The sequence below is a fragment of the Corythoichthys intestinalis genome, chromosome 21, assembly GCF_030265065.1.
Source record: "Corythoichthys intestinalis isolate RoL2023-P3 chromosome 21, ASM3026506v1, whole genome shotgun sequence".
Lineage (NCBI taxonomy): Eukaryota > Metazoa > Chordata > Actinopteri > Syngnathiformes > Syngnathidae > Corythoichthys > Corythoichthys intestinalis.
This window is the reverse complement of record NC_080415.1, coordinates 19137010-19256220: the sequence shown is the minus strand read 5'-3', so window position 1 is coordinate 19256220 and position 119211 is coordinate 19137010. Positions and strand designations below refer to the sequence as shown.

The 119211-nt window shown below is 39.6% G+C and overlaps 7 protein-coding genes across 13 annotated transcripts; 3 read left to right on the top strand and 4 right to left on the bottom strand.

The window, feature by feature from the left end:
- Positions 1-3420: 3420 nt before the first annotated feature.
- Positions 3421-13686, top strand: lrrc59 (leucine rich repeat containing 59). Of its 3 annotated transcripts, none has more exons than XM_057826944.1 (8): positions 3421-3584; positions 3667-3777; positions 3900-3959; positions 7048-7206; positions 7286-7390; positions 7451-7523; positions 9935-10141; positions 12793-13686. In XM_057826944.1, the coding sequence occupies exons 2-8, from the start codon at positions 3676-3678 to the stop codon at positions 13080-13082; spliced, it is 996 nt and encodes a 331-aa protein (XP_057682927.1). In that variant the 5' UTR covers positions 3421-3584; positions 3667-3675; the 3' UTR covers positions 13083-13686. The 3 variants fall into 3 exon arrangements, with proteins under 3 accessions (XP_057682927.1, XP_057682925.1, XP_057682926.1); XM_057826942.1 differs by having other exon boundaries at positions 12790-13682; XM_057826943.1 differs by having other exon boundaries at positions 3444-3581; positions 3663-3777; positions 12790-13684.
- Positions 9823-18406, bottom strand: nat9 (N-acetyltransferase 9 (GCN5-related, putative)). Its single transcript, XM_057826945.1, has 6 exons — positions 18261-18406; positions 18088-18197; positions 17879-18019; positions 13901-13960; positions 13550-13644; positions 9823-13454 (listed from the first exon to the last, which is right to left on the bottom strand). Exons 1-6 carry the CDS (start codon positions 18335-18337, stop codon positions 13308-13310), a joined length of 630 nt encoding a protein of 209 aa, XP_057682928.1. The 5' UTR covers positions 18338-18406; the 3' UTR covers positions 9823-13307.
- Positions 18407-21940: 3534 nt separating this feature from the next.
- On the bottom strand, positions 21941-31779 carry syt15 (synaptotagmin XV). Its single transcript, XM_057826483.1, has 8 exons — positions 31532-31779; positions 31274-31472; positions 31055-31179; positions 28116-28396; positions 27593-27760; positions 22503-22611; positions 22244-22429; positions 21941-22166 (listed from the first exon to the last, which is right to left on the bottom strand). The coding sequence occupies exons 2-8, from the start codon at positions 31465-31467 to the stop codon at positions 22027-22029; spliced, it is 1203 nt and encodes a 400-aa protein (XP_057682466.1). The 5' UTR covers positions 31468-31472; positions 31532-31779; the 3' UTR covers positions 21941-22026.
- Positions 31780-32740: 961 nt separating this feature from the next.
- On the top strand, positions 32741-39691 carry LOC130909666 (uncharacterized). The gene is made up of 2 exons (XM_057826408.1): positions 32741-32988; positions 37583-39691. Exon 2 carries the CDS (start codon positions 37589-37591, stop codon positions 39320-39322), a length of 1734 nt encoding a protein of 577 aa, XP_057682391.1. The 5' UTR covers positions 32741-32988; positions 37583-37588; the 3' UTR covers positions 39323-39691.
- Positions 39692-43926: 4235 nt separating this feature from the next.
- Positions 43927-59777, top strand: zgc:112285 (uncharacterized protein LOC561476 homolog). 2 transcript variants are annotated; one of them, XM_057826730.1, is made up of 6 exons: positions 43927-46498; positions 46568-46677; positions 51001-51095; positions 51170-51450; positions 58110-58273; positions 58336-59777. In XM_057826730.1, the coding sequence occupies exons 1-6, from the start codon at positions 46396-46398 to the stop codon at positions 58513-58515; spliced, it is 933 nt and encodes a 310-aa protein (XP_057682713.1). In that variant the 5' UTR covers positions 43927-46395; the 3' UTR covers positions 58516-59777. The 2 variants fall into 2 exon arrangements, with proteins under 2 accessions (XP_057682713.1, XP_057682712.1); XM_057826729.1 differs by having other exon boundaries at positions 43927-46677.
- On the bottom strand, positions 54286-66710 carry timm23a (translocase of inner mitochondrial membrane 23 homolog a (yeast)). The gene is made up of 7 exons (XM_057826731.1): positions 66341-66710; positions 66184-66242; positions 65976-66069; positions 63635-63719; positions 59191-59249; positions 58993-59103; positions 54286-58913 (listed from the first exon to the last, which is right to left on the bottom strand). The coding sequence occupies exons 1-7, from the start codon at positions 66444-66446 to the stop codon at positions 58792-58794; spliced, it is 636 nt and encodes a 211-aa protein (XP_057682714.1). The 5' UTR covers positions 66447-66710; the 3' UTR covers positions 54286-58791.
- Positions 66711-79023: 12313 nt separating this feature from the next.
- qki2 (QKI, KH domain containing, RNA binding 2) lies at positions 79024-113192 on the bottom strand. 4 transcript variants are annotated; one of them, XM_057825978.1, is made up of 9 exons: positions 112634-113192; positions 110535-110683; positions 108044-108160; positions 97936-98079; positions 93061-93148; positions 92583-92867; positions 91708-91731; positions 88175-88252; positions 79024-85047 (listed from the first exon to the last, which is right to left on the bottom strand). In XM_057825978.1, exons 1-9 carry the CDS (start codon positions 112773-112775, stop codon positions 85025-85027), a joined length of 1050 nt encoding a protein of 349 aa, XP_057681961.1. In that variant the 5' UTR covers positions 112776-113192; the 3' UTR covers positions 79024-85024. The 4 variants fall into 4 exon arrangements, with proteins under 4 accessions (XP_057681961.1, XP_057681962.1, XP_057681963.1 ...); XM_057825979.1 differs by having other exon boundaries at positions 88175-88249; XM_057825980.1 differs by lacking the exon at positions 91708-91731.
- Between the last annotated feature and the right edge of the window lie 6019 nt (positions 113193-119211).

Genomic DNA, 119211 nt, shown 5'->3' with positions numbered 1-119211 from the left:
TTGTTTCTGGGAGGGTTCTTAGATGGGTTTAATATCCGTAGGTCTCCATGAAGTGCAGAAAATTAATTAGAAACTCCAAAAATTAGCATAGAAAATCCCTGATTGTGGAAGCGACAGACGTGTCTCTTGCGATTGCAATGTCGCAGTTGGCTTTCAAACTTTACGGTTTTGTATACAAATTTAAATTTGCTGTGATGATACGCTGTGGCTTTGAGTTCTCTACAACAAGAACAGCAATTCAACAACAACAACAATTCATTTTGGCTGGATATTCATACTGTAGCGACTGTTATTTATTATGTGTTACACCCGCAATTGTTCATGGATTGTTGTGGTAACCATAACTGAGAGTGGTGGCTGCCGTTGTTATGTTCTGGTGTTTCCTGTTCAATAAATGTGCTGTGTCTTGCGGTCATGAGATGTATGGGGCACAAGAGCAGCAAGTGTGGAACATAAAACCTGTCTCTCTCCTTCTTCTTTACGTTGCTCACCACAAAACTATACGCAATGATGAAAAAGCGATTGCTCATTGACCCATTTATGGTGTCCTTTTACTATCAGTACATTACAGTTGCATCTCTGATGAAAGTATGTGTTATCTGGCATACGGTTGTATTGCATTTACGTTACACAAACCCGAGCAACGCCAGGCCATACTGCTAGTAAATAATAACCAGAGGTTTGTAGTAACGCGTTATATTTATTCTGTTACTTGAGTAACTTTTTGGGAAAATTGCCACACATTACTTTTTACTTTTACTTGAGTAGATTTGTAAAAAAGAAACACTTCTCTTACGCCGCTACTTTGAGCTACACTATAGTAATTACATTTTTCCTCTTTATTCTACATATTGACTTTATTTTTGCAGACATGCGGACAGTAGCTCTACCAGTTTCACCAATGAGCAACAGCTAACATATGACACCATTATACCATTCAGAGGTTACAATGTTTTTTCTTCACTAGAGGGCACTCATGCTCTTTAGACGGGTAACGGGTCACCGTGTTGTTCTGTTCTGAATTTGATTATTTATGTGTCATCTTTTAGGCATAATGTGGTCATGTAATAGGCTATAGTACAGCATAGTAATAACAGTTTGTATGGAAAAAGTTGTGCTTAGAAAAAAAAATACTGTTTTTTTTTTTTTTTTTTTTTTAAATTCAGACTAGGGCTGCAGCTATCGAATATTTTAGTGGTCGATTAATCAATGGACTAGTTAGTTCGAATAATCGAGTAATCGGATAAGGACCATGAAAAATTAAAATACCTGAGCTGAGCCTCAAACAGTACAATCTTTTTTTAAAAATGAGAATCTATGTACAACAAAAGAACAATTGGCTATCTTACATAGAAAAAGTCCACTAGCTTAAATGCTATAAAATGTTAAAGTTTTTTTTATATGCTCTTAACAAATGGTTCAGACACATATACCCACAAATAAACAGCTAAATATACCTATAAACTAAATTGTAAATGCATTTAAAAACATTAGCTCAAACAAAAACTTAGGCTACGTTGGTCTTAACAGGAAGCAGTTGGATTCGGATTCAGCCATGTGAAAAGAGGCAGACCAGAGGGCAGTGTATCCACCCTAATCAATAAAACTTAATGCATACACTTCCAAAATAAACCATTACAACGCCACTTTAATTAAACGAATACTCGAAGCAACAAATATTAATTCGAATATTTTTTTTTCTAATTCTAATCGAATACTCGAGTTCATCGATTAATGGTTGCAGCACTAATTCAGACATCGTAAGCAGTTACTCACAATCATAAGCAGAGTTTAAGGAGGGGACGGGAGGCAGGCCCCCCCCCCCCGGTGGTCGAAAAGTGTCAATGCATGTAATTGACTTTTCTATAGATATAAAAGTTGTAAAGCAAGAAAACAAACAACAAAAATGTGACTAGCACCTTAGACGGTTATTTGCTTTGCATATCACCCCCCCCCCCCCCCCAAAAAATATTTTTTATAAATGATTTTTTTTTTTTTTTTTTTTTTTTTTTTTTTTAAGGATTAAAGCAACTTTTTGGGGGATTGAATGATTTAGACACAAATGCTCTACCCATAATATGGCCCAAACACAGCAAGGCTAAAATCAAAGAAAATGTTTTTTATTTTTTTAATTTTTTTTTTTTTTTTTTTAATGAAAAACTAAGTGTTCAAATGCAAATTTTTGAGTCTAAAATATTTTTTCGCATTCAAAAACTTTTTTCTATGATTAAAATTTTTCTTTTTTTGATTGAAGTGATTTTTTTTTTTTTTAAAATATTTGGGGGTTTTTTTGTATGAAGCATCTTTTTTTTTTTTTTTTTTTTTTTAAGTTAATAATGACACAAATGTCCTAGCCAAAATGTGACCCAAACACAAAACAACATTACTTAAGTCAAAAAAGTTTCTTCAATCTAAAAAATTGACTTCAATAAAAAAAAAATTCAAATAAAAATAGCTTTCAAATGGATTTTTTTTTAAACATTTCATATGTATTTTTGCATTCAAACACATTTTTTTTTTTAATTGAAGTGACTTTTTTAAAATTGAAAATATATATTTTGATTGAATCAATGTTTTTTTTTTTTTTTTTTTTTTTTTTTTTTTTGATAGAATAATGACACAAATCTACCTTCGTATGGCTCTGCCCAGGGGATACAGTTTTTGACTGAGTTAACTACATTGGCATGACACCAGTAGGTGTACCATATTCAATGGATGATTATCTTGGTGAAAAGTATAGCTGTCCTGCCAGCAGCCTGATTTAGAGTTCCCCTCTACAATGATGGGAAACAAAAAAACGCACATTTTCAACTTATTATTATAACTATCTTGTAAGTTAATTTTAGTGCTGACACTGTGTTTCGGGTTATTATTATAACTATCTTGTAAGTTAATTTTAGTGCTGACACTGTGTTTCGGGTTCATCAACATGTTGTGCCCCCCCCCCCCCCCCCCCCCCCAAAAGTCAAATTCCGCCTATGCTCACAATGTTACTCATTACTTGAGTACTCCTTTCAACGAATACTTTTTTTTTTACTTGTCCAAGAGTAAAAAAAAATTATGCCTACTTTTACTTTCACTTGAGTATTATTATTAAGAAGAAACGCTACTCTTACTTGGTAAAAAGTTTGGCTATTCTACCCACCTTTGATAATAACCCATCACTGTAATTTGTTGCTTTTGGCGCAGTCAAAAACGCTTAGCAAGCAATTTTAGATAAAGCCATGCACATTTTTAAATATTTTTCAATTTTATTTTAATTGGGGAAAAAATAATTTCTGTGATATCATCCTGCTGTGAATTTCAATGAGGTCATCACTAGTAGACGTCCAATCCAGTCCCATCCAAAGGAATCGTAACCTTTAGGTGTAATGGGTCCTCCTGCACTGAAGAGGACGCTGCTCACTTCCCCTCCTTAATGTGCAGCTGAAATCAGTGACGTGGATTTTCATTCAGAATCCGAGTATCCGCTAAACACCCACTATCGTCGTCATACATTTCTCAATCCAAAACCCTTTGGATTTACACATTTTCAACAATTTGAGACCAATTTGATTCAAAGCACAAAGCAGAAAAAAAAACAGGTGAGTGCGTCACTAAATCGAACATGTAAAAACAGCCACATAATTGATTTCGTCACGTGCGTGTTTTTTTCCTTCCCTACAGGTAGACAAAATGAGTAAAAATAACAAAGTATTGAATTTGAAAGATAAAATTAGCGATAATGAGATGGATTTGAGTCTCTGCGACCTGACTGAGGTGCCCGTCAAAGAGCTGGTGAGTTGGGAGACCTGAAATCTTGGATAATAAGACTGTGGTTTTAAGTGGAGGAAAAGTCAATTCATTTCACTGCAACTCTTTGGATAGATAACAAATGGTAATAAAATTCCTCTTAACAGGCTTTATTCACCAAAGCAACAAAATTGGACTTGTCTTGCAACAACCTCACCTCTCTGCCGGTAAGTTTATTTATCTATTGTTTCATTTTATTATTTAATAATGTGGTTTTGGTACATTATTGTATTAGATAGATTAAACAATTGTGTACTGTTGAAATTTGTAGTTTCTCCTGTTTTCTCTTTTTATGTGGTGGAATGTTAACCCTTTAATGTACGAAGCCTATTTTGCATGTCTTTAATTTTGCCTTAATATTTCGTTGAAAAAAAAAATGTTCACGTTGGCCTGGTTGGGTCCCTTTTTTTCAGGACACCATAACCTTCATGTCCAAACTGTTGTTTTCTTCACTGAGCAGCCACAGTTTAGTCACTCCAGAGCCCTGAAACTAACAACGGAATTTGTTGAAACCAACTCCACCGACTAATTAAACTGCTAACTCGAAGATTAAGCCTAATGTCAAAAATTCTGAATTTATCCATTAGGGCTGCAGCTATCGATTATTTTAGTAGTCGATTAATCTATCGACTAGTTAGTTTGAATAATCGAGTAATCAGATTACTGTAATTTTCGGACTTTAAATCGCTACTTTTTTCCTTCATTTAAAATCCTGCGGTTTATAATCTACTGCAGCTTCTTTGTTGATTTATTTGGGTTAATATGTAACACTTTATTTGATAGTGGTGTCATAAGACTGTCATAATTAGGACATGACAAGATCATGGGCGTTACTGAATGGTTATGACAGTTGACATTAAGTGTCATCCGACAAATTATGTCACTAACTCCATTCATGCCCAGCTTGGATCTTTTACATCCATTCAAAAGTGACATAATTTGCCGGATAACGCTAATGATATCTGTTATAAGCATTAATTAATGCTCATGACAGTGTCATGTAATAATTATGATTGTCTAATGACAGTTTTATGACGCCACTGTCAAATAATGGGTTACCAAATACCATAACTAGTAGAGGTGTGCAAAATTTCCATTTCTTAGATTATTAGCGATTCGGCCGTGGAAGATTGAGAACTATTCACAAACATCCAAAATCCGATTATTGAATTATACCTGGTAAAGTGGAAATAAAACACAGTCAGCGCGGTCTTCAGGACGCAATGAGGAACGGACCGAGAGCAAATATCATGTTCAACTTATGCCGCTAGATAAAAAAAAAAAAAACAATAATACCTGACTGCGGCCAACAGCCGCTACAAACAGCGCCCAGTTACTAGTTGCTACAAACATACGGCAACATACGGCTATGGTAGATATCACATATATGTAGAACTAGATGTGAATTGACAGAATGCGTCGTTAGAACATATACAAACAACTAGATGCGAAATGACAGATTTGCCGGCGCTAGTAAACAGCCGCCATCTTAAAGCAGTAGACTTCTCTAGAAGGCTCTGTTGTATCGAACCTAATTATTTTTTATCTAAAAAAAAACCAAAGACAAATCGGCAAAATCTTGACTTGCATCTATCTTTAACTGATTAAACAGTTTTAAAACTTTCACGTCGAAAGTAGACAGAAGGGAAATTATGGAATAACGGAAGCAATTTTAGCCTGAGAGGATTTTTGAAACATTTTAGAACTAATTTACAAAATATTAAAAGCGGGGGAGTGAGGTGGAGGGCATCAATAATCGATTTATAATCGAATCGGAGCCTCTGAATCGTAATCAAATCGTCAGGTGCCCAAAGATTCCCACCTCTAATAACTAGCAATTAATGGAACAACTGGAACAGTAATTGAAGAAATAGTTAGCACAGAACATGAATTTTAATTGTTATTTATATCTAGCGCTGCTATGCATGCTAGGAGACATGTTGGACGACAACAGTGTTGACACCTAGTGGTACCAGAGGTTGACTGTTTCCTCCAAGGGAGCAGTCATGGCCAAATGAAGCTTCATTGATTCAAGAAGCTTTGCAGCCAATTGGTTCAAAGCTTCATGGTGGTTCATTTGGTCTTATGAAAGTCGTATGATGCCGCTGTCAAATAAAGTGTAATTGGATAATATCTTTTGGTGTAAATATCCCACAATACAGTGAGGACAGCTGCCGCTTATAGGCCAATGCGGCTATCTATGAACAAATGTCATTTTCTTGTCAAATTTGGTGAGTGGCGGCTTATAGTCAAGTGCGCCTTAAAGTGTGATAGTATAGTAGGAACATTTAATGCATGGCAGAATAAATTTTAGGAGATGTAAAACAAAGGATTGCAAAGATTGCACTTTCAAAAGAGCATTAAGTGCTAATACAAAATAAAATTCCCGAGTTTTTCTTCAAACTATGTAGGGTTGCACTTTCAATCAAAAATAAATTAAAATACCTGAGCTTAGCCTCAAACGGTATGAAAAAAAAATGAATAAATGAGGGTTTAAGTACAACAAGAGAACAATTGGCTAATTTGCATAGCAAAAGTCTGCTAGCTTATATGCTAAAAAATGCTTTTTTTAATTTTAATTTTATTTTTTTATACAATGCTCTTAACAAATCGTTCAAACACATATTCCCACAAGAAAAGGGCTAAATATACTTATAAACTAAATTACAAATACATTAAAAAAAACATTAGCTCAAATAAAAAAATAAAAAAACTTATGTTGGTCTTATCAGGAGCAGCCAGATTCAGCCATGTTAAATGAGTTATGTCATATTCACTGTTGCCACTACAGGTTAGTATATCCATCCCAATCAATAAAACTAAATGCATACACTGCAAAACAAACCATTACAACGCCACTAAAACTCGAAGCAGCAAAATTAGGTTCGAAGCTTTTTTCTCATCGAATTACTCAAGTTAATCGATTAATCGTTGCAGCACTATTCTGCATTAAAAAAAGCAGAAATATACTGTATTTACAGCCCCAAGAAACAGTGTAGTTTTTTCCATAGCATTTCAGTCATTGCATGCTATTGACAGCAATAGATGTCCAATTCATTTAAACTTGGGGAACTAGCCGTGAATACTCATATTTCAGTGCCATTGACAGCGAGCGTTCATTCACCCCTCTTGGTCAAAATGGATTGGACGTCTAGCAACATCAATGGCAGCCAATGAGTGCCCTGTAAGGGTTAAAAAAGAAATAGTCATTCGTGCATGAACAGGTTAACACTTTCTTTGTCACTTACTTGGCAGCTAGAGTTTTGCAACCTGACCCACTTGGTGAAGCTGGACCTGAGTAAAAACCAGCTGACCTGTTTGCCAGATGGCCTTGGGAACCTAACCGGTCTGCAACACTTGGATTTGTACAACAACAAACTGAGCACCCTCCCCGTCAGCTTCTCTCAGCTGAAGGTCAGTGGTCTCGCGCATATATATTTTTGGCGCTAGCTTTCGCTAAGATGATAGCACTGGTTTTGTATTTGGCCATCAGAGTTTGAAGTGGTTGGACCTGAAGGACAATCCCTTGGAAGTCAACCTCGCCAAGGCGGCGGGAGATTGTCTGGATGAGAAGCAGTGCAAACAATGTGCCAGCAGGGTAAGACATAGCACAAGACTGTAAGTAAATTAGTCAAATTTATTGGTTTATTTATTTCAGGTACTCAAGCACATGCAGGTACTTCAGGAAGAGGCTGACCGGGCACGAGAAAAGCGACTTTTGAGGGAAAAAGGTCAAGAAAGTTTTGCATTTTTGAAAGATGATGGAACATTTCACAGGGAAATGCATTTTACAGTGGTATGAAAAAGTATCTGAACCTTTTGGGGTTTCTCACATTTCTGCATAAAATCACAATCATATGCGATCTGATCTTTGTCAAAATCACACAGATGAAAATACAGTGTCTACTTTAACTCGTTTGCTCCCAAAAACGTATTAATACGTTCTATTTTTAATTGTTTCAGTGTCCCAAAGACATGTACGTTTTTTTTTGTTTGTTTGTTTGTTTGTTTTTTCAAAAAAGACATCTCTGCGTCGTGACTCAATTTAGCACAAAGCTGAAAATCCATTTTAAAGCAATAAAACTGGCCACTGGAGGGCAGTAGTAGCACAACCCTATTCAACGGCAATGAAACTTTTAAATTGTTACTTTGCTATCAAAAGCTCTATTTTTCTTGTTGTTTCTGTTATTTTGTAAAAGAAAAACATTATTCAGATGTTTGGATGTAGCTAAAGCAAAAAATAGCTGTGTTAAAGTCAAAGTTATGTTTGAAATGTATGCTTTCACAAAAGCTTAATTTCTCAGTATTTTCATCAGAAATTGGAAAATTGCTCAAACTAAGCTATTTTCTAACGCTAATTTCTAAAGAATGAAAAAAGATATTAACTTATTTTCTATTCATCTAAGTCTAATCTTTCTTTTGGTGGGTTCCATTTTTATATAGCAATAGATCAGAATTTTCCGTGGGCCTTGCAAAATCAGTCAAAATCCAGTAAAACAGCCAGGAGCAAAGGGCTTTGCTCCGGTGAAAATGGCTGGGAGTGAATGAGTTAATACCACTCAAACATTTATAGGTTTTTTCAGATTTTAATGAGGATAGCATGCAAACAATGACAGAAGGGGGAAAATAAGTAAGTGAACCCTCTGCCGAAGGAGACTTAAAGGAATTGAAACCAATTTTTACCAAATATTTTAAGACAGGTATGTGCCCAATCACTGATGAGTGGTTTAAAGCTGCCCTGTCCACTATAAAACACACACCTGGCAAAAAATGTCTTGATGAGAAGCATTGTCTGATGTGGATTATGTCTCGGTCAAAAGACCTGTGTGAAGACCTGCGATCAAGGATTATTGATTTGTATAAAGCTGGAAAAGGATACAAAACCGTCTCTAAAAGTCTGGATGTTCATCAATCGACAGTCAGAGACGTTGCCTGCAAATGGAGAGAGTTTGGCACTTTTGCTTCTCTCCCAATGAGTGGCCATCCTCCAAAGATGATACCAAGAGTTCGGCGCAGAATACTCATAGAGGTAAAAAAGAACCAGCGAGTGTCTGCTAGATTACAAAAATGACTGGCACAGTTCCAATATCTCTCTGCACACATCAACTATTTGTAAAATTATGACCAAGAATTGTGTTCATGTGAGGACTCCAAAGAGAAAGCCACTGCTGTGTAAAAAAAACATTGTTGCTCTTTTAATGTAACACAGAAGTTTTGGCAAAATATTTTGTGGACTGATGAAACCAAAGTTGAATTGTTTGGGAGTAACACACAATGTTGTGTGGAGGAAAAATGGAACAGCTCACCAACATCAACACCTCATCCCCTCCGGGAAGCATGGTGGAGGGAGCATCATGATTTGGGGCTGTTTTGCTTCCTGAGGGCCTGGACAACTTGCAATCATTAATGAAAGAATAAATTCAAAAGTTGATCAGGATGTTTTGCAGGAAAACCTGGGGCAGTGTGTCAGACAGTTGGAAGCTAAAAAGAGGATGAGGAGGATCAGTCCTGATCGATGTGCCAGAATGATCTGCAGCTACAGGAAATGTCTGGTTGAAGTTATTGCTGCCAAGGGGGGGGGGGGGGGGGGCACAAAATATTAAATTTGATGGTTCACTTACTTATTTTTCCCCTTCTGTCATTGTTTGCATACTATCCTCATTAAAATATGCAAACCTATAAATGTTTGGGTGGTTTTAGTTAAAGCAGACACTGTTTTTTCATTAGTGTGATTTTGAAAAAGATCAGATCACATTTGATGATTTTATGCAGAAAAGTGAGAAATTTCCCAATACTTTTTCATACCACTGTATGACAATTCAGTTTTAACTTTAACATTAGAATTTTTTTCCCCCTAAAAATGATCAATTACGAAATGATTTTTTATTTTTAAAAAAATGAAAATCTTGCTTTACTGAGAAAGTATATATTTAAAAACTTTTTTTCTAAAGTCCAAACTCAAACTAAAAGGAAAAAATATGTTAATATGCGAAAGATTACAACTTGTTCTTAAAAAATACCCAAATTTTATTGTATAACATTGTTGTATTTTTCTTTAGACAGAACATTTTGGCAATGTTGACATTTCTGAAATACATTTTTAATGATGTTTTGTGTGATAAAAATTTGATCATCCCGTCAGAGCTGGAAAAGAAGCGAGAGGCCAAAAAGCGGGAACGCGAGGCTCGGGAGAAGGAGGCACGGAAGCGGGAGAAGGCTGAGGAGAAGGAGAAGCGGCGGAAGGAGTACAATGCTCAGGTGGCTGCCGCAGCCGCCGCTCAGGAGGTGGAGCAAAGGAAGAAGGAAGAAAAAAAGAACAACAACAAGAAAAAGAATGGACAGACATCAGGTAACACAAATGCTCAGACGAAAAAGTTCATCCATTATTATTATTATGACTTTTCTTGGACTAAAACTGACTACTGGCCTGTAAAATGATTAAACAGGGCAACAACAATGTTGCCTTACCATTTGAGGCTCACTTAAAGATACTGTGGTCACGATACTAAAATTTTCATCTCAATAGCAATATCAAAAAAAATATTTGATACCATATTTGATACTACTTAAATTGAACAAGAAGTTTTTTTTAACTCCTTTATCTAATTTGACAAAAAAAAAACTTTCCAATTGCCCTAAAATAAATTGGAAGTTACCCAAAATAAATAGGTAGTGACCATAGACTTCATGATATATTGACAGGACACGGGGCGCGGTTAATAGGGGGCCTATCTCAGTCAAAGCTGACCGAGTGGAAACGGTGATAAAGAACTTTTTTCGTTGAAAATTCTTGTAAATAAATGCTTATATCCCTGAATTCTTCATAGATATGGACGTAAAACAAGTCTTGATTCTTAGTTGAAAGCAAAAAAAAAAAAAAAAAATGGGCAATTAGCATTTATTTTACGTAAATATTGCGAATTATGACGCCAATGCCGTAGCAGTTAATTTCTCTCATTTTTTTCAGAACGTTTCAGAATGCATGCATGGTACGAAAAATATAACCTTGAATCCTCGAACAAATCACTCTTGAGACAATCCTTCCCGTTTGTATGCGGTACAGGTTTCGTACTTTTTCGACGTAAATCCTGCATTGGATCGCTGCATGTATTTGAGAATAACTGCGACCGTCTTCGACCAACTGAAGCGGAGTGTATCGGAGTGTATGACTGCCCCGTACTTGAAGGCGTGGCGCAGCATCTTGGGAGGTGTCCTGTCAATATTGTTATAAAGTCTATGGAAGTGACTCAAAATGAATAGGAAATGACCCGGAAATGCCCTAAAATCTACAAGAAATTACTCAAAACGTACAGGAAGTGACCAGGGAATGCCCCAAAATCATCAGAAAGTGACCCATTAATGTTCCAAAACCAAAGAAAGTCACCTGAAATCAAAAGAAAGTGACCTGGAAATACCCCAAAATGAACAGGAAATGACCTGATCAGTGTTGTTTTTGGCAGCCCTTTTAATTTGCGTCTTAGTCTTTTGGACACTAATACTTATTAATCTTAGTCATATTTTAGTCATCTCAAAATGTGTGCGTCTCCGGCTAGCTTTTGGTGACGTTTTCTAGAAATTTTTTCGTCTGTAAAATAAAATTTTTAAAACATTAAATAAAAAAAAAAACTAAAATAAAATAAAATATAAATAAAGGCTTCCAACTAGATATGTCGCCGATCGATCGGGTCCGATCATGTCATTTTCAAAGTATCGGAATCGGCAAAAAAATATCGGCCATGCCTTTTTTTAATATATATATATATTTTAATTAAATCGTTTTCTAATTGTATTTAGCACATTTTTCTTAACACCTTATGTTAATTCCCAACGCAGAGAAGATATATCAATTGGTAGCACTACGCACAGTCATGGTTCCACTTCCCATCATGCATTTGGGCATGGCTAGAGTATCATTTACTGAAAGCTCAACAAATACACTAGATGGCAATATTTAGTCACAATATACAAAGTCACAAGTCTTTCTATCAGTGGATCCCTCTCAGAAAGAATGTTAATAATGTAAATGCCATGTTGAGGATTTATTGTCATAATAAACAAATACAGTACTGTATATTGAATGTACTGTATGTTGAATGTATGTATTCGTCCGAGTTTTATTCATTTTTTTCTTAATGCATTGCCAAAATGTATATGATGGGAAAAATGATCGGGAATGATTGGAATTGAATCGGGAGCAAAAAAAAGCAATCGGCTCGGGAAATATCGGGATCGGCAGACACTCAAACTTAAACGATCGGGATCGGATCGGGAGCAAAAAAACATGAGCGGAACAACCCTAATAAATACATATAAATAAATAGCGAGAAATTGGGAGAAACTTGAAGCTAGTTCAATTTCACAGCAGTATTTTGCAAGAGCCCGATAGTCAGGAAGCGAACACCACCAAGGCTAGTTGCGAGATTGTTTGTTGGAATTCATTCATTTTAATTAAAATTAAAAAATAATAATAAAGTGAATGTGACACACAGAATGGCTTGCTAAAATTCGCTTAAATGTATTGTTCTACGTAAAGGACGTCAGCCGAGGTCGGCCCCCCACATTTTTACCAAACCAAATCTGGCCCCCTTTGTAAAAGTTTGGACACCCCTGCCCTAAATCAGCAGAAAATTATTTCTAAAAATCCAGGAACTGACCCCAAAATTCCCTAAAATGTACGGGAACTCAGGGAAATGACCCATCATTGCCCTAAATTAAGAAGTTAGTGACCCAAAATTAACTTGTTGCCTGCTATTGATAACAATAGACATCCAATTTATTTAAAAAGGCATAACTGGCTATGAATGCTCATTTTTCAGTATTGACTCTCAGTCAAAATAGATTGGACGTCAAGTGCTCTCAATAGCAGCGAATCAGTTAAGTTCTACTGACCTATGCAAGTGCAAAAATGAGTATCGATACTTTCCAAATGCAACATTTAATTGTACTTTTCACAACTTGGTTGGAAGAACTGATCATTGTCTTCACTATGTCTGTTAGCAGAGAAAAAGACCCCGGCAGCGGTAAAGTCCAAGCCTATCCGCTCTCCGGTCAGCTTGGTCTTCAAGATCTTCAAGATCTTCCTGCTTCTTCTGCTCGGCGTGGCTGCGAGCGTCGCCGTTTGCCGTCTCACGGAGCTGCGGCAGGAGAGCGTGTGCGTGCCGTTGGATGTCGCCCTAGACCGGGGCCTGGACTGGGCCCGCCAGCAAGAGGGTGTGATACGCCGGCTCCTCGGCGACTTTTCTACAGCTATCAAGGCATTCCTGGAATCGAGGCAAACGTCTAAAAGCTAAAAAAAAAAAAAAAAAAGAAGAAGGGGGGATTTGAAAGCTGCTTCTCATTCGTGTGGACAGACAAACGGGGGGAGGGGCACACGTGTGAAAATTCCTATGGAATTGTTGTCGCTCTTTGTACAACCGCCTGTTTTTAAAAAGCGTCTTTGTCTTCTCGCGCCACTTAGCGGCGTTCATTCCGTCATGAAATAAACGTGCTGATTCAAAGCTTTTTGTCTGACGAAATCACGCGACAGTCTCCTGTCTTTGGTCGCGGGCCGCCCGGTAATCCCGTTCGGTCACGTGACCCAGGTGCAGCAGGAGCCTTCGGCGAAGCGAATCATCCACCGGCGCTTCCAAGGTGACTTCCTTGAACACCTGGCACACAGACATCTGTGGGACGTACACACAAAGATTTAACACCACCAATTAAAAAATATATGTATAATATTAATATACCACTTTAATATTCTCAATTCATTTTTTACCTTTTGGAAGTGAAGTTTCTCAAACATGGCAATACTGATCACATTATCCAGGCCAATTTTTACTTGAAACTTGCTGATGCCGAGTTTGGTGACACCTGGTGGGAAAAAAAACGCATTCGTGACAATTTTTTTTTTTTTTTAACTAAATAGGTCAATGTCATTCTCATGCCCAAATATTAAAATTAGGGCATAATTAGGAAACTATCATTGATTGACAACTATTTTTACAAATGGACGTTGTTAACCAAAGAATGTACAAATCCTCTATTTTGAACCTCTTTATAGTATTTTTTTTTTTCAATTAAAAAGATGCAATGTGAAAAAAAAACAATGCAGTAAAAGCTCCCCTACCGTAGTGCATCATCATTTGCGTCACCTCCTTCCCGATGCCTTTGCCTCTGTAACTGGGTTCTGTAAATCAAATCAAAGAACTAGTAAAGCAATAAGATACCTCAGAGTATTAATGCTGCTCGATGAAGGTAGGAAGTCTGAGTTTTCCCACCTCCGACCAGGTAAAATATAATTGGAACGCAACTCGAACTGGAAGGTCGCAACTGGTACCATCAGAGTGGGATAAATCAGACTTGCCACCTTCCTCGAATGCAGCATAAGGTCACACAAGGTAAATAATAGGACTCAAAATATGTACTATTAATATATCACAAGATTAAAGTCATAATACAACGTAATTCCCTTAATATTAATTATGAGGGACTCAAAAAAGTCATAATACTACGTAACTGGCTTAAAATACAGCAGTTTATTTTAAAGAGGGGTGCAAGAGCAGAAACTGCTTTTACAGTCTGGTCTACGTTTTCTGCCATATATATGTGTATATATATATATATATTAGGGCTGTCAAACGATTAAAAATTTTAATCGAGTTAATTACAGCTTAAAAATTAATTAATCGTAATTAATCGCAATTAATCGCAATTCAAACCATCTATATAATATGCCATATTTTTCTGTAAATTATTGTTGGAATGGAAAGATAAGACGCAAGATGGATATATATATATTCAGCATGCGGTACTTATGGACTGTATTTGTTTATTATAACAATAAATCAACAAGATGGCATTAACATTATTAACATTCGGTTAAAGTGATCCATGGATAGAAAGACTTGTAGTTCTTTATGAAAAATGTTAGTACAAGTTATAGAAATTTTATATTAAAACCCCTCTTAATGTTTTCGTTTTAATAAAATTTGTAAAATTTTCAATCAAAAAATTAACTTGTAGCCCACCATTGTTGATGGCAATAATTACTTACACTATAAAATCAGTCGCACCTAAGCGCCAGCAGAGGGCAGCAAAACTCCGCAAAACACAATTAACAAGTGGGCCTTTCACTCCTCTGTCATTTAAATCTGTCTGAGCTGGGCCAATTGCGTTAATTGCGTCAAATTTTTTAACGGGATTAATTTAAAAAATTAATTAACGCCCGTTAACGCAATAATTTTGACAGCCCTAATATATATATATATATATATATATATATATATATATATACAAACAAATATCCAAGTCAATATTCAAAGAAAGAACCAGAAAATTCATTGACTGCTCAGTTTTAACAGTTTTATTTTCATCTTAACAAGCTCAAAAACTCCAAAACTTAACTAAATGGCGGATTGCAAGCAACTATGTGGTGCATACTGCCACCTACTGGACAAAAGTGTGGTAGTTTATATTGGTCAATATCTTGTTCACCTGCCTAATCTTGCTTGTACTCATGTTGCTGCCTCTAGTGCTCAGTTACGGTATAGTTGGGGCTTATCAATTGCAACGGAGGCATGAAAACGAAACTATCAATTCACAAAGAAACGCAGACGACAATTTTTTAATTAAAAAATTACTGGCGTAAAACATACAGATACCTGCTGTCAAATGTAGTGAAGTAAAAGTGTACCATTTCATATTTGTACTCAAGTAAAGTACAGATACACAAAAAAGTACTTTAGTGCAGTAAGAAAGTCCTTTTACTTCGTTACATTCCACCACTGCACTTCTCGTAATATGAGATTAAAGTTGTGATATAACTAAAGACTAAAGATCGATCGGGTCCGATCACGTCATTTTCAAAGTATCGGAATCGGCAAAAAAATATCGGACATGCCTTTTTTTTAAAAAAAAAATTAATTCAATCGTTTTCTAATTGTATTTAACGTTACAGACAAAATGTCTTACACTCATCCAGAGTCTTTAGTTTTGGCTTAAAGTAGGGCTATCAAATTTATCACGTTTAGGCGGAAATATTTTTTAAATTATCACGTTAAAATATTTAACGCAATTCACGCATGCGCTGCACGACCCACTCACGCATTGTCGCGTTCAATCTATAATGGCGCCATTTGAGTAGAGTGAAATGAGTAGAGTGAATTTTGGCAGTCTTTGAAGCCTTTCTCTAGTGGGCTAAACCCTTAAAATCCCTCTCTCAACAATTACAAATATCGTGGGAAGCAATGTGGGGAAGAAAGGTAGTAGTTGATCTTTTCCTTAACACCTTATATTATTTCCCAACGCAGAGAAGGTATATCAATTGGTGCCACTACGCACAGTCATGGTTGCACTTCCCATCATGCATTTGGGCAGAACAGTTTAATGGCTACAGTATCATTTACTGAAAGCTCAACAAACACACTAGATGGCAATATTTAGCCACAAAACACAAAGTCACATTTATCCTTTAAGAATGTCAAGTCTTTCTATCCGTGGATCCCTCTCACAGAAAGAATGTTAATAATGTAAATGCCATCTTGAGGATTTATTGTCATACTAAACAAATACAGTACTTATGTACTGTATTTTGAATGTATATATTCGTCCGAGTTTTATTCATTTTTTTCGTAATGCATTGCCAAAATGTATATGATCGGGAAGAATTATCGGGGATGGTTGGAATTGAATCGGGAGCAAAAAAAAGCAATCGGACCGTGAAATAAATGGATCGGCAGATACTCAAACTTAAACGATCGGGATTGGATCGGGAGCAAAAAAACATGATCGGAACAACCCTAAATTGAACCCACTTTATTCTCGTGGGATTATTATTTTTTTCTTTCTATGTGTGGGTTTAATACTTAGTCGTAAGAAACAGTGGCGCCACCAGGGGGTGGCCAGGGGTGGCCACGGCCACCCCTATAAATTGGTTGGCCACCCCACTGGCCACCCCACTTGCAAGTATATCGTTAGATTGTTGTAGCATCAGTTATGCATTACATCCCAAATGACTGAGTTGAATGCATAGTTTTGTTAAATGGAGGGCTGTCAAATTTATCGCATTAACAGGCGGTAATTAAATTGTTTTAATTAATCACGTGAAAATATTTATCGCAATTAACGCATTCGCAGTACGACTCATTCACGCATTGCCGCAAACAGACTGCAATGACGTCGTTTTACTTCTATACAGAGATAAGAGGCAGTGTCAAATGAGTGGAGTAGATAAAAGCGTTCATTGGGGCCGTGCTTTTAATTGGCAAAAGCTTTGTCAGCTCTCCCACAGCAACTATAAATATTGTGGGAAGCGACGTGGGGAAGAATGACAGGAGTCGATCTTTGTCTTAACACCCTGTAGTGTACCCAACGCAAAGAAGATATAGCATTTGCAGCCACCACACACAGTCATGGTTGCACCACTTCCCATCATGCATTTGGGCAGAACAGTTAAGTCGCTACAGTATCATTTACTGAAAGCTCAACAAATACACTAGATGGCAATATTTAGTCACAATATACACTGACATTTATCCTTTAAGAATTACAAGTCTTTCTATACGTGGATCCGTTTCACAGAAAGAATGTTAATAATGTTAATGCCATCTTTTGGATTTATTGTTATAATACTCAAATACAGTACTTATGTACAGTATGTTGAATGTATATATCTGTCTTATCTTTCCATTCCAACAATAATTTACAGAAAAATATGGCATATTTTAGAGATGGTTTGAATTGCGATTAATAACGATAAATTCATCTTTAAGCTGTGATTAACTCGTTTAAAAAATTTTTAATCGTTTGACAGCCCTAGTTAAATGTACACCTTATGCCTAATATATACATAACGCAATAAAACAGAATTGTTGTGGAACTCAAAATGTTGACTGGACAGTTACGGACTATGCGCATTAAATCATTAGTAACATCAAATAGTTTTCCCCTGACCTTTTTACCGCAATAATATCATGAAAACCTGAAATTATAGCTTTTAGTTTTGGCCACCCCAAGATTTTAAGTGACCCCATCTGGCCACCCCTATGAAAAATTTCTGGAGGCGCCACTGGTAAGAAAGTTGGGGGGAATGTGGGCTATATTTAACCTGCGATCATGATCTCCAGCTCAGCCAGGGAAAGATCCGTGGGGTCAGTGAGGAAGATGTTGACATCCCCGATCATGCACTGCTCCTCCGCGGCACCAGAGTCCAACCAGCGCCTCTTTTCCAAGATGATAAAGGTGCACTCTGGAACAAACGCAAGCAAGTGGTTCAACATTTGAGACGTGATTTCAGAAGGATATCGCGCAACTCACTGTCGGTGTCTTCCCTCCAGCTGCGCTGCATGTCATATTCTTGCTCCAGAGTCAAAGGCTCCGAGGCCGTCAGCTGCTGCAGCTCCACAGACTTCATCCACTCGTGGTACCTGATGATGACACGGACTCAGTGCTCTGACAACAACCAAACTGCCCATAAACAACCGCTTTACCTTGGCACGTGCTCCGAATTGTAAGGCACCAAAACGACTTTATGTCCTTCCAGTAAAGTGTTTTCATTTATTTTCATGATGAAAAATCTTGACAGTCACGTTTTCGCTACTTGTGAACGTGGACGGGGAGGATCATAGGGATCCTATGTAACGCTAGATATCTTATGCGCGCTGTGAGCCAATAGGACGAGCGTCGTCACTTGTCAGCCATCTTGAGGACAGAACTATTCGCGCCTCATAACATTAAAGTCAATGGGGCGTTTACCTTCAAATAACTATACATTGCTCAATTTTAAACCGATTTTTAAACTCGTTAGTTTCTCATAATCTTCAAACAGTTTGTTAATCTGTCAAGAATTTAGTGAGTAAAGAGTATTTTGGTGGAGTAAATCACTCACTTTATGGCTAGAGTTCTGTTGAAAGATGGCCGCCAGTCATTTACGCCATCGATTGCGCCGAATGCATCTCACGTTATATATGATATCTTTTGAAAGGACCGTGAGATATAATTTCTGTACTTCCGGGTTAGTCACAGCGCACATAGGCACAAAGGATAAACTACGCCAACGCCTGGACATAAACGGTAACACTTATTTTCAATCTTCAGGGGAAAAAATGATTATGAACTCATTCGCTGCCACTGGCGGTGGTCAAGGGTGTAGGTTTGGTCTCAACATTGTTAGGGACGATATAACAGCACTAACCTGCATGTACACTTTTTGTTGGGGACGGGACATTAGTAAGACCAAACAGATTATTGTTTTGTTTTTTTTAAATATAGGGACTTGCACTCTGAAGCCACCGTGTTGCAATACCGTAATGCACGTAATGCAAACAATGATCCAAAGAGGGATGGCTGGCTCTACCTTGTTGTTCCTTGTGGAGGCTGGCCTGACCGCAGTAGTTTTGCAAGTTAGAAAGTTCACAGTTTAATGTTATGCTACCTCTGATGCAAGTCGGACTTTCAGTAGAGAAATTAGAGGTGTTTTCCCCACCTCCACAACATTGATGTCTTTTTACATTACTTGCAGTGGCTGCTGATGACTGAAAAAAAAAAAATCTAATATCCCTCCTTTTCGAAGGGGGCGGATGAGGCGGCATTTTGTCGACATGAAACTGTTGGGGCTGTGTAAGTGTGTGTGTGTGTTTCTGTGTGGCGGGCAGGAGGTGGTTGGGGGGGGTGGGGGTCAAGTCATCAGCCAATCAAACGTGCGTTTGAGGGGGAAGCAAATGGACCGGCACATTCAGCAAGTGAAAAGGGATAAATATGATGATATAATGAAAATAATTCACTTGAAATGTATATACAGTGGTACCTCTACATACAAATTTAATTAATAAGAAACTGCGGCGCTGTCAAAAATCGTCGCATTTCGAGCTTGTCGTCGGATGAAGAAACAAATGGCGAGTCTAATTTTACGTCGGATGTCGAAAAGATCGTGCGTCAAAGTGATCGTATGTCGAGGTACCACTGTATTATATTATTATACTGTATAAATATTGTTATTATTATATAACGGAACTCATTATATAATGCAAATAAGGTTGCTTAATACTATAGTTGGCGTTGACAATTTGAGCATTCTGGAAAGTTGTTAGTGTTATGTTGCTACTGTCCTCATGCAAACCTACGCCCTTGGCGGCGATAGACATTCAATCTAATTTGACTGCCATCAGTCCTTGTCAAAATGGATTGGACATCTAGCATTGTCAATGGCAGTAAAAGATGAGCAATCACAGTCATTACTACTAGTTTGAATTAATTGGATGTCTATTGTTGTCAAGGGCAGCTAATGAGGCAAAAAAAATCAATGATGAAAATATTATATATATTTATACTGTAGCATAGACTTCATAATGTAATTGATGGGACACGGGACGCGGGGCCGATAAATAGGGGGTCTGCATTGTTGGCGAGGCCGTCAAAGCTGACCGAGTGGAATCACAGACAAAGAGCTTTTTTCGTTAAAAGTTCTTGCGAATAAATGCATTAAATCCCTGAATTCTTTATGGTTAAAAGCAAAAGAAACCGTGCAGGTAACATTTATTTGATGTAAAGATGTCAAATGTTCGACTCGTCTTTAAGTTCACGGTGGCGCCACCTTACTACAACAAAGAGATTTTTACGTTGAAATTGTTGTGAATAAATACTAAAATCCCTGAATTCTTTATCGATATGAACGTAAAACAGTCTCGATTCTTGGTTAAAAGCACAACAAAAAAAAAAGAAAAAAACGTGCAAGTAGCATTTATTTTAAGTAAATATTGCGAACTATGATGCCAATGCCTTAGCGGCTAATTTCTCCATTTTTTTCACATGGTTTCAAAACGCATGCATGGTACGAAAAATACAATAATTACCTTGAATCCTCGAACAAATCACTCCTGAGACAATCTTTCCTGTTTGTATGTGGTACAGCTTTCATACTTTTTGAACCGAAATCCACCGTTAGTTTGCTGCGTGCGTGTTTGTCAATAGCTCCTCTTGATGTGGGCGGCCCCCTGCTTGAAGGAGTTGCGCAGTGCATGGCCGAGCTGACCCGTCAATAATGCTGATGTCTATGACTGTAGTGAAGGGGTGCCCAAGTCCAGTCTTCGAGAGCCCCTATCCAGCTTGTTTTCCATTTCTCCCTCCTCCAACACACCTGACTCAAATAATCAGGATCACTATCAGGCTCCTCAGTGCTTGCTGATGAACTGATCATTTGATTCAGGTGTGTTCAAGGAGGGAGACATGGAAAACAAGCTGGATAGGGGCTCTTGAGGACCGGACTTGGGCACCCCTGCTGTAGTGTATTACATTTGAAAAACACAGCCAAGGTCGCCCTTTGTCACCAATTCTGTTCATCATGTTTATGGACAGAATTTTTAGGTGCAGCCGAAGCGTTGAGGGGGTCCGGTTTGGTGGCCTCAGGATTGCCTATCTGCTTTTCACAGATAATGTGGTGCTGTTGGCTTCATCAAGCCGTGTTTTCCAACTCTCACTGGAGCGGTTCGCAGCCGAGTGTTAAGCGGTTGGGATGAAGATCAGCACCTCCAAATCCAAGACCATGGTCCTCAGTCCGAAAAGGGTGGCGTGCCCTCTCCAGGGTCGAGGATGAGATCCTGCCCCAAGTGGCGGAGTTTAAGTATCTTGGGGTCTTGTTCACGAGTGAGGGTAGGAGAGAGCGGGAGATCAACAGGCGGATCGGTGGAGCGTCTGCAGTGATACGGATTCTGAACCGGTCCATTGTGGTGAAGAAGGAGCTGAGCCAAAAGGCGGAACTCTTGATTTACCAGTCGATCTATGAGCTTGGGTCATGACCGAAAGCACAGGGTGGGTGTCCGGGCTCTCCTTTAGATATAGGGTGAGAAGCTCGGTCAACCGAGAGGGACTCAGGGTCGAGATTCTCCTCCTCCGTGTTGAGAGGAGCCAGCTGAGGTGGATCGAGCATCTGGTACAGATGCCTCCTGGACGCCTTTCTGGAGAGGTGTTCCGGGAATGTCCCACCGGCGATGACCCAGGACACGCCGAAGAGACTATGTCTCTCGCCTGGCTTGGGAACGCCTTGGGATCCCGCCGGAGCTGGTTTAAGTGGCTGTGGAGAGGGAAGTCTGGGCTTTCCTGCTAAAACTGCTGCCCCCGCAAACCGAAACCGGATTAAGCAGTAGATAATGCATGGATGGCTAGAATCCCAGAATAAAATTTGGTTTTATTTAGCATCTTCATAGGAGCAAATGTCAAACATTGCAGGCTAGAAACACCACACACAAGCTCACGTGTGCTTCAGGTGGCCATGCAGAGTCCATGCCACATTGTAACTGGCTGCTGTGGCATGTTAACCATGTCCATCCAGTGCTGCAGCTGCGGGCCTCTAGCGTACATGAACGGCCCCAGCACTACAAAACCCAGAGGGACTGAAGGACCTGGGGATACAGGACTGACATTAACAATACAGTGTACAATGAAAGCGTAACTTCCCTGGAGGAGCTAATAAAGCCACCTGAGGGAACTTTTTGGTTCTGCTGCCGCACTTCCAAACGCAAGCAAGCCTCATCCACGTGCTCCGTCCGCAGTTTAAAACTTGTCCTGAGCTCCAAGGCTGCATCGTCGTCCGCCTTCACCGTGGCGCTGGTCTTCACCTTCAATACTTGAGTGTGGATTTGTAAGCTCGCCCGCACACACAGGTCTGTGAATATAAGAAGCATACATTGATGAAAAGTCCATGGGATCACCCTATAAAATGGTTGAAGGATTGGTACCCGTGTCCGTGAGAGGCTGCAGTCCTCGTCCCTTTAGGACTTCCACCGATAGGCGCTGCTGAGTCAGGTTGTAGCTCAGTGATACCAGGATGTCACCCAACTCTGAACACTGACAAGGTCACCGTACAATCATTAGTACAATGAATTCCCAAATAAATGAACTCATTGATCGCCATTGTTGACAATAGATGTCCAATCTGAGATCTATTGCTGTCAATGCCAACCAGTGAGTTAATAGAAAATTATCTTTAAATTCTTGTGTTTTACATACACAATTAAGTGAATGCAACTTTCATTAATTTGAATGCAAAAACATGATGATACAGTGTATCACAAAAGTGAGTACACCCCTCGCATTTCTGCAGATATTTACAGTGGGGAAAATAAGTATTTAGTCAGCCACTAATTGTGCAAGTTCTCCAACTTGAAAATATTAGAGAGGCCTGTAATTGTCAACATGGGTAAACCTCAACCATGAGAGACAAAAAGTAAAAAAAAAAAAAACAACAACAAAAAACAGACAATCACATTATTTGATTTTTAAAGAATTTATTTGCAAATTATGTTGGAAAATAAGTATTTGGTCAATACCAAAAGTTCATCTCAATACTTTGTTATGTACCTTTTGTTGGCAATAACGGAGGCCAAACGTTTTCTGTAACTCTTCACAAGCTTTTCACACACTGTTGCTGGTATTTTGGCCCATTCCTCCAGATCTCCTTTAGAGCAGGGATGTTTTGGGGCTGTCATTGGGCAACACGGACTTTCAACTCCCTCCACAGATTTTCTATGGGGTTGAGATCTGGAGACTAGCTAGGCCACTCCAGGACCTTGAAATGCTTCTTACATAGCCTACTCCTTTGTTGCCCTGGCTGTGTGTTTGGGATCATTGTCATGCTGAAAGACCCAGCCACGTCTCATCTTCAATGCCCTTGCTGATGGAAGGAAATTTTCTCTCAAAATCTAACGATACATGGCCCCATTCATTCTTTCCTTTACACAGATCAGTCGTCCTGGTCCCTTTGCAGAACCCCCCCCCCCCACACACACACACACACACACCCCCATGCTTCACAGTGGGTATGGTGTTATTCAGATGCAATTCAGTATTCTTTCTCCTCCAAACACGAGAACCTGTGTTTCTACCAAAAAGTTCTAATTTGGTTTCATCTGACCATAACACATTCTCCCAGTCCTCTTCTGGATCATCCAAATGCTCTCTAGCGAACCGCAGACGGGCCTGGACGTGTACTTTCTTCAGCAGGGGTACACGTCTGGCAGTGCAGGATTTGAGTCCGTGGCGGCGCATTACTGATAGTAGCCTTTGTTACTGTGGTCCCAGGTCTCTGTAGGTCATCCAGTAGGTCCCCTCGTGTGGTTCTGGGATTTTTGCTCACCGTTCTTGTTATCATTTTGACTCCACGGGGTGAGATCTTGCATGGAGCCCCAGATCGAGGGAGATTATCAGTGGTCTTGTATGTCTTCCATTTTCTAATAATTGCTCCCACAGTTATTTTCTTTACACCACAGGTGTCAAACCATTCCAGAAAGGGCCAAGTGGGTGCTGGATTTTGTTCCAACCGATACCGCGCAGAGATATTAACCAATGAACTTCCTGCTGAAACAAGCAGCACCAGACAAAGTTTAACTGATTACAAATGTAAAAGATCTAATTGGTGAAAATGTGTCCTCTTCATTGGTTGGAAAGCAAACCTGCACCCACTTGGCCCTTTCTGGAATCGGTTTGACACCTGTGCTTTACACCAAGCGTTTTACCTATTGCAGATTCAGTCTTCCCAGCCTGGTGCAGGTCTACAATTTTGTTTCTGGTGTCCTTCGACAGCTCTTTAGTCTTGGTCATAGTGGAGTTTGGAGTGTGACCGATCGAGGTTATGGACAGGTGTCTTTTATACCGATAATGAGTTAAAACAGGTGCCATAATACAAGTAACGAGTGGAGTCTCGTTAGACCTCGTTAGAAGAAGTTAGACCTCTTTGACAGCCAGAAATCTTGCTTGTTTGTCGGTGACCAAATACTTCTTTTCCACTCTAATTTGGAAATAAATTCTTTAAAAAATCAAACAATGTGATTTTCTGTTTTTTTCCCACATTCTGTCTCTCATGGTTGAGGTTTACCCATGTATACAATTACAGGCCTCTCTAATCCTTTCAAGTAGGAGAACTTGAACAATTGGTGGTTGACTAAATACTTACAGTATTTGCCCCGCTGTAAGTATATCTTTTCATGGGACAACACTGACAAAATGACAGTTTGACACAATGAAAAGTAGTCTGTGTCCAGCTTATATAATAGAGTTAATTTATTTTCCCCTTAAAATAACTCAAAATATAGCCGTTTATATCTCGACTCCTGGCAACAAAAGTGAGTACACCGCATGGGAACTACGTACAGAGAACGTATGGGAACTACGTACTCAATGTCCAAATTGAGTACTGCTTGCCATTTTCCCTCCAAAATGTCATGTGACTCGTTAAAGGAGTCCTGTCAGCATTGCTGCAGAGATTGAAGAGGTGGGGGGTCAGCCTGTTCGTGCTCAGACCATACGCCGTACTCTACATCAAATTGGTGTGCATGGTCATGTCACCCCAGGAGGAAGCCTCGTCTGAAGACGGTACACAAGAAAGCCCGCAAACAGTTTGCTGAAGATATGTCAACATAGCACATGGATTACTGGTACCATGTCCTATGGTCTGATGAGACGAAGATTAATTTGTTTGGTTCCGATGGTCTCAAGCATGTGTGGCGGCGATCAGGTGAGGAGTACAAAGATAAGTGTGTCATGCCTACAGTCAAGCATGGTGGTGGGAATGACCCCCCACCTCTTCAATCTCTGCAGCAATGCTGACAGGAGTCCTGTAACAAGTCACATGACATTTTGGAGGGAAAATGTCAAGCAGTACTCAATTTGGACATTTAGGGATGTACGTAGTTCCAGTGCAGTGTACTCACTTTTGTTGCCAGGGGTTTAGATATTGTAAGTAGTAGAAGTAACTAATGACCTGTTACTTGCCGCTGACGTTGGATTAGTCTCGATCCTGGTTCTGTTGGACCTGAGCGCAGCCTTTGACACAATCGACCATAATATCTTATTGCAGAGATTAGAATGTGACATAGGCATTAGAGGAGCAGCCCTCTGCTGGTTTAAATCATATTTATCTAATAGGTACCAGTTTGTCAATGTAAACCAACAATCATCATCGTACTCTAGAGTTAGTTATGGTGTGCCGCAAGGATCTGTCCTCGGGCCCATCTTGTTTACGCTGTATATGCTTCCTCTAGGTAATATCATCAGAAAACATAGCATTAACTTTCATTGTTACGCTGACAACACACAACTGTATCTATCAATTAAACCTGAGCAGGTCAGGCAAGTAGAAAAACTAAGCGCCTGCGTCCGAGATATAAATACCTGGATGAGCACTAACTATCTTCTACTTAACCCTGAAAAGACAGAAGTCCTTATAATAGGCCCGAAAAGTGTTAGAGACTCTTTAGCTGCCCAGATAGTCACTCTGGACAATGTAAGTGTAGCCTCCAGCACCACAGTTAAAAACCTAGGAGTTTTATTTGACCCTGACTTATCGTTTAAAGCACACATTAAACAAACCTGTAGAACGGCTTTCTTTCACCTGCGCAACATCGCCAAAATTAGAAATATTTTATCTAAAAGCGATGCAGAAAAATTAATTCACGTGTTCGTTACATCGAGATTGGATTACTGTAACTCCCTACTTGCAGCTTGTCCTAAAAGCTCTCTAAAAGGTCTTCAGCTAGTCCAAAACGCAGCAGCAAGACTTATAACAGGAACCAATAGAAGAGAGCACATCACCCCTGTGCTCCAGGCACTTCACTGGCTTCCAGTCGAGTTTAGAATTAAATTTAAAATACTCCTTCTTACATTTAAGACCATTAATGGGTTGGGGCCACCTTATCTCACCGATGCTCTGGTTCCATACCGCCCCAACAGAACACTCCGATCTCAGAATGCAGGTCTACTGGTAGTTCCCAGGGTTTATAAAAGTACTGTCGGAGCTAGAGCCTTTAGCCACCAAGCCCCTGTTTTATGGAATCAGCTTCCAGCTAGTATTAAAGAAGCCGAGACAGTCTGCACATTTAAGATTAGATTAAAAACGTTCCTATTCGACAAAGCTAATGGTTAGGCTAGTTGAAGTCGGAGTAGACTCACAGTTTAGTCTAAGCTGCACTAGAAGCTATAATGCTGGGGGCAGTACAGCCGCTGAGTTCTATCTCCTTTTCTTACTCTACCTACCACTTGTCTTACTTTATTTCTATTTTCCAATGTTAATATCTAGTTGTCTAGTCTCTTCATCACTAGTCACCCGGTGTCCCCTTTCCCCCCTCCCCAAAGGGGAGGGGCTATTTTTCAGCTGCAGCCACCTGACTGTCCGGACCCCTGGCTGGATAGACGATCTCGCTGCAACCCCCGTCTCATCTGACTAGAGGGACTTCTACTTGCTCCTTTACTCCACTGTATTTTTACGGACTATAATTTCGCTTGCTAATTCCCATTAGCCGTTCTGGGGTTCCTGTCTATCCGTCCTGGGAGTGGATCTCTCCTGACTGTGGTACTCCCCAAGGTTTCTCATTTTTCTCCCAATTGACTCTGGAGTTTTTGGAGTTTTTCCTTGCCGGCATGGAGGGTCTTAAGGATAGGGGATACCCAGGACTTGAACTGCATCTATTCATCATTGTTGCTTCATTTCTAATTGTGTATCATATTGCCTCTGTAAAGCCCTTTGAGACTTCTGTTGTGATTGAGGGCTATACAAATAAATTGAATTGAATTGAATTGAATAGATATGAATGGCGATATTTAGAGTTATTTTAAAGGGGAAAATGAATGAACTCTATTATATAAGCTGCACACAGACTACTTTTCATTGTGTCATTTTGTCAGTGTTGTCCCATGAAAAGATATACTTAAATATCTGCAGAAATTTCGAGGGGTGTACTCACTTTCGTGATACACTGTATGAGTTTTTTTAGTTATACGGACAAAATTATTTAACTCTTGTGTCAAGACATTTTTGTTCCAGATGCGCACGTACGTAATGGTCGTTTTCGGTGTCCAGGTCCTTCCAAAGAATTCTGCCAGCCTGGCCCAACTCACCATGCAGGGGAAATAAAACCCTGCCCACCGCGTGGCGTTTGGAATCATGTGACACACTCAGTACGCACATACTGAGCGTGCTCTGTGACACACGCACTCTTGACACCTGTTTGTGTACATGGGTATGTATAGTATTTGCACTTTGTAAAAATCTTTGGATGCCACCGACGGGAAAACAAAACAATCGACGGTCAATCAATAGACAAACAATAATATACAAGGTTTGTGAGAGGGTGAGAGTACAATATGAATGGGAGTCAATAGGAAGTTTTTGGTGGATCCCATCATGATGACCATGGTCATGGTGTCAAATTCCTCCAAAGGGTTAATTAACGTCACACTTTTTCAGAAGCAGCGAAGAAATTCTTTCTTTTGCTAACTACCACAACACATGCTCTGTGAATACAATACATAAATCTGTATTAGCAGCAAATATGTTAATGTGTGTGTCCACATCAAACCTGGAACAAAAAGCAGTCGTTGAACTCCGGATCGGGCCCGGTGCCCCTCGCCTTAGCCTGGCGGGGACGCCTGTCGTCAGGCAGCAGGTGGAGCTGCACCAGGGTGATGTTACCATGGAAACGAGGCGGAAGGTTTCCAAGGCGGAGCAAGGAGATGGCTAGCTGCTCGCCTCCGTGGCGGTACTCCACCGAGAAGCAGAGACGGGTGGCCATGCCGGGCGGGGGCGCCACCACCTCGCTCGAATACAGGCCGGCAAGCACGGTCCCCACTGGGTACAAACCTGAAACATTAGTACCAGGGGTCGGCAAATTATAACACTCAAAGAGCAATTTCAACCCAGTTTCCACATAAAAGACAACACTGGGAGCTGCATGCCATGGGAGCCTTTATGACCTGGAACCAAAAAAACACGTACTTGTAAATGTGATTCCACGAGAGCCATACAGTTTGTGTATGGCTCAGTGTAAAATAAACTGCTGTTTTTTAAGCCAAAAGAACTGTTGTGTTTGATAGAACAATATGTCTATATGCTGCCATAGCAGTTTCATGGCACAACTATTTTTAATTTGTCCGTTTTACCCTGGAGACCCCGTTCACAGACACCGCACAACCGCTTTTGTTTCAACCCAGCCCTAAAAAGAAGGTAAGTAATTACATTTATTATTAGAAATGTCTATCACTTGTAGCTTAAAAACATTAATTGACGTCTAATATTTCGTTTAAAAATCTATAAAATTATTCACTCGCATATTTTAAACTTTTAAACAAATTACGTCATGATGAAAAAAATATTGTCTGTACAGTAAATAGGTCACAATAACTATTGCTTAATTGTATTTTTTTAGGGCTGTCAAACGATTAAAATTTTTAATCGAGTTAATCGCAGCTTAAAAATTAATTAATCGTAATTAATCGCAATTCAAACCATCTATAAAATATGCCATATTTTTCTGTAAATTATTGTTGGAATGGAAAGATAAGACACAAGACGGATATATACATATACTCTACATAAGGACTGTATTTGTTTATTATAACAATAAACCAACAAGATGGCATTAACATTAACATTCTGTAAAAGCGATCCATGGATAGAAAGACTTGTAGTTCTTAAAAGATAAATGTTAGTACAAGTTATAGAAATTTTATAATAAAACCCCTCTTAATGTTTTCGTTTTAATAAAATTTGTGAAATTTTCAATCAAAAAACAAACTAGTAGCTCGCCATTGTTGATGTCAATAATACCACAATGCTCATGCCCATAAAATCAGTTGCACCCAAGCGCGAGCAGAAGGCGACAAAACTCCAAAAAACACAAGTAACTTGTGGCCATGACTTATGCTGTCATTTTAATGTGTTTGTGCGGGGCATGTGCTTTAATTGCGTCAAATATTTTAACGTGTTTAATTTTTAAAATTAATTACCGCCCGTTAACGCGATAATTTTGACAGCCCTAATTTTTTTTGTTACAGTCGCATTTTCCCCGATATTTTAGATGACAAATAATCGATTGAAACAAAAGAAAAATTGGAAAAAAAAACCTTTGAAAGGTTAAATATTTGAAACAGAAAATCTCGACCACTCCTTGATGTCTGCGATTTCTGCATTGCGACCCTTGTTATATTACCGTGTTTCACCCATAAAATCCCCAGCTGCGGCCATTCACAGCTGTATCTTGACACTCAGTGAGGCATGCTACACGGAGTTTTTGGATTGAAACAAGGTAAGTACGCAATAATATCTCATTAAAATCCAGGTGTCTTCTATTATGCTCTCTCATGCTCTCACCTTGAGTTACCGGAAAGCCACAAAAAGACATATTTTGCAATTGAACCCTAGCACGAGAATTATGGACACAGCAGGCTAATTGACTAGTGTGCTGTCCATTATCTTTTTGATTCTTGAATCCCTTAAAACACCGGGCTAAATTAAATCTATATTTCCTCACACACCAAATTTCTTTATTATTTTAGATCCACCACATGTCTTAGCGCGTGCATATTGATTATCAAAGACTTGAGTCTGGGCCGGCCCAGCCTATACACAGACTATGCAGCTGCTTAGGGCCCCTGACCACTAGCGGGCCCCCAATCTGGCAATTGTTTAATTTATATTCTATTTTGTGTACTACAGTTTGCTTTATTTGACTTTTGTGAGTTTTGATACTTGATAACAAGCTTAAAAAAAATAAAAGTTCTTCCTTAACTTTTCTTTCCTCTTTTAGAAAAAGGTTTGGCGCTATCTACTGTAAGTACTGACAATCATTTGGGGTGAGAAGTTTGAAGTATGCAGTGCAACAAAATCTGATTAATATACAAAATATGGACGTATGGGTTGGATTGCATGTATGGGTTTCACAGTACACTGTGACGAAATGGTGGGCCAAAAATATGGGCCCCTTTGCATTATTTTGTTTAGGGCCCCCAAATGACCTGGGCTTACCCTGACTCGAGTAGACAAAGGGGAGTCATCTTGAAGTTGTAGTTATTTATTATGTACCAGGATGGGTGTCCAAAACCATTTTTTAAATGAGAAACTTTCAAAGGTCTAAAATATATCTATTTTTCCACTCACCTGATTTGACCTACTTTTAAGGTGTCAGAAAATGCTTATGAGCTTTAAAAACGGAATTTAGCGGAACAAGTCAGGCTCAACTTTTATATACCTTTATTTACAGAATAGTCACATAGTTGTATATGAAATCACCAACTATGTAAAGTCATGGTGCCACTTTGAAGGTACAAATAAAGTGAGTCTGACTTGCTCTGCCAACTTTAGGGAAGCTAAAGTCCTCTGTTAAATCTCGAAAGCGCCATAATATGTTATAATAAAATACTTTTATTTTTTTTTAAAACTGAGCCGGTTGCTGATCCCTGATTAAGTTCCCATAAAACTGGTGGCATGTTGTCAAACATGTACAAACTAGAGTGGGCATACTCTGAACGAAGAGAGATCCGCGATGGGCCAGAATGTCCCCGTGAGTCTCCATCACTTCTGTCTTCTCCACGATTCTTGGAGACGACGTGAAGCGAGGGGGCACTGAGAACGGGATCTCCTCAAGCCTTTCAAATCAATACAGCCGGCTCAGATTAATAAAACACAACACTATTGTTTTCCAAAGACGAAAACCTGTGTATAGGCAAAATGTGAACTGACTTTCCGTAAGAGCCTTGTGAAATTGGGATGACTGTAGCAGTGCATAATGGGACGTGAGGCACGGATACGAACTGTTCCTGGTACTGGCTGCGATCACGTCTCCTCTTGCTCCACCACAAGCATAATATCACCAGAACCAGTAGAAGAACAAATGGCAGTGCCAGAAGTATTGGTTGGTTGCCCACCAGAATCATTGCACCTGAATCACATGATACACAAGTCAAGCAGTGCAGGAGGTCACATAGCAAATGTGTTTACCTTTAATTTATAGTTCTTGTTGGTCTTCAGCTGCCTGTTAGAGTCTGCTTGTGGTTATGTGGGTGCATGTGAGAGATAGAAACAGCTGGCTGCTTCTCAGATCTTAACGCCCTCTGTTGGTCAGTCTGTTAGATGGCTTTAATGCAACACGTTAATTGAAGTGTGTTTTGGTATTTGCGCGCACTATGAACTACTGTATAAACAAAAGAATATACAGTGGGGCAAATAAGTATTTAGTCAACCACCAATTGTGCAAGTTCTCCTACTTGAAAAGATTAGAGAGGGCTGTAATTGTCAACATGTGTAAACCTCAACCATGAGAGAAAGAATGTGGGAAAAAAAACAGAAAATCACATTGTTTGATTTTTAAAGAATTTATTTCCAAAGTAGAGTGGAAAATAAGTATTTGGTCACCTACAAACAAGCAAGATTTCTGGCTGTCAAAGAGGTCTAACTTCTTCTAACGAGGTCTGACCAGGCTCCACTCGTTACCTGTATTACTGGCACCTGTTTTAACTAAATATCGGTATAAAAGACACCTGTCCACAACCTCAGTCAGTCACACTCCAAACTCCACTATGCCCAAGACCAAAGAGCTGTCGAAGGACACCAGAGACAAAGCTGTAGACCTACACCAGGCTGGGAAGACTGAATCTGCAATAGGTAAAATGCTTGGGGTAAAGAAATCAACTGTGGGAGCAATTATTAGAAAATGGAAGACATACAAGACCACTGATAATCTCCCTCGAGCGGGGGCTCCATGCAAGATCTCACCCCGTGGCGTCAAAATGATAACAAGAACGGTGAGCAAAAATCCCAGAACCATACGGGGATGATAAAAGAAATAGGCACCCTTGAATAAAAGAAAAAACAATAAATTACATTTTTTAAAACTCTTAAACAAAGCATGTTATAAAAATGAAAATAATGCATCAAAAATGTATAATTAATCTCTTTTAAAATTAAATTAGATGAAAAAGAAAATAAATATTTATCAAATAAATACAAGAAACTAAGTTTCACTGATTTGTGAGTAACTGGCAACTAATGATTTACATTAACATTATCCATCCAATGAACAATCAGTACAAGAATAAGTGTGCATGCAAATCCTGCCAGCTGACCTGATCTTAACTCTTCAGCCACACACACATACACTAGCACAGCGTCCAGAGATTGGCCATCAGCTAATGGGATGACAGGTGGCCAGTTAATCCTCGGGGAGTCAAGAAGCGGCACTCCCGCGGCACCCGTTCACCCACACACGCACTCCACTTGCCTGATTCATCGGTACATTGATACTACGGGTTGGTTCGCGGAAAGTGCACAAAAAACGGAATCAGTGACTAAAGGATTGGGAGGGCACCGGTGAAGGGTTTGTTTAAGGGACTAAAAAGATGCTGGGAGAGAAACTGGACTGGTGAAGAAGAGAGAGGACACAAGGGGCTATTTTAACGGTAGGAGATGGAATTTCCATTCAAATCCAATGGGAAAGTTGTGTATAGCCTAATGTAGTGTGATGTGTTGTGTGTAAAACGTATCAAAACGGACCCTACCTACGTAGATGATTAAGATTAGCTGCATGTGTAAGGGTGATCCCTCATCTTCAATCTTGTTGAAACGATCGCATAATCCGGATTGAGGAATCCCATTTAGGTTATATTTGGCCATCCATTTTCCATAGCAGTTGTCCTCATCAGGTTCACAGGTGACTTGGACTCTATCCCAGTTAACATTGAACTTTTTTCTAGCTAGAGTCACGTGAAAAAATTAGGACACCCCATTAAATATTCAGTTCCTTATTAACTCATTTGCTCCCAAAAACGTATAAATACGTTCTATTTTTAATTGTTTCAGTGTTGTTACGTTTTTTTTTGCACAAGAGAGATCTCTAGGTTCTAATGCAACTTCGCTCCAAAGCACAATGCTGAAAATCCATTTTAGAGCAATAAAACTGGCCACTGGAGGGCAGTAGCGCATTTGGTAAGAACTCATATCGACCAAGAAAGGACATGAATGAAGAGAAATAGTCAGGAAACAGAAGTTGGAAGAAGTAAGAAGGGTGAGAAAAATGTGGAGACCAATGTCAAACACAAGGCACATGCCCCACACAAGTTCCCCAGGTGAATTCTGTTACGAGGTAGTGGTCACTACACAGGTCCCCCCCAGAATTCACCCACACAGGACGCCAGGCGTAACCCGATTTAACAGAACGGCTGTCGCCCCGGCCACAACAGCATCATCTCTCAGTTCAATAGTTTAGTTATATGTAAATAAATTGTTACTTTGCTATCAAAAGCTCTATTTGTCTTGTTGTTTGTTTTTTTGTAGAAGGAAAACATTATTCAGATGTTTGGAATGTCACAAAAACAAATAATAGCTGTGTTAAAGTCATGTTTGAAATGTATGCTTTTACAAAAAGCTCAATTTCTCTGTTTTTTCATCAGAAATGGGAAAATTGCTCAAACTAAGCTATTTTCTAATGCTGATTTCTAAAGAATGGAAAAATATATTAACTAACTTTTTTTTCCTGCTGAAAGAATAGACTCTAATCTTTCTTTTGGTGGGTTCCATGTTTTTATAACAATAGAACAGAATTTTCTGTGGGCCTTGCAAAATCAGTCAAAATCTAGTAAAACGGCCAGGAGCGAAGAGGGTTGCTCCGGTGAAAATGGCTGGGAGTGACTGAGTTAAGAAATGTTCACATATCAATGTCTGATCTTGTTTTTCTTTATCACTGGAAAAGAAAGTCATTTAATTTCAGGTAAACAACAAAAATTAACATTGTTTTACTCATTAAACCAAATATATCAACAAAAATGCATACTCTAACTGAGGAAAAAGTTAAGATACCCTACCACCTAATAGCTAGTGTTACCCCCTTTGGCTGAAATAACTTGTGTGTGAGATGCTTTTTGTAGCCATTTACCAGTCTATGACATCGGTGTCATGTTTGCCCCACTCCTCAACGCGGAATACTTTCAACAGTGAGATGTTTGAGGGGTTTCTTGTATGTACAGCCCGTTTCAAGTCACCTCACAGCATCTCCATGGGATTAAGATCTGAGCTTTGACTCTCTATTTCTTCCTTTTCAGCCAGTCCTTGGTGGATTTACTGGTATGTTTTGGGTCATTGTCATGTTGCAGGTTCCAGTTTCAATTCAGTTTTAATTTTTTTCATGGATGATCTCACATGTTCCTCAAGCACCCTCTGATATACGATATAATTTATGGTGGATTCTACGATGGTGATCTGGCCAGGTCCTGCTGAAGCAAAGCATCCCCAAACCATCACACTTGCACCTCCATACTCCACAGTTGGTATGAGGTTCTTTCCCTGGAATGCTGTGTTGGGTTTATGCCAAACATGTCCTCTGTTCTCGTATCCCAATAAGTCAATTTTAAATATATCTGTCCAGAGAACATTATTCCAAAAGTTCTGGTCTTTATCTACATTCACGCTGGCAAACTTCAGTCTGGCCTTCATGGTCTTCTTGGAGATCAAAGGTTTCCTCCTTGCACACCTCCCATGAATGTTAAATTTGTGAAGTCTCTTTCTGATTTTAGAGGCATGCACTTTCACATCAACTGTAGCAAGCGCCTGCTGTCAATCCGCGATGACATTTGAGGGTTTTTGGAGACTTCTTTTAGCATCTTGTGGTCTGCTCTCAGCGTGAACTTGCTTGGACGGCCAGACCTGGGCATGTTGGCAGTTGTTTTGAATGTTCTCCACTTGTAGACTATTTTCCAGACAGTGGAATGGCGGATTTTATATTCTTTTGAGATCTTTTGAAATCCCTTACCAGACTCATAAAGGTCTACAATCTTCTTTCTGAAGGCCTCAGACAGCTCCTTTGATCTCACCATGATGTTTTTTCTCACTCCAACAGTCAGCCAATGTTGAAAGTATTCTGCGTTGAGGAGTGGGGCAAACTTTCTTCAGAAAGATGTCAAGGACTGGTAGATGGCTACAAAAAGCGTGAAGTTGTTTCAGCCAAAGGAGGAAACAGTAGCGATTAGGTGGTAGGGTGTCCTAACTCTTTCCTCAGTTAGAATATGCATTTTTGTTAATATATTTGGTTTTATGAGTAAAACAATATAAATTTGTTCTGTTTACCTGCAATTAAATCACTTTCTTTTCCAGAAATAAAGAAAAACAAGATCAGACATTGATATGTGAACACAAGAACTGAATATTTAAAGGGGTGTTCTTTATTTTTTCACATAACTGTATATACCTCGGATGCAGCTAAATATTTCTCCTAACATTAATAGTTTTCACGTGTCCGTTTTCAGGTTTTTGTATTTTATTTATGGTGCGCATGTACAGTGGGGAAAATAAGTATTTAGTCAACCACTAATTGTGCAAGTTCTCCCACTTGAAAATATTAGAGAGGCCTTTAATTGTCAACATGGTTAAACGTCAACCATGAGAGACAAAATGTGGGTAAAGAACAGAAAATCACATTGTTTGATTTTTAAAGAATTTATTGGCCAATTATCGTGGAAAATAAGTATTTGGTCTATTCCAAAAGTTCATCTCAATACCTTGTTATGTACCCTTTGTTGGCAATAATGGAGGCCAAACGTTTTCTGTAACTCTTCACAAGCTTTTCACACACTGTTGCTGGTATTTTGGCCCATTCCTCCATGCAGATCTCCTCTAGAGCAGTGATGTTTTGGGGCTGTCGTTGGGCAACACGGACTTTCAACTCCCTCTTCACCCTGTGGCGTCAAAATGATAACAAGAACAGGGATAAAAAATCCCAGAACCACATGGGGGGACCTAGTGAATGACCTACAGAGAGCTGGGACCACAGTAACAGAGGCTACTATCAGTAACACAATGCGCCGCCAGGGACTCAAATCCTGCACTGCCAGACGTGTCCCCCTGCTGGAGCCATTACACGTCCAGGCCCGTCTGCGGTTCGCTAGAGAGCATTTGGATGATCCAGAAGAGGACTGGGAGAATGTGTTATGGGCAGATGAAACCAAAAGAGAACTTTTTGGTAGAAACACAGGTTCTCTTTTTTGGAGGAAAAAGAATACTGAATTGCACCATACCCACTGTGAAGCATGGGGGTGGAATTATCATGCTTTGGGGCTGTTTTTATGCAAAGGGACCAGGACGACTGATCTGTGTAAAGGAAAAAATGAATGGGGCCATGTATCGAGAGATTTTGAGTGAAAATCTCCTTCCATCAGCAAGGGCATTGAAGATGACTCGTGGCTGGGTCTTTCAGCATGACAATGATCCCAAACACACAGCCAGGGCAAAAAAGGAGTGGCTTCGTAAGAAGCATTTCAAGGTCCTGGAGTGGCCTAGCCCGTCTCCAGGTCTCAACCCCACAGAAAATCTGCGGAGGGAGTTGAAAGTCCGTGTTGCCCAACGACAGCCCCAAAACATCACTGCTCTAGAGGAGATCTGCATGGAGGAGTGGGCCAGAATACCAGCAACAGTGTGTGAAAAGCTTGTGAAGAGTTACAGAAAATGTTTGGCCTCCGTTATTGCCAACAAAGGGTACATAACAAGGTATTGAGATGAACTTTTGGTATTGACCAAATACTTATTTTCCACCATGATTTGCAAATAAATTCTTTAAAAATCAAACAATATGAGTTTCTGTTTTTTTTTTTTTCCACACATTCTGTCTCTCATGGTTGAGGTTTACCCATGTTGACAATTACAGGCCTCTGTAATATTTTCAAGTGGGAGAACTTGTACAATTAGTGGTTGACTAAATACTTATTTGCCCCACTGTATCTGTCCTAACATTAATAGTTTTCACGTTTCCGTTTTCAGTTTTTGTATATTATCTAAGGTGTACATGTACTTGCAACAAACAATGAGGCACTCTTTCACACGAAAATCCCCGTTCAAACGCTGGCAGTTAAATCGAATCTCTGAATTCTCTTGTAAGGTCTCTTACCGTCATACACAATTATCGGGTCAGAAAAGTAGCGATATCTTGAATTCAGTCTGTAACTAAGCTTATAATTCAAACCCAAATGTGTGTACTGAACTCATCCATGGAAGGGTCTTTAATTTCAGGTTGCTATGATGGCGGTGAGGCCGGTTCGACCCGCCTCCGAGATCTGCCAGTCGGTGTGTTGTTCCGTCAGCCCGTCCATGTCCTACTCCAGTTTAACGACTAGGGAGGGTCCGGCGGACGACGGCGAAGCCCACACGCCCATATTCTCCATCTCCAAGAGCTCCATGGACGTCTTCAGCCGCAACCCCGCGTGGAGCAGCGTAGACCTGCGCCGCAGCTCCAGCGCCGATCAAGGCCCGGTACAGCAGCTGGAAGGTTTGCGGCGTGTAGGAAGCCTCCAGTCGCCGGACCCTCGTGAGCCACCCGCACTCAGTGACCGCTGGGTGGCTAATATGCGACGTTGGAGTCGGTGTAGTGCTGGAGCGTACAGTCGCAGCAGCACGCCCGACACAGTTGTGTGGAGTGGTGGGATGTCGCAACCTTGCAGCCTGGCACGAGACGTGACTTGTTGTGCCACGCCCGCCTCTCCGACCACCATTGCATCTTCGCCGTTCATCTCCCCATTGTTGACACCGACACTGCCATCTACGGATCTCTGCTCTTCATCCCCACTGTCCCTTCAAGCGTCTACTAGCACGCCACTACTTGAGCAAGGTGACTCTCCAGGATCGTCCCTGGCATCAACCATGTTGTTTACCCAGCTAGAAGACAATCTAATCTCCCCTGTGGTGTCAACCCCACCACCTGAACCCTTTTTCCGGGTGAAGAACACAGAGGACAATTCCTTCCCGGGTAGTCGTCTGCTTTATTTCCAGTATCCTTCTCCAATAGCGTCATCCGTTTGCTCGGAGGAAGGCGTGGCGCCATTCCCCGGATCCCTACCTGATGAGGAGACATCTCCAAAGCTCGTTCCTGGAGCACTAGAGTCAAGTTCAGTTGATGATGGAGCATCGGTGTGCCACCTCCAGTTGCCCTGGCAACCACAACAAAGAAGGTCAAATCTGGTCTCCTCCCTGAGTGACTCTCTTCTGGGTGAGGGGTGCAGATGCTCAAGAGGCAGTCCTCAAAGACAGCCTTTTCTCAAGGAAAAGCCACAACGAGAAGTGGTAGACGTGGGCGTGCAGACGTTGTCTCCCACGGGTTCCTGGTTGAATCTTTCCAGAAACACTTCTCACTCCCTTCTGGGTTCACCACCTGGATCCAAGCTGGACCTAAAAGCCTCAGTGGGGTCAAACTCCAACCTGGTGTCACCCTCCTCTAGCATGTTCCCAGCCAGCGATGAAGAAGAAGAGGAGAAGCCGAAACACGTTCAGGAGCGAAGGAGGTCTTGTTTGAAGGCGCAGGTTGGGGAAGAGAAGCGTGAGCTGGGAGGTAGGAGGAGAAGCAGCATGAAACAGGTACAGTGGGATGAGGACGGGATGACCTGGGATGTCCATGGCGCGTCTTTGGAGCCGGAAGTACTGAGCGAAGCCATACGAAAGCACTTGGAGCTCCACAACAGCCCACAAATGGTTAAACGACCTTCTCAAAAGAAGACCAGAGCACCCGAACCTCCCCGTCCTCCTCCTGAGGCAGCGCCTGACCCGAGTCCTTCCGCAAACGGAGAGGAGGAGAGGCAGGATGAGGGAGGCGAAATAGAAGCGGCAACTTGTGAAGTGAAAATAGTGGAAGGGGTTGAATTGGGAAATGACGACATTCCCAAATCACCATCACTCTCGCGCGGGAGCATCAGGAAGAGAAGTATGATGAGGTCACTGAGGCCAGGCTGGTGCGTAGGCTCCAAAAAGGAAGATGACTAAGAGATGGACAGATCCCTATCTGGCGAAATTTACACTGATGTTTAAAAGGCATACAATAGCAAAAGAAAAACAAGGTCTAACAAATTAAGAAAACATACTGATTGGCAAAAAATATGCACATATTGTATATTGCACCTTGCATTTTTATTACAAATGAGTGGGGAAAAATGCTTTTTCGCTAATTAAATGTACATGGCTGCTTATTTATTACTGCACTTTGCACATGCAAATTAAAAAGCATTGTATTATTTGGTTCATTTAATTCATTTTAGAATTTTGTTCTTTGTATTTATTATTGTATGTATGATTTTTTTAACTATACTATACACCTGACTACAGTGGGGCAAATAAGTATTTAGTCAACCATTAATTGTGGAAGTTCTCCAACTGGAAAATATTAGAGAGGCCTGTAATTGTCAACATGGGTAAACCTCAACCATGAGAGACAGAATGTGAAAAAAAAAACAAAATCACATTGTTTGATTTTTAAGGAATTTATTTGCAAATCATGGTGGAAAATAAGTATTTGGTAGACACCAAAAGTTCATGTCAATACTTTGTTATGTACCCTTTGTTGGCAATAACGGAGGCCAAACGTTTTCTGTAACTCTTCACAAGCTTTTTACACACTGTTGCTGGTACTCCCTCCACAGATTTTCTATGGGGTTGAGATCTGGAGACTGGCTAGGCCACTCCAGGACCTTGAAATGCTTCTTACGAAGCAACTCCTCTGTTGCTCTGGCTGTGTGGTTGGTATCATTGTCATGCTGAAAGACCCAGCCACGTCTCATCTTCATTGCCCTTGCTGATGGAAGGAGATTTTCACTCAAAATCTCTGGATACATGGCCCCATTCATTCTTTCCTTTACACAGATCAGTCGTCCTGGTCCCTTTGCATAAAAACAGCCCCAAAGCATGATAATTCCACCCCCATGCTTCACAGTGGGTATGGTGCAATTCAGTATTCTTTTTCCTCCAAACAAGAGAAAAACAGTACAGACTATGGTATAAATTGGTTGCAAAACGCAATGGCGATCACCTGTTATCTCACATTTTGTGGATTTCGGGCTCCTGTACTTGTTACATCTGTACGCAAAAGTGCAACCAGTGCAATCTTTTTTCGAGCCTTGTCCTTTGCTTGCGATGGAACCTGCGCGAAAAAAGCGATCCTCCCCTGTATGGGAACATTTTGATTTGATTGCTTTCAATAAGGTAAGGGAGAAAAACTACTTTAATATAAATGTGAGTGTGTGTACCTATCTGAACCAAACATCAACAGAATGAACAATCCATTAGTGTACTGGGAGGCACAAAAGAATACCTACCCAAATTTATATGAACTGGCACTCACATTTCTCTGCACCCCAGCTTCATCTGTGCCTTGTGAAAAAATATTTTCTAAAGCTGGTGAAATACTGTCCAAAAAAAGAAACCGTTAAAAGCCAGCCACTGTGGGAAAGCTATTATTTCTAAATAAAAATGAATAAAAATTATCCTTAGCACTTGTATTTTGTTCACATACTAAATTACTAACACAAGCACATTCATATCTTTGTCTTAAGCAAATAGCCATTAGCAATGTTGACCTCTTGGGCTTCTAGACCACTTGATGGCGCCATAGAGTAAATGAAGCACCATGAAGCTTTGCTACATGTGCAAACCAATTGGCTGCAAAGCTTCATTTGCTTCATGAGGCTTCATTTGGCCATCACCACTGATAGTAGCCTTTGTTACTGTGGTCCCAGCTCTCTGTAGGTCATTCACTAGGTCCCCCCGTGTGGTTCTGGGATTTTTGCTCACCGTTCTCGTTATGATTTTGACGCCACAGGGTGAGATCTTGCATGGAGCCCCAGATCGAGGGAGATTATCAGTGGTCTTGTATGTCTTCCATTTTCTAATAATTGCTCCCACAGTTAATTTCTTTAAACCAAGCGTTTTACCTATTGCTGATTCAGTCTTCCCAGCCTGGTGTAGGTCTACAATTTTGTCTCTGGTGTCCTTCGACAGCTCTTTGGTCTTGGCCATAGTGGAGTTTGGAGTGTGACTGACTGATGTTGTGGACATGAGTCTTTTATACCGATAATGAGTTAAAACAGGTGCAATTAATACAGGTAATGAGTGGAGCCTCGTTAGACCTCGTTAGAAGAAGTTAGACCTCTTTGACAGCCAGAAATCTTGTTTGTAGGTGACCAAATACTTATTTTCCACCATGATTTGCAAATAAATTCTTTAAAAATCAAACAATGTGATTTTCTGTTTTTTTTCCACATTTGTCTCTCATGGTTGAGGTTTACCCATGTTGACAATCACAGGCCTCTCTAATCTTTTCAAGTAGGAGAACTTGCACAATTGGTGGCTGACTAAATACTTATTTGCCCCACTGTACAGTCACGTATTTCTTTTTTATTCAAATCATTGTCTGATTAAATATTATGTTTTACTCCATCTATACTTAAAAACTTTAACATATTAAATATTTCAAATACATATTTTAATTTTTTTTTTTTTTTTGCACAACGCCCCCCACCCCCTCTGCCTTAGCAGAGAACTGTTTGACCCCGCTCTGGTGCACATAAGGCGACACTACATACGTGCCCTGAAGCCGGAAATTAAAATCTGTCATTTTTATAAACTCTAAACATGGCGAGTCATCATAAATCGGGTGCGCAGAAAAGAAAAGAAAAAAGAAAAAGAGAAGTGTCCTTCTTTTTGTGTTTTCAACTGTTAATTAAACTGTGAAAAATGTAGCGAACTCTGCTGGAAACTATGGCACCAGAAAAACGTGTGCAAGAAGCTGCTTAGAGAGTGACAGGTGCTGCATAACCTCAAATATTGCTCACGCAACACAACATACCGTATTTTTCGGACTATATTTCGCACCTGATTATAAGTCGCTCCAGCCATAAAATGCCCAACGAAGAGGAAAAAAACATATATAAGTCGCACCGGTGTATAAGTCCTTACTTGACTTACTTGATAAAATCCAACACATACAGTGCCTTGCAAAAGTATTCGGCCCTCTTGAACCTCGCAACCTTTCGCCACATTTCAGGCTTCAAACATAAAGATATACAATTTTATTTTTTTGTCAAGAATCAACAACAAGTGGGACACAATCGTGAAGTGGAACAACATTTATTGGATAATTTACACTTTTTTAACAAATAAAAAACTGAAAAGTGGGGCGTGCAATATTATTCGGCCCCCTTGCGTTAATACTTTGTAGCGCCACCTTTTGCTCCAATTACAGCTACAAGTCGCTTGGGGTATGTTTCTATCAGTTTTGCACATTGAGAGACTGACATTCTTGCCCATTCTTCCTTGCAAAACAGCTCGAGCTCAGTGAGGTTGGATGGAGAGTGTTTGTGAACAGCAGTCTTCAGCTCTTTCCACAGATTCTCGATTGGATTCAGGTCTGGACTTTGACTTGGCCATTCTAACACCTGGATACGTTTATTTTTGAACCATTCCATTGTAGATTTGGCTTTATGTTTTGGATCATTGTCCTGTTGGAAGATAAATCTCCGTCCCAGTCTCAGGTCTTGTGCAGATACCAACAGGTTTTCTTCCAGAATGTTCCTGTATTTGGCTGCATCCATCTTCCCGTCAATTTTAACCATCTTCCCTGTCCCTGCTGAAGAAAAGCAGGCCCAAACCATGATGCTGCCACCACCATATTTGACAGTGGGGATGGTGTGTTCAGGGTGATGAGCTGTGTTGCTTTTACGCCAAACATATCGTTTTGCATTGTGGCCAAAAAGTTCAATTTTGGTTTCATCTGACCAGAGCACCTTCTTCCACATGTTTGGTGTGTCTCCCAGGTGGCTTGTGGCAAACTTTAAACGAGACTTTTTATGGATATCTTTGAGAAATGGCTTTCTTCTTGCCACTCTTCCATAAAGGCCAGATTTGTGCAGTGTACGACTGATTGTTGTCCTATGGACAGACTCTCCCACCTCAGCTGTAGATCTCTGCAGTTCATCCAGAGTGATCATGGACCTCTTGGCTGCATCTCTGATCAGTTTTCTCCTTGTTTGAGAAGAACGTTTGGAAGGACGGCCAGTGTCTTGGTAGATTTGCAGTGGTCTGATGCTCCTTCCATTTCAATATGATGGCTTGCACAGTGCTCCTTGAGATGTTTAAAGCTTGGGAAATCTTTTTGTATCCAAATCCGGCTTTAAACTTCTCCACAACAGTATCTCGGACCTGCCTGGTGTGTTCCTTGGTTTTCATAATGCTCTCTGCACTTTAAACAGAACCCTGAGACTATCACAGAGCAGGTGCATTTATACGGAGACTTGATTACACACACGTGGATTCTATTTATCATCATCGGTCATTGAGGACAACATTGGATCATTCAGAGATCCTCACTGAACTTCTGGAGTGAGTTTGCTGCACTGAAAGTATAGGGGCCGAATAATATTGCACGCCCCACTTTTCAGTTTTTTATTTGTTAAAAAAGTTTAAATTATCCAATAAATGTTGTTCCACTTCACGATTGTGTCCCACTTGTTGTTGATTCTTGACAAAAAAATTAAATTTCATATCTTTATGTTTGAAGCCTGAAATGTGGCGAAAGGTTGCAAGATTCAAGGGGGCCGAATACTTTTGCAAGGCACTGTAGAACTGATATGTCATCTTGAAAGGCAATTTAAAATAAAATAAAAAAAACAATCGATAACATTATGCTGAATAAGTGTACAGTATGATAATGTCACATGATGCATGAACAACGAAATGCGAACGTGGCCGGTATGTTAACGTAACAAAGCTATTAAGAGTTATTCAGATAACTATAGCCAGGGGTGAAAGTGGGCCAGAACGGTCAGGAATGCAGTTCCGGTATAAGATTCAGAGCTGGAACGCAGTTCCGGTATAAGATTTATGGCCGGAATGCTGTTCCGGTACACGGTGCTTTGATTCCGAAAATATGACGGCAACTGTCAAAACGCTATGTAAAAAAAAAAATGCTAAGATGCCACACTTGAATTTCATCTCCAAGGAGAAAACAATCTACCAACATCAGATTTACATACACAAGGGTTAACAACAAGCATAATAAAGTGCTTATGTAGCATAATCCTTTCCACTAATATTTATTTTATTTATTTTTTTCCACGGACGGCATGGAGGTTTCCCCAGCTGCTGCAGTTATGTCTGACGATGAGTCATGTCAATGTGCGAATGCACGCAGCAAAGAAAAACGGCTGGACTCATTTATCCGTTCAATTGGCTGACATACTCACATGTGATCAGCAGAGATAGTTAGCTCTGATTGGTTCAAATGTGCATGTTTCCTGGAGCAGCAAAAAAAAAAAAAAAAAAAGTTGAATTGATGCGACAAAAAAGGGCAATGCAACATAAAATGGATCAAGTCTTTAGGAGCAAGGAAAGAGTTGAGGAGGCTTATTTATAATGATTAGTTTTATTTGCTCTGATGGGGAGGTTATGAACATCTTAGCTGTCAATGTGCACTTTGGACTTATATTTGTTATATTTATGTTAGGCTACTTATTCATTTCCTTATGATTTAAAAAAGTAAAACTTTGCGCGATCTTCAAAATACATTCCATTTCACGCTGCATAATATAAGTCATTTGTACTTATTTTTCTGAATGTATGTTACTTATTTCTTATTTTAAAAAAAGTAAACGTTTACATTAAGTTCAATTTTAATATACACCCAATGTTCTTAAGTAATAAAAATTGAGATTTGGCACTTAGTGTGTGAGGAAATGAGGGGAAATAAAAATTAGGAGGTGGTTGGGGTTACTGCTGTTTTTGTTTTCATTTTGCAAATCATTGAAAAAGTACAATTTTGAATGAAAATCAATTTTTGTATGTGTTATAGAAATGACTGTGCCCAAAAAATTTTCTTTGCATTTCAGTAGTTTTAGGAGGTTTAAACCCCCCACCCAGAACAAAAAAATAAAAATATATGAATAAATAAATAAAATTTCTGGCTCCGTGGTGACCTTCCCGTCGGGGAGTTCCGGCAAGAAATTCTAACCACTTTCACCCCTGACAATAGCATAAAGAACATGCTAACAAGTTTCATCAAGTTTCATCATCAAGTGTCACTCCAAAATACCAAAATAAAATGTGAAATGATATAATAATGTGTAAATAATTTCACACATAAGTCGTTCCAGAGTATAAGTCGCACCCCTAGCCAAATTATGAAAAAAAACTGCAATTTATAGTCCGAAAAATACTGTAATCATAATTAACTATGTATATTAAAAGAAAAACATTTTGGGGGGGGGGATGCCGCGAGCTGCCCACACTGGCGTTGCGATCAACTGCTCGATCGTGATTGATGTAATGAGCACCCCCTGATTTAGCATACCAATTAATTAGGTTTATATACGTGAGATATTTAGCCCTGACTCCCGTTCACCCAATCTGTTTGGTCCCATTCATGTCCCATCCCGGGCCAAAAGTGTACATGCAGGTTATGCTGTTATATCGTTCCTACCAATGTTGAGATCAAACTTGCCCTTGCTCTTTAGCTAGATTCAACTTGTTGAACCACATTGAAGAGCGGCGACCATTCACTGTTTCAGATGAGCGTGCACATTCCCATTCACAAAGTCAAAAAAAAAACAACTAAACTCACCAGCGTCCAGCGCGCTCTTATTTTCACAACATGACATGTAAAGTAGAAGTGGAATAACATAGCCATTTTACGAGTCTTCTTGACAGCGATAGACGTCCAATCCATTTGAGCTGGGATGGATTCGCTGCCATACCTCCCAGTTCAAATGGATTGGACGTCTACTAGAGACAAACTCATTCAAATTCACAGCAGAAGGATAAAAAGAACCATACGATTGCACGTCCATCGCCGGCAAAGTAAACTTGTTTATCTCCAGATGTGATTTTTGAGGTCACATGATGTTTATACACTGACATGTGTACTATGTGAGTGCGTGAAAGGGCTTTTTGGAAAGTCATCACTGCAGGAGAACAATCCAGTGCCTCGTTGTGATACAACACATTGTGCGTTTGTGTGCGAACCCGCTCGCATAAATACGACGGTTAGGCGCACGCTGCCGATTCTGAGGACGATGGCTGCAGTGCTTCCTATCTTGTACTTGCTGACGCTGCCCCTGCTGAGTGAGGCCGTAGACACGTACACGCCTGGCAAGCAGCATAAGGTGTTACATCTAGGTGAGAAGACACGCATGTATCATCATAATGTGGTTGGTGGCGATCTCATGGTTGTACGTTTTCTTGTAGACTGGCCTAAAGACTGCGGTACGGCTTATTTCAAGCCCAACACGGTAGAGAGGATCGTGTCAGGGAATGAGGCTAGGCCGCACTCCTGGCCTTGGCAGGTCTCTCTGCAGGTATGTTCATGAGAAAATAGTCTGTTGGGTTGTAAATCGCCAATCTCACGACTATACGAGTCTTTCTGCCATGGTTCGATTTTATATTGAATGAATGAATGAATTTATTGTCATTGTCATCATCATCAGAATCATTGACAGTTACAGAGTGTGGGATAGTTTGGCCAGAAAGGAGAAACATTGACACAGACTATGGAATAATTTGCCCGAAAAAAAAAAACGATGACAGACAAAGGAAGATGGGAAAAAAGCAAATGCTTATCGATACCCGTCCCCCAACAGCCCGGGACGCACAGTCTAGCATGTTTGTGTTAAATAGTCCATTTAAATTTTTTTTTTACTCATATATCTTTCAAAAAGTCATTGATTGCCATGGAATTTCGCAATAACGTCAATTTGAGTAGGTTCATTGGATAGGTTAAGGTGTTGGCCGGACATGGCCGTTGGTGTGGTGTAGGTCTCATTGTAGAAAATATTTTGTCCAATATTAATACAACATGATGTGCAGTTTGTACGCATTTCAAGGTTTACCTTAAAAAACACTTGCTTGGTTGTTAGAGAAGCGCACCGGTAGTCCACCATGTCTTTTGGAAAATAAATAAATACAGTATGTTATTAATATTTTTATTTTTTTAAACCTGTCCTGGACAGCTGTTTGACACGGAGAATGGAAGTCTAAGTGCCCGGTTGGTCTGAACAGTTTTAATGTTTCACATTGAGAGTATGACATTCTCCTATTGTGATCATTCAACATACCTGGTTTATTGCGACAAAGAGCGAACAGGAAGGGGTTATGAGGGGGAACAGAAGAAAATGAACACAAGAGAAGAAAGAAAAGAAACACAAACAACAACAAGGAATACATTGAATGTCTACACTAACTACTAATATGTTGGTGCTATCATCAGCTAGGTGTATTTCCGGTTGACACCATGTGGGGGGCCTGTTGACCAGGGAAAGAGGGGGGCGGGGAGTCTATAAGCTAAGTGATCGAAAGGGGTAGAGTGTACACAAATCAGCTCTGTGATACAGAACCCAGTAATTGTGTGAATCCCTTGTGAGTGTAAGCCCGTTGGCGACCGACCCTACACCGACCCATTGCCAATCCCGGCACCGGGACTTCCCACCCGAGCGCGCCCTATCACATCCAGTCGCACGTGAGGCTCACCAAGCGCGCGACAACCTCGCAGACGTGCGGAGACGCCACGCGGGCGCCAACCCAGGGCCACGGCCCCCACCCAACCAGCCCGGGGAGGGAGGTCAGGCAGTGGTGGTGTTCAGCGCAGCCCATCCCTCCTCCTGCAGCCCAGCAAAGGAGCCATCGTCCCCCCCATTCCCCCGGGATCCAGGGTGGTCCCTGCGCACCCATCAAACGGCCTTCAGGGATGGCAAGAGGGGGCGCACCACCAACCCCACATTTTGGGGACATGTCCTGGTCATATCAGGTCATTTGGGGACATTTTGGGAACATGTCTTGGTCATATCAGGTCATTTGAGGGACATGTCCTGGTCATTTGGGGACATTTTGGGGGACATGTCCTGGTCATATCAGGTAATTTGGGGACATTTTAGGAACATGTCCTGGTCATATCAGGTCATTTGAGGAACATGTCCTGGTCATTTGGGGACATTTGGAGGACACGTCCCGGTCATTTTAGGTAATTTGGGGACATTGGGGAACATGTCCTGGTCATATCAGGTCATTTGGGGACATTTGGCGGACATGTCTTGGTCATTTCAGGTCATTGGGGACATTTGGGGGACATGTCCTGGTCATATCAGGTCATTTGGGGACATTTTAGGAACATGTCCTGGTCATATCAGGTCATTGGGAGACATTTGGGGGACATGTCCTGGTCATATTAAGTCATTTGGGGGACATGTCCTGGTCATATCAGGTCATTTAGGGGACATGTCCTGGTCATATCAGGTCATTTGGGGACATTTGGCGGACATGTCTTGGTCATTTCAGGTCATTGGGGACATTTGGGGGACATGTCCTGGTCATATCAGGTCATTTGGGGACATTTTAGGAACATGTCCTGGTCATATCAGGTCATTGGGAGACATTTGGGGGACATGTCCTGGTCATATTAAGTCATTTGGGGGACATGTCCTGGTCATATCAGGTCATTGGGGGACATTTGAGGGGCATATCCTGGTCATATTAGGACATTTGGCGGACATGTCCTGGTCATATAAAGTCATTTGGGGACATTTTGGGAACATGTCTTGGTCATATCAGGTCATTTAGGGGACATGTCCTGGTCATATCAGGTCATTTGGGGATATTTGGCAGACATGTCCTGGTCATATAAGGTCATTTGGGGACATTTGGGGAACATGTCCTGGTCATATCAGGTCATTTGGGAACATTTGGGGGACCCAACCTGGACGCCACAAACTGTATGTAAAAAAAAAAAAAAAAGTTTAAGAGAACGCTCGCCATTAGCATAATGCTAACGCGAACGTGAATGCTATGCTAATGCTACATTTAGTGTGTGATGATCACTCGGCACAAACCTTTAAAGGGTAAAGCAACAGTGCATATTCTCTCTGGCCAAGATCAGAAAACAAATCTTACTGTGGGCATGTAAGCTGGAGTGACTGGAGACATCCATGGTGAGTCGGAGGGGGACAGGACCTTGCGAGTGACACAACCTTACCAGACACTGCTACGATGCAGGCTAACTACACATGAAATTGCACACATTGTGAACATGTGACGGAAACTATTGCACATTTTCGTTTCGTTCTCGTATCGTCAGACGAAAAACTGGTGTTAGTCTCGTTATGTTTTAGTCTCCCAAAACAAGTTTTTAGCTTGTTATCGTCTTGTCATTGTCATGAAAAAAATGTTTGTTGATTAAATATTTTTGTTATCGTCATCATTGACGAAAACAACACTGCTTCTGAAGAACTGTTCATGGTCTCAACAGTTATTCATAAAGATTGAGATGATTGGATTAGTTGAAATCTTTTTTTTTTTTTTTCCCAAGTTTAAATCTTTTGTGGACTACTTGATGTGGCCCAATCCCACCTAGAGTATCTCCAGACCCCGGAAAAGTTGAGTTGGATGCCCCTGACCAAAGGAATCACATTTTTTACACATTCAATTGGTGATTAGATGGGACTTTGCAAGGCAAAGGCCCAGATAGTAAAATTCCATTTTTTTTCTGAATGGCATTTCTTCGGCACGCCGCACAGCCCAAACCGTTTGACCGACCGTCACCATTCAAATAGGAAAATGACCGGACTTCTTGCGCGACGCAGGTAATTTTTCAAACGGCCCACACAAATCTTCAGTTCGCCCATAAATGCAGATTTAAAAAAAAAAAAAAAATTGTTGTTTTTTTTTTTTAAGACGCTACTTGTCCTACAATTTTGACAAAATCGCAAAATCTACACATCAAAAATTCCAGGATGGTGAGGAGCATAAAAGTTGTATACAGAATTTTCCAAAAAACGTACGGCCCCCCCAAAATTCGCCAAAAACAAAAAAATCATTTTCTGATGGGATGCCATTGACGGCCATGTACGTCATTACATTCACTTTTAATGGCAAACATTTCCCCCTGATTTTTAATGGCAGGAAATTGATTTTGACCGCTTATCATTCCAGCCCATTGACATTCAACTGGGGCCCATGTAAGTCAACGCCACTGACAGCCATGTATGTCAAAATTTCTCATTCATTTTCAATGGCAGAAAAATCTATATGGTTGGGATTTCTGACCAAAAAATTATCATTACAGCCTATTGACATTCAACATGCGGCCAAGTAAGTCGATGCCATTGACAGCCATGCAACAGGGCGTGTCCCAGAAATGTCCCCAAATCAACAGGAAATGACCTGGTATCACCAGCAAGTGTCCCCGAAATGTCCACAAATCAACAGGAAGTGACCCGATATCAAAAGGACGTGTCCCCTAAAAGTCCCCAAATCAACAAGAAGTGACCTGATATCAAGAAAATGTGTCCCCCAAATGAGGACTCCCTGTGAAACGTCCCCATATCAACAGGGAGTGACCTAATAGCAAGAGGAAGTGTCCCCGAAATGTCCCCAGATCAACAGGAAGTGACCTGATAGATCTGTATCTACCACAGCAAAGTCCCATTGTAATTTCTCCAGAAATTGGAGTATGCAGTTTTAATATAAAATTTCTTCTTCTTTTACTAACTACCACAATACATACTTTAAACATTACTGGAATGGCAGTGTACGCTTTAATGTAGTGACTTTATTCTTGTAAAATTACACATTATTTATTGTGCTAAATGGTGTTGCTGTAACACTGAGGCCTCTGTCTGGTTTTGTGTCAGGTTCGCCCCAGAGGCGGTAAACACCACATTCACGTGTGTGGAGGAACTCTGATCCACAAGAATTGGATCCTCACTGCTGCTCACTGCTTTCAAAAGTAACCCTTCAAAAAAGCATATCTTGGTAGAGTTGTCACTTGAGCAGTTGAAAGCAAAAAGGTCCTTGTTCCAGGGGCAAGGCCGAAGACGCCGGGTCGTGGAGGATCGTACTGGGCAAGCACCGACTGAGGCGCTCTGAAACGGCCGAGAGGGTTTTCCCAGTGAAGCGCATTTACAGGCACGAAAACTTCCGCTACCCGACGCACAGCGAGCTGGACTACGACATCGCCCTGGTCAAGGCAGACGCCGACATCCTGCCGTCCAACTTCATCCGTTACGCCTGCCTCCCACGCAAGCAGAGCAGTCTCAAGCCGGGACACTACTGCTGGGTGACCGGTTGGGGGGACATCCGAGGTGAGTCGAAAGTAGATCAGGGTTGTCAAAGTCCGGTCCTTGAGACTTGGGCCCTCCTGATATAGAGACTACAGTATCGAACTTTCATCAAACTAGGTGGGAGGGTGTATCTTGGGCAGAGGAAGACGTTTTTATATATTTTTGGTCAAGAAAAGGCATTAAAATTAGGGTTGTTCCGATCATTTTTTTTTGCTCCCCCGATCCGATCCAGATCGTTTTAGTTTGAGTATCTGCCGATCCCGATATTTCCCGATCCGATTGCTTTTTTTTTTTTGCTCCCGATTCAATTCCAATCATTCCCGATAATTTTTCCCGATCATATACATTTTGGCAATGCATTAAGAAAAAAAATGAATAAAACTCAGACGAATATATACATTCAACATACAGTACATAAGTACTGTATTTGTTTATTATGACAATAAATCCTCAAGATGGCATTTACATTATTAACATTCTTTCTGTGAGAGGGATCCACAGATAGAAAGACTTGTAATTCTTAAAGGATAAATGTGACTTTGTATACTGTGACTAAATATTGCCATCTAGTGTATTTGTTGAGCTTTCAGTAAATGATACTGTAGCCATCTAACTGTTCTGCCCAAATGCATGATGGGAAGTGCAACCACGACTGTGCGTAGTGGCACCAATTGATACATCTTCTCTGTGTTGGGAAGTAACATAGGGTGTTAAGGAAAAGATCAACCACTACCGTTCTTCCCCACATTGCTTCCCACGATATTTCTAATTGATGAGAGAGGGATTTTAAGGCTTTAGCCAATTAAAAAGAGGCTCCAAAGACTGCCAAAATTCTCTCTACTCATTTTACGCTGCCTGTTAGCTCTATATTTCGGTAAAACGGCACCATTATAGATTGAACGCGACAATGTGTGAGTGGGTCGTGCAGCGCATGCGTTAATTGCATTAAATATTTTAACGTGATTAATTTAAAAGAAATTAATTACCGCCGTTTACGCGATAAATTTCATAGCCCTACTTTAAGCCAAAACTAAAGACTCTGGATGAATGTAAGACATTTTGTCTGTAACGTTAAATACAATTAGAAAACGATTTAATTAAAAAATATATATCAAAAAAAGGCATGTCCGATATTTTTTTTGCCGATTCCAATACTTTGAAAATGACTTGATCGGACCCGATCGATCGGGACATCTTTAATTAAAATCATAGGCGGAATTTGACTTTTGGGGCAGGGGGGGCACAACATGTTGATGACTCCAAAACGCAGTGTCAGCAATAAATTCAACTTACAAGAATATTTATAATAAGTTGATAATAAGCGTTTTTTGGTTCCATTCATTCTTGAGGGGAATACTAAATCAGGCTGCTTAGGCAATACTTTTTGCCAATATCGTCATCCATTGAATATGGTATGCCCGCAGGTGTCGTGCCAATGTAGTTACTCCAGTCAAAAATTGTATCCCCTGGGCGGAACCATATAGAGGTAGATTTGTGTCCTTACTGTCCTCAATCAAAAAAAGTTGCTTCAAATAAAAAAAAGTAGTTTTTTCGTGATTGAAGCAACTTTTTTGATTGAAGTAATGTTGATTCGTGTTTGGGCCACATTTTGGCTGGGACATTTTTGTCTTTATTATTCAATTAAAAAAATAAGTCGCTTAAAAATATATATATGTACATATATATTTGATATATTTCCAAAAAGAAAAATAATTTCAATTAAAAAAAAGAGAAAAATTTCAATCATGGAAAAAGTTTTTGAATGCGAAAAAATATTTGAGATTGAAAAATTTGCATTTGAACACTAATTTTTCATCGAAAAAGTTTTGATTGAAGCTATCCTTTTTGTGTCTAAACCATTTAATCCACCAAAAAGTTGTTTCAATTAAAAAAAAAAATATTTTAAATCACAGAAAAAAATCATTTTTGAAAAATAAAATTGCCCTCCTCTATTTTTTTTTTTGTTGAAAATTACATGCAAAGCAAATGACAGTCAAAGTTGCTAGTCATATGATCTGTTCGAAAAAAAATTTGACCAATTATATATATATATATATATATATATATATATATATATATATATATATATTTTTTTTTTTTTTTTTTGTTTGTTTGTTCGTTTCATTCATTTTTGTTGCAGTTTTATTGCTTTACAACTTTAATATATGCAGTATATATAGGAAAGTCAATTACATGCAGTGACACTTTTCGGCCACCAGGGCCCCCCCCCCCCCTTATGATTAAAATGGCTAAAAACACAGTGTAAATCAGACATAAATATTTTGGTCTCAAGACTCTCAACCACCAGAGGTGGGTAGAGTTGCCAAAAATTTTAATCAAGTTAGAATAGCATTACTTTAGAATAATATTGCTCAAGTAAAAGTAGTCATCCAAAAATGCACTCAAAAAAGCATTTGGTGAAAAAAGAATACTCATGTAATGAGTAACATGGTGAGTAACCGCTTACGATGGTTTTTTTTTTAAACAATGATATGTTTTTGTCTCAGCACAAATGTATCTATATGAACCGTTATTATGATACAGTGATCCCTCGCTACTTCGCAGATTTTTTTTTTTTTTCAACTAATAAATACAGATGAGCCGTCCCGAGCTGATCAGTCTCCCTCTCCCACCTGCTGCCTTTTTTGGTCAGGCAGTGCACAGGAGTTGCTTATTAAGGTTAACGATGATTGACAGATGTTTAATGTTTGATCTTGCCATAGATGCCTGTAAGCCGAAGCTTCAAAGCGCCAGATGGGTAAATCATTGTTTAACTTGTTAAACAGTTGCTGAGGCAACTCACTGTGTGTAAGTGAGCAGCTTGAGCGGATTTGAGTGGACTCACTCACAGTGGCGCCTCCAGAAATTTTTCATAGGGGTGGCCAGATGGGGCCACTTAAAATCTTGAGGTGGCACACCAAAACTAAAAGCCATAATTTCAGGTTTCCATTATATTGTTGCCGTAAAAAGGTCAGGGGAAAACGATCAGAAAGACTTAAGTACATGGCTACTGATATACTTAGGTGTATTGTGTATTATTTGATGTTACTAATGATTTAATGTGCATAGTCCATAACTATCCAGTCAACATTTTGAGTTCCACAAAAATTCTGTTTTATTGTGTTATGTATACATTAGGCATAAGGTGTACATTTAACAAAACAAAATAATTACTGGGGAAATGCAGGTGCTGGTAGATACAAATAAAAGCAAAAACAGAGGCAATCATATCTTAACTGGATATTTCCCAACACAATGTTAATGTGACACAAAAATAATTATTACTGAATGAACAAAACATAAAAAGTACTTCCCAACAGGGATCAACAGATTACCAGGCTATAACGTATATGAAATGCATAACTGATGCTACAACAATCTAACGATATACTGGCAAGCGGGGTGGCCAACAAATTTATAGGGGGGCCGTGGCCAACCCCTGGTGGCGTCACTGCTCACTCAATGTAGCATTTAATAAACACAAGCATTTCTCTACTTTATTTTTGTTTAAAAATAATTCCGTGGGACAGTAACATATTTAAAACATCCTAATTATTAAATTTCAAGTGCTCGAAAACTGTTAATTAAAATGATAAATAGATTTTTTTTTTATTTTTTTATTATTATACTTTAGTAAAAAATAAAAATAAAAAAAACATGTCTTATATGTATCTCTTTCCAATGTTAAATCTGAATAAATACATTGAACACACACACACAACATTTTTGGGGGTGAGGGGGCGCGCTACTTCGAGCTTTCTCACTTATCGTGGCAGGTTCTGGGCCCATTTAACCGCGAAAAACGAGGGATCACTGTACAGCACTATAACCTATTACCAGTGTTGGGCACGTTACTTTAAAAAAGTAATTAGTTACATTACTCACTACTTCTTCCAAAAAGTAACTGCGTTAGTGACTGAATTACTCTATAGTAAAAGTAACTAGTTACCAGGGAGAGTAACTATTTCCGTTACTTTAAAAAGAACTTGTTGTATGTCAAAGAATTAGAAATTTTCTGAGCAGTATTCGAGTCAGAGGAATAGAGAAGAACAGACAGGTAGTTAACTTGTTAGGTGCTTCAGCAGATTTGAATTCCTTACCACAGATGTCAACAAAAGCTTTGCCCCGGGACATAAATTACACATTACATGCAGGGTCTTTCCTTTAATTTCGACAAACTTGAAATAGTGTCTATATCTCCACCTCTTAAAGGACAATTTTTCTTCTTACTGCTCTGCCATCCCGCATCTGTTTTGCGTGTGTGTTTGCCGCACGCGCTGTTCCGGTTTGCTTGTGAAATCACCGGCTCTGATTGGCTTTCCACGACACATGACTCTAACCCTCAGCCAATCACAATCACCTCCATCGCATCTCTCGAGGGGCTGCATTCAGGTAGGCTAGTTTCCCGACAATTCACGTCACCTTCAAAGCGTCTGCCGTCCTCAAGATGGAAGCAGAATTATTGCTGGCTGACAGTGGGAGATGGGAACGAGGCTAGCATCAGGTGTAGCAAACACAGAAACGTTACCAAACTTTGGAAAGCATTGTCTAATTGAATGAGCAGGGACAAACAGCTTGGAGTCAGAAGTACTGTACGTGCGCTATTCTCGAACCTGAACGCACCCCAAGTCTTGGGTGACAATTCAACAGAGCAGAGAGTCGACTCGACACGGCTGGTAGTTTCTTCAATTTATTCAGAGTAAGTAACGCACCGCTTTTGACTGTCAGTAACGGTAACGGCGTTGTAACGGCGGAAAAAGTAATTAGTTAGATGACCCCGTTACTGAAAAAATAACGCCGTTACGTAACGGCGTTATTTATAACGGCGTTACTCCCAACACTGCCTATTACATAAACACATTAAACCAAAGAAATAAAAAAATAATAATAATTGAATTCCGGCAAGACAAAAAAAAAAAAAAAAAAAAAAAAGACTACAGAAATAAAGCATCATTCGTCCAAGAGCATGAGTGCCCACCAGTGGACAAACATATTCTATCATGAAATTAAAAGGATCATAGTTCAAGGTGTACCCTGCCTTCTGTCCGTAATTCGCTGGGATAGGCTCCAGCACCTCCGTGACCCTCGTGAGGAAAAGCGCCATGGAAAATGATTATTTCCAGCTTGCCGTGATCAATTGGTGGCAAATAAATACCGGGAGCGAGGTTAAAATCTGCGCTTTTGAATCATGTTGACAGAAGCGCTCTATGTTAAATAATTTTTTCCGGTGTATAAAAGACACCACCTGATTGAACAGGTTTGAGTCCGATTAGTATAATTGAGTCATCTATTATTGCGACATCTTATCGGTGAGACTGGTCAGCCACTGTTGGCAACTCTGGCAAAAAAAATGTAAACTCTAAAATGTAGAATAGAGAAGAAAAATGAAACTAGTTTAGCCCAAAGCAGCGGAGTAAGAGTAGCGTTTCTTCACAAATCTGAGTAAATTTCAAAATGTATGGCTTAGTAAAACTACTCTTAGAAGTACATATTCTGAAAAAGTAACTATAGTAAATGTAACGCGTTACTACCCACATCTTGACGTCACTGTTGCCACAGGAACCAACCGGTCCCCATTCACTGAACCAATTTAATTTTTTGCAGGATAAGCATTAATTTAGCAGGATAAGCGAATGCTGCATAATTTTTAAATATTTTTTTAAAAGACATGGTATTGGTACAGTATCAACACTGGCCAATATCACACAGCAATGTCAAAATCAAGAGCCAAAAAATAGTATTGGTGTAACACTACAAATTGTTACACTACCCAGTTGGGAATACATTAACTTATTGAAAGAATTGACATTTTGTAATTTGACAGGTTGCAATTTATTTGTATACACCTTATTAAAACTTTGATATAGCGCAGCGTGTCCAAAGTCCGGCCAGGGGGCTAAATGCGGCCCATGATCAAATTTGATCCGGCCCCCAGTCTCTGTCATAAATCAATAACGTCTGGCCCACACAGACCTAATAAATTGGTCAGCAGTACTGCTACCAGCATATGAAGTAGCTTACACACTAAATGCTGCTCCTCATTTACCCACTAAAGGGCAGCAGTATTGCGCCGTGTGACCCTTTACTTCCAATTTTGTAAAATGGCGACAATCAACAAAAAAAGGGAAAGTTGACTGCGACGGCCGACGATTCAAGGATAGGTGGAATTAGGACTACTTCACTAAAATACGCAACAACTGTGTCTGCCTCATTTGCAGAGAAAGCCGTTGTTTTTAAAGAGTTCAATATGAGGCGATATTACCAAACAAGACACACTGACATGTACGACAAGATTACAGGGAAGATTCGCAGGGAGAAATTGAAGCAACTTGAAGCTAGTTTAATTTCACAGTAGCAGTATTTCGCAGGAGCTCGAGAGTCGAAAGATAACTCTGCAAAGGCTAGTTGCGAGATTGTTGAAATTATTAAAAACAAATAAGGCAAATGTGACACACAGAATGGCTTGCTAAAATTTGCTTAAATATATTGTTCTACATAAGGAAGTCAGCCAAGGTCGGCCCCCCACATTTTTACCTCACCAAATCTGGCCCCCTTTGCAAAAAGTTTGGACATTGGACGCCCCTGATATAGCGTATTTATTTGAGATATTTTCCATTCTTGCGTGCTTTGTAAAAATTGGTAATGTACAGAATCGGACACGTTTTATCCAAATCTTCCAGGTGGGAAGGAGAATGTTTCCCTAGCGGAAGCCCTTAACCAAGCCCGTCTCCCAATCATCGACTTCAAAACCTGTCGGCAGAAGAAGTTCTGGGGCGACCGCGTGCGAGACTCCATGATCTGTGCCGGCTTCAGGGACACCGAGGATCCGCCCGCTGCCTGTCAGGTTAGATTCCCCTCATCATTTCCCTCAAATAAAGACGCCATGAATAAAAGCGTTCGTTTCAGGGAGACTCGGGCGGTCCTCTTCTTTGCCAGTTGGGCCGCGAGCGCTGGGAAGTGCATGGCGTGGTGAGTTTCGGCCCTATCGGCTGCACCGTTGAGAACAAGCCCAGTGTCTTCACCCGAACCGGTGCTTACATCCCTTGGATCGAAGCCACTCGCATCCGAGACTTCTTCCTGCACTGACGCCGCTACCTTGACAATAAATCATTTGTTTTTATAAAATGGCATTTCCCAGTAATTTATTACATCGGTTGATGACAGACGTACTATTTTCACAGTACAGCTTCTAATGATGGTTACCGTCAAATAAATACAAGAGTAGCACTGATTGTAAGGCAAAGTTCTTAAAAGATTCACTCGCAGACACACCGATACGCGCATACACACACCAAGCACTTCATTTCAGAGTCTGAACGTTGCCTCCTGGAGATAATTTGGCCCTAATGTCAGAGGAGGAATTTAGTAAAGCCTAGACGACGATGACGACGTTCCAGTCAGATGGTCCCAGTTATTGTAGACGGCGTATGCACCGGACAAGGCCAGACCGGCCAAACCCCCCCGGGCCACACCCTTCAGGCCGCCTGCCGAAGATCATAATCAGTAAATATTATAGAAATTCACTCAGAAAAGGACAATTTTAACATCTGAAAAGAAACCTACCGGCTGCCTTGAATAGCATCCCCGTTAGGGTGCCGGCGGCTATCGTGTTGATGTCGTCCTCCGCGCCGCGGGCCTTTTCGATTACCACGCCGAACGCGCTGTACAACAGGGCTGTGTACGCGCAATAGAAATCAATGCCATTATAGACATTTATGCCATGTCTATGTATTTCTATTGCAAGTCTGTTTTGAGGCTTACCTACTGAACCCAAAGTGTTGGCCCATGAAGCACCTTGCCTCGTTACCATGTTGATAATCCTGGAGAGACAAAAATAGTAGTGCTGCAACGATTAATCGATTAACTCGAGTATTCGATTAGAAAAAAATATTCGGATTAAATTTTGTTGCTTTGAGTATTTGTTTAATTAAAGTGGCGTAGTAATGGTATATTTTGAAAGTGTTTGCATTTAGTTTTATTGAGTAGGGTGGATACACTGCCCTCTGGTCTGCCTAATTTCACATGGCTGAATGCAACTGCTCCCTGTTAAGACCAACGTAAGCTAAGTTTTTGTTTGAGCTAATGTATTTTTAATGCATTCATAATTTAGATTATAGGTATATTTAGTCGTTTTTTTGTAGGAATATGTATTTGAACCATTTGTTAGGAGTAAAGATGTCCCGATCGATCGCTTCATTTTCAAAGTATCGGAATCGGCAATAAAATATCGGACATGCCTTTTTTAAATATATATATATTTTTAATTAAATCGTTCTCTAATTGTATTAACGTTACAGACAAAATGTCTTACACTCACTTACACTCAGTCTTTAGTTTTGGCTTAAAGTAGGGTTATAAAATTTATCGCGATAACGGCGGTAATTTTTTAAAAAATTAATCACGTTAAAGTATTTAATGCAATCAACGCATGCGCTGCACGACCCACCCACGCAATGTCGTGTTCAATCTATAATGGTGCCATTTTACCTATATATGGAGCTAAAAGGCAGCGTAAAATGAGTAGAGTGAATTTTGGCAGCCTTTGGAGCCTTTTTTTAATTGGCTAAAGCCTTACAATCCCTCTCTCAACAATTAGAAATATCGTGGGAAGCAAAGTGAAGAAGAAAGGTAGTAGTTCATCTTTTTCTTAACACCCTGTGTTATTTCCCAAAGCAGAGAAGATATATCAATTGGTGCCACTTTGCACAGTCATGGTTGCACTTCCCATCATGCATTCGGGCAGAACAGTTAAATGGCTACAGTATCATTTACTGAAAGCTCAACAAATACACTAGATGGCAATATTTAGTCATAATATACAAAGTCACATTTATCCTTTAAGAATTACAAGTCTTTCTATCCGTGGATCCCTCTCACAGAAAGAAAGTTAATAATGTAAATGCCATCTTGAGGATTTATTGTCATAATAAACAAATACAGTACTTATGTACTGTATGTTGAATGTATATATTTGTCAGAGTTTTATTCATTTTTTTCTTAATGCGTTGCCAAAATGTATATGAACGGGAAAAATTATCGGGAATGATTGGAATTGAATCGGGAGCACAAAAAAAAAGCAATCGGATTGGGAAATATCGGGATCGGCAGATACTCAAACTAAAACGATCAGGATCGGATCGGGAGCAAAACAACATGATCGGAACAACCCTAGTTAGGAGCATTGAAAAAAAAAACATTAGCATTTTATAGCATTTAAGCTAGCGGACTTTTTCTATGTAAGTTAGCCAATTGTTCTTCTGTTGGACTTAGAACCTCATTTATTTATTTTTTAGACCGTTTGAGACTCAGTTCAGGTATTTTAATTTTTCATGTTCCATATCCAATTACTCGATTACTCGAACTAACTATTCTTCGATTAATCGACTACTAAAATAGCTGCAGCCCTAAAAAATAGTTTGACATATTAGCTCAGTTTCCAATTCCAGGGTAAATTTAACAGCCCCCTAAAAATTACAAACTCCTAGAATGCCAGAAAATTTGTCAGACACAATTTCACACAATGCAGCGCAATTTCAAATTTAACAAATTTAGAGCTGTCCCGACTTGTCGACGTCATCACGCGTCGACGAGCACAACATACCGTCGACGGTAATGAATGGTTAAAAAATTATATGCGTGGAAAGTTGAGAATTTCGGACGCTTGTTATGCAAGCGGGGAAAGCAGAACAAAGCCAAAAAAGTGCACCAGAGTGGCCAAAACATTGGCTTATTTCAACGAAACAAAGGAGGGGACACTGTTGTGTCCTGTCTCTTCAATCCCAAGCTTTCATACCAGGCTGCATGTGGGCTGTGAATGAACAACTAAAGAGCCGTCATCCAGTTGTAATTTTTGAAGACGATAAGAGACAACAACTGGCAGATCGCAAGTCCATCTAACTAACGACATGTTTCATTGCAGTTGCCAAGCCTGTCATGATATGCAATGAGTCCATTTATCGCACGCTAAATAAAAATGAATGGCGGTAATTTTCACGGCTGCGTTTTATCGCTGCGTGCATACATTTGTGAGTGTGTGTCTGTTGATTGCATATGAGACTCCAGTTCCTTTCACAGATGTTTATTTATTGGTCATCAACACGCCATAGAATTAAAGTTCAGACATACAAAATAATGAAACACATCTATATTAACAATAGTGAAGTTCCCAAAAATCGATTATTACATGCATCGCGATTCGACACGTGACGATTCGATTACGATTCATAAAGGTTCAAAAACGATGATTTTCCCTCATAACTTTATGACAGCCGCTCGGAGCAGAACGAAATTCAAGACACATCTGCCGCACTGACACCGTTAACGGACGTACGCACAACGTTATGATGGATGCTCCTGGTTACTGAGAGAGAGATTTACTCATTTTTAAAAGACTGGAAATTAAATTTGTGTATGAGACAGGCAGTACCAGAAGCCCGACCCGGTGGTCGCGCTTTTGTGCGCGTTATTTTTTAGAGCGAGAGGGGAAGAGAGATGGTTCGTTGCACCTTGTCTTTCAGATGTCCAGCAGTAGTTTTAAGGCATTTCAATTGAAAAATGTCCTGAGTGTGTTGCTAAGACCTGTATGCGTCTATAAGAGGCGAGTACACGAACCCTATTGTACTGTTTAGCCTTTATTGTTGTTGTTTTTGACATGTTAATAGTTAGCGCCAAGCGCTAAGCTAATTAGCTAATTCGCTAACGTGTATTTCATATGCAGAACGTGTAAAACCATGATTAAGTACAGCAGTAACACTACAAACATGCAAAATAGTACAGAAATCTGTTGTTGCAAGTGTTGCCTGGGGGCCGGCAGGCGTGTTTGCGCATGGGCGGGCAGGGAGGGAAGAAAGTGCGCGCGCTGTAATGAGTGTGTGTGTGTGGTGATGTTGGAGGCTGCAGGACTTTTTTATGTGCTCGGCAATAAACGCCACAAGTTAAAAGTGATCAAGAGCAGTTGTGGTTTCCACCTGTCACTCCAAGAGTTACACAAGGGAGGTAACACTGTGAAAACAAAGTATATTGGTTAAAAGAAGTCTTATATCTAAAGACACTTTGTGTCCAGAAAATGTCGAATTCATTTCACCAGTGTAAATTTTATTGTATTGTTGAGAGAAATCAGTACTCCTTTAAAATGGTTAATATTTTGCACTTTCTTGTAAAAAATAAATAAAAAAGCAGCTTAAGGGCAGCTTTTTGTTGTATGGGCATGTTTCCATCATTCCTGTTGAATCATAAGAATATTTTAAATAAATAATGGACATAAATTTGTTTGCCTACTTTATCAATCAGTAATGTACGATGCATCGATAATCGCGATAACTGTGATCATCGTTCAAAAATCGAATCGTAGCACCCTGAATCGTAATCGAATCAAATCGTGGGGTGCCTAAGATGGCATACCCCTAATTAACACTGTGAATGTTAGCATTGCTACATTGAGGCTAATAGGTAAAAAAGACAACCTACTTTAGCCTGCTATAAAATATTGGCAGTCTTGTCCAAAACGCAAGTGTAAAGCTTACGGTTAGCGGTTTAGCGAACGTACTTGCGGTGAACATTTCAAAATAAAAGCACGGCATGTTTGTCGTATAAATAACGATTTCTGAAGTTAATCCTATATACTTCAGAATTCAGATTATACACTAAGAACTGCTTTAAAATGACACCCTTTATAAAAAATCTGATTGGCAAATAACAATTATTATAATACTATTATATATAACAGTATAATAGTAATTGCTATTCTTTTATGAATTGTTTTGAATCACGTTGGAAAGGCAAAGTCAGTGTTCTGAATCTGTTTATATTCCATTCTTTTGCACTAGTTATTGCTATCAGCATTTGACCTCATTGTTTATTTGTGATTTATTATTGTTATTTACATAGTTATTTTTTTTTATTTAATAAAGAATATAAGGGTTCCAAAAAGTTTTTATGTGAATTAATAACTGTCAACAAAAATGTCATTGTTAAATTAGTTTTTAAAAAATTATTAGTCGACTAATTGGAAAAATAGTCGGCTGACTAATCAGGAGAAAATTAGTGGTTTGGGACAGCCCTGAACAAATTTACCAGCTAAAAGCGAAATGAATGCAACACATACACACACATTACTGAACCCCTGATAACATAAATACTCTGGCAGTTGTACTTTGCTGTCTTAAGTGCTGCATACACCTAGTTGGTATAGACGTTAAATACTCACTGCACATTTCGTGGTTTGGACCACGCCATGTCTCTGGTCTCCTTCAGGCCCATTCGGAGACCATTTAAAGCGCCAAATGAAGCCCCTGGAACATAAAACAAGCAAATGCGTTGTTGAATATAGAACAAACAGATTGCATTTAGACTGAATTGCTCGATGTTAAAAAAGATCATCCATGATGCTCCTGCAGTCCACAACTTCAGCTATCGATTATTTTAGTAGCTGATTAATCGATGAACTAGTTAGTTTGAATAATTGAGTAATCTGATAAGGAACACAAAAAATTAAAACGGTATAAAAAAAATTAAAAGAGGACCTAAGTACAAAAAAAACCCAATTGGCTAACTTACATAGCAAAAGTCCGCTATCTTAAATGCTGTGTATATAAACACATATTCCCACAAAAAAAAACATCTAAATATACCTATAAACTAAATTACGAATGCATTTAAAAAACATTATCTCAAACAAAAACTGAGCTTATGTTGGTCTTAGCAGGGAGCAGCTGGATTCAGCCATGTGAAATGAGTTGATCAAATAACTATCGTAACTAAGTTAATTGATTAATAGTGTTCAAGTGTTCGTTCATAGTCGACGTGCTACCATGGTATGCGAGCTCAGCTTAGCAAGGACTAAACACAGTGGCACCCTCCATTTTTTCCTTAAAAATAATTCCAGGCTCTGGCAATTCTGGTCCGCTTTTTTGGCTTTAGGCTGCTTTCACCGCTTGCATCACGAACGCCCGCCATTCTAAACTTTATCCGAACGTAATTTTTTTTAACCCATCATTAACCATCGACGGTATGTTTTGCCCGTCAACGCATTTACGTCATCGATGACGTAGACTAGTCGGGAAAGCTCTATACGCGATTATATCTCGTTAAAATCATGGCGTCTTTAATTATGCTCTCGCATGGTCTCACCTCCAGTTAGGGTTTTGCTGTTTAAATTTTTTTTTTTTTTTAAATGCCCTCCTGTTAAAAATTTTTCTTCCCCAAGAAAATAGAGATTTTAAGCTTTCCAATGATGTATCAAACATGCATATAGGACAAGTTTAAAATTTGGGCAAATAGGGGGTCACAGAGCGGAACTTCAAGACACCTGAGTGTTTTCTACCATATACATTTTATACTCCGCAACACTACTGGAAAAAGGGTAAGAAGTAGTATTGTAAAGTACAGTACTGTAACATGTTCGGAATTTTTGTTCAAACCAATCAGATTGGTTCACGGCAGTGTTGTTGATAACATCGGTAGAATATAACGCCGTTATTAACGGCGTTATTTTCTTCAGTAGTGAGTAATCTAATTAATTGCTTTTCTCATCATGGCAACGCCGTTACCGTTACTGAGGCGGGAAAGGCGTGCGTTACTGTGCGTTGCGATGTTGGTTCAGTGACGCGAGAAAAGTCTGAAAAAAAAACGGACTCACGGAGACAAGAGAGGAGAGCAGGAGTAGGGAGGAGGCAAGGGAGTGTGACGCCTTTGCAAACGCGATGCTACTATGCTAGGTGGCTCCAATAATACCTGACTGTAGCCGATAGCCTACAAACTACGCCCACATGATGGTTTGGTAGATATGACATATATACAGAACTGGATGCAAATGACAAACACGGCGGCATTAGCAACATTTATTATATAGAACTAGATGCGTTAGTAAACAGCCGCCACCTTAAAGCAGTAGACTTTTCAAGAAGGCTCCGTTGTAGAGAACCTTCTGAGCGAACCTAAGTAACGTTTTATCTAAAATACTCCAAAATCGGCAAAACTTAAATCTATCTTTAAATGATGAAACAGTTTTAAAACTTACACATGTCGAAAATAGACAGAAGGGAAGTAATGCAATCCCAGGCACAATTTTAACAACTTTAACGATTGATTCACAATATTAAATTACTTCCACACATAGTAAACGTTCCTATCTAGTTATCGCAGTATCCGCAATACCCGTCTCTAGTTAAGTTTAGGGTAAAGAATTGGGCTTGGGCCAATTGTCCCAAAAACCCTTAAAACTTCACATTGTGTGACCTTTTTTTTTTTTTTTTTTAAATTTTATTCTGAGTTATAAAAAAAACATGACAATTATCACCAGTTACTTTGCCAAGTAACTAATTACTCTTACATTAAGGTAACTGAGTTACGAACGCAATTACTTTTGGGGAGAAGTAATTTGTAACTCATTAATTACTTTTTAAAAGCATGATTAACAACACTGGTTCTCGGTATCGGCAGATTCTCAAAATCAGTTGACTCAAACACAAAAATATGCGATCACAACATCCCTAATATATGTCCACATTAAAAATACTAAAAGAAAAAAGAAAGTGCCAATCAATCACCTGTGATGCAGGAGCCTCCAATGGTGAAGAAAGCTAACTCGAACCTTCCTCTCGTCTTATTAGCGCCTGTAGGCAGAATGAATTCGTCCGTGTCCTGGACAAAAAAAAAAAAAAAAAACATTTATTGACATTAATATTCATGATAGGACAATTAGTCTGAAGTAGTTTTATTTTTAATAAAAAAAATATAAAATATATTCTGTCTAACCTGAACCAGGAAGCGAGGGTCGACATTAAGATAGGGCGACAGGGGGCTCATTCCCGTCACTAAAATGACATAAACGACACAAATATGAACAATATGCAACCGGAAACTTACTTTAGCATGCTAACCGGTTAGCAGCTAAGCTAGTTGCGTCACTTACATGGTACACCAGCAAGCTCCGTGTTGGAATATTCCGGCGCTCCACCTCCGATAAGACTGCCGAGACTCGCCTTGAGCCCCCCGGAGCCTTGCGGGTTGTTGTCCATGTCTGGAGGGACGATGGTCGAAAGAAGAAATGCTCCTTGCTGTTTCGGCTAAGGCGCGCTAATTGTGATGCAACGAGCGTGATGATCCCCGATTAGCTTTTTCAGTCAACGCCGATATAATAATACCGAAAAATGCAAGTGTCTGATATATTTATTTGTCAGATCACCGAATATTCGTAATAGAAAAAAGCCGCATGACTGTGTCGCAACCTCGCTGTTCCATCAAGCCCATGACCTCCACAGCAGCAACAGCAGCGTGCTCTTGCCGTAAAGCGATGCTAGCCAGTTACGTCAACAACACCAGTCACCGAAGGAGACGAGATACGGATTTCACGAGGGATACAGACGTAGGTTATAGAATTTAATGACCTTAAGTAAAGTAATTTAAGGGTAAAACCCGTGTTCATACAGTTTAAAGTAAGTTGGGTCATTTTACAACTCAAAAAATCCTCAATTCATTTTACGCCAATTCTGGACGAACTACGGTAGCTACCCCCAGCCTGAAAAACTAGCAAAACTAGTATTTTTTGTTGATTGTGTGAGATGTTTGTTTTAATTACTGAAAGATATTTAAATAAATATTTCCTAAATCGAAAAATGTTGGTTAAACTAGCAATCAAAAAGACGAAATTTTTGTTTTTCCTGACATTTGTCAATAGAGGGAGCCAAAGTTCACAAAGTTGCCTGTCATAAAACTGTGGGTGTTCCACATTCTGCAACTCATAATAAACATTTGATCAATTCATCAACCAATGAAATTAGCTGTATTATTTATTTTTATATTCATTTATTTATTAACAACTAAAAAACTGAGTACTCTCCCAGTCAATGTATTTACTACAGTTTCTCATTTACGAGATAGAAAATATATGGCAATGTTGATATTGTTGTGAATTAGTGACATTCCAGATAAATTTAGCATCGATACTTTTTTTTTTTTTTTTTTCCTACCTTAGATGCCTGTTATTGCAAATTTGCATAATACACTAAATTATATGTATTTTAGTTTTCTTTATTTAACTATTTTTATTTATTATTTTCAATTGAATATTTTAATTAACTTTCTCAACTTTATTCAGCATCTATTTGGAAGTAAAAATGAATGAAATAAATATATATATTTTTTTAATTATTCGGTGTCAAGAGGTTAAACAATAATAATAATAATTCAATATACTTTTAAATATGGAGATTTTTTTAGGGCTGCAACTCTGGTAATTTTCTTCAAAACTTTCTCTAATGACCAAACTTACTGACATTTTGGTGTACAAGTAGGTCAATGTTGTTCATTGTTGCTGCATGAGAAGAAGCAGATCCTCTGAAGAAAAAGTGTCTTTTTGTTCTGCATTCCTAAGAAATCATTCTTTCCGATTTTCTTCACAATTCACAACGGAGAAAGTTTGTCTGAACACATAAGCAGATTTTAACTGGGGGCCGGGGGGCAAGGCCCCCTGGTGGCCGAAAAGTGTCATTGCCTGAAATTGACCTTCCTATATATATATATATATATATATATATATATATATATATATATATATATATATATATGTGTGTGTGAGTTGTAAAGCAATAAAACTGCAACAAAAATGAATGAAATGAACAAAAAAATATAATTTTATAATGGGAGCAAAATTATTTTTCAAACAGATTATGTGACTAGCACCTTAGACGGTCTTTTGCTTTGCATATAATTTTTTTTAAAAAAAGAGAAAAAAAAATTAGGGGAGGGCAATTTTATTTTTCAAAGGATTTTTTTTCTTTGATTGAAAATATATTATTTTTTTATTGAAGCAACTTTTTTGGGATTGAATGATTTAGACACAAATATCCTACCCATAACATGTTCCCAAACACAAAAAGGATTGCTTCAATCAAAGAAAACTTTTTCAATGAAAAATTAAGTGTTCAAATGCAAATTTTTCAATCTCAAATTTTTTTTTTTGCATTCAAAAACGGTTTCTATGATTGAAATTTTTTTTTGAATGAAGTGATTTTTCTTTTTGAAAATATATATTTTTTAAGCAACCTAGTTTTTGATTGAATAATAAAGACAAAAACGTCCTAGCCAAAATGTTGCCCAAACACAAATCAACATTACTTCAAAAAGTTGCTTCAATTAAAAAAAAAAAAAAAAATCAAAGAAAAATAGCTTTCACATGCATTTTTTTTAGTTTCAAATTTATTTTTGCATTCAAACACATTTTTTTAAAGTGAATTTGTGCTACTTTTTTATTGAATAATAAAGGCACAAATCTACCTCCATATGGCTCCGCCCAGGGGATACAATTTTTGACTGGGGTAACTACATTGGCACGACACCGGCGGGCGTACCATATTCATGACGATCTTGGCGAAAAGTATTGCCTAAGCAGCCTGATTTAGAATTCCCCTCAAGAATGATGGGAAACAAAAAACGCTCATTGTCAACTTATTCTCATATACAGTATATTCTTGTAAATTGATGTTATTGCTGACACTGCGTTTCAGGGTCATCAGCATGTTGTGCCCCCCCTGCCCCAAAAGTCAAACTCCGCCTATGTCTGAACATGATTTTAACATTAATATCAGCTCACACTGCAGCTCTGCTTATCTTCGGTGAATAGGTAATAGCTGCTTTCTAATCATTTTTGGTAGTTTTATTCACCACTTAAATCCACTGGCTGCGATTGACGGTGATAGATGATCGCTACCATCCCTCCCAGTCAAAATGAATTGGACGTCTATCGCTGTCAATGGCAATCAAAGCATTAATCTGGGAGAAAAAAGGTGATATTCTGTTTTTCCCATGATGCAACGGCAAGACGGACCACACATACATGAACGCGGCCCCCCCGGAGCCCCATCTGCTGCCCCGGCTCAGAGCGCCACTGAAGGAATTCACTGTGCCGCTGCCGAATTTCCCGAATAACACACCATCTTATCCGGGTATTCTGCCATTGTGTGTAGTGAGTGTGTGTGTATTCACAAGGGGCCAAGTGGAGCGATGAAGTTTGCCATTGTCGCCCAGTGTGGGTGTTTTTCAGACTCTCTGGCATCATCTGTGAGTTAGTGTTCTCTGTGTTGCTGCCCAGTGTGCCCACTGTCTTCCCACAATGCCCCATTCAGAGCTCGGGGCTACTCTCTCCCACTTTCTCTCTCCTTTTCGTCTTTTTAGTCCGCTTGTAGGAGGAGGGGTGCTGTAATCATCATCAAATTTTTTGTAAAATAGCTGTGATGTCATCTTTTATTTTGGTTTTCATCCTCTCACTCTCTCGTTTTCTCCTTTTCCTCCCCTTCTTTCTCCGCTTTTCCGTCTCTCTGTGAGCTCCCAAACACAAAAGACAAGGGGAGGCCGCCACAGGACCCCAGTGTATGCTGGTTGCCGGGGAGACGGGGGAGACAGTGTCGGGTCTTTAAACTGCTCGCTGAGGGGTGTGTGGAGTTTCTTTGGGGGGGCTTATTTACATGGGAAGAGGACAAGGGTGAGAGCGAGGATTGGAGGTTTGAAATACAACTTTTTTTTTTTCTCCCCCGAACCCTCTAGTTGCAGCTAAAATCATTCCGCCGCATCAAATATTTACTGAGCAGAGGAAATGTAGAGCTGTTCATTATGTGGAGAATGCAAAGCAATCTAAATCAACTTGTCACACTCACACACATACGCTTTGATTGCGGTGGTGTGTTGGCTCGCCTGCTTGAGCTGACTGCAGAATACATTAGCGGAGCGGTTTAATTCTGTTGTGTCAGGGTGACCCATTTGAAAGTTAAAGAACTGCAACACAATTGAAACTTTGATTAACTTCCATTGACGAAGATGAACGTCCAATCTATTTTGGCTGGGAGGGCCTGGTAGATCGCTGCCCGGTCAAAATGGATTGGACATCCATCGTCATCAATAGCAGTGAATGGGTTAAAGTGGTCTAGTGCTGAAACGATTAATCGATTACCTCGTAATTCGATTAGAAAAAAAGATTCAGATTAAATTTTGCCGCTTCGACTATTCGTTTAATTAAAGTTACGTTGTAATGGTTTGTTTTGAAAGCGTTTGCATTTAGTTTTATTGATTTGGGTGTATACACTGCCCTCTAGTGGCAACAGTGACTGTGACATAACTCATTTCACATGGCAAGTTTTTGTTTGAGCTAATGTTTTTTTTAATGCATTCGTAATTTAGTATATTTAGCCATTATTTGTGGGAATATGTATTGGAACCACATTTTTAAAAATAAAAATAAAAAAATAAAGATTAGAAAAAAAAAAGGTTAGCATTTTATAGCCATAGACTTCATAATATATTTTCCGAGTGGAAACACAGACAAAGAATTTTTTACGTTGAAAAGTGTTGTGAATATATGCTTATATCCCTGAATTTGTTAGGTTTTGTGTTGGTGTCCCTGTGATTGCCCATTGATTTCACCTGTTGTGCCTGCTCCTAGTGTATCCTCCAACCTGCATCCTCCTGTGTCACTCAAGTCACGCAAGTTAGCCAATTGTTCTTTTGTAGTACTTAGATCCTCATTTATTTATTTATTTTTCATACCATTTGAGGCTCAGCTCAGGTATTTTATTTTTTTATATTCCTTGATCGATTAATCGATTATTCGAACTAACTAGTTCATCGATGAATTGACTACTAAAATAATCGATAGCTGCAGCCCTAACGTGTTCGTGTCCTTGACCATGTAGTCCGTGCTGTTTTTGGCAGCCCTTTTAGTTTTGATCGAAAATACTTCTTTCTAGTCTAAGTCAAATTTTAGTCATTTTTACAAATGTTAGTCATATTTTAGGTTTAGTCTACAAATTCTTGAAAGGTTAGGGGGAAAAAAGTATAGTTTAAGTCTGATTTCAGTCTAAAAAAAAAGGTCAAATAAACTATGACCGCTTAGTTCGTTCCCTGAATGTCACCCGAGGAGCATTCATGCCCTCAAACTGTTAACTTAGAACTAGAGTTATATAATAATATAACATCAGCCGAAGCATTTTTAAATAATATCGGATAATATTGTTATCGGTTCTTCATTATCGGGCTTGGGTCAATATGCATATATACATATATAATATATGTACTGCCATAGACATCATCATTATTGACGGGTCAGCTCGGCCATGCACTGCGCAATTCCTTCAAAAAGGAAAAAAATGGAGAAATTAGCTGCTAAGGCATTGACATCATAGTTCGCAATATTTACGTAAAATAATTGCCACCTGCACTTTTTTTTGCATTTAAGCAAGAATTGAGACTGTTTTACATCCATGTCTATGAAGAATTCAGGGATTTAAGCATTTATTCACAAGAATTTCAACGTAAAAAGCTCTTTGTTGTGGTAAGGCGGCGCCACAGTGAACTTAAAGACGAGCCACATATTCGACATATTTACGTAAAATAAATGCCACCTGCACTTTTTTTTGCATTTAAGCAAGAATTGAGACTGTTTCACATCTATATAGATAAAGAATTTAGGTATTTAAGCATTTATTCACGAGAATTTCAACGTAAAAAGCTCTTTGTTGTGGTAAGGCGGCGCCACAGTGAACTTAAAGACAAGCCACACAATCGACATATTTACGTAAAATAAATGCTACCTGCACGTTTTTTTTTTTTTTTGCTTTTAACCAAGAATCAAGACTGTTTTACGTCCATATCTATAAGGAATTCTGGGATTTAAGCATTTATTCACAAGAATTTTCAACGGAAAAATGCTCTTTGTCTGTGATTCCACTCGGTTAGTTTGGATGGCCTTGCCAACACTGCAGGCTCTCCTATTTATTGGCCCCACGCCCAATAAATTCCATTGTGAAGTGTATGTACTAGATTTGTAAGATATTTTCAGATTTATGACAATATCAGTTAACATGTGGTATTTAAATTATTGTTGTATGATACTGTTTTTTTGTGTTTGCATCCAGGTTGGAGTCAACATGCAGGCTTGCATACAGTAGTTTTCTGCCCTGTATTAAGGGTTGATCTTATCTAGAGATGCTTGGGCATTCTTATGCGAGTGGACCATTTCCACTCATGTTGCAAAAATCAAAAGAATGAAAAATGATTGAAAAATAATCAATTATAAACTCATTACACATACAGTAACTACTGTATTACCAGACATAAATACTCACTCAAAAAACTAGAAAGTAATAAAATACAAAAATCGTTGGAAAAACTCAGCAAAATGCATCTTGGGAATTGTCATTGCATAGGCATGTCCTATCATTGCCTGCCTGTACTGCATTTTTAATACTTTGGTCGCCGCTTAATGGCTATTTGGGGTAACTGCTATTACATAATTTAATTGTGAATGATTCATTTTATTAATGATGGACATTTTGGCTCATTTCAATTTATATTATTATGGGACATTTATTATCTTAAATTTCATTTCAAGTTATTCTCTTAATTTTCACAGAATGTTCATTTTATTTGGAAAACCTTGAAGTTGTTACATTTATCATTATTGAAGCATCCAGTGGGGCATCACAATACAATTAGCAATAACAAATTAAGTGCACGACCGCATATATCGGGATCGGCTTTATACCGTATCGAATTTTCTGAGTTGGACACTATCCGGATATCGGTTGATAAGTCATTATCGGACAACTCTTCTTTGAGCCTACAATCTAATCAGGCCAGAGACATGAGAAGCACTCGAGAAGATGCCCTCTCGGAACCTCGAGGCAAAAATACATGCAATGAACTAATCAAATTTATGCAAATACTACATTTGTGTATGCTTTTCTTATATACATTATACGATTCAACATTAGAATTTGTATAATTGGGCCAAATTGGCCAATGAATGACTGGCAACCAGTTTCAGGTGTCATCTGGGATAGGCTCCATCACCCTTGTCCTTGACGAGGGTAAGATAAGAATAAGAAATGAATGGATGGGTAAAAATGGCTGCTTCAAACCACAAATGATACTTTAAGCATGGATCTTTAAGGCATTTTCAAAGCAAACTGATTTGACATATGAGTAAATTGAGACACAAGCTTGGTCACAGAACACATTCAAAGGCTGCACTCTACTAATTCCTTCTGCTTTTGGGCCTTATTATCGTATTCTTGGATTTCACTCAAAACAAAACGGCCAGTAATTTAACCCACGGTCAATTTGACTTGGGAAAATAATTGCTGTTCTTGGGAAACCAATGTAATGAGAGGGGCTAGAAGACTTGATTGAAAACAGGAAAGACATACAACAGAGCACACACCCATCCAAACACATGCATGAACCCCCTCCCTAGCTACTCACACCCCTTTATAAAAAAAAAAAAAACCCTCTCCCTTTACTGCTATCTTCCTGTCCAGAGGACTGTCAGCAGCGGTCACATTATGTTCTTTCTCTCTCAGTGATCAGGGGAGGGGGTGAAGCAGGCTCAACTCCAAGCCTGAAGTTCAATATCAAGCCCCCACCTCCCCTCACCAGCCCCTCGCCCCAACAAAAACTCCACAATGAAAGCAGGAAGGGCAGGCAGAGGACGAATGAGCCACCCATGGCTGCATTCACCGTGGAAAACGCTGTGTTGTTGTTTAACTTTGGGATTTAAAGGGAAACTTTGTTTTTAGCGGGCGTGACGTGACTATTTTTTTGTATTGAGGGTCCGAGTGTGGCATGCCAAGATGGCCCCTCTTGAAAGCGCTTAGTTTCTTCATCCTCTTTTGAGGACTTTCCCATACCCGAAAAGTCATTCAATTTTACAGCATTAGGCTTAGTCGAAGTTCAGGGTGTGACCGGATCTTGGTTCTGCTTCTAGAACAGTGGTTCTTAACCTTGCTCAAGGTACCGAACCCCATGAGTTTCACATGTGTATTCACCGAACACTTCAGAATTAGATAACAAAGCATTTTTTAAAAAAAAAATCTAAACCTTTAAATCTTTTAAGTTAGAAATTTAATAACTAAGCGAATTCTTCTTCAGATTTTGTCACATCTTGAAAGTATGTTTTAAAATACAGTGGTATGAAAAAGTATCAGAACCTTTTGGAATTTCTCACATTTCTGCATAAAATCACCATGAAATGTGATCTGATCTTTTTCAAAATCACACAGATGAAACAACAGTGTCTGCTTTAACTAAAACCACTCGAACATTTATAGGTTTTCATATTTTAATGAGGATAGCATGCAAACAATGACTGAAAGTGGTGAGCATTTTCATTTTTCCTCCACAAATGACATTGTGTGTTACTCCCAAAAAAATCAACTTTGATTTCATCATTCCACAAAATATTTTGCCAAAACGTCTGTGGATTGTCCAAGTGCCTTTTTGCGAACATGAAACGAGCAACAATGATTTTCTTTAGACAGCAGTGGCTTCCTTCGTGGCGTCCTCCCATGAACAACATTCTTGGGCATAGATTTACATATAGTTGATGTGTGCACAGAGATATTGGACTGTGCCAGTGATTTCTCTAAGTCTAGCAGACACTCTAGGGTTCTTTTTTAGCTCTCTGAGTATTCTGCGCTGAACTCTTGGCATCATCTTTGGTGGACGGCCACTCCTTGGGAGAGGCACAACAGTGCCAAACTCTTTCCATTTGTAGACAACATCTCTGACTGTCGATTGATGAACATCCAGACTTTTAGAGATGGTTTTGTATCCTTTCCCAGCTTTATAGAACAACAATCCTTGTTCGCAGGTCTTCAGACAGCTGTTTTAACTGAGCCATGATGCACATCAGAAAATGCTTCTCATCAAGACAATTCTTACCAGGTGTTTGTTTTATAGTGGGCAGGGTAGCTTTAAACCCCTCATCAGTGATTGGGCACACACCTGACTTAAATTGTTTGGTAAAAATTTTGTTTCAATTGCTCTTTAAGCCTCCTTAGGCAGAGGGTTCACTTACTTATTTTTCCCCCTTCTGTCATTGTTTGCATGCTATCCTCATCAAAATATGAAAACCTATAAATGTTTGGGTGGTTTTAGTTAAAGTAGACACTGTTTTTACATCTGTGTGATTTTGACAAAGATCAGATCACATTTGATGGTGATTTTATACAGAAATGTGAGAAATTCCAAAAGGTTCAGATATGTTTTCATCCCACTGTTGGTCAAAATTTGAGTCCATGCTGACCGTAAGTCTGCTGTACTTCCTCATACTCAGTGCGAGTCAACCTTCCACTGATCAATTCAGTTTTTAATCTCATTAGAAAGAGGGCTAGCAGTCGAAAGAAATGGAATACAGCCTGTAAATTGGAGGCAAAGCAGTACAAAACCTGGTCTAAACATAATTTTGCTGGGATTGTCAGTGTACGAAAATGGGGCCCTACGCCAAACCCCTTATACTTACTCACCGAACCCCTGAGGTTCAATCGGACCTTCTATTCTAGAACCTGGAAAAAAAAATTAAGGAGCAAGGCCTTTTTACTTGGCAGCATGGCATTTGGTAGACATGTGTATAATGAGTAGACTCCAAAAAAGAATTCATGAATAAAAAGACAGACAAAGTGAGCCATTTTTCTCAGAAGCAGCCATTTTGAAGTTAGTTTTGATTTGGATGGGGCACCTGGAACTTTGGGAAAAAGATAGACTGGTAGATATGTTCATCATCAATTGACCCACCAAAAACAAGTCACAACAAGTCTGCCATTTTGGATCAAAACAGTCATTATAGGATCTTTTTATGGCTACATGGCATCTGCCTAAACTTGTGAAAAAAAATGATTGATGAAATAAAAATTAGCCACTGATGCTAGTTACACTCAGCTGCATGAATTTTGTTGACCTTTGTTGGACCTATAAAAACGTCTTAAAATATATGGCTAAGGTAGATGCTTGTTTTGGTTTTAGGTCGGCAGCAGCTTTGGTTTTGAAAATATTTGAATTTGAAGTTTTTGAAAATAGGCCCCCTAAGGATCGGCCCTGCACTCCGTGTCATGTCAATTATTATGAAGTCTATGCTATTTCCTATCACTGACCACATTAAGCCAAAGAAATGCAAAAGAAAAAAAAAAATCATTGAATTCCGGCGAAAGAAAAAAATCTACAGAAATGAAGCATTATTTGTCCAATGAGCATGAGTGTACTCTAGTGGAGAAAACATATTTCCTATTATGAAAGTAAAAGGATCATATGTGCGGTTTTCCGTGGTCAGTCGGTGCCAAATAAAAACTGGGAAAGAGGTTAAAATACGCGCTTTCGAGTCATGTTGACAGCAGAACTCTATGTCAAATACTTTTTTTTTTTTTAAAGACACCACGTAAAAACCACGCAAGTTTGAGTCTGGTTGGTATAATGGAGTCATGTGATTGTTGTTGCGATGTTTCATTGGTGAAACTGTAAGCACCATTGTTGGCATCATCTCTGGCAAAAAAAAAGAAGTAAAATCTAATATGTAGAATAAAGAAGAAATTTTCACAAATCTACTCAAGTAAAAGAAAAAAGTACGGTTCAGTAAAACTACTCTTAGAAGTACATTTTTCTCAAAAGGTTACTCAAGTAAATGTAACAAAGTAAATGCAACACGTTACTACCCACCTGTGCTGACTACGCAGATGGGAGCGCACTCTTTTCAAGTATTATTGAATTTTGCCACATTTAGCCACTAGGGCTAAATTCCCTTATATAAAACTTATTATGTCAAATTCAATGTACTCCTAATTTTAAATATGCCCCACAGACTTAATCATGAAAGTTAATTATTAGTATTTTCCACTCTGTAAGGCACACCTAAAAAGCTTCAATTTTCTCAAAAGTAGATATTTCGCCTTGTAATCTGATGCGCCTCATATAGCGCAGCACCATCGAGTGGATGTATAACTGCAACCTCAACTAGAGGTAAGATCGGGCCTAAAAAATCCAGGCCAACCCGACCCTGCCTTCGAGTATTAAAGCCCGAACCGGCCCGAGCCCAGTCAATTAACATGATGTGCAGGCCCGAGCCCGAAAAAAAAGAAGAAATTTTATGTTTTATTTGAAGGCCTGAGCCTGAAAAAAAAAGTTTTATTTGTGAGGACTCAGGAGGAGAAGGAAATGCGGGGATTCGATGCGTCAGTTAGACCTGGACAGAGTACTGCTTGGAAAAAGGGAGTCGCAACTGAATGTGTTTTGTGTGGTCAAATTTGTGATGATGCCTTTGCATAATGATAACAAATTAAAGCCTGTCTTTTGTAACAAATTCTTCCAGTTAAACAAGACTCTAAGATGCATGCTCAATAAATATTTATATCTTTTATATTTGTGTGTCTGTTCTATCAGGCGGAAAGTGGATCTGACATTTGACATTTTAATGTTTAAATAGTCTACATGTTTTTGTGATCATTATACTTGCATTTACACAACGAAATAACGCTGGAAAAGTTTGTTTAATATATTTCTCGTATGAGAGCAAAACGCCACATTCGTTTAAATTCAGCGAAGCCGACCCAGGTTTCCGTAAAGCATCTTCAGCAATCAATTTGAAGCCTTTCCATACCCCACTCCTACCGGTGCATGTTTGCCTTTTCAATTTCCCCGTCTTTGGTTTGTTTTTCACTTTGCTGCTCCATATCGAAAAAGAAATACCAGGCGGCGGACTCGCGGAGGGCGCCAGGGAGGGAGGAGGGAGGGGAAGATTAAAAAGAGGGAGGGAGGAGGGAGGGGAAGATTAAAAAGAGGGCGTGGCCACGGCGTTCAGGAGCGCAGGCATGCACTGCCTCTGCGGCTCTTGTTTGCAATTACCATACAGCGCCTTCTCTGTTTTATCCAAATTATATATTTTATAACAAATATTCCTTAGTTTAACATCCATATATCGTTTTAGTATACAGTACATATATAAATATATATTTACTTTTAAAAAAGTTAGCGAGTGACAAGTCCGGCCCGACCCGAGCGTAAATAATTGAAATTTTGGGCCGGGTTTGGGTTTTAAGATCTTCGCTCTAACCCCAACCACTGCTACTACTGCACCTTATAATGCGGTGCGGCCTGTATATGAAAATAGTTTTAAAATAGGCCATTCATTGAAGGTGCGCCTTATAGTGTGGAAAATAATCAAATTACTCAAAATTAGGGCTGTGAAATTTATCGCGTTAACGGGCGGTAATTAATTTTTTAAAATTAATCATGTTAAAATATTTGACGCAATTCACGCATGCATGGAATGACCCTTTCATGCATTGCCTCAAATAGTTTTCCCATGACGCCGTTTTAGCATATTGAGAGGGAAAAGGTAGAGAAATGCGAGTGGGCACATTTGACCGCGCATTTTATTGGCTTAAGATCTGGCAGCCACTACTAACAGTCATGGTTGCTCAACTTCCCTTCATGCATTTGGGCGGAGCAAGAGACGATCTTTTTCTTAATATGCCTAATTGAACACAACGCAGAACATACTGTATACCATTTGCAGCCACCACTGACAGTCATGGTTGCCCAACTTCCCATCATGCATTTGGGCGGAACAGTTAAGCCGCTACAGTATCATTTAGTGAAAGCACAAAAGAAATAATATTCCTATCTCTCAAAAAAATAATTTTCACAAAAAGAAAAACGACGTGGCTGAAAACGGAAATATTAAGAGCGGTTTTAATATAAAATTACTATAACTTGTACTCAAATTTATCTTTTAAGAACTACAAGTCTTTCTATCCATGGATCCCTTTAACAGAAAGAATGTTAATAATGTTAATGCCACCGTGTGGATTTATTGTTATAATAAACAAATACAGTACTTATGTACAGTATGTTGAATGTTTATGTCCGTCTTGTGTCTTATCTTTCCATTCCAACAATAATTTACAGAAAAATATGGCATATTTTAGAGATGGTTTGGATTGCGATTACCGTATTGGCCCGAATATAAAACGGTATTTTTTGCATTGAAATAAGATTGAAAAAGAGGGGTCGTCTTATATTCGAGGTCTTATACCCATTCAGGACGCTAGATGATGCCAGATATCACTGAAGCGGTGTTCTGTTATGACAGATCTCAGCTACTCTCCCCATTAACGACGCTAGATGGCGCCAGATATCACTGAAGTGATGTTCTGTCATGAGAGATCTCAGCTTCTCTCAAGTTTAACCAGTTTGCATTATTTTATTGTAATGTTTTTCCTTATTTAGATTTGTTTCAAGACTACAGTTACAGTTAGACTTCACTTTGATGGTTAAATGCAGTTATTGCAATTTTGTTGTTTTATCACAATAGATTGGTTTATTTACATTTCAAAAACCAGAAGCCATTCATTTACGAATGTGATTGCACTTTGGTTTACATATTTAAATGTTCAGATATTAAGATTTGAATGAGGCAAAATAACACGCTTTTTCTCTCGAAAATATTGTTATAATCATTTGTTTCAGATGTACTGTAATTATTTTCTGTATTAAAATTAATTTGGTGTTCAAAAAGCCTTTTTTCAAGCTTGAGTCTTGAAAAAGAGGGAGTCGTCTTATAATCAGGGCCGTCTTATATTCGGGCCAATACGGTAATTACGATTAATTAATTTTTGAGCTGTGATTAACTCGATTAAAAATTTTAATCGTTTGACAGCCCTACTCAAATTAAAATAAGCTAGCGTGGCTAATAGCAAGTCTTTTGTGTTTTTTAACAATGTAAACTGTCATGTCGACTAAGCATACCAACTTCCACATTTTTTGTGTGGTTGAAGCATCGCGGTAAAGATAGCTAATTTTTCCCTAAAATCTCAGCTTCACAAGATCATAGGTGCCCCCCATTGGCAGGAAAGCATATGTACATGCAATATTACTGCCCCGCCACTCCCATTTCCTTCAAATATGTCCGTCTGTTGTTGTGGGAGTCGCACTACTCGCTGTGATCCTCCGCAGATGTTTCAGAGCTAGCTTGCGCAATCAATTTCCCTTATATTCCCTCGACATTTAGCCCTCCAAACCTGACACCCCCACCTATTTTCTCCCCCTCCTTGTTATACATGTGCATGCCTCTCAGAAACCATGGCGAGCTGGGTGTGTTTTCTTCCCTTATTGCACAAATATGTGTAATGCTCTCTTCAAGTGGGAGACAGGATGGAGAGAAGACAGAGAAAAGGGGGAAGTGGGACGGAACATCTCGTGGCCTTTTCCCCGCATTTCATCTAAAGGGCTGTGTGTGCGTTTTTTGTGTGTGAAAAGGCCTTGTTTTTGGTGATTAGTATGCAGAAAGGAAGCCAATTTGCATAATTAAGTGCTAAAGAGAGAGTGAGAGAAGCAACAAAGTTGGTTAGTTTTTACATCAAAGAGTTTAATGATTACGTTACTCCCTCTCACAATGTTAAAAGACTTCATCATTGCCGTGTCCATCTTTTTACGCATATATTTAAAAAGATTCACCTTCAAAAAAAGCATATCGACAAATACAATTAAAGTGGTTAAACACAGAAAAGTTTAGTACAGCCTATACAGTGGCCGCTGTAGGGCAGATTAATATGGAACCACATTGTTAATAGTCAAAAAAGAAATAAAAGGCACAAGAGGCAAGCTGTCGCGCTCATCTCCGACGCTCCAGTTAACACACAAAACATTTCCAGTATTTCAGGGCACACTTGAATAGATATATATAGTAAGGCATCATCTCTGAAAAGGTCATTTAATGTACAAAATAGCATATAAAAATACATACAAACTCGTTACAGGTGTTGTTTCGTAGCAAGGCCTCGGTTGGCTGTGTTGCATGTGCTCATTTGTATATATGACATAAAATATATGACAGTGTTCCATAAAAAGACATCCTATAGATCAGTGCTTGACTCATTAGAGGCCATTGACGGCGATAGACGTCCAATCCAATCCATTTGAAATAGCCTCCCAGTTCAAATGGATTGGACGTCTATCAATGGCACTTTTACATGATCATTCACCACCGTTATTGGTAGTGAATGGGTTAATACTGTTTCGGCACTTCTGTTTGGCAGTAAAATAAAAAGAGGTCATTTGTGATAATAAAATGTAATACTGTTGATTTTTTTGTCTGTTTTTAAAGGCACTTTTTAAAAAGTTATTGTGTAAGTTTCTCTCCACTTGAGTGCAGTTGGCATTTAGGCCCGCATGTTGACTCACAGGCTTGCGCAAGAATCATCCCGATGCTTGATTTGATGACTACTATACTTTGGCCTTTTTGGAGTTCACTTTCTCTTTTTGCAGTAAGAGAGAATGCATATTTTTGGACTATAAGTCGCACTTTTATTCATAGTTTAGAAGCGGAGTTGAAGTTAAATTTAATGTACAGGTGTCAAACCCGCGGCCCAGATCTGGCTTATTACATCATTTTTTGTGTTGTTTACCGTCAACAATGAAGAACTACTTTTTCGTGACGATTATATGACGATCTAAAAATGTGGCTTGGCAAACTAGAACATAACGAGATGAATGCCAGTTTTTGTCTGACCACACAGAGACGAAAATGCGGCATCGTTTTTGTCGTATGTTCTCAGCTTGTGACATTTTCATATCGTATGTGGAGTGCGTAAGCTTGCATCGTAGCAGTGTTTGGGTCATGTCACTCATGTGAGATGTGCTGCACTTCTCCCTCTTCACCGGAGTTTAGGATACATCTCAGGCTAAGCTGCGCTCCATCTTGCTTGTTTACAAACACGGTAAAATTTTTTTTACTGATCTTGCCAAGATAAGAAATGTTGCTTTAGCCTTTAAAGGTCTGTTCTCAGTGATCATCAGGCACTAAATATAACTCCTAGCATTAGCGTAGCATTCGCGATAGTGTTAGAATCAGCGTCAGAATGGCGTGCGTCCTCATAAAACACTTGCCAGTCTAAAGCAGAACCACTTGGCTTCTCTGGTCAGTAAGTCTAGACTGTTAAACGCTTGGACAACTTTTATTCACATACATTTAGTGGCTTCTAGGTAGGTTTAATTGAAAATCATGTAGTGCTTTTGCTGCTGGGTGAGTAGTATCATCACAAAGTTGGCATTGTCCTTGTACGATATGTGCTTGTCTGCCTATGTTAATTCCAAATTGTTGGAAACCTTTATATAATTTTGGACTTAAACTAAATTTTACAGACGAAAAATTTTGAGAAACTGTCGACTAAAACTAAAGGAAATTTGTATCATATTTTGTCGACAAAAATTAGACGAAGACGAAAACATTTTGAAATGACTAAAATATGACTAAGAGTATTAAGTATTTTCGTCCAAATACTAAGACAAAAATTAAAAGGGCTGCCAAATACTACACAGTCCATCAAATTCATTTTTTGCCAAAGTGCCTAAATTGTTGTCTTCTTCTCACTTCAGATTTCGCATTTTTTCTTACCGATCCTCAATTTAAAACAAATTATATAATTTTTGAATGCATGCGCGATTTTCATTTGAAGTGAGCCGCAAACATATACGGCTCATTTAATTGGGTATGCCAGACGCAAGTACAATCATCATAACATACGGCTTCATAAAATATTGACAGCTCAGATTCGACCTTCACTGCCTTCAAGAGAGGGCCATCCCACAATCCGCTTCAGTTATTCGCAGTCGGTCGCAGCGACACATGCAGTGATCCAACGCTGGATTTATGTTGAAAAAGTACGAAAGCTGTACCGCTTACAAACAGGAAGGATTGCCTCAGGAGTGATTTGTTCGAGGATTTAAGGTAATTATTATATTTTTCGTTTTTTTCACAAGAATTTTCAACGTAAAAAGCTTTTGTTCTAAGGCTGCCGCCACATTGTCTAACAGACTAGCATCACTCTTTGACATATTTACGTAAAATAAATGCTAACTGCATGTTTTTTTTTTTTTTTTTGCTTTTAACCAATAATCTAGACTGTTTTACGTCCACATGTATAAAGAATTCAGGGATTTAAGCAATTATTCACAAGAATATTCACCGGAAAAGCTCTGTTTACATATGGCGGCCGCCACATTGACTGACAGACTAGCATTGTACTTCGACATATTTACATAAAATAAATGCTAACTGCACGTTTTTTTTGTTGTTGTTGTTTTTTTTAAAACCAATAATCTAGACTGTTTTACGTCCACATGTATAAAGAATTCAGGGATTTAAGCAATTATTCACAAGAATATTCACCGGAAAAGCTCTGTTTACATATGGCGGCCGCCACATTGACTGACAGACTAGCATTGTACTTCGACATATTTACATAAAATAAATGCTAACTGCACGTTTTTGTTGTTGTTGTTGTTTTTTTTTAAACCAAGAATCGAGACTGTTTTATGTCCATATCTATAAAGAATTCCGTTTTTTAAGCAATTATTCACAAGAATATTCACCGGAAAAGCTCTGTTTACATATGGCGGTCGCCACATTGACTGACAGACTAGCGTTGTACTTTGACATATTTACGTAAAATAAACGCTAACTGCACTTTTTTTTTTTGCTTTTAACCAAAAATCGAGACTGTTTTACGTCCATATCTATAAAGAATTCAGGGATTTAAGCATTTATTTACAAGAATTTTCAATGGAAAAGCTCTGTTTACATATGGTGCCCGCCATATTGACCGACAGACTAGCATCGTACTTTGACATATTTATGTAAAATAAATGCTAACTGCACTTTTTTTTTTTTTTCCCTTTTAACCACGAAGTGAGACTGTTTTACGTCCATATCTATAAAAAATTAAGGGATTTAAGCATTAATTTAATTTCAACGAAAAAAGCTCTTTGTCTGTGATTCGACTCGGTCAGCTTGGATGGCCGCGGCAACAATGCAGGCCCCCTTTTAATCGGCCCCGCGTCCCGTGTCCCGTCAATATCATTATAAAGTCTGTGATCATAATATCACAATATTTGAAAAAAACTGATTTTCACACGTTTGTTATAAACGTCAAATGTGATGGCCAAGCTTTATGGGTATATCTAGCTAGCTTTGGTTCCTAAAAAATGTTTAAAAAAAAAAAACGTTTGTTTTTTTATCAATCTTTAAACAATAAAAATTTGACAAATATTGCTGAATATATTGCAATGAGTATTGCGGTATGCCTTTGCCATATTGGGTTAGCTTTAAGTTGCAATATCCAGTCCTGGTTAAGAAAACACCTATTCAGCCTGAAGTTTTCCTTTCAATTGCTATTACTTTTATGTAATATAATCCAGTCCTAATTATGTTTTTTTTCTCTTCCTTTTGCATTTTTTGGCTGGTGCGACTTATAGTCCAAAAATTACAGTACTTCGAGTGGTGATGGTAAGGGCTAGCACAAAATTCAATAAGGCACTCTTTAAAACGTCAGTGACATTTAAAGAAATCAGGAAAATTGGGATCGTTGTTAACTCATTGTGTTTGCATTTGGTTGTTCGCAGAGCTTAACAGAAGGACATATTCAACTCTTAGGACGGTTTGGATGCTGGATGAGTACAATTAGCATCTTCGGTAGTTGAGTTAGAAAGAAGAGTAGTAATTATTGCATATGCAGGAGCTTGTTGGGGACCCCCACAATGGCGGCGGTGATATGCGAGAGGAAGGCACGTGGGCTAAAAGTTCGATGGCAGCGGTCCCTGCAGGGTTATCGCCGCCGCGGCCGTTGTCCGCTGCTGGTTAGACGGAAGGGTCGCTTCCCGGCGCCGGCTTCTGGTTGGCTGAGCCGGGGTAGGGGTGGGCGGGATGGGGGCGCGGAGGGGATAAGGGGTGGGGCTTGGCCAATGAGACGGGTTGGGGGCTCATCAATGGGTGGAAAAGGTGTCATGGGTTAGTTGCCGTGGCAGCTAGAGTTAGACGGGACACAGACAGACCAGGAAAGGAAACGGAACAAAAAAAAGAGGGCACACAGAAGGGGACATAAAAGAAAAACAAAAGATAGAAAAGAGATTAGTTTCAGCTAGTGGCGTCAGGATGACAAAAAGGCAGATTTTTTAAAAATTTTTATTTCTACAGTGGTTGCACACGGCGCGAGGGGCGGATGTTTGGCTGCCCCCAGCGTCATGTGACCGCCGCTACCGTGACGCTACTCATGCTAACAGACGGAGAAACCATGAAGCGGTGAAGGAGACGTTGTGATTACCCAAAACGCATACAACAGTCATGACTTCGCATGCGTATATCACCCGTCATTGGGGATGGCGAATAGAAGATTTTCTTGAAAATACCCTTTTTATCTTGATATTTCATTTCTTTATTTGATTAGGACAAGGCAGATTGATTAATACATTAGTAAAGGAAAAAAACTTAACTATGCGTGAGTTAGCATTGTTGCTTAATATACATTTTACTTTAATAAGATACTAACATTTTTTCAACCCTCAAATCTTTCTTTTTCCCTGAAAAAAATCTTCCTACATATTCTTCCTAAAATAATATTTTTCAAAAATATGACTTATCAAATCCATAATTTTTTTTCTTAATTTATATAAATAATTTAATTTGAAAAAAATTACAACAACAAAAATGAAAAGCACAAGGATGATTGAAAATATACATTTTTGACACCTTTATATATTCTTTCATTTAAAAAAAAAAGTCTTATTTCCCCAAAAAATAAAAATTAGGGGAGAATATCATGTGTTTTTCTAAATATTTTGTCGAAAAATATGATATCATGAACTTTTCTAAGTATTTTGTCTAAAGAAATATGGTTTTACAGAAAATATATGACTACTACGAGAACTACTATCAATAAGATATACATTTTAAAAATGTTTTTGGTCTTGAAATTAGTTTTTCTTGAAGAAGAAAAAAAGAAAAATGATGAAAAAAAAAGTTTTTTTAAAAACTTTTTTTCCTCTGAAACTTTTTTTCTCTTCGTGTAATTTTATAAATTCTCAAAAAGACCAAATATTCCTCGAGAACATTTATTGCCTAACAATATACAACCTTTTTGTGAAAATACTGTATGTTTTGCCTTCATCCATCAATTTTCTGTAAAATTACTTTGTCAATACAAAATAAACACAAGAATAATTGAAAATATACATTTTTGCCACCTTTATATATTGTCTTTCATTTTTAAAAAAAAAAGCCTTATTTCCCCCCAAAATAAATATTAGGGGAGAATATCATGTGTTTTTCTAAATATTTTGTCTGAAAAATATGATATTATGTACTTTTCTAAGTATTTTGTCAACAAAAAAAAAATGGTTTTACAGGAAAAATATGACTACTACTACTACTAGTATCAATAATATACACATTTTAAAATTGTTTTTGGTCTTGAAATTAGTTTTTCTTGAAGAAAAAAAATGAAAAATGGTTAAAAAAAGATTTTTTTCTTTTTTTTTTTTTCTCTAAAAGTTTTTTTTCTCTTTGTGTAATTTTATAAATTCTCAATTATTGCCTAACAATATACCGTGCAACCTTTTTGTGAAAATTAAGTTTTGCCTTCATCCATCAATTTTCTGTAAAATTACTTTGTCCATACAAAATAAACACAATATATTTGAACAATTGCAATTTCTTTTTTCCTCCTCAAGATTTTGGCATGCACTTTATGTATTGTCGCCGTGTGCACTTTGGGTAATCACCGACATGGTTTCATGTGCGTGAGAGCGTGACCCTCTCGCTGTAAGTAGCTAGTTTTGCAAGTGAGGCTGACTGATTATTATTATCATTATGAATTACGCTTAGCTCCGTTGGCTAGGAAGTATTAGCAGAGCGGCTAACGGCTACTGTGAGCAGAGAGGTGCCATAGTAAGAGACAGCAATGAGATGTTAAAAGATGGTGATTTGTTTGCTTTCTACAGGAAACAAATTCAACGTAGACAGTCTAACTACAAGAATTTAGAGTCTTTAGGTTGTCTTTGGAAGATTTATTTTGTTCTCAATCGTCGTCTTTATTGCCTTTTAGTGTTTTTTTTTTTGTTTGTTTTGTACAACAAGGAGCACCACTGCTCACACACAAACATATTGCAGCTAGCTAGTCCATGTCTATATTGCATAAAACAATCATGAGGCCTGTGCATTGAGAAGGTCACCTCATCTTTAAAAACAACAATAAAATCAAAAACAAAACAAAAACACACACACGAGAGCAACAACGCCGCCTTCCAGGGAACAGTAGGAGCTACACACTCGGAATAGAAGTTTTACATGGAGACACTTCATCTATAAAAAGCATACCGTAAAAATGAAAATATACAAACTAAAAACAAAAAAAAACTACAAATACTTTCAAGCGATTTTGTTCCATTAGCTTCATATAAGCATTTTGAAATCCCTATATACAAATGTATTTTGTCTTTCTCTTGCAGCTAAATACATGGCAACAGCACCACTCTGGCTAGGAAATATAATATGAAAGATGTAAACAGTCCCAATGATAAAGTCCAGTGGGCGACTGATAAGACCACAAACAACAATATTTCATACAAAAAAAAAAAAAGGGCTCCGAACACAGACTTCAGTAGTCATCACACGCTGTGTTTTAGTAGTAAAAGGAGAATAATAAGTGGCGTGTAGTCATCGGGCAAAACACTTTGATCAATCACAACAAAGTGCGGGAACTAGTGGAATGAAATCGGGTATAAATAAAATGTTCCCATAGGACGTCCTGGGTGAAAAAGAAGTAGCAGATTAAAAAAAAAAAAAAAAAAACATTAAAACGAGGACTCCCAAGTCCAGAAGTCACAAGGAAGGGAGTCACATGAATGGAGTGATCCACTCTAATTGAGAGTGGCCGCTCGCATTATCGAACAAGAGATAAGCGCATCCTCATCCCCTCCTGACATGGCTCCTCACCAAAAAGTTACTTTTACTGCAACAAGACTGTTTTCACATTTTTACATCGATCTGGGCATGCCATGCTAAGACGCACACACAAATACTGGTCCCTTGGTCTGCATGCACACACACACCTATACACGCACACATACACATAAAGTGGCTGGTAAGCTAACTAACCTCTGTCTGTGGTCACTACCCTTTGGTAAGGATGGATTCTCTTGTCTTGGCGGCGTACCTTAGAGGTCATGGCACCTGCTAACAAGCGCGACGACGTTGGCCAAAACAGAACACAGAAGGTTACTCATCAGCAAAGACACATCAGACGACGTGAGCGGCCACTTCCGGAAGATTTAAAAAACGTGCACAAAACTGAGGGTGGGAGGGTGCCGGGTGGGGGTACGGGGTTAGATTTAACCCTCCTGTTATGCTGCGGGTCAATTTTAGCCTGTTTTAACCCTCCTGTTAGGTTGGTCAATTTGAATTTAAAAAAAAATATTATTTAAGATTTAAAGGGAACCTCAGACTTAAAGATTTCTGGGCTCTAATAAGCCACAATTGTTCTCTTTTACTAAAATATGTTATTAGAAACACTTATATTATTGCCATTGATTTAAAAATTGATAATATTTAGTACATGTTTTGACCTAGGGAGGGCGCCATGTTTTACATGCATGGGTGTGATGATGCGGTTGGGCTGGACTGGGAGATTAGCTGTGCTAGCTAGCAAGCGAAGCTAGTATGACGACTGGCATGATCTTGTCACATTTTGCTGCTGGTCAGATTGTTTTGTTACAGAGCTGTGGGATGAGTTACCGACGTCGTACCTGCAGCCGATTCCAGCTCATCAGCAGTGTCTTTAAACCAATCCTAGGCGGCTTGCCCAGATATTGACTTGCTGCCATTTGACAGTTTGTATATCCCTTCTTTGCTAGTTGCATCATTACCTTATTTTTTTGTTTGTCTGCCTCTCATCGCAGTTTTCCCATGGTGTTTTTTTCATTTTAATTGATCACGACCTACTGTCACGGACCCTTTTTTGTGTCTCCCTTTTCGCGATTAGGTGTTTTTTTGTGTGTTCAATAAACCCTTTTACGCAATCCCTATGTTATTGTTGTCTGCTTGCTGTCTGAAGTGAGCCACGTTTTCTAATTCCGTGGTCAAGCCAGCCGCACTTTCTTTTTAGTTGCGTTTCCCTTTCAGGTTCAGACACAGACAACGCCTCTGGGTTGCGATTGCTTTAGGAGGAAAATCATTACTCTAACGCAGTACTTCTCAAATAGTGGCATGTGAACTGGGGGAACATACTTTTTTGCCGTACTTGAATAAAGTGTAATTGCACATCCACTCAGTGGGTGGCAGTGGCGCCCTCATTTTCAGAGTGTGCGCAGTATTTTTTTAACCAAACAAGAGCACACAGCAAATAGATATGAAATACGATGTGGAAGTATGGCAGTGCCGCTTAGTGACATCACCGGCCAGAGTGCATTGTGTCATCAACAACAATGGCGACCTACTCGTTAAACTAATTTTTCAAATTTTATAAAAACGAAAACATTAATAAGGGTTTGAATATCAAATTAATATAACTCATACTAACATTTATATTTTAAGAACTACAAGTCTTTCTGTCCGTGGTTCCCTTTTACTAACTAGATTTTAAGTTCATTTTATTCCCTTTTTTCTGTCAAGAATCAGGAAAAAATATGAATGGTATTTTTTTAAATTACATTTTATGTTGATTAACCTGAGCAGGTCAAAATTTTCCATGAACAATGTTGAAAAGAAACGCCACGAGAGTTTAAAAAAAAAAAAAATCTACAAAATTGATTTGAAAATAATAGAAAATTGAAAAAAATCTTACGCAGCCCTTACTTTTCTACTTTTAAATGAATTTAAATAATGATATTTATCATAAGGGATGTCCCGATCGCTTATTTTTGCACCCAAATTCGAGTCCCAGTGTTCTGCAATTTCTTACTACTTGGCGAAACGTCCTACACAATGCTCCAATGCATCCGTACGCAAGCGTACATCGGTTAAAAACTGCGAGTACTCACTATTTTTGTTTTTATTGAGTTTTTTTAATCACCTTTTCATTGCCTCAAAAATACTTTTTGGATGTATTTCCTTTTCATACTTTTAACCACTGTGTTTTCTTAAAAAGCAGTGTTGATCTATTGACAACATTAGACACGAAGCGTATTTAAACCATTCTTATTTGATATAACCACATTTAAGTATTTTCTTAAGGCATTTTTTTAGGATGTTCTGCCTGTATGCATCCAAACAAAAGAAGTTGAAAGCGCACGGTAGTACTTTGGGTGTCAAATTTGCCTCGTGTAGACGTTTTGCCGATGTAGAACATTTTGGCAGAACATTGGTCTGATACAAAAAAAAAAAAAAAAAAAGTTCGAAACACATTACAATACTATAATGTGTACAGGATAAGAGGATAAAAGGTATATATTTTTGCTTTTTTTGCCAATGCCATTGTATTTCAGTTTTATTTTCTTACTTTTTAAGCCCTTAAATTTTTTTTTTTTTTTTAATTAGTGTTTTGTTTTTGTTTTTTTATTAAAAAAACGATTTTTCACCCGATTTTCATACCCTGAAAAATGGCGCGTTCAGCCCGAATTTCGATCACGTTATTATTTGCATCGTATTTTTTGTGATTAAACCTAAAATGGTCAACATTCCCTCATAAAATAGTTGGAAAAAATATTTAGAATTTAATGATTACGATATATCTGCTCGTCTCATTTTTGTCATTTTTTCTCATTTATTTCAAATGTTAGTTGAATTTTTCTTTTATCCCAGACAATAGTTATAGGTTGTCCATCACAGAATACAGAGACTCTCTGATGAAGGCGGAAGTGTTCGCTGAAACATGTAGGTAATTAAAACAACCTATATCTATTGTCTGTGATAAAAGAAAAATTCAACTAATCTATAAGTGTAGACAAAATGAACCCCGATACAAATACAGTATTTCAAATGTTCTTTTTTTTGTTTTTTTTTTTAACTTTGCAAAAATAACTTCCCTCCCATAAAGGGAGAGCGCAGAAATGGCTAAATCCTTGCAAAAATACTCGTTATTCTCTAGGTTTCACCTCAATTTAAATCAACATCATAAGTGATAAGTCTTTGTACAGAACAGGAGGGTTAAGTCATTTTAAGAGGACAGAATCTTGTTGTGTTGTGGTCTTCTGTTCTCTAAATATTAATCCAAACCACTACTTTCTATTAAAAAAGCTTTGCTAGTAGCTTCAAAATCACGCTTATGAGGCACTGGAATCTTAAAATAGCTTCATTTTTTTTAAAACCATATATTAAATCACAAACTGTCCGCGCTAGAACATCTACACTAGAAAAAAATGTTAAAATTACAAGCGGAACTATTTCTTTAAAAAAAATAAAATAAAAGGTTAGAGTTGAAGGCATCACACCACCACGCTAGTCATCTACTAGAAGGTCACGAGCGAGAAGAAGCCATGGACACTCGACTGTAGCGCGAGGAATGCGTCGGGCTACAGTGTAAGCAAGCTGTGTGCCTTTGCTCCCTAGCATACTGTAAGTATTTAGGGGCGGGGTAGGGGTGTCGGTTCTGAAAGGGGAGGGTTTTTAAAGGGAGGGGCGGGGTCTCTGCAAGCCAGTCCGTGTGCGCTAAGACGGAGAGCTAATCGCTTAGCCTTTGGTTGGGAAAGCCATACCTGCGAAAACACAGGACGAAGGGACTATTAACCCGACGGTGAGCCTATGCATGCGGGATAGAAATCGGACGGATGTATTACGAGAGCTGGACACCGATGGCTGCAGGCAATCGTTTTTTATCTTCATGTATCAGTGCCGTTGACGGCTGGGACGGCCATTTTGGAGTCAAAATGAATTGGATGTCTTGCACCGTCAATGGTAGCCAATGAGTTAGATTGTGTGACACTTAATGCAGGGGATTCCAGAGCTTCTGTGGCAAGAGTGAAGCTGAAACAAATTCACTGCCATTGACTAGTGGTGTAAAGCAACAATTTCACGATAAATTCTTTGGACCAGGCGGTATTTGATGATATTACAAAGTCTGGACTGATTCAATTCCACGGCCTTCAATCGATTTAATAACATATTATGTTCCATTTCATCTAGAGCAATAAAAAAAATGCTAAGAAATTTTGACGTTTTTGACAATTTTGTTGACTGTTCAATTGTTCTTTGATGATTTTGATTGGTGTTTTGTGTTTTGCTTGATATTTATTCGATTGTTTTAACCAATTGATGTATCAATCTAGATCGATGTATTGTTACACCTATAAATTGACGGTGCTCGATGTGCAATCCATTTTGACTGGGAGGGTTGAAACCGATCATTGGCTGACAGTTCTTTAAGTCAAAATCGATAGTATCTCTAGCTGTGAATGGCACTGAATATTAATCTGAAACGTCTAATACCACCAGTAGTTAGCATCTGTAAACCTAAAGTTTACAACCGTCCTACATTGAATTTTTGGTTTGGTGCCTTTAAAGCCAAGTATCCAGGTCTCATAATACATCCATTGTCCATCTAGGAACATGATGACCCGTAGCGATTATTTACCTAATACGCCGGTTGAGTCGATGGGGTATTCCAATATGGATGGCGTCAGTGTGTAAGGGTACTCATAAGGCGTGTAGATGATCCCCGACTCGGGTCCTTGCTGCACCAGCGCTGGATGCGGGTTTCCGCCCGGCACCAGGGCGGAGCTCTGGATTTGACGGATCAGAGGCATGATGGTCGGCGTGGTAACGGGGGCGGGGTTGCGCAGGGTCGGCGGCAGGACGGGCGTGGGGCCGGTGATGATACGAGGGGCCTGCGGGGTGCCGAGCGGGAACCCGGCGGTGGCTGCGGGACACACAGAAGACACACAATGACTGTGTGTGCGCACCCACATAAGCGGATACACAATGGACAGGGGACGAAGAAGGGACAAACAGTCTATGTTACAAGGAACAGAGGCATTGTTTGTTTATACAGTGGTCTCCTGTGCAAAGACCCCCCTCATGCGCCCCCTCCTATCCTGTATTGTGATCCTTACGTGTCTTGACATTGGCGTCTCTGTAGGTTCCATTGAGGATGGCCAGCTCCATCAGCTGCATTTTCTTCAAGTTGTCCTCGCCTTCAGCCTACACAAACAGGCATGCAATCGCTATCAATGTCAACGTCAAGGTCGCGTAAAGCAAGGAAACGCTCGGAAGTATAATGAACTCTTGGCACTGCACATGGTTGTTTATTCAAATAGTGTTACTGTATGCAAAGGTGGAATATATGTGAATCCCTTGCCATAATGTGAAAATGTTACCTTATTGTTTGCACTCAATACCAAAGTATCGTCAAAGCATCAGATTATATTATCATTTTCTTTAATGACTATCCATCTTTGACTGTCTACAGTATATGTTGTTACACCATTTGTCATTAAATATAAAGTAAGTTGCCTGTTGTAATTAGAAAAAAAAAGAAAATGTATTTTAAAAATTTGACTGGTATCGTTCATTCCCAACCCTCCCAGTCAAAATGGTTTGTTTGTCTATTGCCATTATTGGTCATGAACATGTCGGGCATGTAACACGGTGCCAGAGTAGGAGTGGGAACCTCTTGGCACCTCACGATACGATACGATTTGTGATACAAAGCGCACGATAACGATGATCTCACGATATGGCGATACAGTGGTTATCGATATATTGGTCAGGAAATCGTGCTACAAAACAACTAATAAACAGGAAAACAAGCAATTTTCATCCTTCTGACGGATCGGACATCTATGGTAGTCAATGGCAAGCAATGAGTTTAATTTGGGGGCATTTCAGGTCATTTGCTGTTGTTTTTGGGGCATTTATGGGTCACTTCATGTTGATTTTGGGGCATTTCTGGGTTACTTCCTGTTATTTTTAGGCTACAGGACAGAAAGTCAACCAGAAATCCTTCCATATGAATAGGCAGTGACTTAAACTTAACCAGAAGTGACCTCTAAATGCCCTAAAATGAACAAAAAGTGACCTATTAACGCCCCAATAATCGGAAAATCTGGCTGCGAATGCTCTGATTTCAAATGAACCAACGTTCATTCACCTCTTCCAGTCTAGTTAACAGAGGTGGCAACTTGTTGGTTCCTTTATTTATTAATTTATTTTTTTGAACATTGACACCTTTTAAAACGATATATCGATTTTTGGCAGGAACATATCGATAACCTTTTGCGATACAAAATATCACGATATATCATCATTTCGACATTTCGTCACACCACTAATCAATAACAGCCAATGAATTGAAAAGGTGCAAATGACAATAAAGGGCATCAATTTTTTCAAAAATTAAAACGTCATATTTGAACACATAAGGTTTACTAATAGTTAAATAAGGCGAATATAGTTTTTGTTAGCGCATGAATGGCATCTCCCATTGTATATCGTATTGTATATTTAATGCATGGTATGTGTAAATTTCTTGTTTTTGTGTGTTTAGTGTGACAGTTTACCTCAACTTGACTGTAATAAACTTCAACTTTGAACTCTTTTTGAGAGACTGTTGGCTGTACTCCAATCTAGAGTCAATTTCCATCTCCACCATGTTCAGTCAATTAAATATGTCAAGGCTGATCAAAGAGTTCGGTCTAAATATTTTTTACGATCTTAATCTTAAAGCAACACTAGGTAACTTTTCAGTTTTGGTTGATTTTAGCGACGCAGGTGGACAAAAGCGGTAGTGTTTTGCCTGCGTTTTCCATGAGGAGCAGCGCACAGTGCCGTAAAAGCCTGATGTACTGGTCGCCTGCAGGTGGATTAAACGACATTTCTGTTTCCAGCGGCTGTGTGAAGGATGAATAGTAAAGGCCGAGTTATGCTTCTGCGGCAGACCTATGCCATCAAGGCAGACCCGATTTACGACCCTCCGCTGTATCGTGACGTGCACCTCATCAGAATCCTGACTGGGCGTCACGTCAATGCGTGGTGACGTGATGCAAATGGACTGTGATTGGTCCGCTTAGACTGTTGTTTCCGGCTCAGCACGAAATCACCGCCATTGTTAAAATCCCAAACATTGTTGTGCTACATGCAAAAATGGACCAAGCCGACGAGAGTATCATCGTATAGGTCCACAAGTACAACAACTTCTACAACAGGGGTGCCCAAGTCCGGACATCGAGAGCCCCTATCCAGCTTGTTTTCCATGTTGCCCTCCTCCAACACACCTGAATCAAATAAACCGGATCATTCTCAGGCTCCTGCAGAGCTTGCTGATGAGCTGATCATTTGATTCAGCTGTGTTAAAGGAGGGAGACATGGAAAACAAGCCGGATAGGGGCTCTCGAGGACCGGACTTGGGCTCCCCTGCTCTACAATGTCTCGTCAAGACATAATAAAGATTGACAAAATCCATTTGGCAAATGGCAAGCAATTCGTGGGAGGAGATTGCTGAAAATACGGGGCTGGAGGTCAGCGATTGCATTAAAAAATGGAAGAACTTCCGAGACAAGTATGTGTGTCTTCGGAAGCGAATGGCCACACGAAGCGGTGACACAGTCGGCCAAAAACTGCCAGCTTTTTATCACTTAGTCATATTTTTGGTTGGTGCTCTTTATCATTTATTGTGTACATATGTTTGCTGTGAGTCTGTGACTTATTTACATTTTACACTTCAAGTATATGAAGAATAAAGCACAGGTTGGGTGTCAAAAGAGTTGTTTTGATGTTTAATTTTCAACAACTGACAGTTCACACACTTGATACACCATCACTGATTGGGAGCGCCTCGGTGCTTTTATGATAACCATCAAGGTTTCCAATGCAGTTTGGGAAGTTCCATAGCCGCCAGAAATCTGCTATGGCTTCCCACTGACTGGTTGTAGGACACTGCAAAGAAATCGGACAAAACGTTGGACGACGCAGCTTGCTGGATTCCACCCAGTGCTAGAATTCGTAATCTGCCAGTCTCTGTCCGGCATTAACAGTCGGACAGACCACCTCTGTAACCGTCTTTTACGTCGCCTGTGCCTCATCATTTGTATGATCAACATTTGTTGTTGTTGCTCCTGGTGCTGCGTCACCAGTAGGTGAATAGTGAGATAGTGTAAACCGCTTTGAGCGCCTTGAAAGGTGGAAAAAGCGCTATATAAGTATAACACCATTTACCATTCCATGTTGATGAGCTGAAAATCCACATTCAAGCGTTCCACCTCTGTTGGCATTGTTGTGTAACCGGAAGAAAACTAGAAGTCAACAAGAGTCCCCCAAAACCATACAAACACAACGCCACACTCCTCTAGTGGCTTGTCGGTAAATTACAGAGCAACGCGTTCTTTTGCCGCAGAACTATCGAATAGTCATTGACACCGTGGGGTCTACATCGTGGATACGCTGTCACTGCAACGCAGAAGCATAACTCAGGCTTAATAATGGGGTAATTAATCCAGTTGTGGCTAAACAATAGCATATGGTGACGTTAAAAATTGAAACTTTTAATTTTGTACCATATTCACTAGAGGTGGGAATCTTAGGGGATTCTATTACAATTCAGAGGCTACGATTCGATTATTAAATCGATTATTGATGCACCCCTCACCCCCCACCCGAACTCGTCAGTGCTAACGAGGGGCGGGGGAGTTCATGCCGGCGAATGAAAGCCAGACAAATGTTTATCCTCGAGTGTCCTTTTTTGCTGGTAACCTCTCTTTATCTTTTCTTTTTTTTTTTTGTCTCCTCTGACAATTTTTTTTGTCTCTTTTGTTGCTCTGCCATCTTTGCAGACTTCTGTCTCTATAACAGATGAGGAAGGGGGAAAGTGACATATGCCGTAAAGCAGTCAGCACATTTGTAGTTTTTTTTTGTGTGGCAGGGTTCCTGCCACCCTCCTCAAAGTTAATTAGTGCCGGTGAAAGCAATACAGACCCCCTCAAGATATAGAAGAGGTGTCATTCAACTAGTTGTCAACGTTGAAAAGTTAACAAGTGTTGCCTTAAATTGTCTAGTCCTAGTCTGTAGTGTACCCTGCCTCTCATCTAAAGTCAACTGTGATATGCTCCAGAACACTCACCTCATTGAGGACAAGTAAGAATTATGGAAGACAATTGAAAATCCCAAAAGAAGACAAGCTAATGGCAAACACTTTGACGTCATGTGGCCCAATAGTGTCATTAGTTAAACATTCTGTCATCGTAGGAGACTGAACAGCGAAACACAGCACCGCCCAGTCTGTGTTATTTCGTGTCCAACACACTTGTTGCTCCTTAGCTCCAGTTACTGCCCGTTCAGAAGCTGATTTACTGCTTCAAGGCAAAGTTGCGCGGGTTACGCCAACAAGTTTCATCAGGCGAATGCCTCTGCCTTGTGCGCTAACATAGAATGAACAGGTGTTGATGCTCCTAGCGACGAGGACATCTTATGACCTTAACCTTTTCGGTTTGACTACTATAGAATTCCACCCTGTTGGTCTTTTCATTCCGTCCTAGTTTTTGCAAGAAGAAACAGCCATGTGATTTCATGTTATACGCTCATGTGCTATTTTCCACATTTGAGCACCGAAGGGAGGGCGGGATGCGTGTAGGTGGTGCTGGAGAATGCGAGCGATGCAGAGGAGTCCAATCAAAACGCTCCCTTGTGCACGGACAACAACAACAGAAAAAAAAAAAAAGAATATTGTAGCCGGTCGTTGGGAATGAAGTGAGTTGTGAACGAGTGAAAGGAGTGATGGAGTGGGGAGGATGAGTGAACAGACTCACCATTCATTCGTGCAGCCTTTCAAACAACCCGGTGTTGCCGTGGCAACCCCTTTTTGTGCGTGTTCCCTAATTACCCTAACCCCTTACACATACACACAATTTTGGACTGACAATCCCCTTCCCCCCTTCCCCCCTTCCGTGCATACCAAAACGCTAAACTCTCATCCCAGTTTCTTTTGGGATACTCACAGCGGGGACGAGGAGTTTCTTGACTTCGGTGATAGCTCGCTGCAGCTTGATCTTGGCGCGGTTGTGTGTGTCCTCCACCGTGATCAGGACGTGCAGGTCCTCGCTCAGGTGCTCCCAGTTGGGCTTGCCTCGGTTCATCTCCTCCTGGAGGGGGTACAACAACAACAAGCATACTCGGTTTGTATGCGTGGCGTGGGTTCTTTCCCATTCATGCGCTACAACGGACATCATGTCATGTGGCACCGTGGGTGTTTTTTTAATCCTCGTTATATTGGAGGTCAAAGTGACCCATTTAGAAGTTCAAGGAACACAATTTAAAAATCCCTTGTACAGTTTTGTTTAAGAGGAAGTCCTGGAATAATCCCAAAATGGCTGTTTCAAACCAAAATGCCCACTCTAATGTTTGTTTAGACCAGTGGTAATAGTTTAGGCTAATTTCTTAGTAGGAATTCATCAAAATTGTTACATCTTAATCACGGGTCCTCGGGCCTATTTCAAGCAACCTGTTATCATAAACATGAGCACCAAAATTTTATGTGAATCGGTGGAACTAGAAAACCTATTAGCAATGTTAAACATAACCATTTTTCATGCCGAGTCCTTGAAATTATGGTCAAACATTGATGCATTGCTACACCCATACATTATAGGGCATATGCTGCTTCTGATTGGGGCTCATTTGTTTGAATTGTGACAAGATTGTCAAAATTTTTGGCTTATAATTCTCCCTCAATGGTTGTTTCAAACCTCCGTAAAACATTTTAGTGCAGCAAATTATGATAGCCGAGACAGCCTAAAGCGCTTTTTTTTTTTTTTTTTTTACAAGGGTTCGTGCACTTAGAAAACTTGAATGTCTTTTTGCATGATAAGCCCCTTAAAAAATATTCAGATGATGGACAGAGGTGAGCGGAGTAGCCCAGAAATTTTCTCAAGCAAGAGTAGCGTTCAAAATAATATTGCTCAAGTAAAAGTAAGAGCAGCATCCAAAAAATATACTCAAGTACAAGTAAAACAGTATTTAGTGAAAAGAATACTCAAGTAACATTGTGAGTAACTGCGTACTATGTTTGATTTTTATTAATTTTTTTTTTTTAACAAAGCTATTTTTTATCAGCATAAAGTTTTCTATATGAAATCATAGACTTCATAATTGTATTGATGGATCACATCCGTCAGCCACTGCGCAACACCGTCAAGTAAGCGGCTGTCCTACAGTCCGGTCGCAGTTAGTCAACACATTCAGCGATCCAACGCCGGATTTAGGTTGAAAAAGTACTAAAGCTGTACCGCATACAAACAGAAAGGATTGTCTCAGAAGTGATTTGTTTGAGGATTCAAGGTAATTATATTTTTCGTACCATGCATGCATTTATAGAAACGTGAAAAAAATGAATGGGAGAAATTAACAGCTACGGACTTGCATTCTTCTGTGACATATTTATGTAAAATAAATGCTAACTGCACGTTTTTTATGCTTTTAACCAAGAATAAAAACTGTTTTATGTCCATATCTATAAAGAATTCAGGGATTTAAGCATTTATTCACAAGAATTTTCGCCGGAAAAGCTCTGTTTACATATGGCGGCCACCACATTGACTGACAGACTTGCATCGTACTTCGACATATTTACGTAAAATGAATGCTAACTGCACGGATTTTTTTTTTTGCTTTTTTTAAGCATTTATTTACAAGAATTTTCAACGAAAAAAAAGCTCTTTGTCTGTGGTTCCACTCGGTCAGCTTTGGCGGCCACGTCAACAATGCAGGCTCCCTATTAATCGGCCGCGTGCACCATAACCCGTCAATATCATTATGAAGTCTATGATGAACTATTGCTATTACTTTGTACAATAACCTATTACGTAACCAGATTAAGCCAAAGAAATACAAACCCAAAAAATGAATTCTGGCGAGAGGGGGAAAAAAAATCTACAGAAATGAAGCATTATTCATCCAAAAAGCATGAGTGCCCTGTAGTGGAGACAACATATTTCCTATTATGACATTAAAAGGAGCATATATCCGTTTTTCCTTGGTCAATCGGTGCCAAATAAAAACTGGGAAAGATTCAAATCCACGCTTTCCAGTTGACGGCAGCGCTCTATGTCAAATACTTAAATTTTTCCGGTGCTGTAAAGACTACACATAATTGAAAATGGCTGGTGTTATCATAGAACAGCAATCTTGAGTCTGATTGGTATAATGGAGACATGTAATTATTGTTGCGACATCTCAAAGGTGTAACTAGTAGAGCCATCGTTGGCATCGCTTGCAAAAAAAGTAAAATCTAATAAGTAAAGAGAAAAAATGTAACAACTAGTGTATAGCCCAGCCAAACTACTCTTACAAGTACAATTTTCTCAAAAAGCTACTCAAGTAAACGTAACAGAGTACATGTAATGTGTTACTACCCACTTCTGATGATGGATAAACAATTTTAAAAGCTAGAAGTGTTTTATTAACATAAAATTATACAAATGAAATGGTCAGTTCAACATATTTCCAATGACATTTTGCAATTCATTGAGTCAGTAATGAGATATAATTATTGGAAACAGGAGTTTTGTATAAAAAAAAAATCACCTGTTTGTCATGGGTTGTGAAACTTAAACTCCCTTAATCAGTAAACCTTCCCGCAATTTTCTGACAGCTCACAATTGTTGCAACACACTTCACAGTCATTACACTTTCACCGTTAACAACACTGAAGTTACTTGGTAAATCCGACCACAAGAGAGTTGACCTTTAAATGACTGATGACTTCACTTAGGAAAAAAATGCACTAGCATTTATGTCAGTAGTAATTACTACTTTCGCATGAGCCATTTAATTGCATTTTTGACTCAGTGATGTACAGATATTCTTTTTGTAAATACAGCGATCCCTCGTTTTTCGCGGTTAATGGGGACCACAACCCATCGCGATAAGTGAAAAACCGCAACGTAGCGCCCTTCCCCAAAAAAGATTTTTTTGTGTGTGTTCAATGTATTTATTCAGGTTTAGCATAAGAAAGAGATACATATAAGACATGTTTTTTCACTTTTTTTCACAGAACTATATAAATATATATTTTTTTAAACTTGTATGTATGTATCTGGCGGAAAACAGACAAGGCTGAAAAACCTCTTGCACGCTTCTTTAAAATAAACTGCTGTATTTTAAGCCAAAGAACTGTTGTGTTTGATAGAACAATATGTCTATATGCTGCCATAGCAGTTTCGCGCTGCATTAAGCCCCCCAACTATTTTTAATTTGTCCGTTTTACCCTGGAGACCCCCGTTTACATACACCGCACAACCGCTTTTGTTTCAACCCAGCCATAAAAAGAAGGTAAGTATTTTTATTATTGGAAATGTCTGTCATTTTTAGCTTAGTATCATTAATTGATGTCTGATATTTAGTTTAAAACAAAAACACCTTTAAAAATGTATTCACTCACATATTACGTCGCAATGAAAAATATAGTGTCTGTTCACGGATATCCACCTCTTATCTATCGCTAAATTGTATTTTTTTTTTATATTACTGTTGCATTTTCTTCGATATTTTAGATGATAAATAATCGATCCAAACCAAAAAAAAAAAAAAAAAAGGGGGAAAAAAACGTTTAAAAGGGTAAATATCTGAAACGTAAAAAACTTCACCGCTCCTTGATGTCTGGGATTTCTGCATTGCAACCCTTGTTATATTCCCATGTTTCACTCATAAAATCCCCAAAAAGTCCGGCTTGACAATCGGTGATACATGCTAGACAGAGTTTTTGGATCGAAACAAGTTAAGTATACGACAATATCTCATTAAAATCATGGTGTCTTTAAACATGCTCTCTCATGCTCTCAACTCCAGTTAGGGTTTAGTGGTTTAATTTTTTTTTTTCTTTTAAATGCCAACCTGTTCAAAAATTTTCTTAGTATATGATAATATATAATATTCTTATTCACAGAATATTGAGATTTTAAGCTTTCCAATGATGCATCACACATGTATATAGAACAATTTTTATATTTGGCCAATTTGGGGGTCTCAGAGTGGAACGTCAAGTCACCTGAGTGTTTTCTGCCATACACTAGTATTTTAATAAATGGTTTTTAAGCACTTCAAATGTAAAAATTATGATAAGTTTTAAACATGTCACTGTCCCACTGAATTATTTTCAAACAAGAATAAAGCAGAACAATGCTTGGCTTTATTAAATGCTTCATTGAGTGAGTCCACTCAAATCCGCGTAAGCTGCTCACTTCCACACAATGACTTGCCACAGCAACTGTTTAACAAGTTAAACCATGATTGACGCACGCATCGCTATGAAGTTCGTGTCTCTGGCAAGATCAAACCCAAACGTCTGTCAATCATCGTTAACTTTAATAAGCAACGCCAGTGCATCATTTTGAGAGGTTTATGAGAAGAACTGGGAATCCTTGGGCACCAAACGATTAGATTACTTTTTTTTTTTTTTTTAATGTTTTGTTCATTAGTTCCAAAATTGTTCAAAAATTCTCTCAGGCTAAACCAAACTACTATTTCAGTATCAAGTTAACATATACAGTGGGGAGAACAAGTATTTGATACACTGCCAATGGGGTTTCCCATTGACAGTATATCAAATACTTGTTCTCCCCACTGTAACAGTATACAAATATACAAAAATAACAGTAAATAAAATACTCCAGTCTCCATTCTGCATCAGCAGCTTTAAACTACATTCAATTAATTCAATGTTGTGAATCAACCGTTACAGTTGTTAAAATTGCTCCCGTTATTCCATAATTTCCCTTCTGTCTACTTTTGACATGTCAAAGTCTTAAAACTGTTTCATCATTTAAAGATAGATTCAAGACAAGATTTTGCCGATTTAGGAGTATTTTAGATAAAAAGTTAATTAGGTTCGCTACAAAAGAGCCTTCTAGAAAAGTCTACTGCTTTAAGATGGCGGCTGTTTACTAACGTCGACAAGTCTGTCATTTCGCATCTCTGTTCAATAATACATGTTCTAACACCGCCGTCGACTGTCATTTTGCATCTAGTTCTACATATATATGATATCTACTGTAGCCGTTTGTTTGTAGCAACTAGCAACTAGGTGTTGTTTGTAGCGTCTGTCGGCCGCATTCAGGTATGATTGTTTTTTTTATCTAGTGGCATGAGTTGAACATGATATTTACTCTCGATCCGTTCCTCATTGCATCCCAAAGACTGCGCCTACGGTGTTTTACTTCCAATTTACCTGGTATAATTCAATAATCGGAATTTAAATGTTTGTGAATTGTTCTCGAATCTTCCACGGCCGAATCGCAAATAATCTAAGAATCGGAAATTTCGCACGCCTCTATTTATAAGTAGGGTTGGGCACCGAGCATCGATGGGAACCGGTTCTAACACTCCGATGCTCCCGGAATCGTTTGAATTTTAAAATTTCAATTCCATGTTTCGATGCCCTAACCGCCAAGCGGGAAAAAAATTGCTTGAGTTCAAAGACTTATATTCATATACAAGTTATAATTAGCCCTGTGAGAAGTTCATATAATCTAAAAAATCATCAAGAAGTTAAGACTTTAATTAACCATGCAATTTTTTTTTACCCTGCCTCTTAAAAGAATCGGACTCCAGAATCGTTCGGAACCGGAATCGAAACATGGAATCGGAACCGGAATCGTTCAATTTTAAAAAATGCCCAACCCTATTTATGAGTCCGTATTCTACAGCATCAACCTCACAAGCAGCTTCTATTGGAATCCTACATCACAATGCTGCTAGTCATAAACATTAGCACCACAGCCGGGCATTGATCCCGCCAAAAGACAGAGATCATGAACAATTCCTTTTAACGTCTCTGCTCTTGTTCATATTTTATAACTCCGCAAAAAGTAATAGGAGATGAATATTTGATGCAACCACACGCTGGCGGAAAGTGAAGTTACGAAAGAGTCCGCAGTGTGGGGCGTGCACTCGGGGGTGAGAGACGGCCTGCTCTGCGAATGTTTTGTCAAGTGAGATGTATCGTTTTGAAGAGCACTAAAAGTCAACATCTTTCTCTCGCTCCCCCCTCCCACTGTGTCTCTGTTTTCCTTCCTCTGTGTGTGCGTCCATCTCGGAGGGTGTGCGGGGTAGGGAATGTTCTAGAGAAAGGGAGAGAGAGAGAAAGAGAGGTGGGTGGGGGGCGTCGGATGGAATGCTGGACTTGCTCCACCTGCCGTTTGGAAAGCTGGAGTCGTCTAAAGGGAGGAGACAACAGGGGAGAGGAAGGAAAGACAGATGGACATAGCAGCGGGACAAGAAGAGACAAAGTGAAAACACATTGTGGGTGGTGGAGATTAAATAGATCCATAGATAGATAGATGAGTAATCCATAGACAGACAGACTGCGCGTGATGGAAAGTGTGATTTCAGTCGATCTTTAGCGGCAACAGGCAATTTCATTAGACACTGTAGTTTTGCCCATTTCCTACAGTAATCTATTGCACAATCTTGACTTGTGATGTCTGGATGTCTCGTGAAACGAGTCGTCAAAATTTTTTGGAGCATGTTAAAGGAACAGTACTTCCTGTGAAAACAGGAAGCGAGACTATACTTGTCGACAATTGATCTATCGTCTTTGAAGTCTTTTATTGGGTTTGGGAGACAATTTGCATTGAAAAAGCCCAGAAAGTCTTTTTTCAGGTTATTCTAGTTGGTCTGTCCTATCTAGCAGTTGAGGGAAACTGATTTTCATTGGTATGTAGCATGCAAATAAGCTTCATTCTCACTGGACTGAATTTAAATATGGGAAAATGCTTCACTCTAATTGGCTGTTGGTGAGATCTCGAAGGGATATAATTTATAATACAATGACCTTGCATTTTAATAATTTGTTGTGGAGTCTTAGAAGTCTTTCTACCATTGCGAATCAGAATCAACCAAGGGTTTAGCAACTCTGCACAATCCTGCAGAGGCAATATGGCTGAAATAAAAGAGAGGAGGAGATTTTTAGAAGTGGCTCTAGTTCAATCACTTGACAATACAGCTTGCGGTATTCGTCTCTTGCACATATATTGGCATCAATGACCATAAACTTTGCTATATAATCCACAGTTTCACATACTATTATTAATTATTGGAGGGTGCCACTCATTTGTATGCATTTGTATTTCCAGCCTGGGGCAAAACTGTTCCTTAGTATAAATCTAAGAAGGATTTTCTTCAGTAAGATTCATAATGAGCCATATTCTGTTAGCATTTACAATGCTTATTCACTGGCCACCAATTGAAAATAAATGGCTGGTAACCAATTCAGGGTGTACCCGCTTAATGCTGTAGTTAGCTGGGATAGGCTCCAGTACCTCCGCGACCCTCGTGAGGAAAAGCGCCAAGGAAAATAAATGAATGAATGAAAATGACATATCAAAACTATGGGCGTGTATTCGTAAATAAGTGACTCCAATCAAAGGAGACAAAAAAAAAAAAACATTTACATGATTAACAATCACAACGAAACCAACAAGCAGGTTTTTAAAACAAAAGTACCCAAGGAAAACCTACATAAGTATGACGGGGAGAACATAGGAAGAACAGAATCAAGATTCAGCCCTGAAACCTCAGAAACGTGAGGCAGACAAGCTAACTCGTCGCACACTGTGTTGCCTTAATATCAGTGATCCCTTCTTTTTCGCGGTTAATGGGGATCGCGAAAATCGGTGAATTAGAGGCGGCACTTAGTTACATTAAGAAAAAAATGTTTTTAATTTTTTTTGTGTGTGTGTTCAATGTATTTATTCAGATTTAACAGCATTGGAAAGAGATACAGTACATTTAAAACAGGTTTTTCCCTTGCCCTACCCCCCAAAGTTTAATTGAAAAAACCCCAAAACAAACAAACGAAAAAAATACTTATTCAGTGATCCCTCGCTACTCCACCCTTCAAATTTGGCATTCCAGTCCAACGCAGATTTTTTTTAAGCCGATCGCGCTGTCTCACGCTCGCTACCGCCTTCGTCAGAGAGTGAACTGGAGTTGCTTATTCAAATAAACGATGATTGACAGACGGTTAAGCTTTGATCTTGCCAGAGATTTGACCTTCAAAGTGCCTCATGCGTCAATCATCGTTTGACTTGTTAAACAGTTTCTGTGGCAACTCACTGTGTGTAAGTGAGCAGCTGGGGCGGATTTGAGTGGACATTCAATGAAGCATTTAATAAAGACAAGCATTTTTTTTACTTTTGCATCTACTTTACTTGGGCATCTACTTTTTTTCTTGTCTAAAATAATTCTGTGGGATAGTAACATGTTTAAAACTTATGATAATTATTGCATTTAAAATGCTTAAAAACATTTATTAAAATATATATATACGTAAAGGTAAATACACTTTGGGAAAAAATGTGAAAAAAATAATTATCTCTTATATGTATCTTTTTCCAATGGTAGCTCTGAATAAATACATTGAACAAAAAAATGTTTTTTTGTCTTTTGTTTTTTTTTTAAAAAGGTTTTTAACTCGCGACGGGTTCTGGTCCCCATTAACTGCTTTTTTTTTTTTTTTTTTTTTTTTGAAAAGAAAATCCACAATGGACTGAAGGCGTGAAATTTGAAACGCGAAGTAGCAAGGGATCACTGTAATCCATTTCGTGTACAGCAATTAGTTATGTCTTTTTCGCATACTTTTGCACCCGAGTCCGAGACACCTGATTTTGAGAATCTGCCAATGCCGAGTCCCGATCCGATATTAAAAAAAAGGTGTTTTTGGTTTGTTTTTTTTTAGTTTCACAAAAGTTCCAAACATGTTACAGTAGCGTAGTTTTTATAGTACATCCAATTCTGCTTTTTCAGGGAGTGTTGCAGAGTATAAAACATATATATTTTTGTATATTTTGGCAATGCCATTGTATTTCTGGATATTTTGTTACTTTTTAGTTCTTAAAAAGTAAAAGAAAAATATATACATTAGGCCTGAATGATATTGGAAAAAAAAACATTGCGATATACTGTATATTGCCAAGGCTCAACACTTACTTTTTAGTTGCACTGGTGCGCCCAACTTTTATCTTAAGGTGCACCAGCACAAAATGTAGGCAAACACACATTTTTCATTGCATCACCTTTAACGCCATAGTTTTAAACACTCTCCATAACATTCATATAATTTATTCATTCATTCATCTTCTGAACTGCTTATCCTCACAAGGGTCGCGGGGGGGCTGGAGCCTATCACAGCTAACTCCAGGCAGAAGACGGTGTACAACCTGAATAGGTTGCCAGCCAGTCGCAGGGCACATATAGACACACAACCATTTACGCACACACTACACTACATTTACTACACACCTACGGACAATTTGGAGTGTTCAATCAGCACACCATGCATGTTTTTCTGGGATGTAGCTAGAACCTGAAGAAAACCCACGCTTATTTTTAAACAAGAATAACATAGAAAAATGTTTTCTTTATTAAATCCTTCATTGAGTGAGTCCACTCAAATTCACTCACGCTTTGACGCTCACGCTGCCGGGAACAACCTCTCGACAACGAAGATTGACTAAACAATGATTAACACATTTGTGCCTTCGAATGTTGCACTACCGAGCCTTTCTCTCACCAGATCAAAGCTACAAACCTGTCAATCATCGTTAACTTTAAGTGCTAAATGCCAGCTGCACTGGTGAGCAAGAAAAGCAACAGGAGGGAGGGTGAGAGGCTGTACAAGCATGAAGCAGAAAAACATAAATATATTTTTTAAATAAAAAAAAAACAAAAACGATCCTTTTCACCCGATTCCGATCCTCTGAAAAATAGCGTGATCAGCCCAGTTTCCGATCACGCGACTGGATCGGGACATCCCTAACAGCAATATGTTCCCAGCTATCTGCTTAAACCCCCATCTGCTGTATTTGTTTTTCTTAAATGTGCCTAAATTGCCGCAAGATGCTGCCAAAAATGACGCTTAGCATGTTTGTACATTGACTAGGCTTCTGCAGACCTAACAACTACAAATAAAGTGACACTTCACAACCCAAGGGGGAGCTCTGGAGTCAAAGCTGTCCCTTGCCACTCCTTTAATAGGCTAGCCCTTTCAGTAAATGCAATAAAACAAGATCTGCAAACGACCCCTGGAGTCCATTAAAGAGCGCCGCGTACCTTCTTCTTGTCCCGCATTGAGCCTTTCCCGCGCACCATGATCTTGCAGCCTGTCTCCGCCTCCAGCTGTTTGGCCGTCAGTCCGCGCGGGCCCAGGATCCTCCCGACAAAGTTGAACTGTGGACCCCCAAAAAAGATAAAAAGAATATCATACACAAGGGGGTCGCATATTATACCAGTCCATTTGAGATCAGCCTGTGTGATGTGTTTGCGTTACCAGGCGAGACTAAAATAGATCATTAGGGGGACCGCTTGGCGGCATGAGTGGACGGCGACACTCGCTTAACCTTATCTGTCACGGAGACTGAGTGATTAACAAGACAGCTGCCCCGTGTGTTTGAGCGCGTGTGCGTATCCTCGTCACACATACACAATTCTTTCTCAGTAGCTACACGTCGACGGCCCGCTGACCTCTGACTCACATGGGCGCGCACGCACTGATAGAGTCGAACGGCTCCTCTAAATTTAACCTTGATCTCAAGCGTTGGCCCTGCCGTCATGTGAGTGAGGACAGCCTGTCATTGTACTTGCTGATTGGCAAGCTGATGCGTGGTGATGGTGGAGGGGAGGTGAAGGGTAGAAGGGAGAAAAAAACACAAACAACAATAAAAATTGTAGAGGAAAAAAAATCATGTGAGCCCTTCAATCTGGATCAACACAACTCATATTGAAGTACTTAACTGTACTTGGCAGTGTCCGGGAGGATGTACCGGATGCACGCGTGCTTCATTGGGCCTTATATTTAGGGCAGGGGAAAGACTTAATCCACCTTTTTAAGAGCCTATAAATATGGAATGAGGCGTCACGCTGATTAAAATTGCACGACTGATCCGCATTTATAAGAAAAGAAAATTTGGAAACTAAATGCTGCAATTTGATCCCCATGTCGCCATGAACCAAGCATCATTAAAAATTACCAGGTTTTTTGATAATTGTTTCTTATCGGGGTGATGACTTTAGAAACCATTTAATTGTCATTCATTTGAAGACTAAATCGCCTTTTTAGTTGAACTCATTGGTTGTCATTGACGGTAATAGACGTCTAATACATTTTATCATTTCCTACAAGCCCTCCCAGTCAAAATTGATTAGATGTCAATCACAGTCAATAGCAGCCAGTGCCGTGTTCTTGATAAAATATTTCCCGTAATTTTCGGGCTCTAAGCCGCAACTTTTTTCCTTCATTTTGAATCCCGCGGCTTATTTCTTGATTTATTTGGGTTAATAGGTTACACGTTATTTGAGCGGCGTCATAAGACTGTCATAGGACTGTCATAATTATGACATGACACTATCATGGGCATTACTGAATGCTTATGACAGATGTCATTAAGCGTCATCCGGCAAATTACATCAGTAACTCAATTTATGTCCAGCTTCGATGTTTTTTACATCCATTCAAAAGTGAGATAATTTGCTGGATAACATTAAATGACATCTGTTATAAGCATTCATTAATGCTCATGACAGTGTCATGTCATAATTATGATTGTCTAATGACAGTTTTATGGTGCCACTGTCAAATAAAGTGTTGCCAAATACCATAACTAGCAATTAATGAAAGAACTGGAACAGGAACTGAAGAAGTAATTAGCACAGAACATGAATTTTGACTGCCATTTACATCTGTAGCGCTACAATGCATGCTCGGAGGCATGTTGGACGACAACAGTGTTGACAGCAGGGGGCAGCAGAGGTTGACTGTCTCCCCCAAGGGAGCAGTAATGGTCATATGAAGCTTCTTGAAGCAATAAAATTTTGCAGCCAATTGGTTCAAAGCTTCATGGTGGTTCATTTGATCTTATGACAGTCGTATGATGCCGCTGTCGAATAAAGTGTTACCGGTTAATGTATTTTTGTGTAAATATCCCATAATACAGTGAGGACAGCTACGGTTTATAGTCCAGTGCGGCTTATGTACAAACAATGTTTTTCGTGCCAAATTTGGTGGGTGGTGGCTTACAGTTAGGTGCGCCTTATAGTGAAAAAATTAAGGTACGCTTTCTTCTTATGCTAACAACCACAACACATACTTTGTGAATACTGCACATGGTCAGATAGTAAATAAGTTAACTTCAGGCCAACATTTCATATTGTTGGGACGAACCGATAGAGGCTTGCTTCCTTATGATTCTGCCATCTAATATGTCTCCTTCACATGCCATCAGTTTACACCCTCATTTTTTCATTAAATCCTACAAAATGTTGTGAAAATGCACATTTGGTCAGGGTAATTTCCAATTAACTCAAGCCGCCATTGTTGCTGTAAAGCGTCTTTTATAGTGTTTTTTTTTCCTATTGCTGCTGATTGTCTAAAATTCCCTTCGTTTCTGCTTTTATACAGATAGTTTCAATGACATTGACAGGTCTATTGAAGCCCGACAGACTTTTTGCCCTCGCTCGGCCACTGACAACAGATAAAAAGGGACCAGAGCGAAAAGTAAACAGCTGGGCACAGGGGTTCAAAGGTCACACACTGGCCCCCACTCACATCGGGATATTCTTTGACCGGCACGTAGAGCTTCTCTTGCAGCTGGGCCACCGGACCGACAGCTTCGGGTAGTTCCTCCATGTCACGACCGTTGAACATACCTCCGTTGACTGTGTCATTGTACATGTCCTTGCGAACCCGCCCGATCTCTGCCGTATAAAGAGAGAAGAAATTGAGACACCGCTGACAATATCTCCCGCTATGTTTACACACACGTCCCCCTTCAACCCAGTAAATACACTCAGGAGGTCACAGTGACCCAATAATGAAACTGAATGGGAAGGATTGCTCATTTTGAAAACATGTGCAATGTCTGCTCTTATGCGCAGAGGCCTTATTAAAACATTGTCATGCTTGTAATGTTTGTTTAGGCGCGACCCGGCAGCCCACAATGCCTCAGTAATGACACCCCAGCGCAATAATAAGTGCTTACATGCCGAGCGCACGCACACACACAAGCATGGCCCAATGGCTGCCTTGAGGCGCAAATATCGTCTGACCTCAGCAGGCTTGGTGGCTAGCTACAAGCCCTTAACAACCTGTTGTGACCCTCAACTTTTGGGTCACGGCAACACTTTGCCACGGAATAATGAGATGAGAGGTTAGCAATACGCCATCATTAATGGATAGTTGTCACATTAATTATCATTAGTTTATGTGCAGCACGTGTTCAACGTCCACCCAATTGGACTAAAGGGTGAGCAGCCGGCATTTGTTGCGTCTGGGCGCCTCTCCACATAACTCAGGCTGGGCCAGAACACACCGAACATGGGCCACTTTGATTCTAAACGCGGCTGTCACGCTATCATGTGGTCCGAGAAAGAGGCGCTCAGCCTTCTGCCAATATGTGTTTATCTTTTTCACTTCCGTTAACAGCGATAGACTTCAAAATGGAATGGTCGTCTATCACTGCCAATGGCAGCCAATAAGTTCATATATGAAATACCATTAAAGTAATGACACCAGTAGAAGGTTGTTGACCTCTTTCTTTCATTTCAGTGTTGTAAGTGTTAATATGTCAAATTTACTATGGGATCAATTAAAACTAGTGCTGCCGATACGAGTATCAGTATTGATTCTGCACTAAATGAACGCCATTGGTATCGGGGAATACTAAGTAATAACATGCCGATGCCGCGCAATATATTCTTTTTTAGATGCCCAAAATGGCTGCCAGCTAAACATACCACTATTAAAAAGGAGTACTTGTCGCCCTTCACAAGATGATGATTATAGACGTCCAATCGCGTGGCGTCCAATCATCCTTCTGCAGTGAATTTAAATGAGTTTATCACTAGTAGACGGCAAATCCATTTAAGTGGGAGGGTGGCAGCGAATGAATGTTCGATGTTGACAGAGGTCCAGTCATCTTTCTGCTGTTAATTTAAATTACTTTATCACTAGTATTTGGCAAGGGCAGGCAGCATATGATCTGACGTCCAGTGATGTCAATGGCCATGAGTTAAGCAGTGTCTGACCATGCAATGACAGCAATTACATTACATTCAAGTGAGTATTTAGTGATTTAGTGTTGAAAAAAATTCTTTTTTTCAAAACACGTGATATCGGTCCAGTATCGGCATTGGTGGGGATCGGTACTGGTAGGCAAAAAATATTAGTGCGAAACTAGCAATAATGATGAACTTTTAGAGGAAATCTGGTTCATCTACCACCGTCAGTGGCAGGCAATGAGTTAAAATGAAATATTTCACTCAAGTCAGGAGTGACAAGCTTTAAAAAAGTTGAAAAAAATGACATGCTGACATAATTGGAATGATGTGATTATCAGAGTATCAGACAAGAGGAATGAGCAAGTCACCCAGTGACATGTTGTGTCGTTCCTGCACAGGGATGGGCTGCATCACTCCCACCATAAGCCTTCGCATTAGGTCACTGGCAAAGACTAACAACTGTCTGTTTGTTCCCATCACCAACTCACTCACTCACACACACTCTCATTCAGTCACTCTGTGTGCATGTCTGTGTGTGTCGCTGATAAACCACAGATAAAGTTGTATTGTATAAGACCTAAATTTTGCGAAATGTCATATTTGGCTTGTTGAAAGTAACAAGTTGGACCCCGCCCCTCACCACCTTACCTTCATCTAGCAGCCGCTCCAGATGCGTAAAGATGCCACTGAAGTTGGGCAGTGAACTCATCACCTTCCGGTCGTTCATCAGTTGCATTAAATAGTCCGGGTTGGACTTGGGTCTCTCCTTCACCTCTGTCTCCCCAACCATGGTTGAAGCTTCGATTCAAAATAACTCTTGTGGGATTTAAGATTTCAAATAAATTTGGTGTAGCGGAGGGGGGCGGTTAAAAGACAAAAAATAAAAATCCCCAGGCGCAGCGATGCCAGGACACCACCGTCTTCCGGCCGACGAGCGTGCCTCTCGAGCGGCTACTCTTCAAATCACGGCCGCCCCCCCCCGAATCGGTTCCGAGCCCGACTCGTCTCCGGATGATGCGAGCCCCTCCTCGACCACCCCCGACGACTCTAAAGTTTTTTTTTTTTAAGGGAAGGGGGAAGGGGGGGAGGAAAAAGTTCCCTAAAGAGTTGTTGGAAGTAGACCGCAAATAAGTTGGTGGTGGCGGCAGCGGCGGTGTCGCGGACCCGGGCTCGCTATCATATGATTACAGTAGTGCGAGTGAGCACGAGTGGGGCTCTGGGGAGCGCGCAGCGCGTTACCGCCAACGCCTGAGGGGTGGAGGCTCGTGCTCGTCCCCATTGAGTACTACAGCAGCACCGCCTCCCCTCCAGTGTGGCGTCGTGCACACGCACGTACAATAAAATACCGACAAGGCAACGTGAAGGTATGCGCATCTGTTGCTTCACCTCAACTGTCCATTCTGACCTGAAGGGCGCAAACTCGTGCCTTTAGCCGTGTTAGTGCTAGTTAAGCTATGCTAATTAGCTTAGCACATAAAAAAAGGTTTTGTCTTTTTCTGGCCAAAATAGGCCTATGTATTCGATTTTAAAATAATTATTAAGTAATTCATTTTAATCACATTGTTGGCGTGCAGAAATGGATAGTAACGCATTACATTTACTCAGTTACATTTACTTGAGTATCTTTTTGAGAAAAAAGTACTTCTTAAGCCCCTCTCACACACGCCGGAACACCGTCAAAATCCCGGGATTTAAACGTGTAGCCCTTGTATGCGAACGCAATTTTTCTGAGCCTGAGTTAGGGCCCAAACATACCAGATGCATGATCGTTCTAGAGGGACTGCATCATGTTGAGATCAGGGCTATGTGTGTGTGTGGGGGGGGGGCCTGCGGGGGCCTATTATGCCTTTGGTTGTATCAGTGGGCTTATATCTTTGTGCACATTTAAAATTTATGGTGCATAACATCTCATAGAGCTGTTATAAACAACTGTTAAATCATCTTTAATATTTAAAAAATGGATAGCGAATTATATACTACACGAACTAAAAAACAGAGTGCTTGGAATTAGTGTCTCATCTTTGCAGATTCCTGTGCCCAGCACAAACTGTTGGTATTTCTATGAAAAGTCTGGTGTATTTGGGCCCTTATGCTTCTACGTTTTGGTGACGGCGTAGCAACTATGGCGTCAATGAGCATTCGATAGTTTTGCAGCAAGGGAACGCATTGCTCTGTAATTCACTGCCAAGCCACTTGAGGGATGTGGCGTTGTGTTTGTACGGTTTTGCGGGACTCTTGTCGACTTCCTCTCGTTTTCTTCCAGTCACACAACAATGCCAATGGAGATGGAACGCTTGAATGTGGATCTTAAACTCATTAGCATTTAACAACAAATGTTGATCATACAAATGTTGAGGCGCAAGCGACGCAGAAGACGGTTGCGGCGGTGGTCGTTAGCGCAAGAATGTTTGTAAATGGCAGTGATTTCGAGCTGAAACGGAAACAACAGTCTGAGCGGACCAATCACAGTCCATTTGCGTCACGACACCATGCGTCGAAGCGACACGTTGTCAGAATTTTGTGCAGCTGCACGTCAGGCTACGGCGGAGCGTCGTAAATCGGGTATGCCATGACGGCGTAGGTCTGCCACAGAAATATAACTCAGCCTTGAGAGATTAAGCGGACATTTCACGGGTCGCGTCTTAGTACAATTCCTGGTAAAGTCCCAGGACGAGACTTATGTGAAAGCAAGCATTTACTTCCCGGGTCACAGCATGATAGCTGAAGACGTAAATATCATTGCAGGCCGATCGTCATGTCCTCTTTCTTCGCAGTAAGACGAAAGTGATAAACAAATACCAAAATAAACTGAAAACATAACAAAATTAAACTGCTACTGGGTCGCAGACCCGAGGAAGAGAGTCCATCGTCCATCTTTGGAAATGTGTGGCATGCAGAGGTGTGTACTAGTAACGCGTTACATCTACCCAGTAACATTTACTTGAGTAACTTTTTGAGAAAAATGTACTTCTTAAGCCCCTTTCACACACGCCGAAACACCAGGAAAATCCTGGGATTTAAACCGGTAGCCCTTGTACGTGAACGCAATTTCCTGGGTCGACTGACATGGAGATAACAAGGACATTTTAGGGGTCGCGTCTTCGTATAATTCCCGGTAAAGTCCCGGGACGAGGCTTATGTGAAATCAAGCGTTAAATTCCCGGGTCACAGCACGATGGCTGATGACGTAAATATTCCTCTTTCTTCGAAGCAAGACGAAAAGTAGTAAACCAACATCGCATTTATCAACATAGCAAGCTGGAAATAGCTAAATTAATCTGAAAACATAATGAAATTAAATTGCTACTGGATCTTAGACCCGAGGAAGGGAGTCTATCGTCCATCTTTGGAAATGTGTGGTTTATTTTGTTGCCGATGTTAGGGTAAGCTACTGCGGAAACAAGGTTGTACCTCAAAGCAAAAAAGAACAGAGGGATGCGTTCAAGAGTTTATTAAATACAAACAAAAATACACGTGATCGCGGAAAACGAGGCGTAACACAATGAATCCGTGACAGTAGGTCGAAGGGGATCAATAATACTAACATAAGCGGGAGGCAGAGAGCCAATAAGACAACAAAACAAATACACTCAAATACATGCTCAGAGTAGGGGATTTCAAAACAAGGTTGGCAGAGGTGTCGAATGGCTGCCGGCAGGTTAATATCTCGGCACCCTTCTCTTGGATCGCCTGGGCTTAAATACAGTCTTGATGAGCTTGAATTTGCTGCAGTTACGACGTCGGGAACGCTCCCACAAACGGCTCTGTAAAAAAACATGATTTGACCAACATTATGATTGCTGATGCCGACAAAAAAAGACGTTATGTCTGGGTTATAAAATTGCGCCACCAGCCCTCCCCGCACAGAGAACGTCAGTGGGCAACATGGGACAGGTCTGTGAAAGCATCCAACCAGCACAATTCCTGGGATATCTCTTCATGCGTGAAAGCAACCGGGATATGTGTGTGAAAGGGGTTTTAGAGTAGTTTTACCATGCAATACTTTTTACTTTAACTTGAGTGGATTTGTGAAGAAACACTACTCTTACTCCACTACTTTGGGCTACATTAGAGCCGTTACATGTTTCGTCTTTATTTTACATATTGACTGTATTATTGCCAGAGATGCCGACAGTGGCTATCCCAGTTTCACCAATGAGACGTCGAAACAATAACCACATAACTCCATTATACCAATCAGATTTAACAATGTGTTTTCTCCACTATAGGGTGCCTATGCTCTTTGGACTGTTGATGTTTCATATTGTTGTTGTGGTCTGAATTCGGTGATTTTTGTGTCATCATTTTGGCCTAATATGGTCATTTGATAGTATAATATTAACAGTAAACGTATACTAATAACAGTTCATATTCACAACAAGTTGTGGTGAGAAAAAAAAATACCATGACTTAAAACAAATTAAACATTGTAAGCAGTTACTTACAATGTTACTCATTATTTAAGTATTCTTTTCAACGAACACTTTTTTACTTGTACCTGAGTACATTTTTGGATGACTACTTTCACTTCTACTTGAGTAATATTATTTAGAAGTCACGCTACTTTTACTTGAGTAAATTTTTGGACTACTCTACCCACCTCTGTTGGCGTGTAGACAAATTGATATTGAGTTTGTCAAAGTGACTTCTGTGATTTAAAGCAAAGCATTGTGGGTACACCAGGTAGAAAAAAAGCATGAATCTACACATTAATTCCAATCTTCACTTGACTGTATGCATACGGAAATGGCAATCACAGTAAGTACTCTAAAAGATTCAATGGCCAATATAGTGATTTGTTTGGATAGCAAATCAATGTTTCCCATATAAATGAATTGACATGACATTAATCTGTTCCAGTTCCCAGAAAACATAATTTTTTTCATAAAATTTCATTCTTTCATCTTCTGTACCACTTATCCTCACAAGGGTCATGGGGGTGCTGGAGTCTCTAACTATGGGCAGGAGGCAGGGTACACCCTGAACTAGGAGTGGGAAACTCTTGGTACCTCACGATACGATACGGTTTGTGATACAAAGCTCACGGTAACCATAATATGATGATAGGGCGATACAACGATTATCCATACATTGGTCAGGAAATCATTCTAGGATATGCTACAAAGAACTAATAAACAGATAAACAAGCTTCTGCTGTGAATTGGAATGAGTTTATCACTAGTAGACATCCAATCCGTTTGAAGTGGGAGGGATGGCAGCGAATGAACGAATGTTCATTCGGTGCCACCCGTGTATGGCCGTGTATGGCCGTCAGTAGCAGCCAATGCCAGGCAATGAGGTAATTTTGGGCCATTTAAGGTCATTTACCTGATGATTTTCAGTTACTTCCTGTTGATTTTGGGGTATTTTATGGGTCACTTCCTGTTGATTTTGTTTTACAGACCTGGGAATCACCCAAATGGATAGGCAGTGACTCAAACTCAACAGGAACGACCTGGAAATGCCCTAAAATGAACTGCAACTGACTGTGAATGCTTTGGCTCCCAGTCTATATGGATTGTGTGTCGAGCACCGTCAAGGCAGCCTTAGAGTTAACTGAGACACTATTATGGTGGTTGATTTTGGTAGCAACACTGGATGTAGGAGGAAGCCAGCGCACCCAGAGAAAACTCTCACAGGCATAGGAAAAACATGCAAACTCCACACAGAAAGCCCGAAGCCCCGGATTTAAAACCCTTGATCTGAGACCTGTGAGGCGGATGTGCTAACCAATGTGCCACAAGTTTTTTATAACAAGAAACAGCACTGTAGTGTGAAATGTAAATATAAAGGCCTGGTGAAAGAGAATGAAAGAAAATAAATTGGTATTAAAATCACACAGTGTCAAGTCCGAGTTTGAATGAAAATTTTAACCAGAATGATTTAAATTGGAATGAAAAAACCTAAACACATCAACATAAAGTTTATTCAAGTAGTGAGGCTGTCGCCTTGTCACTCCTTTGAGCCTGAAAGCCTAAAGTTTCATCTTCTGTTTTCTTTCCAGTGAAGTCCGGCTCATGGGGCGTCCCACCCCGGCGTCCCGCGGCTGTGCGACCAGGTGGACGCTTTGCTGAACTAACAAGGCGGTGCGAAGTGTGCGCTTGTTCTCGCTGGGTGGCTGCCTGAAATGTCAGCGCAGAAGGAACAGATAGGTGCGAGAGTCTAAACATAACCTGCTGTAAATATCACACACACACGTAGGTGAGACAATATGTGTGTGCGGCTGGAGGAGGATGGGATGCGCCCTTGTCTATATCTGTGTGTGTGTGAATTGTGACGGGGCAGCATGGTAATGGCTGGTCAGCTGGTATGGCGAGTATTCAGGGCGGGGGCTGTGCATTGTCCTCTCATGGCTCCCCAACAATGCCCCTCTGAGCAGCTCGCCACACATCTACCAGTCACGGGCCTCTCGCTCTCCCTCACTCTGCTGCTTTGCTTTCCGTCGGCCATATTTATTCAGCCAGTACGAGCCGTAAAGTGAGACGCGATGGTTGTTGTGAGAGCTGCGGTGCCCCTTACCATTTGGGCGAAGGTCAAGCACTGAGAGACCCCCCACCCCCACACTCAACATATTTCAAATCAAAGCACATGTCATTCACTGAGGAGCTGCCAAGACACATACGTACATACCTCCATATATACGCCATCACATGATACACACATTGAATAATTTATTGTGCCTAGGCAGTTATGAAAGGCTGTTTTTCAAAAGTAATGGGCTCTCATACTGCATATGTACTAAGAACTGATGACATTTTGCAATAAAGTGAAAAAAGATTGATTGTCTGTGAGAGCCATGGAAAGTTCGAAATTCAAGTACTGTATTTCATAAATCAAATTCGACATATATAAATATGCATATATATGGCCACCCCAATGAAAAATGTACTATATAATCAAATCCTATGAGCAGGGGTTAATTTGTGCCGAATCCTGCCGGAACAGGATCCGGCACCTCTTGATTTTGGCCTCCCTTATTTGGGCAGATCTGGCACCTCCCGTGTATAGAAAATAATAATAAAATAAAAATGTTTTTAAAAAATGTATAAAATAAAATAAAATAATAATATGCATAAATTCATTTTCAGAAAAAATCCCAACAATTGCATGTTGCCAAGCCGGGGCAGGAGGCTGCTCCCTTGGCTAGTCTGGTTCAGCGCCACCTGGAGTAGTGATACATTTGGTGATGAGGCCCTAGCCAAGTATTTATCATCTATCCATGTTAT

What these genes read in the sequence shown, in the direction of transcription:
- lrrc59 (XM_057826943.1), top strand. Translation starts at nt 3,676, where the DNA reads ATGAGTAAAAATAACAAAGTATTGAATTTGAAAGATAAAATTAGCGAT. An exon ending in ACAACCTCACCTCTCTGCCG is followed by an intron (nt 3,960 to 7,047) that starts GTAAGTTTATTT and finishes CTTACTTGGCAG; the next exon opens with CTAGAGTTTTGCAACCTGAC. An exon ending in AAAGAATGGACAGACATCAG is followed by an intron (nt 10,142 to 12,789) that starts GTAACACAAATG and finishes TATGTCTGTTAG; the next exon opens with CAGAGAAAAAGACCCCGGCA.
- nat9 (XM_057826945.1), bottom strand. Translation starts at nt 18,337, where the DNA reads ATGAAAATAAATGAAAACACTTTACTGGAAGGACATAAAGTCGTTTTG. An exon ending in AATTCGGAGCACGTGCCAAG is followed by an intron (nt 18,198 to 18,260) that starts GTAAAGCGGTTG and finishes TGTCATCATCAG; the next exon opens with GTACCACGAGTGGATGAAGT. An exon ending in GCTGGAGATCATGATCGCAG is followed by an intron (nt 13,961 to 17,878) that starts GTTAAATATAGC and finishes TTTGATTTACAG; the next exon opens with AACCCAGTTACAGAGGCAAA.
- syt15 (XM_057826483.1), bottom strand. Translation starts at nt 31,467, where the DNA reads ATGATTCTGGTGGGCAACCAACCAATACTTCTGGCACTGCCATTTGTT. An exon ending in TCACAAGGCTCTTACGGAAA is followed by an intron (nt 31,180 to 31,273) that starts GTCAGTTCACAT and finishes TTGATTTGAAAG; the next exon opens with GCTTGAGGAGATCCCGTTCT. An exon ending in ACACCGAAAACGACCATTAC is followed by an intron (nt 22,612 to 27,592) that starts GTACGTGCGCAT and finishes TGACCTTGTCAG; the next exon opens with TGTTCAGAGTTGGGTGACAT.
- LOC130909666 (XM_057826408.1), top strand. Translation starts at nt 37,589, where the DNA reads ATGATGGCGGTGAGGCCGGTTCGACCCGCCTCCGAGATCTGCCAGTCG.
- zgc:112285 (XM_057826729.1), top strand. Translation starts at nt 46,396, where the DNA reads ATGGCTGCAGTGCTTCCTATCTTGTACTTGCTGACGCTGCCCCTGCTG. An exon ending in CGGTTGGGGGGACATCCGAG is followed by an intron (nt 51,451 to 58,109) that starts GTGAGTCGAAAG and finishes CAAATCTTCCAG; the next exon opens with GTGGGAAGGAGAATGTTTCC. An exon ending in ATCCGCCCGCTGCCTGTCAG is followed by an intron (nt 58,274 to 58,335) that starts GTTAGATTCCCC and finishes CGTTCGTTTCAG; the next exon opens with GGAGACTCGGGCGGTCCTCT.
- timm23a (XM_057826731.1), bottom strand. Translation starts at nt 66,446, where the DNA reads ATGGACAACAACCCGCAAGGCTCCGGGGGGCTCAAGGCGAGTCTCGGC. An exon ending in ACCCTCGCTTCCTGGTTCAG is followed by an intron (nt 66,070 to 66,183) that starts GTTAGACAGAAT and finishes TTTTTTGTCCAG; the next exon opens with GACACGGACGAATTCATTCT. An exon ending in TGGAGGCTCCTGCATCACAG is followed by an intron (nt 63,720 to 65,975) that starts GTGATTGATTGG and finishes TTTATGTTCCAG; the next exon opens with GGGCTTCATTTGGCGCTTTA.
- qki2 (XM_057825978.1), bottom strand. Translation starts at nt 112,775, where the DNA reads ATGGTTGGGGAGACAGAGGTGAAGGAGAGACCCAAGTCCAACCCGGAC. An exon ending in AGAAACTCCTCGTCCCCGCT is followed by an intron (nt 93,149 to 97,935) that starts GTGAGTATCCCA and finishes CTGTTTGTGTAG; the next exon opens with GCTGAAGGCGAGGACAACTT. An exon ending in GGTAGTGACCACAGACAGAG is followed by an intron (nt 85,048 to 88,174) that starts GTTAGTTAGCTT and finishes GTCTAACTCTAG; the next exon opens with CTGCCACGGCAACTAACCCA.